We start from the raw sequence: 144,179 nt of genomic DNA on the forward strand, positions 1-144,179 counted from the left end.
GTAGGTTCAGGGATCTGGTACACATTTAAGGCAGAAAATTAAACGTGCAGATCAGTACTCTGTGAATTTAAAACATTCATTGTTACCAAGTGAGTTTGTTTTGATTGAAAGGACTACTCTATAGATCTGTTTTGTGTGTTGCATTAAGCAAGATTTTATTTTTCTCCCAAAGTTCACAGAGGTCTTATAAACATTGCATCTCAGTGTTTGATGCACAAATGGTCTCAGGCCAAGTGGTTACCTCATTTTATTATTTTTCTTCTTCTATCTCCATATGTATCTCTGGGCAATCTGAGTGTAAAGTTGTACTGTAGTGCTGATGGGGATATAGAATGAGAGCCCCTACTCTCAGCTGTGGGGCTCTGGGAGCCCTAGTGCTGTGTTACCATTTTACTGATGTGTTCAGTAGCACAGATCTGTTTGTAAAGTAATTTGGGAACAATTTCTTGCTATTTTAGTTGCATGGAAATGTTGTGGAGAATGATCTTCCAGCTTGTACAGATGATGCCACGAGCCCCAAAGAACTCCAATGATAGTTTGTTAATAACATTCAAAATGGGCTGTATTGCAGCTTTGAGGGAGTTTGTTCTTGCACTTTTACTTATTGTTTTTTTTTAAACTTGCATTGCAAAGTAACTGAAAGCCATAGAATAGAAAATGTTGCCATGTGTTTTAAATTGTGTTTGAACAAATCTGAGCATTTCTAGGACAAAATTTGACAGACCTCTGCAACAGTTTGATGTATTAGAATGTTTATTCACCCATGAGGAGAACTGCAAGAGGCTGTAGTGGTATGTTATTTAACTACTCCTGAAATGAATATCCAGTGTGCCCATCTTATACAATGCCATGAAAGAATGAATGTAAAATGAGGATAATGATTGAATAATCATGACATCTGTTACTCCAGCACCTCTTAGTGGGAAATTAACCAAGTAAATCACAGGTTCAAATTCTGTTAACAATTCTATACCAAATTTAGCTGAACTAAGTAATGGGGGAAGGGTAATAGGGATGAAATTGGGCTCTCAGATAATCATTTGACACGCAGGTAATTGAGCAGCTATCCAGTGGACTGATAATCACTTGTAAGGAATTATATTTATTGCTATGTTGCAGGTACCCCGTTTGTGGTGATTGGGATGGAGCTGGCCCAGCCTCATCCCCAATGGGCACAGCTGTGAGCAGCAGGTGAGCAGCACTGACAGCAATGAGCCATGGAGTGCCCAGGGGCACTGAGCAACCACCAAAGGGAGCAGAGGGCACACAGGGGCAGGGCATGGACAGTGAGGGGCACACAGGGGCAGGGCATCAACAGGAGGGGATAAAAGATTGGGCTAAAGAACAAGAAGGGCAGTTGCTTGCAGCCTTTGTGAGGTGACTTCGTGTTTCCGTGTATGGGTAGCTGCCTGAAGCCTTCTGATGAGGTAAGGTGTTCTCTCTTTGGGGAAATGCTTAAAGCCTTCTGGAATTGTGTAGTGATATTCTGAGTGTTGTAGCCATCTTGACTGTGACATACACCGTACCATTATGTGAGTTTATTTTCTTTGTGTTGGAATTTCTGGTTTTTTGATGGCTATTCCGAATCTGCAGTCTCAAATCAATAGGGATAATTAGGAAATAAAAGATATATCTTTTAATTGAGAAATAATTCTCCAATACCATGTCATGATACTGATAGGTAGAAAAATAATCTTGAGCATTTCATCTAGAAAGAGCTGTTATAGAGTTGTGTGAACAATCACCTTAACTCCGAAATGGCTTATCAATGTGGAGTTCTTGTGTGCTAAAATATCAGTCAACATTCCTGTGTAATATGGCAGCTTAATCCGTAAAGAGCAGAAGATTATTTTATTACTTTGCTATTTTTCTCTAAATAACTTTTAGTCATATTTATGGTTTTAGTTGGAGAATGTCTGCATACATTTTCAGGGTGTGAGAAGGGCTATCAGAAATATGAAGGAATATGTAATCTGTGAAAAAACAGTAAACCTCATTAAGAAAGGTTATTGCACCTATAGCTTCTTCTCTCAGTGCTCATTGATTAGAGATTAAACATTATCCTTTTTGCTATTCAGATTGGGATTTTTAATTAGGATGTCATTATTACACAGATATACTAAATGCTAAATTGATTTTTGAGACCTTTTGAAATAATGGCACCACTTCTGCAAAATGAAAATCATAATAGATTATTGACTTGTACTTGGCTTTTGGTTCAAGGGCACATCTCCAATGTCAACATTTTCAATATTTTTAGTTTCATGCAAAGAGACACTCATAATTAGGCTTATATTAAAAGTTTGTGCCTATTGACTCATATTTTATTAATGACAATACTATAGCATTGATTGCCCTTGATTTATAATAGCAAGCCACGATGCCTGTTGCTGACATGTAAATACAATATAAACTTTCAACCAGATTATTTTATTTGAGAATTTGTATTCATGCAAGAAGTATCATAAGAGCTTTGGCATTTTAAAGCAGATATTCCCTTCAGCTGGAAGTTGGTTTTAGGTGAAGAAGTTCTCTTTTCTCTAGAGAATGTATCAGGTGCTTGGGCTTTATAAAGGATTCTTGAAGAAGCCTTTGGGGTAGACCTTCAGAAAAGAAACAGTATTTCAAAGCATGTAAATACTAATACTTTTGTTTATTAGTGCCTATTTACTTAAATTTGGTTCAAATGTAGTTAAATTCTACTTTTGTGATCAGACCCATTCAGGTTTTGTTTTTCCACAGACTTTGCAACAAACTCATCTGTCTTGCTAAAAACTTTTAAAATCTAGCGTACATGGTGGCTTTTTTTTTGGTAGATAGATTTGACATACACTACTTGTCAGGCATTTCCAGATCAAACAGAAGAGCTGGTGTTGACAAATTTGTGTGTTAGAATTTGGAATTATCAGAATAAGGACTGTATTTCCTGGTAAATTATGGTAGTTGTTGGTGCATTTTTGTTTCAAAACAAGGAGAAAAGTCTCCCTGTGCCAAGGCTCTCCAGTGTCTGCCTTGAGAGGGGTGATTTTTCTGTGAGGTGGGACATGCCCATCAACTCCATAGCAATTCAAATAAGTCAGTATTAATATCCAGCATGAGTCCAGGGACGCCTTGTTGCCCTACTTGCTCTTCTGGAAAAGTGGTGTGGGCTCTCTTGGAGACAGGCACAAGGGAACACAGTGATATCAGTTACCTTTCTGTGTAAAATACCCTTCTGCATATAAATTTTGTTGTTGCCACAGTCTTAAATCTCTGCTGAGTTGGAATTCCATGTCTAAGGTCAACATCTCCCCTATTCAAGAACAGGAATCTTCCTTCCTACAGCCAAGGAATATACAGTGCCTTGGAAATCTATAGAAATACTTTCCTTCAGATGATACAATTCATGTCTCTTCCTTGTTGGCATAATAAATCTTCATGCACCACTTCTCTGCTTTATTTTTATAGTTTGATTCAATGATCTTAAGGGCCTTTTCCAACCTAATAAATTCTGTGTAGTGGTCTAAAATATAAGTTCAGCTCTAGAGGCAGTTGAAGGTATGTGCAACTGTGTAAATGTGAGGAACTACACATTGCTTCTTGCTAATACAGAAGCTGTATTTTTTATTCCTCATTTTAATTAGAGTGTACTAAAGTAAAATGGTAGTCTAGAAAACATTGTGAACTTGTCTTTTTATTAAACACTTAGCAAAAGGCATAATTTTTATTGGTAGTAATTTAATGTGAGATATCTTTCTCATGATTCAAGTAACAACAAATGTAGTATGTGGATTTTAGAAGGATTTATGATAACTTTAAGTGTAGTGGCTAAGTATTCTTGAATAAAGCCTTTTAATTGTGGGATGGATTAAATTTGGTTTAGACACAGGACTTCTAGTAAAGTTGCCTATTTATTCTTTTACAACTCTCATGTCTCTAAGCAATTTCATCATTTATTCATCCTGAAAACAGTTCTTTGCAAGTTTGTCAATGCATCTCCCTATTTGGTAATGGGAGCTGATGTGACTAAGAACAAAATGGAAAAGATCCTAAAATACAAACCACAAGAATCACAAACTGAAGGGAGGGCACTGTTTCCAGTTCTGTCTTTTTATCTTTGGCTAATATTTTTCTAGAAGAAAATTGGCATATTTGTTGGTTGTCACAGCATAATCTGTGCAGTACCATTATGTTTAATATTCATCACAGCTGACTAACAAGGCTGGGACTGTACCACAGCAGAGAAATTTCTTTGAAATAAGAGCTCATGAAGTCAATTATTTGCTGACAAAAAAATACCTATATTACCTTTCTTCAGATTAAACCAAATTCTTCAGTTGCGCAATTGCATGTAATTTGGAGGGGGCATTGTTCTATTTTTCAAAGTTCTAGAAGATGATTGCCTGAGAAATTTGTGCTTTCAAGTAGACAAATATTCAAGCTTCGTGTTGTCACCATTTATAATTTATTACTTTTTAATAATATGCAACTACACAGCATAAGGCTATCTCAATATAGATAGGTATGGCTATATAAGATACAGATTTTTCTCAAAATAAATATGTACAATATGGCATTTTCATACTCAGAGCTCTGAAGAATTTAGCAGTGATGTTGTGCAGCATGTTCAAAGCTTTTACTTTTTTATAGTTTTGTTGTGCAGATGATATTACAGAAAAAGAGAGAAGTGATAACACTGCTGATGTGTTTTTCTGCTTTGTATATGGTGGCTTCAAGAGAAGATTAGACAGATTTTTTAGGTTGTGAAGGAGAAATTTCTGTAGTTGTGTACTGGATGATAGACCAGTTGTTTAAAGGATATACACAAGGTGAGGAGTACCATAGTTCAAGAAATATTTGCAAAGGCACCAATAATGATGGAAAATAAGGGGTGCAATAATTCTTCACGTACTGTAAATCTAATTATGTATACATGCAATAAAAACTTCCTGAATAATATATCAGTTTTATTCAAAGTAATATTATGTTATTGCATTTTACAAGGTTGCCTTGGCAGAACAGATTAGCTGTTGGAACACTTCAACTATGCTACAGGGACAAAAAATTTGGAGGACCCAAACCAAGCAAAACCTTCCATGGCTGAGTCTGCAATGTGAGGCAAAGCATGAAATGGAGATCAGGAAAAAAATTTTGCTCAAACTACTAAATAACTTAACGATTATTGCATTCACCTTTCACTGTCAAGTCTCCAAAGTATTTTACCTAAAATAAGAGGGATTAAAAAAAAAATCCTTAGAATAAACTAATAATACTTTCTTAACTTGCATTTTTTGTTGCTGGGATATACCTTGGTACAGATCCACAGTGCATTTAGACACAGAACTTCTGCCTATGGACCTTGCTTGCAATCATGTTTCTGCTTCATTTTTCTTAAATAGTTCTGTTCATACCCCCACAAAATAATTCCTCAGAGTCTGTCTTAATGGGGGTTTGTAGGCACTTAACGGGAGTTAAATATCAAAATACTTGTATGCCATCAGCACAAAGTCTTAAAATCTTTAGCAGGACCTGGAACAGGAAGGTGGAGCCTCCCTTTGAGACAAATTACTTTATTTTTGTTAACAGATAAATTAAAATTCTGTCTCTTCCCACTGAAATAATTGAAATTGAGAGGTAAGGGAGGAAATAAAACTGCAGCAGCTGTATTTTACTAAAAAAAAGGATATACCACATTTTTGTCCCCCAAAGCCTTTAGTAGCACATTTCTACATTGTGCTGTATATTGGTATAAGGGGCTTTGGGTCAACATAAGAGTATAGAGAGCTACCTGCAGGGACTCTTAATGAATTTGAAGTAAGATTCTTTCTATGGGAACAGTCTATGAAGGACCCATGATTAAAGAAAAGTGTAAAATTCAACTTCATATATTGGTGAAGATATAAGAAAAAGTTCAGGAAGTCAATTTTACTAAAACTGGTTTTAAGTACAGAGAACAGGAAGCCATTTAGCATGGATGTTAGATCTTTCTAATGACTGTCTAACTGGAAACAGGCTATCTTAATTCTCAGCCCCAAGCAAGTACAAATGGCCCTGCTTTCAGACTTCATTGCAATATTTATTGCAATTTGAATGGAAGACTTTTGACACCGTAGTCATAAAAATTACAGGGGACCACTTATCTGTGTTTGATATGAGACAGAGTGTGGACCTGGAAGTTCCAGTCTCCAGCAGGCTTTAACATTACTATTTAATGGTCTTGATGGCCAAAGACCAGTTCAAAAGGTAGTGGTGGTTCATACACTTCCCTCAAATATATAATTTTTCCTCTCTTCTGAGGAAAAATGCATGTGTACTGTTCCTGTTGATAGCAGGAGGCAAGTCTAAGCATAACTAAGCAGGCAGTGAGTACATCACTTCACTTAAAACACTTTTCTGTAATGCTTATTACATGGCTTGTTATTTAGTCCTGCAAAACATTACTAAGTAACGCAACAAGTTCTAAAAAACAGAATTACAATAGTTCTTTTATTACCTTCAGAGGTTGCTAAATTTGTGCTGTCTTTAGACATGGACGTAATACTTTCTCTTGTATTAACACTTTTCTCAAGTTGGTGGTCTACAGTTCCATCTCTACTGCAAATTCTGAAAGATTTTTACAGAGTAAACAGTTTTATTAAATACTCACAGGAATATTCTTGTAAGTTAACATTTTTCATATTTATAGATGCATACCAGGTCTTTCATGAAGTAATGTATAAAATGAAGACGTACTTCATTATACTTGTCAGTCCTGATCATCAGCTCAAGTGATGATTTTGGTGTTAAAATTCACTTATATGAAAATTAGGACAACTGTGTCTCATTTAAAATGTAAAATAAGTTCCTTGTTTTGACCTATTGAATATCCCATTTCAAGCTGGGTTTGCACTTAGAATAGAGTTCTCAGTGCAATCTGCTCAGCATTCTACAGCCATTAGGATTTCAAATCTTAAAAATGGGAAGGCTGCTCCAAGCAGTCTGTCTGCCTGCTTTGGGCTAGGCTGGACTAAATGTCTTATTTCCCCTCAAACCACAAGGCTGTAGTTTGGTGGACTTTCTGTGAGGAAGTGTGTGGGGGAATCTCTTTTACTGAACTAGATAAAAAGTAGCAAACCTTTTAATAAACTTGAAAGTAAGCAGTCAGAAAACCCCTAATAAGACAATGGAAAGAAATTGATTAGATTTTTTTGTTTTCTTTTTCCTTATATTCTCCTATATCTCTCCACTATTCCATGTCTTTCAGACCAAGACTTTAGGATATTCTTTATAACTAGGGAGCCATTAATGTTCAATACGGGTTAATCAGGGACCTTTCACTCAATCAATTATGGAGAAATGTTTTGTTGAAATGCCCAAACCCTAAAAGCCATATACTTACTGTCCATGTATGAATTCAAATTCATGTTTTTCATTATTAAGATGGCATGTATTAATAACTGCAAACAGTGAAGAGCAGATGTGATCAATTTCTAGTATAAGGCTGTAAGTCATGAGTATATGTTCCACATATACATAGGACAATAAATATTTATTCCCTTATACAAATAGCTGTTAAACAGCAGAGCTGCAGCACTGAGACTGCTGGGGTGGTGAGGTTAAAAGTTTACATTTTTTTACTGTGTCATGTCACAAAGTTTGGAGTTATCAGAGTTGGAGTTTGACATTGATCCATCTCAGGTTTATGCAAACATGGCTCATGCTGATCAATTACACAGTAACTGTATTTAGGTAATTGAACAATGGAAAGCAAATTATTTCATAGTTCATCTCTGAAGGGAATCCCTTGCTGTTTGTTTAGTCAAATTCCTGAGTTAAGTCACATCTTAAAAACAAACTAGCTAGGCAGTTGATATTATGTAAACTAGGCCTAGTCTCTATTCCATAAGCATCTTTGGAAGCTTGTTATGCTTCATTTATACTCTGAATTTGATGTTTACATATCCCAAATGTGCTGTTTTGCTGTTTCTGATTTTTAAAGCTACCACAAATGGCTTAACCTTACTCTCCAAGTATTTTATTTAGCCACTAAAGCTGGATTTTACTTTTGAATAGAAGCAGATATTCTACAGGGTTTTCTTTTAACAGATCTCAGATTGCTGAACAAAGCAAAGTACATATTCTTCCTCCTTCCATGTGGAGCAGCTGAAGGGAGACGAAGTGGTATTAAAGGAATGTGGGACTAGAGCTGAGATCTAATTAATTCACATTGTTAAATTAGGAACTTAGAAATACTGTAGGAAGTTTAATTAGTGGCAAGAAATGCTCTTTAAAATAGGCATAAACGAGGTAGGAATTTCAACCAAGTTAAACGTGCTTAAAATGCTTTTGATAGACCCAATGCATGGCATCAATTGCAGGTGAGGTCTGGAATTTTTGACATTGAAATAAAGAGCTGAAGTTAGTGTAATTTATAGTTTTAGTAGGAAATAGTCATGTAGTATTCAAAGTAAAGAATCATGTTGTTCAGAAATGGGCAGTAAAGTTAACAATGTAGTTTTCCTTGAAATAAATCCACTCATTTGGTTTGACTGGGATTTTAAAAAATTACTATTCAGATTGTTTTGGACTGGCCTGCTCATTCTTTTTCTTTCCTCTAATGTGACTTGGAGAAGCATTCAAGACTTTGTCACTAAGAAATATTTCATCAAGTAATTAACAATTAATGTCCACATTTTATCACATTGACCATGTCTGTTATTACAGTCAGCAACAGGGCCGTTATATTTACTTGCTCTAACATTATATTTACTTGCTCTAAGATGCCTTTTACTTAATTGGTCAGTAGGATTAAAAACATTCTGATGTAGTGAATGCATTTAATGGCCTCACACCTCACTTCCCATAAAGCTGTATTTCTATTCCTGTTCTGCATCCTTTTAAAGCACTCACCCAGCAGTTTACTGATGTGACCAATTAGACTACAAAAGAGGTGAGATTTCAGAAGCTGTTTCAGAATTACTGGCCCCTTTCAGATCTACAGCAAAGGAAGCTTATTTACAAATTTAATTATTATTACTTTTATATGTTGTTTAAAAGTTTAGTTAAAATAAATTTTATTTGCAGTAATTTATTTCAAGATGAGAGTTTAAGTGGAACCTGGGATTTGTGTAGATGTTTTGCCAAGACTTTCTGAAAATTGATTTTCATTCAAACTAGCATTTCTTTAAAACACTAAGTAAATATGTAGATTCTCTCACTAATATCTTCTATCTAGAAAGATACTTTGTTCATTCAGTGATGAGGATGACACATCTAGGCCAGAATCATTTAATTCCAGTGATAATTTTGTTTTTTTTTTCCTTCATAACATTGATTACTGATTATCAACTTCTTGACATAAAAGCATGCCACTTAGGTTAAAACATCTGTCAGTTTATCTTTAAGCTATATAATGTTTTTAAATGTGAGTAGGCAGCAGAATGCACTATCAATGTCACCCCTAACCAATGAGTGAGAAAACTCCAGAAAAAGCTGCAGTTTTTTCCTTCTATGCTCTGTATTTGTAAGAGATTTTACCTTTAATTAGTTCAGTCCCTTTCTTCAATTTCAGTGGCAAAGTGCTGTTTGCTAGATAAGGCATTATGACACTTTTTTGAATAAATGTCCAGGTAAGGAGCAGGGCAAAACTATCAGGGTGCTGAGATTCAGGTGCTACCATGTACCCTCCTTAAGGGACATTGACCATTAAATTTCCTAATTATGCAAATAAATTAGATTTTCTCAGAGAGTTGAGGTGTATCTTTAGTGATATATTTCCCTCCAAACTGTGCTATGCGCAGCTCGCACATATATTTAGCTTTGCAATAGAAGGCTTTTTCTTTGCTAAAACAGGAAAAAAAGACTGGGAAAATATCTCATACATTCAAACACCAGTAGAAATTGTTTAATAGCCATGTTTTCCCCTTGTTGCTCAAGTTAAAAAGAAGACCTTAGTATTAATTACACTTAAGCTGACTCTAGGATTATATTCCAGAAGAATTTCAAGGACTAAAAGAAATAAAGATCTTTTCTAATGGCCTGGGAAAGTAAAGGAAGTGCAGGTGATCGAGTGATCGTATTTCACCAATTCCCTGAAAACTATTGAATATTATGCTATGAAGAATTATTTTTTTTCTCCAAGGAGAATTTTGAATGAAATATGAACATTCAATTTTGTGTGCAAACAAATGAACCTGAGATGCTTTGTTATGTAATCCACTTTCTTAACCTTCTGCTTATTTACAGAAGGTCATTGATTCACAAGGGGGATAAAATCAGGTGGTTTCATGCTGCAACAGGCTGTTTATTTGTTTAATTTTAACTGTCAAATCCAATAAAAAATTTATAAAGTTTCATTAATAGAAGTAGGCCATAAAGGGTGCCTTGTTATAGTCAGATGTTCAAAAAGATGCTGATTTCTAAGCACACAGCTGCTTGTCCTGCTGTGCCTGCAGCAGTTCTTATCACCCATGCAACATTCTGGCAGCATGTTCAATATCAAAGGCATCCTCATAGTTTAACTTTCAATAACTGATATTGAGTTAATTACAGATTTTTTTCTCAGCAAGATTAAACTTGGATTTTTAGTAATAACTTTCTGTGGAGCTCTCAGAATAAACTACAGGCAGAATTACTTTACTTGATTACATGTTTTGTTTCTAATCATTATCAAGTATGTGTTATACCCAGACACCACTCCATCTTGGCTTGGGCTTCTCTGTGGTCCTGCTGTTTGTGTTGCAGTGATATAATGTACTTTTCTTTCAGACATGCAGAGTAAATCTTTAAAGGGTTACAGTGAAAATTAGTGGAAACTTAGCAAGAATTTTGCAGATATGTGTTCGTAAAAGGTGCTGTTTTGGGTGGGCACAAGATGTGCAAAGCTTTGCTGATGTCTAAGAGGACTCTTACCTGTCTCCTACCTGCAGAATTGTCTCCTTTAATGAGCTGGCTCTACATGCAGTCATATTTTCCATGTCCATGCTTCTACCAGAGATTTGAATGTTCTCTACCTGTTCTCCAGGTCTGCCCTTCTTCTCTGTACCTTCTACCAAATACATTTGTGTGAAGTACAATAATATTTCAGCTGTTAATATAAGTGAAGTCCTGCATTGACAAAAATTGCCATTTAATGGGCTGATGCTTCCAAGAGGCTCTTTGCTTATTTCCCATTTTGGAAGTGTGTATTAGAAGTTACTCTAAAAGGTTCTAAGAATCTGGGCTGTGTTTTATGAAGTTTGTTGTTGTTGTGAGTGTTTGGGGCTTTTTTGATTGATTGGTTTTTTTACTTCTCTCATTTGGCACAGGGTTCAGACAGGATGTTGTGCCTGGGTGATGTGGATTATGGTCCTTGTTGTGGTCTAGATTAGTAAAGCAGTTCTATATTAAGAGTGTTAAAGTATTTTCCACTGTGTGAAATACATAATATTTTTCCCATCTGATCTCTATCAATATTTGTATTATTTTGTATTATTCCTGTCTGTTCTCTGCTTAGGTGTCTCTAAGCCTTTGTTTAGAAAGTGTTGATCAAAGTATTCAGGAAGGAACAAAAGCAAATGCTTTATTGCTTTTCTTTTTTTTTTTTTTTTGGAACTAATACCAATCAAGATCATCACATGTGGATAGAAGACTAATTTTTTAAGTAGAAATGTTTGTTGTGAGTAAACCAGTATTTTTAAACCTGTGAATAACTTCATATTGTCTTCAGCTATATGTACACAACTGAATATTGTGTATGTACAATACATCACCATGGTAAAGAGCCTACTCTTCAAGAGAATTTTTTCTTAATTTAGGTCATAAGCCAACAGTGTGGTGTTTGAAAAAGTGCCAAATTCAGAGAATAAATGTCATCTCTGATGTGATAGTTAAGGTCTGTCATGAAGCAGAAACCTGTAAGTAGTGATTCAGTTTCGTCTTTTCATTCTCCAAACAGCCTCTGTTTCTAGTGGCAGATTTAATGGTATGATTTACAGCTCTAAAAGACCTTTATCAGGGCCAGAAAAATGACAAACAATAAATATATGGAGCACTATGTTAACAGCCACCACACAATACCTTGTCAGTTCCAGCTTGATAGCGATACATTTTAATTTTGTCTTTCATAAAAAAATCTTGGCATGTATGCCTTCTTTGAACACAGGCTTGGAAGTCAAGTGTGTCATCCAACCATGCAGTTTATCACCCTCTATATTTTTTGTCCTTTTCACTTAATGTCATCTCTATGGCAACAGGCATCGCCCTGGAAATAATTTTCAAAACAGCTTGTTTGTTTGAGGGGGCCTGAGTGAAGTTCAAAGATGTTTGGTTTAGAAGAGCAACTTTAGTTTATGTTTAATAATAATTCTGAAGAGTTCCATGTAAACAGCACCAGACTGGATCCAGAGAGATTAGGAAGATGTCCTTTTACCAGACAAGGCTTGTACCAAATTGTGTTGTTTGGTGTAGAAATCATAATTATAATTGTCTGCTTGGGGAATGACAGTGCCTGTGTGGGAAAGGGCTGTGATCCTCAGGTGCTGCTGGCAATTTGGGATTCCTCTGCTCCCACAGCCAGGCAGCAAAGATCTGACCCCCACCCAGGGCTGGCTCTGGGCCTGGGACATTGTGCCCCAGCTGCTGGGGACGGGAGACCTTTGCAGGTGCAGGGTCCCAGCCCACAGGAGCCACCACTGAGCCCTGTGTGTATCTACACTTTGTACAAAAAAAGAATTTCATGGATTTCAGAATTTCATGGATTTCCGGAATTTCAGCCATTTCTAGGACTGTTCCAAGCCCCAGGCTGAGCTGGTGATAAAGGTGAAGAGACCATCATGTTTTCATACACCCTCCTTCCTAAAAGCTGTCTATTTTAAGTAGGATTCTAAGGAAATTTTAAGGACAGAAAAAAAATAGGTTTTTACCTAAGGGCTCTGCTTTGTTTCTCATTACTTTCAATGTTCCACTGTGAAGAAAAGTGAATTACAAATATAATGGTTGGACTGGTTATTGTGAGGTTTTTCGTTGTTTGCCTGTGTTTTACTGAAAGGTAGTTTTGCTAGTAATACAGCTCTTGGTTTACACTATATCCCAACTCTAAAAATAGAAATAGATGTGAATTTTAGTAGAATTCCCTAATTCAACAGATGACTGATTATGTTGGGTTTTTTTACTGGTTTATTAAACATTTAGTTTCTTTAATGTAAATTACACTGTTTCCTCTCAGACTTTTCTAAATTGCATGATGAGTTTAGTTGCATATATTATTCTTCCTAGTTCAAGGGCCAGGCTAATTTATTTGTAAAACCTCTTCAGAAAAGGAAATTCCATCTTAAGCATATAGGGTGGCTTTCTGCTTGCTTCAAGTAAAGTGTTGGTGAGCGTATAATAGATTTCCTTTACATTTAATGGTTATGGAAAAGCCTTATTAAAAAAAAGTTTCTTTCACTGTGATCCTTTGTATCTCACAGCACAATCCAATGTGAGCAATGTTTGCCATCTACAATTTAACACTGAATTCTTGTGGAGTATCAGATATGTATAATCATAATTGTATCTGAAGTAACTATAAATTGGCACACTCACGCTCCTAAATGCTATTTTAAGAGAAAATTCAAAATACTCTAAGAAACTAAATGTCAATTTCACTATAGATAGCTGTTTGCAGGCTTTAATGAATAATTAAATGAAAATTTCAAGAACCTAACAGAACCCCCCACACAAACTTGTTTCCTTGGTGTTCTGCACTGGAAAAGGTGCAAGAGAAATCTGGTCCTCAAAGCTCATTGTGGGTGATGCTGCTCAAGGAATTAGGGAGCCTGTAATTCCCCTCCAATACCCAGACCAGGTCAGTGCTCACAAATGCACACTCAGATTTCCATTTCTTAGCACCTGGTAAAGGGAACTTTGCTTCAAACCATACAGAGTGTGAATTCAGGAAAAGTACAGATGAAAGGAATTATAGCAACTTTCCACTTCATCTGGGTCGATGCAGTTACCACTAGCAGCTTGCTGTGGAGGGCAGTTGCAAGGGGATTATATGGAAAATGGACTAGTGAAAGATATGGGATAAAAAGCAACCCCAAGGGAAGACCTCCCTTTTGGTATTTTGCCATTGCATTAACTAATGGAGTTTAGTGGTTTCCTTCCATCACCGTAAACAGACACACGCTCATAAACACACAGGGATATTCAGACTTCTAAAGGAGGGGGAGGAGATGGGAGTTTTCTTAGCAATAACTCCAAGCATATGGAAAAAAAATATTGTTTGTTATAGCTCATGGGCTTATGATATTTAAATTAAAATAGATTTTCCTAAATAAAAATAGTCTTTATGACATATGGCTATTAAAATGGTGCCATTCTGTTTCTCGGCATTGTTAAAAAGTAATGTTTTTACATGTTTCATACCACCTTGAATATTTGGCTGGCTTTCAACAGCACTGAAACTTGCCATTCAGAAATTAAAGCAAAAAAGAAAAAAAAAAGCAGTGTAGATAATAGGGTATCTGCATGGCCCAATTACAGCTCCTCAGTATTCCCACTTTGAGGATTTTCCTTCTCGCTTTATAATTACTCAGAAGCATAAAAATTTTAACTCAGTATTTAAAAAAATAAACAAACAACAAATCAGCAAAGAGAAGCTAGTTGTGAAATGATGGCTGGGAATTTTCTCAGTGATGTCAGCCGTTGTTAAAGTTGAGCAGATTGTTTCCACAGCAAACATCCAACAAAGCACAAATCCAGGTGCTTTCCTAGTTCCCACACACCTCTACTTTTTAATTCTAAGATCGATCTTATTTTCCCTTGAAAAATTATTACTATTCATTTGACTGATTGAAGAACACCTCCCTTCTTGATGAAAATTTGTCCGTATGGTCGTCTCTCAAATTAGAATCTATACTTGGGCCCACTGGGTTTTTAGCATAGTATTCTAAATCACCTGAAAATTGATCAGGTGACCTAAAGCTTTGTGGTACAGGGGAAGCTTTTTGGATTATGCAAGAGCTGTGGAACCAATCTCAGAGAGAAGTTGTTACTCTCTGCCTTTTTTCAGGCAGATGCAAGTTCAGGTAAAGGGGCAGGCTGAGATGTTGGCCAAATTCAGCCTTTGGAAAAGTTCTTTGACCTGGCAGGAAAGGCAGTAGAATTTCTCAGGCACAGATTTGGTGGGCATATTGGCCCATATAAAATCTAATGTGCATTTAAATGGATTTATAGCAGAATTTTCCACTGCACCTGCCTTTCTAGTTCTTCAATGTGGGAAACTGTTTTAAGTGCTTAAAACAAGTTGGTCTTCAAAGCTAATTTAGCATGCTGCCCTGAGCATTGTAATTAGAATTTAGGACAGACAGGTGATTTCAAAAACTGCCTGGGGCAAAATTTATTGAGTCTTTGATATCTTGAAGTGTGAGTGCAAAGAGATCTGTTCTTCAGTTTTGTAATGGCAGAACCTGATGGCTGAGCTGGCCAAGCAAGAGGCTCTGCAGCCAAGCAGTGCTGGGGCTGTGGTTTGCAGGGAAGCTGGGACATGGCCATGCTCAGGAGCTGAAGTTGGGGCTGGGTGGGAACTGCAAAGGGGAAGCTCTCAGCTTGGACTGTCACCTTTATTTTTTTGTGAGGATAAACAGGCTTTGAGACAGTGTACAGGTGTGTATAGAAGTGCTGTTCACTTTGGCAGTGTTAGACGATAAGAGTGGAAATGGAAGAATATGGGCTTCACAATAATTCCCTCTTTTTCCAGAGGACAGGTTAACAACATGAGCTGTTGATCAGGAAGATAGGAAAATTTAAAAATTTGGAGTTTTGCTGGCAAACAGAAACCTACACAGACAATTTCCATTATCTCTCTCTTTTTAAGGAAACTTAAGGCTAGTGTTCTGTAAGTGTCATTTGAATGAATTTCAGATTTTGAAATGTGTTTACTTTTGTTATAGTGCATTTATCATTATTTTTAAAAGCTGATTAGATTCACTGGAGGAGATATACACGAAGTGAGATGAACCTGTCATAAAGGAAAAAAAGAGGAGTGGGAGTTACATGATATTTTTTTAAGCGACTACAAACATATCCTAACCCAAACCAGTTTACATTGCAGGTCAAAAAAATTGCTCATTATGCAGAAAGATGAGATTTTTTTATTATAAGGCTTTCACTTACTAGCAAACTGTATTCCTAACACACTTTTCTGAAGCAAATAAGACACAGAATGCCTCGTATCTTAGAACTCTTACTTGTAGAACTTTGAACCTCACTTGTAGGGGTTATTTCCATACAGAATCATTAGCTGGGAATAAGCACAGGCCTTTGAAGAGCATCTTGGAACAAGATATTCAAGTAGTTGGCTCTGGGTTTATTCACAATGAGCTCGAATAGTCACTTATTACGTTACTAATTCTGTTCCCTTAAAAGTGCAACCTGTATCTTCATGAAAGTGTTAATGAATTACCATTTTTTCCTTCATTGGAAAACGATAGCTTCTTGAATATATGGCATGAATCAGGGATACCAGTGGTAGGAAAATGGCTATTTGTTTGCATAAATATATTGTAAAAATCAAGAAATTTGGTATATTGGCAGAAAAAACAAACAAAAAAAATTCTATCAAGTAAATGTTACTTTCTTAATTCAGCCTAGTTTAAAGTTTGTGTACAAGACCAATATTAGTTAATAACTTCTATTTCTCTTTCATTCTTAGTGTTATGCCAGCATGGCCTATTGATGACCATTACTTCATTGGTAAAATTCCATGCATCTCATGTTGCTTGAATTTATATTAATACAGATATTATGCTCTGTTAAGGGATCAAAACAGAAATAACAATAACAAGTTGTTCTATTAATGCCTTAAACCTCCAAAAGTATTAGGATTAAAAATTCAGTCAGGTGAAAAGGCTAATCAAACATTCCTATATAATAGACCAGATCCTGTTTTAGCAGATGCTTAAGGTTTATTTTTCTTGGGTTTTGTTTGTAATTGCAAAATTATAGTGTTGTAAAATATTTTTTCAGGTATTTTCTATGTCAGAACCTGGTTAGCCTTAATCCATAACCAACCTGGATTAATTTATAACATCTATCTTAGTCCTTCTATTTGTATTTTACAACTAAGGAACTGGTTGTGGTCACATAATCAAGGACACAAGGACATCACTATTTTATGGGTAGAAACTGGGTTTTCAATAAGTACAATACCTGACATCTGCTTTAATTAAAACAGAAAAAAAAGCAAAAAAACCAACCACATTCAGAGAGATTATAAATTGATTATTAATTAATTTGTAAGTTTTCTGTTTCACAAAATGCTGTTTGCTTGCTTCTAGTGTATGATGTGTGCATATCCATTCCCTGTCTGTGCACACTTAGAAGTAGTCTTGGCATAAAAAAAGAATTTACATAAATTTTCACAGAACAGGCTACAGGAATTTTGTCATGTGCATGAACAAGTCTTAACTTAAAGAAAAACATACATTTATGTAAAGTCATAGGAACAGATTTACACTAAAGTCCTAATTCTCCTCTAAGTCAAAGCTGCTTTGCAGAGCTTTAGTTCCTACTGTTGCTGCAACTGAATGATGGAAACGATTTACCTCCCACTATAACCAGTGAAGAGATGCCCCAGACAGGGCAGCCACTGAGGAAAGGGGGTGATGGGGTCCCCCCTGCATCCCAACCAGAGTAGCTCTGTAATGGTCCTGTGACTGATGGCTTTGCTGGTACTCGCTGGGAACTAGCCCAGATTTTTGGGCATAGATCAATGGGGGAATCTTCATGCCTTTTATTTCCTTTCTTTTTGAGCCATGTTTACATTTGCCTTGTGTAGTGAGTGAGCCTGGGAAGTGCTGGACAAATTGAGATGTTACAAAATCTTTAATTTTAAACAGAATCATCTTTCTTTGTATCATAATAAAGTCAAAACTCAACTCCACCTCTTCTTTTAGAGCTGGGGACTGGGGGAAGTCAAAGCATTCTCCTGACTGTTTGTGCTTTGCTAGGATTTTTCTCAGCAATAACGCTGCTGAAATATTGTGCAAGAATTGAGCTTGTCTTTAGATTGCCTTCTGACAATCCTGAGCAATTGTCATTCAGCAAGCTGCGTGATAAGAGACCATGAATAAGTTGTTCCCTCGACCATTTTTTCCTTTGTTTATTTCTGTCTATAAAACAAAATCTACAAAATTGGATCAGAATATTATTTCATAATGTAGTGTTCTGGTTGTAACCTTCCTGTTTGTTTCGTGGTTTTCATTGTTTAATTCTCTGCAGTGAACATCATTAACCTAGAGAGTCTGGGATCCTGTGAGTTTGGGCTTGGGGAAGTTTGTCTTTGCAGTATGACTATTAATGGTGGAAGTTTGGAATATTTTTCAGATAAACAAGTGCCATTTAAGTGTTTTGATATAAAGTAAACTGAAGTGTGAAGCTGCAGATGTAGTAATAGATTTGTGTTCAGACATCAAAGTTTTTCATTGAAGGGAGTATCCAAAATAGTACAGTCTATTTTTAATACCAGTGCCATAGCAGGTAGAGTACAAGTTGATATAAGAATATCCTCTATTTTAAACTGTTAGTTTACTTTTATTTCGCACTATGCTAACCACTTTGCCATTTGAAACTTTGTAGTACAGATAGTTTAAATATGAGTACAGTTTCATGTTGTTCAGATTTCCTTTCTAGTTGAAGATAATGAAAGCTTGTGGAAAAAAAAAAAAAACAAAAGAGGAAACAAAAGTAATTTTATTAATGCAGCTTCTTTGAAGGGCTAAACTCCCTGTCATATCCTCCTGCCAAGAGTTGCAAAACTGAAACTATTTATTGCCTTTTCTCTTCCCCATGTTCTGTGGCTTTCAAACGAATCATTTTTTCTTATCTTATGGTGGCTTTTTAATGATTATAAAAGTGCAAGGTGGTGGAGTAGAGAATAAGACGTCTCCAGCACAACAGAAATGAGGTCTCATAATTCAAATTTAAAGACTAGAAGAAATAAAAATTAATGGTGCTTATAGTAAATATATGTGTAAGTTGAAAGTTGCCCTTTAGGTTAAGGTTCTACCTTGGACTGAGATGAACACAGTGGGCAAAGAATGCTTTCACAATAATAGACCAAAAGAAAAAATTGTATTTTTTATACTGTACAAAAAATAGTATTGCCTTTGAAGTTTGGTGACATCACTTCTTACAGATATATTGTTTTTTACCTTGATATTGTTATCATTCAAGAAGAATTCAATGCATGATCTTATTTCTTGCTATAGTCAACAAATCTGGAAAAGGCTTTTTCCATAGGTGAATTTTCTTTTTCACCTTGATCCTACCTTTACCTTTATTTGTTATTTCCAGTGTCACTTTCAATCAAGTCAAAGCGAGTTTTGGTGCAATCCAATTTTTGCTTGAACACGGGCAGTCAGACATAGAGATTGAGGGGTTTTTTTGTTATTAGCTTGTACCCTTAAAAAATACTTAAAGACATTTGATCTGCTTGGCTGCTGTATCCAGGAGAAATGCACTTCACTTTGAATTCACTGGTCAGTATATCAAAAACCCCACTGTCCAGAATTCCTCAATTGATCCAATACAGATAGAATATTTTTTCAAAGTGATGTGTTTGTTTGCAATACTTTGAATGGTGAAAAGCTTGTTTATATTTTTGGACAAAAGTAATATTTGTAGCCTAGATTTTTTCATATGCCATCCTAAACTGCCTTTGAACCAAAAAAGTCAAATATCAGACACATCCATTAGCAGTTTGTTTTCCAGGCTTTTAGTCTTTCTCAAATTCAGTATCACATTTATTTCTTTAAGCTGAATTCTTGTAGCCTGAGAAATTCTTTCCTCTGAGGGTTGGTATTATATTGCTAATCATGATGGAGAACAAGTGACCTTTTTAATCTTACTACTAAGAATGCATCTCTGTTAAGTGCTCAAATAATTCCAGTGGCTTTGTTATTTGCTGACTTCAGTCATGTGAACGTGTTTCTCTGCAATATACAAGTATGAGTTTATTGTATGCTCTCTGTGGTTTTTTATTGTACATTGTTCACATTTCCAGGCACACAGATAGGATGAAAACATGATATTTGTTTAGGATTTGTCTGCAGAAGTTGGAATGGCTTGTTTTATCTGAAAATGGGTACTCCTTTTGACACCTCTTTCTGTCAAAATTCAAGTTAGTCCCATTTACCAAAATAATCTTGAATTAAATATTATCTGACAACTGATGCTTTGGCTGTTGTGAAGTGATTAGTGATATTTTGGATTTTCTGAGAAATGAGCTCAGTAATTTGTTTTAATCTTCCCTCCAAGGATATGTTAAAGCAATTCTGCAAAAACAGTCTTTATACTTTTAGGTCATAATGTGTAGCTGAAAGAAACATAGATCTTGATTTCAAAAGAATCTAATTAATAAAACATTCTTAAAATGAAAATATAACTAATCAAAATAATTACAATGCATAATAGCAAAGTGCAGTTGTTCAGTGATACATATTAGCTAGAAAAAGAATAATTATGTTTTTTTCTGAAACTAACTGGCAAAACCTAACTGCACTCATGTTTTATTAAAAGCCACTTTTATTGCACTGGCTGTTTTGTCTGAAATGTAATTTACATTTCCATCTGCAAGTACTTTCTTATAAAATTCTGTAGATAACTTCCAGTTGTCAGTACTTTTATAGTATAAACTTTTCTTTGGTATATACTGAAAAATTGCATGTCAATTAAACATGCTTTAAGTATCTGTCTTTGTTAACTTACAAGGTTGTTCCACAATGTGTTAATGAGATTTGCTATATTTTTTTCTGCCAATTTACTTTATTTCAGCACTTCCTTTCTGCCCTTTTGCAACTAGATTTCTTCACATTTCTTGTATACTGGTTATTTATAGCTCCAGCTACAGGCATAGCTTCCAGTTAATGGGTGAAGTACATAAATACGAGTTTTAAATCAGAAATACAGAATGGCAAAGCTGAGCTCAGTCCTGATTTGTGCTTGGTTTCAGCACTGTGCAGCAGCAGCAGTCTGTGCAGGAACAGGTATTGAACAAATGCAGCTCAGCAGCAGAATTGTGCAGCCAGAGGAGCTGTGGAACATCCAATCTGCAGGCTTGTGTCACATGAAGTTCTTGCCTCTTATCTCCATTGTGAAACCTCCGGATCTCACCCTCCGGGAGGTTTTGCACAGATTAATTTCTGTCTCCCCTGATGTAATAATGGTTTGGGAAGTCCCAGAATCCCTAGGATGCAGCATTCTCATGTATAATTTTAGTTTGGGAATCTAGATCTTAGTATGTTTAGACAATTCTAGTGGTGTTTGTAGATGGGCAAGCAAACAATCTGTCACACTCTATACTCCCTTGCACAGACACAAATATTGAGAATCTTACCTGAGATCCATGAAGAGTTGATCAGCATGCTTACCTTAACTGGCACTTATCTTACCCAGTTTTTCCTAAGAGGCTGGGGAAGGAAAAAGAGTAACCTAATTTTTCAGTTTATATCCAGTTGCTCCCTTTATTTTCCAAAAATATTTAACTCGGGTAAATCACCAAACAGACTTGAGATGAGTCCATTAAACAGAAACACTTCCAGACATTCAACTCTGAAATTAGGATTTTTAATTCATATATTTAAAAACAACTTATGAAGCAGGTTTATTGAGGCATGAATGTTAGAATGAACATGCTTCCAAAAGACCTTCTGCTGTTCCATTGTTGCTGGAGGTTTTTAAATCAGTGGCTCAGAACAAAACTGACCCTTATTTAGGCAGAAGGACAAGTTCTAAATCTCTGATTCCTGCAGAAGTGCATAGAAGTGTTTTTTGGACCCAGAGCACATTGACATATAAACACAGTATGATCATGTATAACAGAGAAGAAGGGGGCTGATTAAGCAATTTGAGCATGGAAAGGGAGAAACTGATGGTTTCTGTTATATGTTAAAAAAGTGTAGGTTGGTGATATTACCATGAAAAGGGAAATGTCTTTATAGGCTCTAGATGGCAAACAGTACTCTCATACATGTTAAATGTAATCTTAATACTGTCTACTCTTTCCAGAAAAAATTTATTACTGCTATGGATACTTTGCATGATGAGCACTTCTTTAATCTATGTGATGTTCCAATAATTTACATTGGAAAACAGTCTACTAAAGGTGCTAAATTATTTAAAAATATATATATGAAAATAATTTTTAAATGCTCTTTGAGTCACAAGATTAAATGAACACAACTGCTTTCAGCCCATTTTCTGTTTGGCAGCATCCATTTGCAGACATCACTGCTTCCCAGAAGGGAATAATTTGCATTGTGCTGCTCCTATGTTGAGATTTCAGGTAAAAGTTGGCATGTAAGCATTCCTTAACAGACTGAGATCTTTGGGATCCCAAGCTTTCTAGATACATATTTGTTGTTCACAAATGTCACTGGAGACAATTGTGATCTAATTACTAACCTGGAACCCTTCTCAGTGAAGTGTTAACAGGAATGTTTGTGAATCGTACATAATGAACTCTGTAAGAAGACCTAAAGAGATTTTGGTTTTTTCATCTGCATATACACAGAAAACCACTAATGCTTAAAATAGAAATGCAATAAGTGATATTGAAGTCTCCCACTGAAGAATGAGGGAGAAGAAAAGCCATCTTCTCGCTCAAGAAAGTTTACCTTGAAACAGGAGACACAGTCATGAATAAGAAACTGAATAAGAAACTGAAATAAAATACCTGCTTTGAGATGGGTACTGTGCTTTTGATAGTCCATCAAGCTGCATTTTTGGTGGTTTCATCTCTGTGTTTTATGGACATGGCTTGCTGGTGGCCTGCTCATTTATACCATGAAACAGCTTATAAACTGGCTTTTCATTTTATTGCCTTAAATGAGCTGGGTTTCTAACTCTGCAGATAATTAGATAATCACTAGAAAATACTTTATTTCTTTCCTAAGTTTTTAGTCACTCTGAAGATGTCCATTGTATACTCAGAAATAAACATGTACCAATGTATAAGAAGCACAGCTGCACTTTGTAGGCATAAAACCATAAAATAAAATTTTTAAGTATCTTTGAAGCAGTGCTCCTATTTGTTTTATTCCAGTCCAACATGGGACCAGTATTCCTTTCCAAGAAAATGGATAATTTCAGAAACTATTTTCACAATGGGGAATCAAAAGTTATTTAGCACAGGTGTTTCTATGGATTTGATGTAAGATAAGAATATATAGGCCTAAAAAATGTACTTCCACCTGCTTAGGGATACAAAATAAAATGGTAAAATTGCCTGGATCAAGCTGTTTTAAAATGATGAGGGTTTTTTTTTTTTGCTTTGCTTTTGGTTTTGGTTTTTTTCCCTGATATTATTGGTGCTCCTTTGTTCCTGTGTATATATCTATATAGTTCTAGATTCCCTACCCAAGCCCTTTTTGTTAAAATAACTATATAATTAATAGAAAGATGGTATAAACTTTAGAAAAGCTGTCACCCAAGATAATGCTCAGCAAAGACACAACTCCATAAGATGAGTATGGCTGAGATAGACATATTTTTGAAATTGTACAGTTTGTTTAAGAATATAATTTATTTTAAAAGTTTATTTCTTATTTAAATTTTCATAAGAAAATTGTATTTTTACAATATAATACATTTCAACTGTTTTTAAGAATACAGATGTCAAGTGAGAGTACCTTTAAAGATGCTTATTATCTATATGTACATTGTGAAGCTATAGAAATACATAATGCTCAATACAAACATAAATATTTTTCTATTATTGAATAAAGCAAAAAGAGAACTTTTACTCTAAGTAGTGGAGAATTTAGCAAGCATATCTGTGGAATTTGACTTAATGAATTCCATGGTATGCATTAGGTTTTGTGTGTTTACAAATAATTACTGTAGAACAGATTTATTTTCCTCTCTGCCTGCATTTACAGATCCATAGCAAAGCTTATCCTCTTCCAGACTGTTTTGTTGGAGCTGCTCTATCTTGAAGCCAGATTAGCTATGTGTGTATTCCACTTTTGGTTTGAGATCATACCAAATTTGAAAGGTCATTAAACATGCAAGTTTATGCAAGCTAGGGGGTTTTCTTTATGGAGATGGTGAGTTACTCCTACCATGTGGAGACTTTAAAGCACGAATTTCTCTGGGTGCTCGAAGGCAGTGAGTAAATGAATTGATTGTCATATTGCATTTTCCAGTCTTGATATAATGGCAATTATAGATCCACTTCAAAAATTGAGCTGTCTTTCAAACGCTATTGTAGTGGGCTGGTTTTGTTTGTTTTTTTCCCCTCCAAGGATGTCAGACGCAGGATGGGACTGCCAGATTTCTGATGATTATTACCCAGTCTGTCATTTCTGCAAACATTCCTCCATGGCCTCTTGCAACTGAAGTGAATTCTGGTTGCATCTCACTTGCAGAATGTTTCCAACTAGTGAAAAGTGGATTTCCTGCTATCAGCTGGGTCTTGTGCTCTGTGCTGCAGCAGGATTACACATGTGCTGCTGTGAAATGTGAAATCAGAGCAGAGCAAGACCTCCCCTGAGAAACACAGGCTATAAATCGTAAAACCTTTAAATGAAGGGCTAGAAGGAAAAGGCTTGCCTTAGGTTAGGGTTAATTGGTTTTGGTACAAAGAGTTTTATGTTCATAACTTACTGTCTGTCTATCTCTCCTCTTCCTGATTTCTCTAAAGTTGTTTGGCTTTGGGGCAAGTTTGTATTTGTTTTTCCTGACAATGATATGGTTGAAATTGAACTGTTCTTCAGGTGTGATGAACTTGAACTTATTTATTCAATATTTATCAGATCTTTGCCTTGAATGAAGATTCCGTTGTGTCTAAAAAGTTCATTTTCTGAATTAAATTTCCTTTCCTCTTATACCCTTTTCTTTTTCAAAGATTGCTACTTTCTGCTTTCACATGAAAAAGTCATTTAGTTTCATTAGTTTCTTGCTCAAGTACTGCAAGTCTTACCTACACAAATCTTAAAATTATAGAAATTTGACTGAAAAATAGTGGTTCACCCAAGTATTGCTTAACACAGATAACTGTAAGGGTGGGTTCTGCTGGTTGAGAAATTTAGGACAGTTGGGTTTTTGCAGCATGGTAATTCTTGACAATTGGCTCTAAAGTATGGTTGGGTTAATTCTTTCCATGAACCCATGAAACCTAGAAATGTTTTTCAATCTAAAACATTCAACTGGTCTGAAACAAAACAACAAATAGCTTTTTCTCTTAAAATTTCACTTGCCTGGGCAAGACTGTGCCCTCTGACAGGTCCATTTGAAAGCAACTCAGGCTTGCTGAGAAACATGAGCTATTCTGTGCAAATTAAGGGGCAGCCCCACAACATTTAAATGAAATGGTGCTGGAAGAGATCAGATCTTTCTCAATACTGTAGCGGCAGTCTAATAATTTGTTAGGAAAGTACAAAAACGTGTTAGATGGGAAATGTTACTAAGACAAAAAATTGTCCCCATCACTGTTCTGTGAGCCAGAATTATCCATTATAATCTCTAAAAGTCAAAATCTGTTTAATTTACACTGACTGAAGTTGGCCCAACATATTGAAACTGCAGCAGCTTAGAGGGGTAACATGTTCCTAAACACATCTCCATATACAAATTTGTAACTACCATGGATCTGAAACCTCACCTTTATTGCACTTTGAGGTGGTTTCTGATCTGACATGTATGTAGTCACAGGAGTGACTTCTGCTTAATGCAGATGAGACTGAGACCAGAAACAGATCACAGATGGGTCAGCAGCAAAGTGAAAATGAAAGCAGCAGCCTGGAGTAGACTGGTTAAGAAGGCTGGAAAATGGATGCATCATCTATAGGAAGAAAATGGTTTTAAGTTGTCTGGAGAATTAGGAAATATTTCTGCATCTGTCATACAGGCTACATGGCCATGGACATGTAATCCTGTCATATCTCATCCAAGATCATATTCTAAACAAAGCAAATGGATTGTTCCCTGAGCTTCTACACATTTACTTTCTCTAGTATAAGCCCAGTGACTTGCCACTTGAAGTAAATAAGATGTGGATTTGGGGACTGATTTAAGTTTAAATATCTGCTTGTACAGCCAGTTTGAAGTAATTTAGTTCAAACTAGATGGTGTGATGCATCCAAGCTGTTTTTTGGAATAACTAATACTACAGATATAGATAGTCATCAGTGCTGCAGAATTATACTGCAGTGCTAGAAAAATCAATTTATCATTTACTTTTTAGTGTAAACATCAAGCTGTGGTATCTGACAGTGTGATGGAATGCTGAATGTCATTGCTCAGAGCCTGTGGGCCCCATAGTGCTGAGCACTACCTAGATATGTGAAGGAATTTAGGGACACTGAGGGTTTCCAAAGTGGGCTGAAAATGTTTACCTTACAAGTCTCTGCTGTAGTTTCCTGTCTTCTAAGAGATGTAGCAATACCTGCGTATTTGAAACCTCCCTAAAAATTAATGCATGAATGCTTAGGAGGGGCTTGAAATACAGTGGGGATGGTCATAGGAAAGCTGATGAGAAATCAGCAGCTTATCTGTCAAGTAGGAATTGCAGAGTACTTGTTAAATGGAGGATCAACTAATATGTTGAAGGAGGCGGTAAAAAGGAGTAGAGGTTAATGTCTCATTTTGTGATTGCCCTGAACTCTGATGTTGGGGGTGAGGAAGAGCATTGGAAAGAGTAAAGGCTGTAGATACAGAAAGTTCATCTTCCTTTTGCATCCACCCCAGAGCCATTTCTGGTGGCAGCATCTTCCCCTCATTTCCACGTTCCCTGGGGTCAAACAGAACCTTGCTTGGAGGCCTCCCAAGCCCAGGGGAGATGGGCAGCTGAGCCCACAGTCACCCCCTGCCCTTTGTGTGAAGGCTGAGATGAGAAGAAAAGCTGTGAGGACTGTTGTGCCAGCTGGCATGGCCCCTTCCTGCCACACTGCCAGGGCATTCCAGCAGCTGGGCCAGAGCCAGGCTGCTCCCCCAGCTCCTGCCCACCAGCTCCACCTCTGCAAGAAATCTGCTCCCAGCATGATGAGATGCACTGTCAGGTGCAGATGAAGTGTGCAATGTGTCTGGACAGGAGAAAAGCCCCAGTACATGGACTTTCCTTGCTATGGGCAGGAGGCACGTGCCTTCTCTTGTGTGAGGGTTTGCTCTGCTGGCATTGTGTGTTGGAATGATAGACTTTGCAATTTCTTCTATTTTGATATTGTAGCTTAAATTTTATATGCAAATGCCTTGAAAGGTAACATGGCTCACCCATAAGAAAGGTGTAAATGAAATTATGGAAGTAATAATAGAAAAATTTTTGAAACAGCAGATATTTTATATCTCACTGGGTTGTTATTACTGAATACTGTAATGTCTGTATTCTTTCCTCTTTGCTGCATCACACTGGATTTATAAATACTCCCACTCTTTGTAGTTAGATTGTGGTGTTGATTAGATGAATTTGGCAGACACATAGCAATAAGCAGAGTACAATCTCAGCAATAAAGTGGATAGCAGCATTTAATTTCAAAGATTTTTTTACTAAAATGAGTAAATTTAAGTTACGAAACATGCATGGATACATGTGCTGTGTAATTTGAACCATGTTGGCAATAAGCAAAGGAATCATTTGTTGTAGATAACTAACAACAATACAAATTTAATTTATGTAGATGATGGAGAGGCTTAGAACTATTTATAAGAAATAATTTAAGAAATAATTTCTGAGAAAGATTACACATAGAGAAACTGAGTCATAAACGGCTGCATGAAATATGCCTGACCATCACTTGGGGAATCCAGCAGTTGTAAAAGACCATGAACCCTAAGAAATTTCATCTTTTTGCTTCTGCTTTTAGCCTTATGTTCAGCATTCAAAGCAAATTATAGCAAGTAAAGCTATTAAATTGTTAATTAAGAACCTTGTGGTAAAATCCTTACTAAGACAGTTGCATTATTTCATTCTATTGCTATGAACATTTCTCCATTTTAAGGTTTATTTTAATAGGGCTTTTTGGTAAGGGGTTTACCACCCTTGTTACAGTGAAGGGGTCAAATTATGACCTCAGTTTTATCATGGTGTCAATACAGGGAACTTTTATTGGATCAGCCCTACCATTCCCAAAATTAGCACTGGGTTTGCACAGCATGAATGAAGAATGGAGCTCTCTTGTTATCAAATCCCCTGTCATTAAAAGCTTTAGACATTTCATACCAGCTGAGATGAGAATCAGGTCTTGTACAGATGTTAAAAGCTATAAATCACTCATCTGTTCCTTTTGGGTTTTGGAAATGTTTTGGGAGTAATTGCTGATGTCTTGGAACACAAGAGGTCTGTCCATTTTGCAGTTTGATGAATTTTTTTCTGCTTGATTCTGGAAGGGATGTGCAGATACTGCCCTAGGCTGTGATTCTGTCTCCAGCAGCAATCTACTGCAAGAAAAAGATTTTAGTTAGTGTAACAATACCTAGAAACTGTTAAATATGTACGACAAGTTCTTTTGACATGATACTGGTGTTTTGTGTTAGCTTTCTGGCAAACCCTCGGTGGAGAGCTGACATAACAAACATGAGAAACACAGAAACACCACAGTGTGAGGATAATTCAGTGGAAGTAAAAAGGTGCCTTCAATTTGTCATCAAAACAGATCGCACACACAGGGAAGAGGAAGGGAAGGGGACAGGGTGTCAGTCTGTCAGGACCATTATCAGCAAGTATTCCACAATCTGCTTAAATTCTTTTTCTGCTTCATATCAGTCCTGCAGAGAGCGAGTTCAAAACTAAGGAAGTGATGGGGTAATTGACTACATCTTTCTGTGTTTTGCTTTCCATTTCAGTTTTAGTATTTGGAAAGCCTGCAAGAGTTTGTGAAGGCCAAATTTAATTTAGAATAAAAAATAATTTTGCATCCAAATCAGGTTTTATCTTCATATGTGGGCTATTTTACAAACAGCTGTTAGGAATATTAGTATCTGTGATTGTTAAAGTGAATGAAATATAAAAAGCCATATCAGATGTTGAACGTTTGTGCACCAATTTGCATTTACAGTTTGTCTGATCTAGATATGGATTGCTATGATGATGACTGAAGTAGGACCTTCCAGTTCTGTAAATGCTCCATATCTCTCAGAAACTCATCTTGTGTCAGATTCACATGCTTTGTAGATTTGGCATAAACACACATCAGCCTAGGCTGAGTTTGTCTGATAAAATCTCCCTTTTTGACAATAATGCACTTGCATGGTGCAAGTTCAAACAAAAAAATCTCTGAAGAGCTCAGTTGTGGTGAAGTCAAGTCCCCTTCTATGCTGTCATTGTCTTAAGGAGAAATTCAGCCATTAATTCCACATCTACATTAATTCTACATCAAAATGTAGAGTTTCAATATCATATCTGCCGTGAGCATTCGTGTAATAGGAGAAAAAATGTATGAGTAATTTCTTATCAGTAACTGGAAATTTTTTTATACAGAGGTGTCTAACTGTTTCTCAGATGTTTAATAATTAAGTGGAGCTGTGCTAACCTGGAATGTAAGCAAAATGTGCATTTCTTGGAGCACGAGCCAAAGCTGTTAAAGTAAATGGGAATGTTCCTGTTTATGTAAGTGGGTTTGGATCAGAGCCTGGACAATCACCTGAGAAGCAATTTGCTACCTGTTTTTTTCTGTATCCTGCAAAGACTGTTAAAAATGCAGTGTGTGCTGTGCTCAGCTGACTGCCTGAGTGCACTGAAGGGATGCTTACAAACACTGCAGATTTGTGTTCAGGGCCCATTTCTTTAAGCTTTATTTTAATTTTAAAGGAATGTGAGCTAACGGTGTTTTGGGAGGAGTAGACACTACTCTGAGTGTTCAAAATGCCATCTGATGGGATTAGAGCTCTATGATGTGCGCTACCATAAAAGTGATCATTAATTTCTGAGATGATTCTTGATTACCAAGACATTGAAGTTCATGTTCTTAAATCACTTTTTAAAATTGCAGTTTATAAATTGTTGGAGTATCCTGATAAAATTGCTATAACTGGCACTTCAGAGGAGCATCAATTGGGTCATTTTCTGTGCCACCTTTAACTCATACTCTCCTTGAGAGTGTATTTCACAAATGCTTCCCTAAAAATGAATGTGTATGCTAGCATATCAAGGCTGTGTGCAAAATATTACTGTATTTCAAGGTACTTCTACTTTTGAGAGATCTTGATTATAATGTAAATGTGGACCTACATGCATGTGCAGAATCCTCAAACTAAGAATTAGTTTTACCATCATATCATTGGTTTGATAAACACAGCAGTTCGCTCTTGATCAGTGGGAGAGGGATTCACCATTTGACTTTGAAATTCATCTCAAGTTTATCCCGATCAAAAGTGCACAGACAAAACTTGTGACCCAAGTAATTTGACAATGCTTTGTGTCACTGTTTTTTCTACCCTTGTACTCTCTCAGGAAAGGTTATTGTGACAAATTTGTGGGATGCTCATGTTTTATCCTAAAGAGCAGGAGCCCCCTCAAACCTTTTGAACTTTTGCAGGTGATGTTTCCCTTGAGCCTCTTATCAGTGTTCAATGTAGGTATTGCACTATTTCTACCAAACTATAATTGTACATACATCAGAGGATTCTCATAACAATTCAAAAGACCGAATTAATTCTTAATTAATTCAAAGAATCTGCCAAGGACAAGCAATATATTTTAGCACTGACTATTTCTTCTTTCCTGATGCTATATTTGGAGTCTGTTGTTAGGCAGAGCTCTTGTTTGGGCCATTGGCCAGGTCAGAGTTTGGAAATAGAGTTTTTCATTAAACCTTGCTTTATTGGGAGGCTTATTTGAGGGGGGTGAGGAATCATACTATCATGCTGTTTTCTTATTAATAAATGAGATACTAAATACTGAAATAGATATTAGGCAGAAATTTATAATACACTGGATATGACAAAGTGAGAAGGCTTCTAAGTCCTTTTTTTACCTAAGGAATATGAAAATCTAAATGTTCATCTCATTTGGAGCTATTAGCAATGAGGAAAAGAAATTCTGTCCTTCCCAGAGTTTTACTTTGGGCACTTGAGGTGACAGTGTGTATTTCTGATAGCTTTAGCCATGTAAATGTTTTCCTGTAGAGATGCAGTTGTGTTAGTCTTGATTGGAACCTTGAATTGCAATTAATGCCTTATATCCATATTCAAGTGAGAAACTGGCAGTCATGAAACCAGATTGCAATCCAGAAAGAGCAGGCACGTTGTTAAGATTTCATTGGGAGTTTAGACTCTTGTCTGGCTACATACCTTCAGATTAGTTCGCTCTTCATCTAATGTGGTGCCATTGTGCTCCAGGGAACACCAAGATCCAAATTTACTGAGAAGGTGAAATCTCTGCCCCTCATGATAATCCTGGTGCATGTCTTCAATGACTCACATTAAAATACATTTTCAGTCAAGTCCTGTACACAATCACCTTTAGGACAGTGTATTCTTTGAAAGGTTTGACTCTCAAGAACTCAGATTAACTACTCTCACATATGTTCAGGGGAATGTTCCCATTGACTTAAAGGAAAACTCCACAAACTGTGTGCACTTCTGAGAATTCTGCATGAAATCCAACACATTGTTCAAATGTTATTTTCGAGATCTGAAGTTTTTCAAGTGAACTATAACATTTCCAGTACAAAAACATGCTGGTGGGTTTTTTTGAGATTAATGGAGAGTAAGGAAAAGAATGTTTTAGTACGTGTTACATAGGCCAGCACAGTGAAAAGATAGTATGTCTGAAAATACTTAGTGCTTGCAGAGTAATTATTTAATATGTAGGATCATGCAAAGAAAGCAAAGTGCTTTTGGCCTTTCTTTGAAATCATCTGACTGATTTGCATTGGTGTCCTGATAATATCCTTCATAGGCTGGTGCCTGTGGAAAGTCCAAGGACACACACCTTGTGACTCTCCGGCATATTGCTGGAGGCTATTCCAGTTGTTCCCATTGTGATGTGGGGAGTCTTCTACTTAATTTATTTTTAACTGTTGATCTCCAAAGACTGTTGTTTGCATCTGTTTATTAAATTGCAAACTCAGCTGTGAAAATGGTTTTTATGGTGTCATTTTATTACAGTCCCATTTACAATTGGAGCTGAGCACAAACATGATAAATATTTTTCTTTGTGGAGCCACACATTGTTGGAGGGCCATTGAAATAACATGAAACTGGAATTGTTTGTTTATGAGATCAGATTCATTCATTACTTTGGTGAGGAGCTGTGAAATGTAAATCTCACATTCCACTGGACAATAACAGCACCAGCTTGAACTCATTTAGAGGTGTGATATTGCATTCAAAGAATGGCTGTTAATTTTATTAACCAAATTTTAGAATTGGGGTAGCATTGATATTCAGGAATGCTTCTGAATTGCTTTACTTCTACACCATTTTTCATACCTTTGGGAAGAAGAAAGGGTTCATATTTATTGAAAAGTATTTCTAATTTGAGAAAAAATGTGGTTTTGTTATTCTTTGTTACAATTATTATTTTACGCATTTTCACATCTTTCTGAGAAAGTGTGAGTATAGGACTTAAAAAAAAAAATCATATTCTCTAGAGCTGGTCTTCATTCTCTTATGTAGATTTGTCCTGGTGTGCATTTTAGGCTGGTGGAATTCAACTAGTTTACCATGGTTCTGATCAGTTAGTGACAAAAGGTTTGATGCCAGAGCACAGACTGTAAAACAACAGTTGGAGACATTTGAAATAACATTTAAGAGACATTTTTAACTTAAGTGACTGAAACTCCAATGTTGTAAGGAATATTATGGAATTGAGTCAAGTCTTTATGCAAGACTTTTTAAGACCAATTTGTAATATGAATGAATAATTCATAATATGAATAAGACTAACAAAAACTGGAAACTGATCTTGTTAATTTTTAAGTGAATTTCAGCTACAATCACTCAATGTAACTAAAGACTCATATGAAACATTTTAAGCTTATGGTTTATTTAACAAGTGGGTGTTCGGCACTTTTCTAAAATCAGCTGGTGTATTCCTGGTTTTTATTTGGCACCTAACCCCAGGTACCCAAAACTTCTGCCTGGATACACCAAGACCTGTAATACTGTCTCTATACCTGTTTCCACTTCCAAGTATTTTGTTTATGAAGAAACAGAATAAACTTTACTTTATCCCCAGAGCTGACTTGTTAGGTCTCAAATAGGAAACTCATCAGACTAATTCTGTAACTGTTGAATTTCCTTTCCTCTGCTGCGTTACTGTTCCTGACATGCTGCAGTTTGGATGTGATATGAATAAAGGAAAATCAAAGAAAAACTGCCAACTGCTACTGCCCAAGTAGCCAGTAATAGCTTGAGTTTATCAAGGGATTTGACACACTGCTAACCTTGATGTATTCCAGATATTGGTAATCTGGATCTTGATTATTTGGAGAAAAGGAGTGAATTATTTAGAGAGAAGGTTGCAACTAGATCTACCTTGTGGAGCTTTATGTTAAGTTTTTTTCTTTTTTTTTTTTGCTCCCCTCTTCCTTGAGAAAGAATATTTACTGAGATGTTCTTAGGGAAAAGAATGAGAGTTTTGGGAGTATTGAATAGTGGCATATAAAAATATCAATGATGTCACAAAAGCTCTGTCATGAAGACATTTTATTGTTGATGAATTGTAAGAACCATCTGGGTACTATTCTAATGATTCAGAGGCCTCTGTATGGATGGTACAGATGCTTCTTTTGTTATTGATGTGATCTTGTAAATAGTTAAAATATTTACCAAGGCACCTCTGAGCCAAAGCTATACCATTTTATTATTTATACCTTTTCAGAGGGACAAAAATGGAGGTGTCCACTAAATGTGATGGATTAGGCTTATAAACAGCCATTATTGCCATCAAACCTCACATGTCAGCTCCCCCTTTTGTGTCTGTGCATTTCTAAGCTAACCAGTGATCCATGCATAAGATAGAAGGTTAAGAATGTGCAGAGAGAAAGGGGGTTGACTCCAAGCAAGATGTATCTTCTGCTGATTAGAAATACAGCTGTAGAAAGGGGAGAGAAAAGAGTTTTTGCAACATGACACTCCCCTTTTCATTTCACACAACTCACTGTTTAGAACCTGCAAATCACTAACTAGCAGAGTCACTTTGCTGTTTCATGTAACTTAGTGCAGCTGCCTTTTGTTTTCCCAAGATAAAAATCAGGAAATGCAAAAATTAAACAGGTCCAGAGAAGAGGAATTGCAGAGGGAATGAAAGGAAAAAGGTTGAGCAAGTGACTTCACAACTTGTTGACAGAGCAAAGTACCATTTCGTTATAATTAAGTATGCTTTAAAGGCTGGGCAGAAGGGAAAGCTAACAGAGTTTATTCAGTATAATCCCTGTCAGTACCTCCAAGGTGGAAAAGTAATTCTTACCCTAATGCACATGCAAAAAGAGAAGTTAGTTGAAAACTAGTAATGCATCTTTTAAAAATGTTTCCCTTTTCTCTGAAAATGTAGAGATTGTCATAGCATCTTCTCCAAATGTCCCTATCTTTTAATGTGATTTTTTCCCTTTTCTTCATGAAAAATTTTATGCTAAAAGGTTCATGAATATGAAAATACTGCAAATGAAAACTGAACACAGTGGGTTTGTTAACTTTTGATGTGATACTGGAATATAATGTGCTGTAGTCCAATTGTTCATGATTTATTTGCTATTATCATTAAAATTGTTTAATATGTCAGTGTGTTACTCCTGAAAGAGGAGACTGACTAAAAATCACATTTGATATTCTGGATGAACCATATAAGTGCAATGATAATTTATTTAGGCTTGTTGTTATGTTATTACAAAGCTAATTTCTCTTTTGTCTTAACCAGGAACTGATTGTAGCAAACTGTTAGATAATTCTTCTGCACAACAGAAAGCCATACAGTTGTGTATTCATGGGCTTCACAGGAAAAAAAATAGATAGATAATATCTGTTTTCTTTGTAATACATTTGAAAATTCCAATACCATTGCTGAGAACTTTTACAGTGAGTTTAGAAAACTATCACTTAGAAGTAGGTGGTGAGACCAGAAGTTATGTTCCACGTCTAGAATTACGTGGAATGATCTGACATTAAACTGTGGTTTTACTTTAATTTATAAAATACTAACAAAGGCCAGTCTGGCAGTCAGCTGCATTAGTATGCTGGTGCACTGACCATCCTGTCTCTATAAGTACTGTGATCTGAATTGCACAACCAATGTGGCAAAGGTCCAGATTTCAGTTGCCACTCCCACTGGGAAAGAAAAAAACAAGCTTGTACACAATTTATGTCTGCAGTTGTTTCACTGTATACATTGAAAAAACCTCGTCAAGAGAATGGCATTCAGCCTTATTAGGGTCAAATGTAATGTCTACCAGCAGCATTCAAAATGCTGAAAAAATAATAAAAAACCTTATTTTTTCCCTAAAACTTACCAATGCAGCAAAATGGATGTAGAAATATGGATGCTTTTGCATGCAGTAACCCAGGTCTGCCCCTCACACTTGCTGTTAGCTGGCATTTCCCACAAGAGGAAAATAACAGTAAAATGACAAATGCACAGTAAAGTTGAATATAAAGTAAAGGAATATTTTCATCTCTAACCTCACAGTTTACATATATTTCTGCAGGCTTTGATGTAGCTCTCTGAATTAGCACTTAGGAATGTGAAATGAAATTACTCAAAGCAGTGAGTATGGGAAGAATTTCAAGTCCAGTTAGTCTTAATTAATGGTTTTATTATTCTGGGAGTTCTGCTTGGTAGCCTGTATGCATTTAACTACTGTGCTTATTTAGCTATGCCTCTTGAATCAGGTTTTAATTTAGGATGCAGTCAGATTGTGAGTCACAACTATGCTGTTTAATACTGTATTGCTAGTAAAGCTTTAACTTTATTCTGTACTCCTTCTCTTGATGTAAAACACGTAAAGATGTTCTTGAATACCCTTCAGAAGGGCCCAGGTCTTGTGGTGAATACCTGCAGGTAATTCTGAGGCAGAGACATTTGTCCTGCATGTATTTTTAGGTCATGAGAAGCTCTCAGGTTTTTAGGCTTTTTAATTTAAAGAACAGAAATATACATTCAAGTTCTATGTGATAACTGTTTTTATTATCATCTCTAATGGTGAGACTGTTCAATTATAAGTAAAAAGGGAAATGCAAAGCAAAAATCTAGGAATGTGCATTGCCATTGTATTTTCATTTTTGACTGTGACTTGTGAATAAAGTGGGGGGTTGTTTGGGAGTTTTTCACCAAGCAGAAGGCATACATCACTGCACTGATTTGTGGCTCAGCTTTCTTTGAGAGCTTGAAAAATGTTAAAACAAATCCTTCACCATTGTCTCTTTATGGCCTACAGAGCAAATGTTGGGGTTTTCACTGTCTTAGACCTCCCATTAGCTGGGCAGAATCTGGAATTCTTCTTGGTTATGATTCAGTGATCATACAGACAAAAAGTGTAGGTTTAATTGAAAAGAGCATTTTATAAACTTCTCGGCCTTTATGCTCTTATTGATGAATTCTGAACCTATGAAGGGCAAGAGGAAAGAGGTTTTTAAAAAAGAAGCCGAAATCCAGACTTTCTTGTAATCTTGTAGGTACCAGTGACTAATATCTCATGCAGACAAAAGCTAGTTAAAACTGACTTGAGATAAGCATTCTTCTGCAATGACTCATCTTCCCTAACAATAATGGAAATGTGGCCCCTGTTTATGAGATAGCTGAAGTGCAAATAGTAGTGTCCATGAAGCTGAGGTTAATTACAGGAAGGACTTTCATGATAATTGCTAATAAACAACACTTGTCCTCCTTTGAATCTGTATTATTCTCTGCAGAGGAAGTAGGCTTCTGCAATTTGAATAGAATTTTGAACATTTGCTCAGGAGGTATAGGCAGCAAGAGGCAGGAGTGAATAATAAAAGTCAGCCATAAAAGGGTAGGAGGCTGACCACATGTGACATTTTCTCTCTTATAAAATGTAGAATTCCAAGCGGGTGAGTGAATTCCCACAGATCGTCACTGTCTCAGCATGTAATGTGGGATGACCAAATGAAACAAGCCCCTGCATCCATTCTGAGCCTCAGTCTGAAAGCTGGGCAGTCTGGGAGTGATCTGCAAAGGGACAGTAAAATATTCTTTTAAAGGCTTCTAGTTCTCTGGGGTGTCTAGAAAGCTGATTTCTGTTTTAATTGGGTGTGTTCTGAGAGAGATTAAAACGGATTATAAATCCCCACAGAAGTGAAATCATAGCAATTAGGCTTGGAAACATGTCATTAGTATTATTTTAAACGGCAAAGAAAGCAATTATGGAAGTATTTTGAGAGTTTTAAGTTTGTGATACTAATTTTATCAAGGAGTTAAAACTGAGCCTCCTCTCTCCTGCGTGTCATCCTTTTTAAATTCCTGTAAATGTGCTGTAAATTCAGCTCCTTTCACAGGAAATACCCACAAAGGTCTGTGCCAAGCGGGGCAGAAGGTGACCAGGTCTTAGTCTGTGCTCTTTACAATGCCACATAAGTATCTTTATCTTATCTATATTTGTTAAATCAATTAAAAGAACATATGGAAGTTAATCCATGGCTGACTTACTTCTGTGCTGTGGCACGGTGTGAACACATGGGATTTCTTGTCAGTGTAGAAAACACAAAGTGGCTGCTCGGTAAACGTCAGCAGGTCAGATCTGTGGTTGTGTAGAAAACAAACCCCCGTTGTCTTTGATAAAATTATTCAACGTTTATTTGAGGTGGCTAATGATTTAAATTCCTTTTTACCACAAGCATTGCAACATTAAAGAATGGTATGCAGCATTTTTGAGAGATGCAGAGTTCAACTTGCTTAGTGACAGAGCTGTTGGAAGCTGTCTGAATGTTACAGTAATTGAAAAATATAGATTTGGTCATCCAAAATTAATATTCTGTAATTCTTCTTATCAGTCTGTGTGTGTTGCATTACCTTAAAATTTTGAAAATTCAGGTTACTTTTGTTGAGTGTGTACTTTTACCTCCAAGGAGTTGTCTTGGGCTGGAGATATGGGACTCTCTTCTACTTAATTAAAATAAACATTTACTGGAGCAGGCACTAAAATCTGCAAGAGGCAGAGTGATACACTGCATGTAGATAATTAGGACATTCCCAGGATCTGGGAGATTCAGGCATGTGTTCTCCAAGGAAGAAGGGAAAAAAAAAAAAAAAAAAAAGAGGAAAGATGAGAACTTTCTTTTTATCTTTTTTGTGGGTGCTCTTTATCTTTTCCCTTATTTTCCTCAGAAGCATCTCTAAATGAAATGCTTGATCTTAAATATAGGATGTAATACAGAATACTTTTTGTGTTGTGTTTTTGTCTTTTGTCATTGCAAAAATTCTGTTTGAACCAATATTTCTGTGTGAGTTCAGTGGCTCCTCCAAGGTTTTTTATGGCCTGATTTTCACAGTGATGGTAAATTAATAAATAAACTCTTACAAAAATGAGTCAATGCAGGCACCTCTATCAGTAGGCATCAAGATTGGCTCTGAGGTGCAGCACAGTCCAAACACCCAGCTGCAGACAGAGGTGTTCCTGCAAGCTGTAGCTCTAGTAGCATAAAGACCATAAACAGAAATCATAGGTGTTCTTATGAAGGTGTGATAATTGGTGGGGAAATCCAGAGCTATATATGCAGTAAAGTACACAGTGTTCTTTAGGATCCTTTGTGTGGGTGAATGGCAAGGTAAGGGAGATAAAGGAGTCTGATTTATCTATAATAACCTCAAAAACTGGGTGAAGTTCTGGAAATTGTCCTCTAGGTTCCCGCAGAGATGCAATCCATGGAGGGCAGATATTGAATAAAAGACAGTGTCAGAGAGGGAAAGGTTTCTGCATTTCCTGTGCCTTTTCCTCTCCTGTCCGTGCTTTGGGGGGTTTTGGACACCCCTGGTTATGGGGCTGCAGCTCCCAGGACCTCAGCAGGGCACACACAGAGAGAGGCACAGAGAATCCCCACATTTTGTATAGGTATTATTACCACCGTAATTGTAAATTACCCTGCAAGAGGCTTCCGATTTTCAGGTGGTAGAAAAATCTTATAAATTAGTGAAGGTGTCCCTCATATGCTAGGGATTAAGCCTTGAATGTTTCAGATTTTGTAATAATATTTAGTAGTCTGGGAGCGGCCATGTAATTGGGCTGTAATATGCAACATTTTGGCTTCCTAAGAGAGCAAGAGGTTTCAGCGTGTTCTGCCTAAATATCTGTTAAAAGCAATTTGCAAAATCAGAGCTAGGCAATTGCCTAGGGATGCAGCCTTCTAAAATGTAAAAAAATGTTATGCCAAAAAGATCATGAATAATGTACAAATATTGACTTTTATGGTAGCTGCCTTAAAAATCCTCTATTTCTAATATTTTCTCAGGTTTTTAAAATGAAAACTATCTTTTCACTAAATTTACTGTAGATGTTTTAATGAAATTATTCCTATTTCATAGAAATAAAATGAACTACACACAGCTTTGTAAGCAAGCAGTTGGAGGCTTCAGCACAAAGCCTGGAAAACCAGATGTTTGTGAAGGTGCTGCTCACATCTTACTGCATGTGTGTCTGCAGAGCATGTCGGAATCCTGAGCAGGCAGTTCTAATGGAGTTTCAGACAATAAATATTTTTATTCCTTTAAATAGGTGTATAATCATCCTGTTAACATGGTTTTACTTAAGATAAATGGGGAGTGGGCAGAACAGAAGAGTAATTAATAATGACCTTGGAGGAAAAGCTTCAGTTTGTCTTTGCCCCACTGCACTTGTCTCACACAGCCAGGCCACAGCTCCAGGCAGCAGAGCACTGGTTTCATAAAAATTATATGCTTGAAACATTCACACAGTTTTTTTTTTCCTAAATCACATTTCTCAGAGCGTAAATCTGGGCAGAACCTGAATGTAAAGTTTCCTGGTAGGTTTTATGGTGCAAACACAGAATTGTCTGCTCCAATAATACAACCCCCCATCTTTTTTATCTCTTTTGAATGGAGTGAATTGTTTGGTACCTGAATAATGCAGCAGAAGGACCAAACTTAACTCCTCTCTCACCAGAAATCTTGTCACTAGCAAGTCGTGATATTGCATTTGACTGTCAGAGAAATTGTTTTGGGAACTGCTCTTTCCTTTTACATTGGTAACATACGTTGTTAGAAAAATGAAAGTATTCTGTTAGGCACATGCACTTGAGGAAGCCCAGTTGCCACCAGTTCCACAGTAACTGTTCCACTCTCACTGACTTTAAATGGGCAATAGCCCAGCCCACATGTCTTGGTTGTAAAACCTGGAGGGGCTGTTTAGAAAAGGAGTTAGAATTCAAATTGAATTAGAACCGTTAACTAAAACATTACAGTTATAATTAAAGCAAATGCATAAATTGTGTAAAGCAAAATTATAGGAAAGTTCAAGGTCAAATATTTCAATATAAGTAATTTGAAATAGTGTCAGTTTTATCAATAGTTTTGGCAAAAATTGTTATATTGATAAAACCTTGGATTCTGTGATATTTTTAATAATTATGACAAAGATCAGAATTATGAGGCTAGCTTGCATCTTTCTGTCTTCTATTGCTTTGTATCTGTTTTTTGCTTTTCTGTGACTGAGTTCCTATTGTATTTACCAAGAACTTTGAGTGGTATAAAAGAACTCTGCTTCTCCCATCCAGGCTTTTTGGTACAGGATCTCATTAGACAAAGTTGGCAATTCATTTATTAACATATTGCAATCCTGTTCCCCCATACGTATGTCCTAAAGGAATTTATTTATTTATGTATTTATTAATTTATTTATTATTAAGATTCTGAAACTACTTGAAACATAGAGCAAACCCACTTGATTAAATAATTGATCTACTTTTTTTTCTCAATGGGAATTGTCTGGGTCATGGTAATACAGACTAAAGATACTTCTACCCCTGCCACTGTGCTGATGAAATATAATTTTCTGTATACACTAGCTGAAGCTGAGCAAGGAGAGTCTTGGAGCCCAGAGTTTGATGCTTCATTCAGCTTTTCAGAAACATTTTTATATCTTAGTTATGAACATCTCTGCACCTCTCTTCATCTCTTCACACTGTGCTTAAATATGCAGGCAAAAATGGAATAAACATATTTAAAAAACCCACTAAACACAGGTACACAACAGATAGAGGAAGGCACAGATGTAAACACATTTGTTTTCCCAAGTATTTATTACATACGTCTTGTTTTCGTTGTGCTCTGGTCCCTTCTGATTTCTCTATCACTCTCCTGTACTTCCACTTCTGAATGGCTTTGATTGCTGACAACCTTCCTGTTTTCCTAATTCTTCAGTACTGACTTTAACTTCTAATTGTCACATATTTTCTTTTATGTAGATACCTGGTTTCCTTCCTCTTTGTGCTAATTATTGCTTTCATTGTCATTAGGAGACTTGGAGGAGGGAAAAATCTTCCTGGGGTGTTCACTTTTGCTTAGCAAATACATATTCTTCTATATTTGTAGCTTCCTTCCATGATCTTTCAGAAAAATTAGAGTAAGTTTATTTCATTGATTTGTGTAAAGCCTCAAAATTGAGGGGGAAAGAAATCTTGCTCAAAGCAAAATAGGTGAGACCGTGATGTGCAGAAAGTGAATGAAATTTGAAAGTGTTTTCTGCACCTACCTAAGCACAATATCTTGTGTGCAGTAGAACAAAACTTTATGCAGTGCCAGTAATGCAAGCTTTTCTCTGCTATTTCTTCTGTTTAAATGAACTGCTTTTAATAAGCTATAGAAAGTAGTTCTATTGTCAGTAAAAGCTATTAACTATTTAGTTGAGAGTCTTTCTGAATGTAAAGATGGACATGAGGTCTGGAGAAATGATCAGTGCTTTGGTTTCCCTCCCTGACCTGTCATCTGTGTGGTCTTCAGGCCAAAGAGTTTTTGTTTGTTCAATCCCTGCCTGAAGTGATGGGATGTTGCTTATTTACTGCAATGCAAACAACAAAAATAACATAAACCACCAAAAGATCAGAACAGATCTGTTTAGTTTCACATGCTTGAAGCATAATGGGGTTTGAGGACAGCAGGATGGCCTGGAATGGGAATTTCCCAAGTTTGTCCTGAGCTGGTCATTGTTTTGTTTGATGGCCCAAATGACATTGGAAAGCAACCTGAATGAACCCCCAGGATGCTGAGCAGGGGCTCCACGTGGGCCTGCAGCTTAACAAAGGGCTCCCTGCCCACTTGCACTTTGGGGTTTTTCATGTATTTATGACAGACACTGGTCAAATACAATTTTTCAGTGTTTTTCCACAAGAGTTTGTAACCTTTGGCATTGTTAAAAAGGATTAATGAGAATTTCCTTTAGTAGGTCATGAAATAGTTTTATTTGCTTTATAATATTTTAAAGAATTTATCTATTTAAACTTAAAAATACAGTTTTGTTTCATAATCTGGGGTGTTTGTGTCAGACATTTGATGATGTCTTGGAAACAATTGCCTTTGGTTTTTTAGAGGTTAGTAGTAATACTTGAGGTCTCTGAGAGATGCAAGGGCACAGCTAAACTTTCCCATGGGTGGCTGTATGATTTTTTAAAGATAAGGCTTTGTTATTCTCTTCAGTGTTATTTCTTTAGCCTTAGACTGACTCAATCTTCAGGTGCAGCTTTTCTGTGCTGCTTTAAAATAAAATAAATTTTAAAAGAACAAGCAATAGTTCAGCCCATATTTAGCTTCCTTGGCCTCTTTCTGAGCTGTTTAATGGACAACTGGTTTGTTTTATTTATCTGACAGGGTTTCTTCATATTGTTTCAGGTTATCAGCACTCTTGCAGATCATATTACAGCTTGTGCTCGGATTTGACCCTCGCTAGGGTTCACTTTAAATCAGATCCTTATCATTAATGCAGTGATAAATAGAGATGCTTTGGAAGCAGTATACAGATTATTTATTTAGTGCCTCTCTGTATCATGTTTTATACAACCAGGGATCAATGTCAGACCTTTATGGATATAGCTTAGGTTGCATTCAGTAACTACAAACTAAAGGCCTTTAAATAATGTTAACTTAATAGCTGACGTTTTTATGAAATAAGTCTGCAAGGGGGAAATGTAATATTGCTCTACAGTGAGGAAGATTTTGATTTTTAGTTGCATCCCAAACCTAAAGGGATGTTTTCAGTTTAACAACTGCCTCTGAAGTCCCCATTAAAAAAATAAATAAAAAAGGAGGTAAATGCTTTTAAGGAAAAAAGAGAGTGCTCTACCACAGGTGTGACCTGGGGTTATTGCTTTTGTAGTGATACTTTTTGTGAGGCTCTGAATACTTTTTCTGCTTGTAACTCTTGCTGGTCCTTTTATGCCATAACTGATTTTCTTTTTTTGTCAGATAAATTCAGGCTGAATTAAAGCATACTTTCCTCCTTTCAGTCATAGTCTTATAACTTCATACAATACTTCTCAAGTGTCATTCTTGCCCTGGAAAATGGCAGATCCTGTGTGTTTTCTACCTTGGTTACATTTCCATTAATTTTAATTCTCCTTCTAGAGTAGATAACATGCAAATTCAGAATGAAGAAAACAAATATTTCTATTAGAATTTCTGTGAAACAAGCAAATTAAACAGCAGCTAGGTTAATGAAATAACTCGTTTAAGCTTTTACATTATTTCAGACCATTTTAACAAAAGGCTTTTGACAGCAATTTAATGGCACATAAATAGAAGAGAGGTACCCAGTCAAAAAGTGGTTTAATACAAATTGAAGTTTTAGCAGAAATCAGGTACTTAGATTTGAAGGTATACCATGGGTTACATTGGTTTTAGGTTTGGGTATAAATAGCAACATCTCAGGAGTTATTCTGATAAAATTTTGGTCCATACAGTAAAATTTCTAAGTATTCAAATGCCTTCTTGAATGTTTTCTTCCTGTTCTTGGCATTTTCCCCGACATAGAAATAAAATCTGCCTGCATAGGCTATTGGATTAATTAAAAATCACTCTTGAAAAATAAGAACAAATATAAAATGGTTCGGCACTGTGGAATGGTTTTGAGATTTGCACCTGTTGCATTACATTCCCCCACGTGGTCTGTTACTGTAGAAATGTGCTTTATAAAGAATTAAGCATTCAAGAAGAGCAGCTATAGGGATTTTGTTACCTTTTCTCTTTCTTCCACTTGTAACTGTAGTCCAAGCTGGGAATTGTATGGCTAAGATGGAGAGAAAACCAAAACTGAAACAAAATTCAAGTCCTTCTGGGGTTTGGTTCATCAATAAGGCCTTCCATCTATCTACTATTCCATACTATCTTTATCTTGGGAAGGATAAAGTGATACCTTTCCAAGTGTAGGAATGTATTACAATATAAGTTTTGAAGTTGATGAAACACAGTTTTTTGTAAATGAAAAAAATCACAACTGAAGTTGTGCTGATCCATTCAAATACTCAGAATTTAGCTGATGTACTCCATTCCTTGTAAATAGAGAAAACTGGAGGTACATGATTGATATGAGGTGTTCAAAGAAAATTCAAATAGAATGCATTCCTACTTAGCAAAGTATTAATTCATTTAGCTGGAAGCCATCCAAAGAAAGCAGCTGTCATCTCAGTTAAGTTTGTTCACATACTGTAAACTGTATTGTTGCCTGTTAGTGGATGATAGTGGCTCACTCAGCTGGATTCAGAAAATATTACTGAAATTACTGCTTTATGCATATGTGAAATTTCACAGTCTTCTAAACTGGGGAGCTTGGGGGTGGTTTGGTGGTTGGGCATGGTTTTGGTTGGTTGTTGGTTTGAGATTTTTTTTTTTGTAAGTTCAGTTTCTGGAGGATCTCCTTTGCTTCTTTCCATCTATACTGGCTACTCTAATAAAAGGTATTAATTAATTCACCAGTTTCATCTGGCTTACATCCTTCAGTATTATGGTTAAAACATAACTGAACCACTATTTCTTGTCATCCATGGTTTTATATTATGTCATTTGTCTTCATGAGTATCCACGTAAGCCAAGAATTACTGCAGTGATTGATAATCCAGATTTCAAACAGTGTCTTGTATAAATGTCACTTCCAGGTCAGCATTAATAAAGCAGGTACCTGTGTGGAGGAACTCATGCCTGTCCCTGCTGCTGCCTTCAGTGTGTGCTCCAGAACACTGTGCATGAAGGGGCTTTAGATGGATATTTAACTGTATTATCTCTGCTTGTTGACACGCTAATTGGCCTTAATGGATCCTGACAAACACTAAGTTAATGATAACTGAGTGCAACAGATGGATAATAATGAAGCCTAAAAACTGAAACCCAGATTTTCTCAGTAAAGTCTGAATTTACTATACAGTAGGCTGTTTCTCTTACAGCTTATTTTTAGATTAAATGCTTCTTTTTGCAAAACTGCATTGTTCACTTTATCTACCATTTTTTCCCCATTTGGGGGGTGAAAGGGTCCTAAACCTTGCATGAAGCAAGATAATTCAAATAAAGAGGAGAGTATATCAGGCAAGGATCTTATGAACATTTTGGTTTTGAATCTATTTCTTGTGAATATTTGAGAAAGACGAGGTTGCACAAAGAGCTTATTATGCTGTGTTAATTCAATTCTTGCACAGTGAAATGAGAGAACATCCTTAAACTTTCCTCTTGCCAATCACCAGGAGTTGTGATACTGCTGCAATATTAAGTGGTGGGAGATACAATGCCACCATACAGCATAGGCCTGTCTTTAAGATGAAAGATGTATTGATGGGCTTTTTAAATCCCACTTTAAAGAGGATGATGTATTTAAATCTGGATGCAAGGGGGAAGGGCAAGAACTTTCCTGAATGACAGTTACTGATATTTTCTCAGTGTTAATAGTGATTACTTTTACTCACACGTCCCTATGAGAATGTTAATATTGTTCTATTGGCTTGGAACTGAAATACCAATAAATCCCAATTTAAATGAAAATTTCTAAACAGGAAAATACAGAAACAGAAGTATTTTCATTCATCTTGAATATGCTGTGTAGGAAGAAGATTACAGTGCAGTGCTAAGTGCTGAAACACTACACAAATTCACCCTATGGGCTCTTATTATTTTGGGATTGAAATTAAGTGCCAAAACTTCATGTTTGAATAGAATTAGGGATTTGACAGTGATTGACAACAGCCAGGCAATTCCACATCATCCTACTTGCTGGCCCCAGCATTTCCATCAGACTGGATGAGACTTGAGCACTCAGATGTTTGAGGAACTTTAACTTCATTCTGCAACTGTCTGTGTGAGGAGCATGTGTCTTGCAAAAAAAACTTGTCACTTTTTCAGATATACTTGTTGGGTTACAGCTAGGGGGGTTGGCACCATGAGCCCTGGAAGTAGTGGAGAAGTGGAGATGATCTGTACTGGAAGCCCTGCTTAAGGCAGAAACAACTGAAGGGGTTTGCAGCCCATGAGTGGCTCCAGCTTGATTGAAGCCCTTGAATCTGTTCTCATTTCTGCTGGCATTGGTACTTACTTAAAATGGCAAAATAAAAGGTTGGTGCAGATTAAAGATAGCAGAATATAGCATCTGTAGAGGATGTCTGTTGACAAGTCTGCAGAAATTTCAGAGTGCTTATCCAGTGTGCTAAATTAAACCCAGTGTGTTTCTGATCCATTACCTTCTGTCTGAGCAGAGGCTCCAGAAGTAGGTGAATGAAATGCACAAGCCCTCTTACATCATGACAGTGCCATAATCTCCATATGGAAAAAAGGAAAATCTTTCCTAAACCCTAAAAGCCAGTTAGATTCTACCTTGATGATTATCTGATGACCCAGATCTTAAATTCTCAGCTTACACCGTATGAATTCCAAGCAGGTCTCTCAGCTTTAGGTTTCTCTTGGGTATACTTACAGCATTGTGTCTGGGGTTTTTCAGCATCTCTGATGCATTTGTTTCCTAGTCTCTAATGTAATCTCGTCTGGAAATGGGATCTGCAACTTCAGCTTCTCAAGGCAGCCAGAATTTGGTGCTGTGTGTGACACTGCTGTACAATTCACCCATGCACTTGGTATCTTTGGCTGGGGTGAGCTGTGAGCACATTGATTTAACTTTATCTCCTGCACTCGAAGTGTGGGTGGGAAATAGACTCAACCTTAGCAAATGCATTCCTAAGAGCAGTTACCTAATCACTAGCCCACACAAAGGATCTTTAAGGTGTTTGTTTCTGAGCAGAACATTGCTGAAGTTTTGAGACTTTTAATTCTGTGACCTTAAGAAATATTAGATTAACCTTAAGCAAAAATGATGGCAGATAAAGATGAAAGAAAAAAATAATGTTACAGATAATTCTTCTTAGAGTAGATAAACAGAATTTTTATAAAACCTATACATGGATTTCTAGGATGTCATAAAGCTAGCAATCCTTCTTTATGTTTAGAAAAAAAAAAAGTAGGAATTTCCCTTCTTTTTTTCTATAGCTGTGACACTTTTAGGAATTTTTGTCTCTTTTTATACTTACTGCTGAAAGAAATCCCTGAAAATTAATAAACTTCTGTGTGGGGCTTTTGGGTTGTGGGGTTTTCTCCCCCAATAAAGATTCCATAAATATTTTTTGATCAGTTTTCCTTTAAAAAATATTGAAATTAAAACCTGCACTTTAATGGGATTTTGCTGCCTATTTGATGAGAACAAAGTTTTAAAAAAGGCTACTTGTTTTATTGGGATGAAATGAAACCTTTCAGTCTTGTGGGTGTGTAGATGTGCACTCTCTGCTCCACCACTCCTTGGATTTGCAGGGTAAACACATCCAAGTTTCTGTTCTGAATGGAGCAAGGTAATTATTCCAAGGTATTCCTCCCAGTGTAGGTAATTACCCTGGATAGTCCTCACTGGTTTGGAAGGTGTTTGCTTCTGACTAGACTTCAGGGCATGCTGAGAGACCTTTCTTGATTAAAATTTTGTTTGGGCTGAAAAGGCAAACATTTCCTGATTTTTTCCCTTTGGGGGAAAAATATGTTTCATTGAGAAAATTATTGACAACACTGACATGAATATCTCATTTTAAAGAATTAATACTTTCTGTTCCCCAGCGGCTGTTAATGAAAGGATTCACATCCCTGGTTCCACCAGGCATTCACAGGTCACTGTGGAACAATTTCAGACTGTGATATCTGGAGAGTCATTTCAGCCTTTCTTTTAATAGTGTATAAAACTAACCTGGAAACCAGTTCATTGTCTAAATGATCCATTTTACATTGATACCAGTTTTTGACAGGAAAAACTGTACTGCATTTTATCTTTTCTTTATTTTATCTTCACATTGTTGTGGCAAGTTAGTGTTAGATTTTTTTTATCTCAAGGAACAGATCAAGTTCACACATAAAAGTTGTATTTCTTGGAAAAAATTGTCATATATTATTTTATCAGCTTTTTCCCTAATTCATTGCTCCTTTAAACATTTCTCAAATGCAGCTGTACTAAGTATATCTACTCTATTTTACAAAGTAACCTGGGTTTATATTTTACATTTGTAATTCTTTTCAACTGTAATTTTTCCTTCATATTATCATCTTTCATATTCTTTGAGTTTCCCTAAATGAGGCCACCTATGAAACTGCTGGCAGGTAGTGAGAAAATAAGTGCTTAATGAGTGAGGAAACTATTAGAGCAGTCAGGAAAGGGAAATTACAGCATATGTAATAGGACAATCATTACTTTTATAAAATTCAGTATTAAATTGTTAATGTCTCTTGACAGTTCTTTAGTAATTAAGATTTCATCTTGATTGTCTTTCTGTTAACATGAAATGATATGATAGTTAATATTGTTTAAATCACAATGTTAAGTGAATGAAAAATCATAGTGTAGAATCCTCTGGATAGTATTTGTTAGAGGCTTTAATGTTATACTCAATTTAGAAAAATGTTTTTTCATTAAATTGTGAATGTAGGTTTATAACATTTAAATTGTCTCTTGGTAATATTACATTTATAAAAGAAATATACATGAATTCACATTCATACACTTTCCTGGCTTTTTAAAAATACATAAACTGTATAAATAAAAGCTAATTATGAAGTATGACTAAACGGTAGACTTTTAGACTAATTTATAATCCAGTGAAACTCAGTATGTGTTAAAAATATTTGTAACAGATGTAATTGCTAAAAACATTTATGAGACAGGCAGACAGTTATTTTTTTATATTGTAGCTGAAGTAGCATTTCACATTAGATATAATCTAGGTAAGAAACATCAAGGTAATAATCAGGCTAAGCAGGTGCTTACTCAGAGGATAAAGTGTGTCATGGAAATCAGCCTCCCACAGAGCCTCAAGAGAAGGTTTTACAGCTATTGGGTCTTGTCATAATGATGCGTGACAGAAATACCCAGCCCCCCAGCTGAAAAATAAAGCAGAAACTTTCCACCAGCCAGAGAATTATGAAGGGCAGATTAACAGAAATAATCGTAAAATATGAAAAATAAACTAAAATAAATAAAATTGATACAGTTAATTTAATAAAAAACACAGTCAAGGGCTTTTGACAAGCACACTATGCTTAAATTTAAGCAATCACAGCCGGGACTTGCTCTATGGCTTTAGGAAAGTTACTACAGATTTTCCTACTGTGGTCCAAAGATCTAAAATCAGTTTCTTGATGTCAGTGCTTCAGTTCCTCAAGCGCAAAACAGAAGGAATAACAATTTTCTGCCTTGCAGGCTCACAAGGATGTCAACAAGGATGAACTCATTCATTCCTCAGCTGGGACAGCTCTTCAATGACACAAGCACATCTGCTATATTATGATTAAAAAAATAAATAAATAGCACATTGTTTGAGAAAGGAAGGAAAGTCCTCATGAGAAACTCTAATTCTGATATTTTGCATTTCATTCCATAACTTTTTCCCAAATACTCTGTTACCCAGCAGTGGGCACGTTCTCAGACACCAGGTGGAAAGCAGTGAATGCTTACAGTATGGAAGGTACAAATGTATGAAAATCAGTAGGGTTACTACCAGGAACATACTGACTTTCACTATCAACCATTTAAAATCAATTTGAAGGCATTTGGAAAGCATTTTAAAGAGCAACTAGGCATCAATAAAATTTAATTAATTGGGTCTATGGATGCACATGTAAATTGAGTGCTAATTGTGCTAGCAATGCTTTTCCATTAAAAATTAAACTCGTGATTAGTAACTAAGAAAAAACAGGCCAGTGTTGTTCCATAAACAAATCTCATTTTCTTTAATTGTGCCCCTACTTTAGATAGCAATCATAATTCTCCATTTGCATTGTTAAATATGAGCATCTCCTCAGCATGGGAAAGAGAGAACCATTGCCAGTTGTTTCAAGATATCACAGAAGTATCAACTTCTGGTGTAGTGTTTTTGTTTAAATTGCCACATCCTTCCTTTTCTCTTAATATCTGACAGACTACTTGATTAAGGAGAAAACTAATTTTGTGAACCATATTTTTATAAAGAAAGATTTAATAGTAGTGTGGGGATCAGTGGGGTAATCTACATTATTTACCTATGGGTCTGAGGATACAGAGATGAGATTCAATATGAGGGTTAGTTCAGGGTGCTGCAAGTATTTGAAGCTTCAGTTTTGTTCTTGCTCTTCCACAAACTCTGCTGCCCTGGTTGTGCTTTCAGAACAAACACAAATCTAGGGCAGGGAGGAATATGTGCTCAATCTTGGTAGGAAATTCATGAATTTCAGGAGTGAAAGGTAGGATCTAGAGCTTGTCAAACAGAAATGTATCCTAAAAAGCTGGGCTGAAACTTCTGAGAGCAGATCCTCTCATTGCACTGTGCTGAAGTACCTTCACTGTTCTGGGTTCAGTTCCTGGGCAGGCAGTTGGAGTCAGGAACAGGAAACCCTAAATTTTGTTGGCTACTTGAGATCCTGGCAGTCAAGGCTGCACTGATCATTTGTCTGATCCCGCAAGTGTTTGTCCACTGAAGGATTTTCAGTGCACATAGATGTTCAAGTGGGATGGGACTGGGTCTTTTTGGTACCTGCTCAGGTAGAAGGAAGCAAAAGCTCTTCAGAGTGTGCACTGGCCTGTATCTGAGCCCCAGAGCAGATCCTGCTCATTTCTTTCTGCTCTGTCAGTCTGATTCAAAGCTGTGATCTGCTGTTAGGTGGACAGAGAGCTTAGGAGTAGCCTGGTTTTAGTTTCCCTCTTGCAAATCAGGAAAATAAGGTGTCTTTGGAAGGCAGATGTAGCTGACTGCTAGTGCAGGGGGGAGTAGAGACGGCACTTCAGACCAGGCTGATGAATACTGAGACTCTGAAGAACCCTGCTGGCTGCTGCCCCCTCCTCCCATGTCAGATAAAGTTTGCAAGCATACTTTCAAGCAGCTTAAACCTCCTCCTAATCTTATAAGAGAAATGGAACTATTTGCTTCTATCTACAGTGGTTTCTATCTCTTCTGTCAGGTGACCCAGATCCTAAACCTCTTTGTAAACTTCAATTAAATGTTTAGCCATGGATGGGGGATGTGTTTCACACAAGCCTTGGCCAATGCACCAGCATGTCTTGGTCAGTAAACTGAGATGATAAAGAAAGAAGATGGAAATTTTCTGTTCAACCTCTATCTGATCTGATAAATTCACACTCATTTCTGTGAGTGCTAACAGTTAAACCTTCAAAACTGATGACACAAATTTAAATCTCTTTTTTGCTAAAGCCTAGTATTCATTAGCTTTCAATCCGAATGGATTAAGGGGTGGGAAACACAATTGTGCTAAATAGAAACAGAGAGATAAATACAGTTTTTGAGGTTTGAAGTTTTGGAGATTTGGGTAGATTTTTTTCATTGTTTTGTTGATTTTTCCTCTAACCTGGTAGCTACCTTTGAGTTGCCCTCCTGACAGTCTTTTATAAAATTTTACCCTTTTTAAAATGCAAAGTCAATATTGGAAGTAAGGAAAAAAATAATGTGTTTTCCCGTGGAAATAGTTATTTTGTTTGGAATATTTACTATCCCATGCTTATTTCCATCATATTAACAACTGAAAGTCTAGGGAAAAAAACTAGGAAGTCTCAAGATAGTAATTTTCCATTAGGAAAAGTTGTTTTCATAAACTCATTTCTTAGCATTATATTAATTCTATACACTTAAATATTAAAAAGACAAAATCTAAATATTGTTTTTTGAGAAATAGTTTTTTAACTATTTTTCTTTGTGTTACTTTGAGTTTTAAATTTCACAGCAAGAGAAAAATATGATGTATAATGAATACAAGGCGAGAATTTATTTCATTATTACAGACAAATTGTGCTTCTCATTTGGAAAAGTTGATAAAGTAGTTCAAACCAGAACTCAATAACTAAATTCTCAAACTAGTTTAAATCTAAAAAATTGTAATCTGTTCATTGACATCCAGTAACTTTTCACAGGCAGTAGAATTATGACAGGTTAATATTACATAATGTCATGCATTTCAATGTATGTCAAATGACATATTCAGCTATAATATGACAACAGCAGTATTTTATCATATGCATTACTCCTACACAGATATATAAGAGAAAAGTAATAATAATGGATACAGTGTAAGTATGTGTTACTGCTCTCTGAAAGAGAATACCATGACTTGATTGATTATAAACCCAGTATTTTTGAAAATTGTTTCAATGGGAATTTTTTTAAATGCTATTTTTATTTGTAATATAATTCTTCATGAGAAATCAATACATTTTAATAAATGGAGTGCTCAATTTAACACAGAAATTCCAGGATTGGAAGTGGTTATTCTAGGAACTAGGACGGGAATTTAATTTTTGTATTGGATTAAGAAATGCACAGAAAGACCAGCCATGTGAGGACAGTTACCACAGTCTCTCTTCAAATCCAGCTGCTGTATTTGTTGAAGGTGTTAAGCAAAATCTCCCTTTGATAGCAACTGGACATGCAGTAACCAAGGGCAGCTCTTGCTGTCTCAAAGTGCCTGAAGGAGAGACCAGGGAAGAGCTGAAAAGGCTGAACAGCTCTCCTAGACAGCAAAGGGGCCAGATCCAAAACTTTACTTATTCTCAGGATAATAGTCTATTATAAGAGGCTGATTCTAGTTTATTTTTGCCTATATTTTATTTACTCTGTAAAAGACAATATAAAAAGGCCCATAATGAGAAATGCATTTTTTTCCTCTTGGCTACTAATTCACAAGCTGACCAAGCTTCAACACTCCTAATAATTTCCTAGATAACTGCACATGTTGGTGGTTGTTTGATGCTATTCTGTGAGAGGTATCCCATGCTGGTGCCTCCTCTCATGTGAGCTGTCTCTGAGCTCTGTATGGTACTGTGAGTTTGGGTAGTGTTAAAACCTGAAATAATTTCTCATTTTCCTCTGACCTAAAATGCCTTTTACCTACAAAAGGAAATATCAGAGCTTTATGAAATCTACTAGGAGAAAAATAAGAAGTAGGAAAAGTCTCTGGTGTTTGTTTTTCTCATGCTGATTTGCTTGTGTCAGGTTTCAGGCCTTGAATGCCTTTTGGTTTGTCCATGTACTTTTTGTTTGTTAAACTTCATGTGCTTATCTAACTTCCTAATCTCCTGTGGGGATTTGATAACCTTAGTGGTTTTTTCATGCTGCTTCTAGTGCCATGATTAATGGGATAGACCACTAAACTGGCCGCCTCCAAAATTATGGAATGTGTTAATCAGATGGGCAGATGACCTCAGGGAGTGCAATGACCCCAGGATCAAAGGTCAGATTTTAACAATATGACAAATACAAGGATGTTGTCATTTCAAACTAAAAAAGGGTAAATAGATAAAGGGTAACTTGAGAGTGGCATACTTATTTCTTGCAGGTTTTATGTGTACAAATGGACTTTTGCCATTAAATAGTGAGTAATGTGTGACTTGCTCTATGAGGCCAAAGTTCCAGGGGAAAGATTGTTGGAAAGGTACATGACACAAAGAACACAAGATTTGGTTTCAGTCTTAGCATTTGATGTAAAACAACCTATTATTTCTGTGCCTTTATTTTCCTCTCTACAAATATTGCAGAATAGGATCCTCAGTGAAGCTGTTCAAAAACCAAGCACTCATGGTGGTGCAGGAGGGCAATGCAGTGTTGCTGTCAGTGCTGCTGATGAGGAGCTCTTTCAGATATTATCTGTTTAACTGGAAACATGACACCATATGGTGGTTTAGTATGGGATTTTATTTTTCTCAATTGTTCAAGTGATCTCTGTGGAGTTGTATTACAGAAGGAAAGACTCAGTCTTCAGCCTGCTACAGCTGAGAAAGAGGACTTAGTTCAAATCTGTGCTTCCATTGCACTGAGTGGCCAGATAACCCAACAGATTTTGAAATAATTAGAGAGAGCTCTAGGTTACACTGGCTGGGAACCTGTCAGGGGACTGTTTGATTTTTCCCAACCACGGTATGAAATCGGCTCAGTACTTTCTAACCCAACCTTCAGCTAGGCCTTGAGATTAGTACAGAAATGCTTTGTCAAGGAGAATTATCTGTTCTCCTTTATGGCAGCTTTATAGTCTCAGCTTTACAAAGCTGTTCAATTGTAGGGCAGGAGTTTGAAGCTTAAGTGATTTGAGCCAATGAAACATCAAGCAAACAATGCAGTATCTTTAGTATAGTTTCTATTCAGCAGGATTTGTAGTGGACAGTATAGTCTAGAGTATCTTGGCCCAGTTATTTAACATTTTTTCTTATCTACACCCCTGAGTATTTCACAAATGGCACAAAAAGCAGTATGAAACCCCCTCATCTCTAAACAAACCAAGTATTGGAAGTGATTCATAAACTTTCATAATGGTACTGCTGTCCTAGCTGTGCTGATCCAAGGGCACCACTAAGTCAAGTTTTGTGCTGGATCATAGTACCATTTGTTATTATTAGCATATCAACTTAGATTCATTCTCAGCTTTCATATTCTTTTCAAGTTTTTTGCTTCTGTTTCAAACTTAGGAATTAGTCAAAAGCATCCCTGTTGATTCCTCACCTCCTATGTTGTTGACTGGTTCAATAAAAAAATTTCTTCTCCCCAAAAGCCCAGGTTTGCTTTAGGAAATTCTGTCCTGAATGCCCAGATGCTCTGCTACATGTTGGTTATATTGACAGTAAAGGAGACAAAGCACTGAGGAATAGCTCACAAAGCATCAATTCACCTTTATTTACTTAGAGACAGCTCAAACTCAGTTGTGGCAATGTGAGTGAGTACAGAATGTAGCCCAGCACAGGAACTATAAGGGCTAAGTCAGACTGGAAAGGTAACTCTGATATTTTCAATTAATATTCAATTTTAAGGGCAACCTCCCTACTAGAGAAATATTTCCTTAATAGGTTTCCAGATTACTTTTTATTTGTAGCTAATAATGGAAACAAGTTCTACCGAATATGGTCAGTTCAGACTTGGAATGAAGCATTCTCTTCTGAGGGCATATGTATTTATGTTCAATGTTCACAAAAAAATGGTTTATAACAATAATAAAAAAGAAAAGAAACCATTTTGCATGAAAACATGTTTTAACTGTATTTGTAACACTCGGTAAATAAATTACAGGTTTTATATCATTCAGAAAGAGCTGCGAGTGATTTATTCAGTTATTAACTTCACACGCTTGGAAGAATGAATTAAATACCAGTCCTTGTTGAAGGCTTTTGGATTATTCTGCCAGAATATACCACTTAAAAGTTTTGGCAGCTCAGTGTGTGCTGTGTGATGAGCAGGAAGGTTTTGTTGGAGGCTGAAGCAGATGAATCTGTATCTTGACAGTTTACAGCATCTTATAAATTCCATAAAATGAAAATGAATTATGTATTATTGGGTTTACATAAGGTCACCAGATGAACTCTGACCCTTCTCTTTTCTCATTTGGCTCAATTATTAGATGAAATGACAGATCTGATCTCTTTTCAAATTGTATTAGAAGGGGCCTCTTTATTTTGCCCTCTAGCAGCAATTCTCTGACAGAACTAGGCAAGTGCATTAATTATGATTGATTTAGTGGGTCTATAAGGTGATTATTTCTCAAATTCTACTTCTGTGAGAAAACCTTTTGACCTCTCTCAGGCCACACAGCAAATGAAATCCATAAGAAGATTTAAGAGGGGACTGACCAGCACTGCAGTTTCTTTCTGCTGTTTGAACTCAAAACACTTTGGGACACCCAAGCAAATCCAAAGGATTGAATTACCAGGACACAATGTGTTTAAAATGTTAAACAATTTGATATCTCTGTTTAAAGTAAATGGCGTGAAATTGATCACAAGGGGGAAAAGTCCCATTTTTGGAGGCGGGGAGAAGGGCAAAAAGGATTTTTTGCTTTGTAAATTAGAGATGAGAAAATGACCAAGATGCCTAATATAGAGACTGATGGAGTGTGTTACATTGCAATGAGAATAGAATTTCAGCCATGTTCTTCTAATCAAATGGCAAAATAATTTCATAAATCTATGTAAGAGTCTACTTTTTCTTGGTATGATGTGTGTATTTATATGTGTGTATATAGATACGTTTATGTACACATATATAAGCATAGGGAACAACGCAGTTTGAAACCAAATCTGAGTTCAGAAAGAAAAACTGCACACGATAAATTTGTTCCTAAGTCATGTTTAGCTGATGTTTTGTTTATAGGCTAATAGAAAAGCCAATCCTGTTTCCAGATAAACCTCTCTGGTTTTGGCAAGCATTCTCTGGGAGGCCTGCAGTCATACACCATACAAGTGCAGTAATTCTGGATATGAGCTTGGTGTAACGATGCCTTTTATAGCTCTGTTGTTATTAGCAGTCAGTCAGAGGATGTGTGCATCAGGAGAAGTTTCTTGGGGGCAGAGCTGGCTGATCCTCACTGCCAGCTCAGAGCAATATTTCCTCTGCCTTGTCCATTTTACCTGATTAAATTTTGGCTGAGTTTCAACTTCTGATAACTGGTCTCCAGAAACAGACTTGTAGAGAAATAGAAATAATGTTAAATAAACTTCTTGTTAGCCCAGATTTCTCACTCTATTATTGGGAGAGGGAATGTCTTGTAAATGTGAGATAAATGCCATTTTAAAAATTTTTTTTTGGAAGGCAGATATTTGTAAGGAGGTAATCATGGCTAATAATCCAGTTAAGGCTCAGTAGCTGAATCAAATCTGTATTTTTAGGCATATCTTTTATAATTTATTCATTAAGAGGAATTTAAAATTTTTAGTGAGTTTTTCATATACTTTGTGGAGATGGATGCTATTGTTCAAGTGATCTCTCAGGAACTCCTGAAAAAACTTCTGAAAATCCACCTAATCAAGATGAGGTGTTGACAATAGACTTTAACTTTTAAACATAAAACTAAAGCGGAAAAAAAAGACTCAAAATAGAATGAGAATTGTAGACGGATTTCAGTACTATAGAGGTAAAGAAACTTTAGCTGCAGCTTAACATACCACAGTAAAATCATTTAATTCTAATTAGTTACATGAAGCAGAGTATGAAAAGAAAATATCTGTTGCTTTTTTTTGTGTGAAATAATTTAGCAATTGCTCTAAGATGGAAAGAATGTTCATATCTCTACTCTGCTTGAGATAGGGAGTTCAGGGATGAGAATCTCTGCTTTGAATCAGGCAGAAAAATAACATGACCTGGCTCTTGTGATGCAGGAAGCATCCCTGCTGTTTGGTACATGCATTTGTGCACATACAATAAAAATGGGAACCAGGAAACAATTGTTTTTCTATGGAGCTGTTCAAAGCAGCGTGTGTGAAACTTGGACAGCAGTCACAAACAGCCTTGGCTGTCCTCTAGGCAGATCTGATAGTGACACCATTTCAGGGAAACAAAAAACTCGGGCAGTTTTCAGCTACCCTGGACCATGTTACCCCACATTGTGGCCTTGCTTCTTCAGTAGTTCTTTTCCCATAAAACTGTTGCTGCTGATCAGCACTTATTTTTCAAGTCCCTTTATCAGTAGGAAATGACACATGGTGCCTGACCAGATATTGTGGATATTTCACTTTACTAGCATAAATGAGAGCACTGTCAACAACTTCATTAGCATCCTTAGCAGTGGGCACAGAGTATTTGAACAGCAAAGTGCCTGTTGAACATTTATTGCTCAGTTTTCTGGGGAATTCCTTACTGTCTGAATTAATCTCTTCAGCCATTCAAATTCCGGTGCCGGAGCATGTGCAGAAGCAAGAAAAGCACAGCAGTTGTCTTCGTGTTATGTATCAGCTGTTCTTCCAGATCTCTGCAGGAGATCTTAGCACAAATCCTGTCACATTGAATGCTTTGGCTGCTTTATCTCTGTGCTCTGCCAGTAACCTTGGTAAAGGCGCAGCACCTGCATTCGTCAATGCTGCGCCTCTGCTCCTTTTCAGCGAAACCACTTGTATTGAACTTGTTATGGTTATTACTCCACTGCTCTCAGAGATGTGCTGGCATAGGCACTCCTGCTCTAATGTAGGATTTCTGAAGTTAAGATTTTTTTGCTTGTATTAAAAATTAGACTAAAGTCCTAATGTCCATTTGTTGATGCTGGAAAAGTAAAGAATGTCCAGTGAAAACCAGCTAACTGAAGTCATGCTAATGAAATAAATTACCTTAATGTGGACTGTTATTCAAAGGCTTCCTTAGAGCTGCCTTGTGTGTCCTAGCATTGTGTGGGAAGCTATAGCAGCATCTTAGACCTTAATAAAGAGGTTCATTCTCATAACTGATAATTCAGACATTCAGTGTAGCCATTAGAATGTTTCAAAAGACCCCTTTTTACTGTGGTAGAATATAAATAAACCCTTCCCCAGCCCTGTTGCCCTTCTCTGGACACGCCCATTCAGACACAAAACAAAGGAGATAGAAAAATGAGGAAGTTTGCTCCCACTTTGTAGGCAATCCATGTATACTCATTGTGAAATTCAGTGATCTTTCCAGACATGATGTATTATTGTTTTCTGTAGGATTCTTAGGGGTTATTTATGCTGGGCTTGCTGCATTTGTGACTTAGTAATTTTTTCTTTTATAGTTGGAAACTTTAGAAAGCACACAGACTTTACCAATGTTTTCCCCAAGGAAGTGATGGAAGACTTTTTCCAGACATGTTTATATAAATAATGTAGTATGTTTGATTCCTCTCCTGGCAGGTGTTGCTGCTATGTTTGCTATGTATTATAGATACTGTATGGTATGATATTCTAAATATGTCTATCTAGGAATAATACACTTTGCATCTCAGGAGACCAGTAGCAGCTTCATATGCCCTGTCCTATGTGTAACCAGCCATTTGTGTGGTGCTGCTCTGTCTCAGGGTCGAGTCCTGCAGGGGTGTTGAACCTTTGAGATGCCCCATCCTACCTGGCAGAACTGTACATGTGCATTCTGGTAGCACAAGTTACCTTTTTCCTGAAACTTTATGCTTGTCCTTCTGTACTTCAATAGGCACTGATGTTTGATGCATGCATGGAAGGGTACTAATGTGTGCACATTAAGTTGTCCAGGTAGAAATTCTCAAGAATCACTTATATGGGTTCTGCATAGCTCAGTATTCATTTTGATCTTACCATTCTGATAAATCAACTTGTATTTCAGTACAAGAAATAGATATTAATAATCCCAGTGTCTGATTATGTCAGGCTAGGCCCCTAAAAGCCTTGAGTTTACAGTTTATTACTCCCTTGCACATAGTAATGTTAGTTATGATAATGAATATTGTTTATTTGTGAGCAGCTTGATCTCAGACCTGAGCTGAGACCATTGTTCTCAATATATTTAAGAGCTGCAGCAAATTGCAAATGATGTTCAAAGGTTACATTTTAATCTCTGAGTTCTTTGTGCCTTGTTTAGAGATAACTTTCTAGGAAGGCTCTCCTCACTTGGCTTGAATCTGAAAAGAAAATGTATTACATTTTAATACTGACACAAACAAATGAGTTGGTTTTAGATTCTGTCATCCACAAACTGCTATGTTTATAATGCCACGAGTATATTAATGGACAGATTTAATGATATATATATTATTTCTGTCAGGATCCTCTAAATTACTTTTGCTACCACAAGACACAAAATGATGATGTATTTCAGTGAACAAAGGAAGGTAGGTTACATTTCTAGTGCCCATAAATTCTTTGTTTTAAAAACATCAAGGCCCTTGATACAGTACAGTGCTTTTCAAGAGATTTGCTAGTAAAAATTAACCAGTGGGGTGGAAGAAGGTTTCCTGATGTTCCTTCCTGTATCACATTGCCCCAGCCCATTTTCTCTCATTCCAGAGGTGGCACTGACTGACTCCTCCTTCATTAGAGTTTCTCAGTTTTGGTGGATGCTGGCACAGCTAATGTGCTACAATGAAAACCATAGTTGAGCTGTGGAATATGTTTGGGGCCAGAATTATCTTACCATAATGGAAAGTTTTTCATGCCACATTATTTATTTTATTTCTCTTTAATGTACTTCTCATCTTAAAATGTATTTTAAGGAAGTTTGCAGTTTAGTCTATTCCTATATTCATCTCTGATAGTTGGCTACTATCCTCCTGTTACTGTTTTGGGTTTTGTTCCTCTTGTATGGGGTTTGAGGAATGGGAGATTGGGGGTATCTCACAAATGTACTTCCTTCCTTTTCTTCTTTTGTTCTTGTCAGGAACAAGACTGTAATCTTCTCTCTCTAGTAGAACTCTCTTCTTTGTGAACCAACACAAAGTAGATGGAAGTAATGCAGGCAGTTTATTTAGGTGAAGATAAACCCAAATCTTTCCTCTTTCTATTTTTAGCTTACATCAAGTAGAGTAACTTTACTCTCTAGTTTTTCAGTAATTTTTAATTATTCTCATCAGCATTTTCTAATCTAGCCTGAGAGCCTGTTGGAGAAGAAAAGGCTATCAGATGACATGTGTTAATTTGGTATTTATTTGGTACTTATTTTGGTTGAAATTTAATTTTTGGTGTAATTAATTACTTTTGATTGTGGTATGAATAAGTATGAACACATTCTCAATTTACTGCAAAGACAAATAGAATTTAGTTTAGCATTCTGTTTGTGACCTGTTAATCTGAGTTAAAAAAAATCCCAATAGTAAACAACAGTTGAGGATTACAAACAGTGTGCAACATATTGTAAAAATTTAAATAATCAGAGAATGGGTAAAAGCAGCAAAAAATATTACAGTTGGAGGGAAGAGCTGTGTGTACTAAATTACTTCCTCCAAGCTGTTTGCATTTGTTTGCTGTAATAGAGCCCAATATTTCAGACCAGATGCCATTCTTTAGAAAATTACTTAGATATGAGAAATATTGCTTAGATTTAAGGTGTACAATGAAGTGACAATTACAGTTGACTAGATGATTAAAATGAAAAAAAGAGAAATCCTTGCATGTAAACAAATAAGATAATGCAATTCTTTAACTGAAATTCCCACATTGTTGGCTGATTCTAGAGAGTTATTTGCCTCAGAGGCTCCGTAATTTCACATGGATCTTCTTTACTCTGTCCTGCAACATTTTCTCTGTTTAGAAATGGTGGGGATCTTAATAAAAGAGCAGAAACACCACACAAAAGGGGACTTGGTAAAAAGAATCAGGGCAGGGTTTATATTCAGTAAAGAAATACAAATCCAGAGAAAGATTCTGAGAAGGGGGAGGAGGGGAGTAGGAAAAGGAAAAAAAAAAAAAAAAAAAGCCACACCACAGATGCTCAAGTGTTCATTACCCAAATCTTTGCAGGAAGCAATTGAATAGAATTACCTACAAAGAGAATGTGGCATTTTAACATTATACAATCATGTTCCTCATGGCAGGTGACATCTATCTCCTTGATGGAGACTGTATCTCAAAAATACATTCACCGAGCTGTCTATAAATTCAAATAAACCCTGCAATTTAATTTTCAACATATCCATATGTTTGAGAATCAAGCTTTCAGCAGTTGAGTACAGTTTGTGTTGATACTACTGTACCCAGTGAATAAGGAGGAAACAATGTAGTTGCACTGCAGCTATAGCCAGGTTTAGCAGGGGTCTGCAGGGAGAAAGGATTCGTCCCAGTGTTCTGGGTCTAATTCAAGATCCAGTCAATAGAATTTCCAAGAAGTTCATCCTTTCTTGTTTGGTCAAACGCAACCTTTTTCATGGTTTAGAGGAACTATGTCATTACTTAGTTAGAAACACAAAGAACCAAATGTGTCATTGTGCACCATGGAAATGCAGCCAAGAATCTTTTAAGATAAAATAAAACCCTTAATTCTTTAAGAAAAATAATACAGTAGAATGCGCATTCATTGAACTTCTTAAGTATAGATTTTTAGAATATCTGATGAATTATATTGTTTGCAAGAAAGAACACCTGAGGCAGCTGCTGTAACAAAAGGAAAAATGTAGTTATTTTTTGGTTTTCAGAAAGGCATTTCCCAAGTGAGTCTTATGTCTTTGTGTGTGTCCTATTTTATTTTTGCTAATGAAAAATGTTGTCTTACGAGCTGAAGAAACAGCTTGAAATAATGAACAAACAAGTAAGGACTTTAACTGAAATGTGGAATGTGATAGATACAGTAGGTTGAGAAATGTACTCTTACAGTGGTGGGTCTTTTCACACAGTCAGTAGGATCCATGGGTGTGTTGGGATCAATCAGAAAATTCCTAATAGCCAAAGCCATTTGAAGATGCTTCTGGCAGTGATCACCAGCAGATCTCCACAAGGCTGACTGGGGTTTCAGAGCTTAGTGATTTCATTCCAGGTTTTTGGCACAATCCCTGGCTCTGTAATGGTCACATGAAATTTTGGGTAAAAGCACAGCAAAAAATAAAGCTGTTAACTTGGGCTCTTAGGCCTAGGGTGGCCTGACAGGGCAAACCTCAAAGGGGAAGGCAAAACTCCTGCACAGCTCATCCTGCCATGACCTCAGTGCTGGGAGGATGTGTGACAGCTCGGCTCTGTCCCCCTCCTGCCCAGGACAGGACACCTCTGTCACAGCTTGGGCAATGTCCTGTGAGCAGGAAAGCTGGGGGAGCATCCTCCAGGATGTGGCCTGGCCTCACCAGGTCTCAAACTTCTCTCAGTCTGCAGGTGACAGATTCTGGGAAACTCGGCAGTCTGGGACCTCACCTGACACAAATGGTTGCAGAAGTTTTGGGGTTTTTTGTTTGTTTTTTTGGGGTTTTTTTTCCCCATAATTGGCTTTTATAGGGCTGGCAGAGTATTGTCTCATGTTTTATCACTGGCCTGTTAGGTTGCTGTCTTCATTTGCATTCTTCAGCCTTTTCAATGCCAGTCAGGATGTGTCAGGCTTCCAGAACAATGAACATTTGGATAAGATGGAGTGAATTTGGCTACTAAAACAAGTAAAAGTCAGGACTGGGGGGTTCTCCAGGATCAGTTCTTTTCATCAGAGAGAACACAATGATCTCCCATTAGACCATTAGTGATTTGGTATGTGAGAGGCAAAAAGACAATAATTTTTCAAGTCTTGGATCATATAATACTATTTCTGTACTTAAGAAACAAAGTTTCTGAGATGCCCCAAGTTGCCAAAAGTTTGTTATTTGTAGCTGTAATGATTACAATGTTCAATAAATTTTCCCTGTCAATTATAGATCTAATAACTTAAATTTTTGTGTAGAGGAAAATTTAGTGCTGAATATTTTGGCACATTAAGAAATTAAACATCTATAGCTAGCTAATAAATAATGAATATATATATTTACATGACCTGATGTTAAGACACAAGTTTTCATGTCATCTTCATCCTCTCATTGTGAGGCCTGCAGATTTGAACCCTGGCCACTGATATTTTTTAAGATAATAGAACTATGTTGACTTATGCTGCCAAGCATATGGTCCTTGAATTAGTGGAAGTTTCTGCATAATGTTTCAGAAAACATTTCACTGATGTTAGATAGCAGCATTTTGTTGTGGAACAACTCTATGGGATACTTTAAATTATTCACATCTAACACAGAGCCTTCTTTTAAAAAAATAAATAAAAAGAGGTGCTAAGTTATTTTAGAAGACATTAATTAACTGCAGTCCTTGAAAACATTCCTGTAGTTGCATCTACATTCTAATCAGCCACAGTTTGCTAATAGTTCAATTTTTGACATCTGGGATCATCCGTATGTATAGGAATTTTCCAAAGTCTTCTGTTATTCTTGCTTGTTCTTTTTCTTTTTTAAAAAATATTTTAACTAAAAAACACGGGAGCAAACATTTTAAAAAATGCAGTGGTGGAGCTTTGAAAATTTATTGCACAGCTGGGGGCACTTAAAGAACTTAATTAACAAGCTCCAGCCTTAACATTCTCTCTTTTTAAGGGGAAAAAATCAGTTAAGGTTTGTCCAATTAAATTTTAGAAGAGTTTGTTGATAAAAAAAAAAAAAGCTGTGATTGTGAGCTTACAGTTTAAAAAGAGAAGCTCCAGAATAATGAAAACTTGCAAGCTGATTAATTCAGTGGAAAGCTGCTCTGTGCATAGTTTCCACAAACTCATAAGCACTTGGGCATTTTTAGCCCAAATTTAATTATAGCCTTTGATAATCAGGCTTTGCTCAAAAGAAATCCCCTTCTTCCCATAATACTTGATGATGTAATGCTCTATTATAACTCAGAACTCTTCCCCCAGCACCAAAAACAAGCCGTCTTCATGTCAATAGGAAAACAAAAAGAAAAAGGTGACCTCTCCTCTCAGAGTTTTACATTTCATGTTCTGCAAACTGATATAGATCATCCAAGGCTGCGTTGGTGTGGAGTTCTTTTTGTTGTGTTGTGGGCTTTTTGGTTTTGGGTTTTTTTAATTCACTACTGACTGAAAACAGCTAATAAAGGCTCAGTTCAAAGCTGTCTATTTCTTAGTGGGGGGGAAAGATGTTATTCTGACATCATTGCTCTGAATGAGCAGCCTGTGGTTCATACAGTATACGCTCCCCTGGAATGACAAATTTTCTGCCTTTTCTTGGGGGGAATGTTCAGGCAAAAGGAAAAAATGCATAAGAGAAGCAAAGAAAATTCATTTGTATAAGCTGGCCCCCCTACTGTGGAATTTTCAATTATATATATCTAATTATGGCTGTCAGTTGATGAATTGAGAAAAGACATTTTTTGTCCCCCCTCCTTTTTTTGTCTCTTCGTCATCTCTTCTGTTAGAATGATTATAGCACACTTACACAACTAATTGCCTTACTGCTTATTAGTGATACAATTATGCAGGCCAGACTCCTTGTGTGAACAACCATCTGCAGAGAAAAAAAAAGTGACACTATTCAAAACTATCCATAATTTAACCAATGTTATTCCAATGCACTGAGCTCAGACAATTGTTGGGCCTTCATATTTCATACCCACCCTGGAAAAAGAGGGTTGTGGGTTTTTTTCTTTTTTCCTCTCTTTCTCTCTTTTTCTCTGTGCACTGATTCACCTCTTTAGACTCACTGTGAATTGGAAAGAAAGAAAGAGAAAAAAAGTGCTTCATATGTCAACAAAAAGGAGGGAAGTGAAGCATGGCTAATGCCCATTCCTCCTGTGGGCAATTTTTCTTCAAATTTTAAACTAATAGGCATTTTTTTTCTGCTTTAGAAACAGTTGAGAAAGTGCAGATGTCCTGACCACAGAAATCTGTGTATGTACATTTGTTGGCTTTTAAATGGTGTTAAAGCAACTGATGTACAACACAGAGCAGAGCAGAAAGTTTGCAGTGCATGTAATTGGTTCTTAGGAGAATGTGCAAGGAATGTCTCTCAGCTCCTGGAGACTGGTAGGTGCTGGAAACCAAACAGGTGAAGATGCAGGAGTCAAAACAGAGCTTTTTGTGTTGCTGATTAGGCTAATGTGGAGTATTTAAATGTCTAAAAGATCCTGCTTTTCAGTTGTAGCTCAGAGATAATGTCAAAATGGCTTCCCCAGCAGCGAGGCAGAGAAGAGCTTTATTTCTGTCATTTACCTGGGTTCCTCTGTATGGCTGTGTTTGTCAAGGCTCTAAAATGTCAGCCTACCATTAATGTTCAGAATAAATAGGCAGAAATAAGTTGTTGTGGAAAGCACTTTTTTTTTTTTTTTAATCAGTCTGAGACTGCAGAAACATGCACACGAAGAAAGAGCAAAACTTTGGTGTCGGTGCCTCTCCATGTCTATGCAGAAGGCTTGTAATTCTTTTGGCTCACTAGAATGTGTCTAACTGTAAAAAAGGGAAGAATTCAAACATTTACAATCTCTCTTGGAGATGCAGATACAATTGTCTTGGACATACAGTTAAAAATGCACAGTTCTTGTATTTCCAGTCTTTAAAAATATCAGTGACCACATCAAGGAGAAGCCATCAGATGTCTTGGAAGAGGAAATTGCCATTCCCTCCTCATTCTTCCCACTCTGTCTAGTGTTGTTTGACTGTCATCTGCACTACAAATACAGAGTAAATTGTACATATTTCTGCTTTTGTTTGTATTTCTAGAACTTTTTGGTTCTATAAGTGAGTGTTCTGATATAAGCTTGGATTTGGAGCACTGGATCTTGAAGACTTAGTGTTTAGAAATGTACTTGTTCATCCTGATGCATTCAAACTCCAGTGTCATTTATCTGTAACAATTTTAATGCAGTGCCCTGTTATTGTGAGCATGCTTATTAGAACAAGAATGAGCTCTATTTGTCTTCAAATAGGAATCCTGCTGGTTTGTTCATGGGGTCTCTGAGGGGTCTCCTTTAATCCCAGTGATTTAAATGCACGTTCAAAATTGAGAACTCCAAATTCCTTCAAAATGGTGTACTTCTGATGTCCAATTTACACAACGAGGGAGTTAAAAATACAGCTGCTCATGATTCTAGTCCTGAATTTCTCAACCTTGAGACTTGTCAGCTATGACAGGAAAGAAGAAAAGCACAGCCTTGTAAATTCATGTTTTACTTGTGTGTCAATGTCATGGAATAGACCCTTTCTACTTTCTTTTTTCCTCCCCCCAGGAGATGCATCTAAGCAGTTTAGTGTGAGTCTGCAGTTTGGTGGTGGTGATCCCAGCAGAGTTTTTGTTCTCAATGAGTTGTACCTTGGGAGTAGCATAAGGTACCAGGTATTTTCAGTGCTCTGTAGAGAGAAAAACTGACAGTCCAATTATGCAGATTTAAAAAAAAATACTTCCAATCAGCATGGTGTGATGAAATGTCTGGAAATAATCTGGGCAATACCTGAACACTGGAGATCCCAAAAGACAAATCAAGACATTCTGATGTTACAGCCTATTTCATAGTTCCTGGAACCTTCCCCGGGATGTTTCAGAGGTTGTGGCAATAAAAAGTGCATTGCACAACAAGGAGAACAAAAACTCTGCTAGTATTTAAAATTGTATCTGCATGCATGCATGCAAGGCAGCTGAGGTATGTGGAGCCAGCTTTAATGCGGGTGTATCCCACACTGTGTGTGCCCTACTTAGCGTGCTTCAGAGTTCCTTTGGATCATTCCTTGTGTGCCTGTCTGGACTGACTTGAAGCAACCTAAGTGGGGTATAAGATATAACTTAACGTAAGCTTATTCATCTGCCAAAACACACTCTGCAAGTAGATTATTTTCTCGTCACTGGTTTTATCTGTCTCCTTTACCCACTCCTAAAAAAAATTCTAAGCATGCACAGGCTTAAAAACCAGAAAATGGTTCCACAAAGAACCATTTGAAGCTGGAGATGTGACAATGGCTGAAGGATAATTATTTAAACCATCTTTCTTTACCACTTTTAAACTTATTCAGAATTTGTGCTCCTAAAATATTTATTGAATGCAATTCTTAGAGACTGTCAGGAAGAATTATCTGTAAGCACCTTTCCATTTGTAAAAATACTAATAGCAGGCAAACAAAAATCCAGGAATGAGAGGAAAGAAGCATATAGTTGCATAAATGCAGGTACCTTTTCAGGCAGCTCAAGTTTCTTCAGAGGAATTCTTGATGTATTTTAGGAACAGTCTAGAAAAGTGGATAGGGCACACTAACAGCTTGGAAAATCAATGTGTTGGGGATTGGGGTTGTTTGATTTGGTTTCTCATTTAGGATGTGATGTTTCTGAAATTTTGATGAATACCTCTGATCACCAAGCTGTTGAGTCACTGAGATTTGTGGTACTTTCTGACAATTTTTCCATGGTAAATGACAGCAGGTATTAGTTTTGTTTCTCATTGGAAAGCAGCATAATTCAGAGTCTTAATTTTTCATGAAACAGATGCCTTGTCCCCCACTGAGTCCTGCAGTTAAGGAGGAGTGCTTCTTCCATGAGCTCCATTATCATCCAAATGCCTCCTTTTGGGTCTCACTGATTTCTGATATACCCTAATGGTTTCATGTTTTGAACAGCCCCAGTGGATATGCACAAAATTAATAACTCCTTTCGTGTTACCGAAATTCATAAGATTTTGACTTGTTCTAGAAGCTGTTGGGGTCTTTCCTTTGTAATCCACTTCAATGTACAGAAACTTTCACAGGAAACATTGCATTGTAAGGGATGCCCATTGTCTCCATCTTCAGCTAGAGAGCTGAGAGCACATAGGAATAACCACAATCTGGTGTTTTGCATTCCAATTTCTCCATCTCTGTCAATAAAAAACGAATTATCTATAAACCATATTTCAGTGTCCCTCTAGTCCCTGATGTAACACTGGGAACCAGCCTCACAAATGCACAGAAATTTGCTGTCTGCTGTTTTAGCTCTGCCCCATGGATTCTGTGCTTCTCCCTTGGCTCTCCAGGCACACTGGCGGGTAACTCAGTTCCATCCATGGGGACACAGGTGGCTCTGCAGGGTTTTCTTCCCCACACTGTTTCTGTGTGGTGTTTGTGGGGATGGATACTCAGATTGGGAGCAGAGAAGCCTTTTTTGCAATTTTAAATATGAAAAGCTGCTGTCAGGGTTTATGATGTGGTCAGATATATTAGAATAATTCAGAAGTAGGATATAAATATACTTGGCATTGTACAAGAGAAGAAAAATAAAAGGGTTTTGGGATAAACTGCTGAGCCAAACCAAAAACTCCATCTCCTTTTACTGAAAAGCACTAAGATTACAGGAAATGTAACAGCCTCAAGTTTCCACTGCGGAGAGAACCTTTAGGTGTTTGGTTAGCTTTATGGAAATTATTCTAAAACAATGCCAAATATGCACTTATATTCTGAAATTTTGTATTTCCCTGCATTACATCTTAAGAGCATTTTTATGGGAACTTTTTCTTGATTTTTTTTTCCTCTCTACTTTGAAGAGGATAAAGCAAATACATGAAACAAAATGATTAAACAATTTTTTTTTTTTTTTTTTTTACCAAAGAGGAGAAGCTTTCTGCAGAATTTTTATGCAAGAATTGCTCAAGAATGTTTCTGATAAATAATGTCAAAGTGGCTTGTGGTAGATATAAAGTAGCTGACAATGGACTGAATGTTAGGATTGGGCCAATAAAATTCCAAGCATGAGTCTGCTAACTGAGGAATTGAGGCTTTCACTTCAGCAATCTTTTTGTTTTGAAGGGTTTTTTCTAAAAAAGTTAAAAGGAGAACTAAAAAACAGCAAACATTGCCAAGAATCTCACCCTCTGTGTTTAAGCAGGAGTCTCAATCTTAGAGCAGAGGCTCAGAAAGTTGATAGTTTTAAATTTGTCCCAAGAAACAAAATTGTTACAAGTTTCTTATATATTTCAGTATTTATCAACTCTCTTACTTTGTAAGTGTAAAGCAACTCTTACAGAAGCTTTATTGTGGTGTTATTCATGAACATTCTTCTTGTTAAAGCAGCATAATCTAGGACTAAAAGAAATCAAATGTCACGTAATAACCCATGTTAAGGGACTTAAATGAGGATGCATTTGGCCTATACTTGTCTCTACTGCTGTAATAATTCTGCAGGACAGGAGCACGACATTGAAAACTAAGTTACATTAAAGTTATTATATTTGCCATAAGAGTTGCAACAATTTAACCTTTTTAAACAAATGGTATAAGAGTATGAGGTTAAGCATATTCCAGGGGTATTCTGAGTGATACATTACCTAAATGAATGAAGAGATTTCTGAAGGTTTTTAGGACCTTGCAAAAGTGTAGCAATATCCATTGGTTGAATATTCATCTAAACTGAAGTTAAATGAAGATTACCTGTATTTTTTTTCTTTTATCATAAAAATGAGCGGCTGAAGCAATTTTAGCTGTTGACATGACGGGTTTGTCATTACTTTTTCAGAGATGCCACAGTTACTTTTGGTACGTCAGACATTGCACTTCTTTTTCTGTTTCTCATTTTCATATTGACCAGCTTTTATCTGGGCACTGACAAGATAACACCACACAGGGATCTTAAAGAAGTCATGCACCATCACCAGTATTAAAGTGGAGGGGGGAGAATTAAATAATGACAAGTGAAACAACTTGCTTTGGTTGAGAAATCACTTAGCCTGTCATCATTTTACACAACCAAAAACAGTGCTGGCCATAATCTGCTGCCTTTCAAGTGGGGAAAAATACATTACTTATGCAGAGAATGTTTCTAATGTAACAAAGAGAAGGAATAAAAATGCCTTACAACAGTTTTATTAAAAACAAATTCCCACAGTAAATACATATACACTCTAGCACCATGGTGAAACAGCCAAAGACATCACTGTTAAGTGCTATGGGAAGTACTTATAAATTACTTGAAATAAAAAACATTGTTGCCTGGACATCAGGGTTGAAATGCTGCAGTTTGTAATAAATTAACACAGAACTTCACTTCCCCTCCTCTAACAAAGCAGCCATTTGTCTGAATAACCTACATTCAGCTGTGAGTTATATTTTCACAACTGCAACTGCATTCATTTGCAAATCATTCTCCAGTTTTAATGCCGAAGTTTTAAATACCTTAAGAACTAATAAATAAAGCAAAGTAGAGCAAACAGTTGGCTTGTAGCCTAAAAACTGGCCTAATTTCTGGGGGGCTTTCTTTCCTCTTTTTCCTCTTTCACAGTAATTTTGTACATGTCTGACATTTCTTTAAGCTGTGTTTTGTTTTTAGTCTGAATGTTTTTTCACAATATTTAAATTTAGTGAGAACGTTTCATATTAGCAGCAGAAATAAAGACTATAGTTATTCAGGTTTGAATATTAAAAAGCTTATAGGGAATCCATTCCTTGACTAGGTTCAAATAATCTTTGAGTTACCTTGTGATTTTTCTGTTGTAAATCACTTTTATCTCTTGAAAACAGTTTTCTATTTGTATTGCTTCTAAGCTTTATGCAGGAGTTTACTCTACAGTACAAGTCTCTCATTTTCCCAGATTAATTTTAAATATAAATTGGGGAACTCTACCACTATAAGGGAATCTACTTTCAGTACTTATTGAATAAAAATAAAATGCAATACTTTATGGATATTTAAATAAACTCTTCAAAATAATGTGATAGAAGCATTTATTTATAAAAGTTGTGTTCTGAGAGTATTTTCCTGGCATTATTGAAGGCTGCTTTCTATAGATAGAATCTTAGGCTTTGTTCCACTTACTTGTTTTGTTTTGAATAAATTCCTGTGGGCATGCCTGAAAGGGTTGGTAGTCATTTTCAGGAAGTGAAATTTAGGGAACAAAGTTCTTTGCAGGGACTACTTGGGTTTAGAATTGATCAAGTTTTCATGAAAGAGGATTTGAAACACTTCTGAAATCTCTTTTCTCCTTTTGTGAGGGTAGCCCATCTGCATGGTGAAGTGTTTCTTAGTGTAAACTCTGTGTCCCATGAAAAGAAGGATACAACTTTAATTCAAAACCTCTATTTACAAAAATACCTTGTGTTCATATCAGTTAGACTTGTACCCACTACTTCAGAACTGAGAGTATCAAGGTCAATTATTTGAAACTATTTCTTTCAAGTGTAACTGCTTATTTTTAAAAGATTACAGCAGTTTTTGAAGAAAAAGCATTCTGGTCTGAGCTTTTTCTGTACATCCTGTCCCCAGCCCCCCATTCCCCCAGTTGGGTGCATGTAAATCAACTGTACACAAACCAAACATCTGTGTGCTCAAAACTGGAAACATCTCACCTCTTTGCAGATTGAAGCAGATAAGTTTGAATCTTCATTCACAAAACATCTATGTTAATGTGAGAGTGAAGGAGGCAGTTCTAGAAACCCCTTCTCTCCTACCCTCCATTTAATTTAAATATAAATCTCTCTTCTTGCTGATCCTATGTAAAGCTATTCTATTTTTCCTATCAGCAATAGAAAATTTTCTATATTCTGCTGAACCAAATGGAGGAGGAAAAAATGCAAATACCTATCTGATATGATGGGAAGGGAAGAGACTGCTCCTTTTGAGATTAGCTTGCACAAATTGCTTTAGCTGTATGCTCCCTGTGAAATAGATTGCGGAATTGAAGATGGGGTGAGAAAGTGAACTAATTTTCTGGGTTTACAGGTGTAATGCTACAACTTCTCAGGCATTTCTGTAACCTCTCCTTTGAGGAAACTATCTGCAGCTCCTGAACTAAGAGATTATTTATTTATTTGGGAAATTAAATCTATTTAATCATTGATCTTATGGCCTTGCCTCTGATAAGTTGGAGTTATATTCAAGCCAACCTTAAGCAGACACCATTTTTTTCTGTAAAGAAAGTGAAGGATATGCGGGATATCCTGCCTTCACAAAGCACAGATCTCTGTGAAGTGGGGCAACCTGCCCTGTGTAGTGAGCAGCATTTTAACATGTACAGTAATAATGTGTGGTACAATTATTAGGCACAGACTACAGAGCCAAGACTTGCTTGCCTAATAAAATAAGTAATTCCATCACTTAAATTTTTTTTTTTAAATAAATAAAGGTTTGTCTATGAAATTTGCAAGAAGTTTTCCTATTGCTTACTGGCACTTAACAGAGAGGAATACAGCCCTTGATATGCACCTTTCGTAAATTCTTAAAATCAATAATGTAGAGTTACTAAATTGCAAGTACATTTTCCTTACGCACATAAATGTTCATAACAACCAAAAATTGAGTTCTTTTTATTTGTGAAGGATTTGTATGAGGATAAAAAAGATTGGGGTTAAGATTAAGAGGTAATGATGTGGCAGGCTTTAGTTAAGATGAAATCACTTCTCTAGTTAGCAGAGTAATTTCAGCAATACATCTTCTGTAATTTTTTTTAATCACTTAGTGATTACTTGTGTGGTGCTATTTGATTCATTGGCCATCAGTACCTGATTAAGATTCTGTGCTTAGGCCATCATTACTTTTCAGCAGGCCACCCATATGGTGTTAGTGTTGAGCCAGTGCAAATCCCTCAGCTTAGCACTGTATATTCTGTTTAAGAAGACTACGTGAAGTGCTGACATTAGCATATGTTCTCCTTTTATTCTGGTGACCTTTATCCATGGCATTACACTAACACTGGATCTTTGGAGTTGGTCCAGTAAGAAATTGGGTTGAAATTATAAAATTAGCCATCTGTCTATTAAAAACTTTACTGAGCCAGCAAGTTGGAACAAATGAGTGCAATGATGCAATGAAATGTAGCTACCAGGTAGAAGGTTTACTTTGGGGTTGATTTTCTGTGTGTTTTTTTCTCTCAACTATAAATGGACTTTTTTTCTATAAGTCATTCTTATATCAGTACATGGATGATTGATATGAGTCTTTGTGATTAAATTTATTAGGAAATCTCCCTCTGATCGTTAATAACAGAATTATTTTTTTAAATGAAATTAGTTACATGAATTCAATATTGCTGGTATTTTTCTTAAGTTATTTGCCTTTCAGTCTGGTTTCCTTTCCAGTCTAGATACTGTGATTTTGATTTTATAAGTACTGATAAAATATTTAGCTTAAAATGTGATTGCAATAGTGATAATTAGTTGTTCAAGAGCTACAATTTCCAAGATCTTGAGTGTTTTCCCTCTTTGATTGCAAGGTCTCTGCTGAAAATAGGAACTACAGTGGCTTGGGCTATAAAGAGCCTAGTGGAGCATTTTTGAAAAATAATTCATTTACTAATTAACAAAGTGGTGTTTGTTTATTTACAGTACATAAAATGTTTCTATCAGGAAAGAGCCTGCTAATACTCTGTCTCTACCCTGCTGTGCTGACAGCAGAACATCTGCAGTTTAATTTAATACATTTACTAAATGAAGTGGGTAAATAAGGGGATGTTAAACAGCTACTTCCCAGCCTCTGATATTTTTGCTTTTCTCTGGAGGTCAGAAGCACTGATGAATGATTCCTCATCTTCCCCTTTGCACTGTTCCAAGAGGCTCCCACGTGCCAGTGCTGTTCCAAAGGGTGCCATGTTCCAATTGTGATTGATGAAATTACATTGGCCCTTAATACCTCACTTTATCTGCTCATCTGTCTCTTTAAATACTCTGTATCTCACTGTCAGGGATTATTTTACTCAGAATATAACTTTATGCCTTTTCAAATGTGTATTTTTGAATCACTCTTGGTTCCACATCCTGTTCCAGGCTGTAGAGGGTAGATGACAAACCCAGAGTAAGAAAAATATTTGGGTTAATACCATACCCAAAGGTGGATACTTTCTCAAATGTGGAACTTGGAACAGAGGTGTCTTTCAAATGTTCATCTTTGACTCATTATATTTAACCCAATTCCAGCTTGCCACGTGAGTATTAGAAACAGCAGTAAGAGAAGCACTGAATTGAGTAGTAAGTGCTTAAGCCACTGCTTCTTGTTAGAAAAACTCATGAATGTATAGTCTGAATCAAAGATTTATAGAACATTATTCAGGAGCTCTAGGACCAAGCACAGAGGAGAATGCAGTTTCCCTCCTTTTTAGTCAGGTATCTTAACCAGAATGTCACTCCTATTAAGTGTTCAAATATTTTTCACAGAACAGTTGAAATGTCTGTTTATCTAAGGCTGGGCTCTTTCTGTTACACCTTATAATAAGCCTGTAATTCATTCTAAAGATGATTTTTTGTAAATTTTGCCTTTTTTTCTATATGAAATTCAATTCTATACCCACAGGTTTTACAGGGTAAACCCCAGTACTTCCTTAGAGCTGGTGATGGGGTGGTGGGTACCGGAACGACACTCATTTAGGTGAGCTGCTGGTAACTGATTCCTTTAGCCACTGCATGGCTCTCCTGTGTGATTTTCAAGGTTAGGATTTGGAGAAGAGCCCTTGCCTCACATTCTGCTTTCATTGTCATGTGGCTGAATCATGGTATCCTGATGGTAATTCCATACTTTAATGGCATCATACCTTAAATGGATGCTGAAAATACTGGTCTGTAGATACTAAGAGCATTAATCCAACAATGTACAAGTTTGTAAAGCAGTGACTAAAAAAACCAGTCTATTGGAATACACAAAATCTGATTGTGAAAGAGTGAGTTAGCATGTTAACACTCCTTCCCCTCCCTCCCTTTAAACAAGGAATTTAGCAGGATTGCAGAAGGGGTGTCTCTTCCTGATAGATGGTGAGCAGGATGAAAGGAAGTATTTTCATAAACTAATGCTAATCAATTTCAATTTCATAAATATTACTGGAATAATTAAAGATAGATTATATAAAAAATACATTAGTTGTTACCAACAGCTCATGATTAAACCTTGTGAGCCTCCAGAGGTGTGGGAGTTTCACTGTTGAGGAGAAGAAGCAACAGCTTCTTTCACAGCTGCTTCTTTGAGATTCCACCACAAGAACCCACCTTTACATTTAAAATGTAAGGATGTCATGAGCAGTTATTTTCTGTGGGGCCCAGTGAATCAGATCTCCCACATCCATGGCCTTTCCCTGGCTTCCATCACCCATATCCCTGCCTCAGGCAGTCTGGTCCCTGGGCACAGGGGAGTGGTTCCATCACTTTGCTACTAGGGCACTTCCCTATATTGGCTCATTACCACTGGAACCCTTCCCAGCAAATGAACAGCATCATGAATCAAGTATAGAGTTAGGGTATCTGCAGCATCTGTTTGTCAGAGCAAAAATAAAAGTTATTTATTTAGCAAAACCTGACGTTTACATATTCATACCAAGGAAACTAATTCTAACTCAGTTGTGGGCACACACATACCTATATCAAAGATTCTCCAAACATGCATATGCATTCTTTTTTATTTTAAGGGAGTGCATAAAAGTTTTCTAACCATGCTTTGAACTTATTCATAAGATTTTATGTGTCTACCTGGAGCAGATTTGAAATTGCTTTTTATAAAATATGCTGCATTTATAAAATGCTTTTTTGGATGCCTTTTTATTTTTCAGTGTTTTTATCAGCCCCAGCTCTAGATTTCATAGAGCCTGGGGAATTTACAAAGGAGCCAACTTGGAGTAAACTGAAGTCACAGATATTGTGCATACAATAGCCTGTCTGCTGACGCCAAGCCTCACTTTCCTCCTCCACTAATAAAAGCCAGTAACAGTTGTCTGATCTTTTGCATCAAAGACAGTGTTTATGAAGTGGCCTGTATCGTTATCTTAAAATATACATATAATTCCTGCATTAAAAGCTTGAGAAGAATTATGAATCAACATTTCATAGTAAATTGTACACAGATTTGAGGACTGAAATAATATGTTTCATTCATGAAAACTGAGCCTTCAAAATAGGAGCATCCATGAAACAAACTTCCCCCTGACTTGCTTGATTGACCTTTTGTGTGCATGTGTGTGTGTCCAGTATTTTAGAAATTAAGTTAATATTCCTTAGTTTACCTGTTCACTGATTTTAGGATTCTGATTTAAGTGGGATCCAGCTCTTTGCATAAACAGCTTGCAGCCCAGAGTCCTCTGTTGCTCCATGGAGAAATACAGAGCAGAATGCAGGAGTGTTATTCCAGCAGTGATTTTGCAGGGCTTAGGGCTCACTTGACTCCACCTCAAAGCAGAGATCTCATGGCCAGTTGGGACTGTTCAGTCTGGCTGGCAATATGCTTCGCCATCAAGTTCTCAATGTGGGCTGTGGTCTGGGCAGGCTGTCCCATGGCTGGAGTCAGCTCCAGCCTAACCCAGAGCCCTCCTGCCCCTCATTTACAAGGACAATGGTCCAAGCTTGTCCTGGGAGGGAGCTTTGCAGAGAGAATTCCAGGGAGCACCCAGGCAGCTCCAGCTGCAGGGCCCTGAGGGGAAGGGACCCAAGGGTGCTCAGCCAGCAGCAGAGGCCCTGCCCAGCCACATCTCATGGGCTCTCTCTGTGTGGGAGCAGCCCAGGAGCAGCAGGGATGCAATGAAGGCTGTGCTGTGAACTGTGTGCTTCAGGGGCTTTCTGCCCATGCAGGTGGTTTGCCTGTGGGTGTGCAATACATCTGCTCCAGAACAGTTGGTTTGAAGATGATTCTATGGATGACAGGGGAAAAATAAAGGTAGTTTATTTCAAATGGTTTTTTTTGTTCTTCCATGATGAATCTTTAAAATACACAATCCAATGGGCAATACTCTTGGGATACTTAAAGTCACAGTAGATATCTGGATGACTTTTGATTGCATTTTTTTTCCTGATAAATACCAATTCACTGAGTACTTTGATTCTTGGCACCTAAAAGTAATGATAAATTCAGGTTAAATTTGGTGAACATACTCAAGTAAAAAAGACATGTTGAAATATCAAAATGCCGAATCTGCCTCCCACACTCTTTTCATGTGTCTATCCCTGTATTTCTAACCTGCAGAAGCCTTTACTTTTCATAAGTAGCTAAAATGGTCTAATGACATTCAATTTTGTGCCAAACAGACATTTTAATTTTAGTTTGTTTTTGTTTAGTTTGTTAGAGAAGAAACTTTTTTTAACCTGGATAGTAAAACAAATTGACACAAATTGTAAACTTTTTTTCTGGATTTTTTTTTATTTTGTAAGTGTCAAGCAGGACAGCTGCAGCTAAAAGAATTCAAAATTTATTTGAAGTTGTAGTTTGATTTGAAGGTGAGATAGAACTAATGTTTTGGAAAGCTTGATATTTATTCACTTTGATAATCTCAGTGTGTAAATAAGTTATTTTAAATAGGCTTCAATGTAGATCCATTATGAAATTATATACTCACTTATAGTCACAAATATGGTAACTGCTGAACAAGTTTGGCAGTGACTTCAGAAAAACCTTCCAGCAACTTTAATATTTTTGCCAAAGTTCTGCAAGATCTCCAAGCACTTTCCTTAGCCAGAAGGGTGCATCAAGAAGCACAGAGCAAATCAAATTGAGATAAACTAATGTTCATGAGAAACAGAAATCTGTCTTTTGTGGTTTTGTTCATAAAATATTGAACTGGGAATATTTTATGAACAAGGGATAATGGGGAGCAGAGGGATAAATCTAGGAAATGTATGTTGCTCCCTGAAGTATAGCAAAATAGCAGTCCTTGAATATATTTTCCAGATAATTTCTAGGCTAAAGAGTTTTTGGGCTATCAGAATTTGCTGAAAGGATCCATTATGTAATTAACTGTTTCAGTGTATGAACTTAGTTCTTTCATTTTCTTCATGGTAAATGCAGTATTTTTCCTTACAATGATTTAAGAAATATACCTACAGTTAGAGAGGACAACTTTGATCACTTACTGGTATATATTTAATATAAAAATTCACAAAGTATTTAAATTTGCATGCATCTGGTGTTCCTATTTCATAGCTCATGTTATAGTTTACTTATTTCTTAGTCATTTACATCAATTAAATTGAATTGGATTATTTTTCTCCTCCTACTTTAGCCCTTCTTCTTCAGCTGTCAACATGCATATGCCAGTCAGCAGTGTAGCTGTCAAAGCTGACATCAACATCTGTACTTGTATTTTTCTGGTGTCTGTATCTGTCTTAATTCTGAGTATTTCTTAATGTTTTTCTTGCTGCTAATAAAAGATTTGCAGAGAATTAGGATTCTACTATCTGCATCTTTAGGGGCCAGTGGAAATTTCACTGCAGAAACCTGACTTCAGCAGAGTTGCTGTATTTCCATAATTAGGGTCAGATTCTGGATGATTATAAGCTTTCAGCAGTTTTTCTCCTTGCCATCAAGAATTCCTACCTTCACTGATGTTAGTAACAAATGCTTATTTCAATTTAACCAGTTATTCCATAATTTCAGTCCATAATTTCATATTCTCCATAATTCACCTAACACAAAAGCTGTGATATTTCTTCTGACAAGTAAAATTGGAGAGTGTGAGGATAGGCAAAGGTGTTTACAGAAATCTTCATGGGGTGGTGCAATCAGTTTGTGAGAAAATTATTGCTCAAAATATTTCCAAGTGATATTCTATCACTGAAATTAAAAACTTCCTCAGTTGCTTCAGTGGGTGCAGTATTTGTGTGCGTTCCACATCACTGGATAAAAAATGAAACATTTCAGACTTATAATTCTTCATGTAGAGATTAGGAGAATGTACAAATTAGGAGAAAACAGTGGAAGCATCTCAGCAATAAAGCTTTTCTAAATAAATAAAAAGCACCTAATTTTCAGAGCAAATGAGCATGTACGATGAGTGATGTGCTCCTAATGAGTACTGCAAAGCTTCCAGTGTAAATAAACAGATGGTAAAAATACTTAAGTTACAAATTTCTCAAACCACAAATACCTAAGTCACAGGTCTGTGCTGCAGAGTTCAAAGAAAAACACTGCAGCCAGCTTTTCCACCGTGTAAACATTTTCTTCCTCTTCAGAGGGAGATAATAAATTGGTACTTCCTTCACACAGGAAAGCTGATTGAGCAGCTCAGGTTTTGAAACCTGACGGGTGCTGTGGTCCAGCAGGTGTTGGTAACACAGGGAGAGAGGAAGTTTGGTGTGGGGATTTGCCAGAAAAAAGTAACTTCAAATTTAATAACTGCAAAAGCAAGTTAGCACATGGGCACTGGACTCAGGAATTATCTCATTGGCCTCCAGAGACATTTGGTTGATGTAGAAATGTGTTGGGAGACAGATATTTGTGTGAAATGCATCTCACTGTGTGTACTAATCTGAGTTACTGCATGGTTTTATTCTAAGGTAGCTTCTGGATAAACCAGATACACTTCAGAAATTAAAGGCAACATCTGGGAGACATGGACACATTTTGTTGAATACTGAGCCTCAATGCAAAGAGAAAATTGAAAGGATTTTCTGTTGTAATTTAGTGATCACACAGAATTGTCTCTAAATATCAGGATAGTTCAAATAGTGCTCAAATCAATATTTCACTTGCATCTTTCAGGGATAAGCTGATAACTCATGTCCATCACGTGATATGTCCCTATGTTCCAGTGTCCCTGTCATGTTTACATGATAATATCAGATGTTCTGAGTTGTTGTTTCTGGGGTTTAACATGTTTCATATTTTGATCAAGAAGTAAATATGTGAAAGTCAAATGGGATTTTCTTTCTGTTTCAAGGACTGAGCCCTTAGTCTTATGCCCTGGTGGATTAGCAAACACTCATTTACTCCTTTTCCTAGCAGAGACTGGAGTCCCTCTCAATTCAGGGAAAGAATTGAGGTTTTAACTTGGGCTGAGCCAAAAATGATTTCTCAAGAAATCTTTCTCTCTTTTTTTGCAAGGTCTCGTGTTTGACACTTCCGTTAGAAAAAAAATGGGAATGAGAAGCAGTATCAGGCACTCAGTAGTTGTTTAGATTGTTGTTTTGACTCAGTTGTCCTGCACACCAGATTAGTTTTGTACCTAGTGCTTTAGGAAAATCAGAAATGAGAGGTGTGCATCTAATAAACTTCCTGTTTCTCTTCATTTGTGAGCTAATCTCAATGATGCTGAGTTTCAGAAGACATCAAAATAACTCGGCATAAAAGCAAATTTCTTTCATGGTGACTAGGACATGATTGTGCCTTTTCTCTTCCTAGGAGGCTGGTGTGTGAATTTAAGAGACTTTTCCTAGCTTCATGGAAATGGCAGAGTTTAGCTGTTTTGAGTTTACATGTTGGCTATCCTGAGTGGGTCAGATCCTGTCCACTTTTAAATCCTATTCCAGACTTTCAGATTTTGTCTTGGTGCTGATGAATTCTCTCCAGTGCACTTCAGAAACATTTGTGCTTCACTTCTCTCACAACCAGATACTCCACACTGCCTGTTCTAAATGATTCTGCAGCATCTTTGGCTCCCAGCAGGAAAACTCTGAATTGCTCCTGGTAATTGCTTCCAATCTGCAGCCCTGACAGGTATTTTTAGGTCTGTCTTGAAGTGATATCAGCTCCCATACACTTCAAATTCTTTGTCTGGAATCACTGCAGCTCCAGACACATCCCTGGAACGGGGTGTAATTGTGGTCTCATGCCTTCTCTATCCACCCACCAATCTCAACAGCCTCAGAGCAGCCTCCTGCTGTGCTGCAGGGAACGTTCAGAGCCTTTCTGAGCAAAGCAAACTTGAGCTGTGGGCTGTGCCTGGATTTAAAGAGTACCTTGGAAGGAGGAGTGTGAAATCCCTCCTTTAGAACAGTATGATTATAACAGTGGAACACTTCAAGCTATGAATTTCATTGGAATTGTATGATTTACACTGCTCATCATCCTGAAATGTTGAATTCTCAGTATTTTCTGTCATTCTAGCAGAAGTGGTAAGATGTTATAAGGCTGATTAACAGGGTAATGGAGGTCTAAACCATGCTGTTATAAAAGTGAGTGGGATTTGGTGAGAAGTAGGGAAATAATCTGGGAACATGTAAATGTTCAAAGAGATGTTACCAAAAAGGGCAAGAGAGAGGAGGAGAAAGCCCCTCTCACTGCTCCATGTAGATCAGGTTGTGTCCATGCTAGAGCAGCAGAACATTTATTCCCAGAAATAACCCCTTTGAACTCAGCACAGCAGCAATTGAAGTTTTGTGTACAGACTGCATGCAGCTTCATTGGGCAGCTGCTGGTTTGCTCATGCAGCCTCAGTTTTTTCCTTTCAACAACTTCTAGATATTTATAGATGATTCCCAATAAAATAGGAAAGGAGGTGGAAGGAAGAGTTAATAAGAGGGTTGGGCAGTTTAGAAAGAAGACCAAGATATGAAGGTTTGGTTTTTTTTATTATTTTTACTACTTTTATGCAACCCAAAGGATGAAATTAGCAAGACTGGAAACCTTTTCAACCCATGCTGTATTCTCACATTTAAAATATAACTTTTAATCTTCTGTAGCTGTTGAAAGATGTGGCCCTGGCTGGCTCCTTGCTTCTAATCAGTGAATAAAGTACAAATACCACCTAGTCTGTCTTTCATCAAGCAAGTGAGAAATCTGTATGGTCACTCTAACACATCTTAGCAGAGAGCAGCTGGGGTGTGCTCCGTGCTTTGGCAAACTGAAGTTTTTGTAACTGCTGGAATAGAGTTGATTGAATTGTTGGCTTTTTGCAATACAAGTTTTTTATGACTTCTTCTAATATAAAACAGAAGAAAAAGGGGAAACAATACAAAATAGTGTATCAATGGCAGATAATGTTAACCTGATAGTGTATTCTATTGCACAGTTTCAAGAAGTATTTCAGACTATTCAAAATGCATTCCCATCAATTTATATTTGAAGAAAGCAGTATTAAAGTCAGGAAAGTATCAGCTATAAGTCAGTGCACTTAACATGGATAGTAAATGGACAATAATGTGGATAAATTTTTCTGAAGAATGTAATGTGTAGGAATCCATCTCCTAAATTATATCAACTCCATGTCAATCAAATAAGGCTAATCACTTGTTAGAAAAGTATATTAAGAGAGGGAAAATGCACAAACATGAAGATAAGCCAATAAACTAAAGTGGTCAAGGGACTATATTTTTCAATATGGAAATATAATATATTTACCTCTTCAGATATATTTAGAACTTGGGCCAGAAAAAAAAAAGCAAGCATCCGCAGTAGCAACCACAACCATGTCTTATATAGAGTGGAAGTAATCTGTTACAACCAAAGCTGAACTATTTTTCTCAGGAAGTATTCTGTAGAAATAAAAACATACAAAAACAATTGAAAGAAAATATTTGCTTTGGGAAATGAGTTCATACTCATTGAAAGAACAATTGAGTTATTTAGCCTAATTGGCACAAGTGCACATAGAAAAATACAATTATGTCTATCAAAATTTTCAGCAGTAATAGCAGCACATGAGCAAAACTGGGGAAAAAATCAAGTAATTTTAGTGTCAGAGAATGTTTTCAGCAATAGAAGTACCTAAACAGAAAAATTATTTTCTTATTTGAAGATAAGGTAACACATTTACTTCCTATTGAGGTAAATTGCCTCTGAGCAGGAGCCCACTGTGCTCACTGTTAATCTTTCCATATGTTTCATGGGCTTTAATCAGGCCTGAGTTTCCAATTTGTCTGTCTGCATCTGTTTGTCTGTCAGCAACCAGTCCTTTGTAGCTCCTTCTGGGCTCACTTTATAAAGGTTTTACAAATCTAAACTGGAAAGGAAGCATTTGTTTAGTGGCAGTTCAGCTCAAAACACAGACTCAGCTGTCAGTCTGAACTTCCCCACTCGTTGCAGGGCTCTTTGCTGGGTTGGGGCAGCCAAGGCTCCCAGCTTTGATCTGCTCTGGCTTCAGCTGGACTGTTCCCAGCTTCAGCCAGGACACAAATGGGAAGGAACCCTCTCAAGGAAGCTGCCTTTAATGCTAGCAAAAATGCCACCATCACATCAGTGAGAATGTCTTGTTCTTCATGGTTTGTCCCTTTAATGTCTTCACTCTGTAAGGTCTCCCAGGCAGTGATTGCTCCTTTGTGTGGGTGTATGTGAGATTTAAAAGGGTAGTCACTGCAGTAATGCAATTAATATTAATGCAAAATTTAAAATAGAAAACTATGCTGTGATATGGATTTGGGGAATTTAAAAACAAATATGCCAAAAGAATAGCTTTAAATTACTCCTCTAATAATACATCTGTGGTTACATGCAATATAGGCTGTGTAAATGCACATTCTATTCTCCCTTGCATGAATTTAAGTCTAATGCAAAATTGACAGATCCATTCATGCCTATGAAATTAAATCCAAAAAGGTTAGTATAAGCACTAGGTTTAATGATCACTGCACAATATAATTAAAAGATGATGTTACTTGAATATCAGATTTTCTCTATGTATGTTTATTTGGAGTTTTTAATTGAAAATAAACAAAATCAGAAGTGCAAAAAAAAAGTAGAAAAGATGTGTGAAATGTAATGATAATGGTTGACTTCTAAACAGCCAAGGAAATTATAGTCATCTTATGTGTGGGACAGGAACAAACACCTCTTAATTGCACTTCATTATAACGTACCTTTCTCTTCTCAGTTGTATATATTAATTATAAAAATCATGTTTCAGAGACGAAAAGCTGTACAATAGGGTTTTTTTCTTTTCCCTCCCTCCCTTGTGCTGTCTGCAGCAGGATGGAAGAACAATATCAACTGTCATCCACAGGAAGAGCTTAAGAGCTTTCAAAGACAAATCATAAAAAGAATGAAAGGCCATTATAAAAAAAGGAGGAAAATGCTTTGATTTCACAGATTTGCTACTTATTAATGTTTAAGGTTCTCTCTTCCTCTTAAAAATATCTTCTCATATTGTTTTGTGTGTGTTATGTGCAGGTACATCACTTTTTGATGAGTATATCACATGGCACGTGGATTACACAGATCATTGTTAGCGGATGGAGGTTGAGGGGATCAGATGGGGAAGGCACTGGAGCAGCCCTCCAGGACTTGTGTCACTTCTTCAGGTCAACTGTAGAAAACTTGGACAGGAATTTTGTGACACAAAGTGACACTGTCTTTTGAGGTTTTAGTTCATTCCAGCGTTTCACTGGAGCAGTACTCAGAGACCCTTGAAAGTAAGGACATGATGGTTTCGACTCTTTTGTGGCCACCTGGGACCAAACTTTCCTGTGGGTGCAGATTGCTTTCTTGGTTTGGATTTTCAGTTCTGCTCTTTCCTATAAGATTAGCCAGGATGTTTCCTTAAAACCTGCCTTCCTGCTTACAAAGCTCAGTACTCTCACTGGTTTTGTTGAATCTAGGAGCTTCCTTGCTGAGGAAGATTTTGTGATTGTTGGATGTCACCTTTCAGCATAGCTGACCACTACAGGACACTTGGTGTGCAATACCTGGGTGATAATGCAGTGAGCTATTACCTGGTTATCCTGGCTTTTATTATCTATCCTCTTGAAGTATTTTCCATTTATTCCATTCTTTTCTGTTTCCCTCTACGCCTTCCCTGAAACAGGAGTCTGTGCTGCTGAGGGTCTCAGGTGCTTCCTCAGGCTGATGTTTTTTTTCTCCTGAGCCTGACAGCATCTCCTGCAGCCTCTGAGGATCTTACAGATGCAATGTTCCTGTCAGAGTTAGACACAACCCATGGCTCTTTGTTGCATGCATGGCCTATTGATAGCAGGTGAAGACCTACTGTGGCATGTATGTTATATATATTCTTGCAGGGGAAAAAAAAGAAATGAACTATATTTCATTAGTAGCTATGACTGTCAGGATTTCCTGAAAGGTTAAGTGCTCACAGAGATACAGGTGCTGAGATTATGATCTGTGGTTTTCTGTATGTGCCTTCAAACTTTTAAACTACAGCTCCTTCAGAGAATAAAGAAAAGACATTCCTGTCCAAATGGCAGGTTGGTTACTTTGGTGCATTCCTGGGGTGGATGCTGGCTTCTGTCAGCTCACGTTTTCCTGCTAATGCATTCACATTTCAGCTGTTGTTTTTCCACATAGATGAGGGAACTCCTTTCAAAGCTGCCTTATACTTTACTAGACCTTATTCTTTCTCTGGTGGGAGGGAAATCCTCCAAGTGTGAGAACTTGAGGCTCATTAAATTTAAAGGTATGAAGGTAGATAGAAACTATCAATACACACTGTTCTCAGAATACAAACTTTTACTTTACTGATGAATTCCTTTATTTTTCCTTCCTCCCCCCTGGAAAAAACCCTACCAGTTAGTAGTGAAAGTGGTGATAACTATCAAAGGTAGAACTCCTTTTCCTCTCTCGTGAATACTTGCAGCTTGAATATTTTTTCAATGGATTGGTAAATTTATTAAAAACAGATTAAACAGTAAAAAAAATATCTATTTACAGAATTACTCGAAATTGTGAGCAGAACTAGACTGGCAAACAGATCTTCCTGAGAGAACAGCAAACTGTTCTCTCTTTTTCTTCCCTGTCATGTGCAGCTCCATAAAGCAGCATATGCTTCTCTGAATGCATTCTCTTCATTCTTCCTATTATGCACTTTGGTCTGTGTTATGTATCAGAGTAATTCAAAGACACAACAGAATCAGTGGAAACTCTCTGCACTCCTCTCTGGTTTAATGTCATTTCTGAAATGGTTTAACCATTAACATGTATAAAGCCACCTAACTACATGAAGAATAATCACATGATACAGCTTTCTTCCTAAGGAAATATTAACTTTAAGCTGGGATAACCAACTTCCAAGAATTCACATAAAAACATAATGAAGTTAATATTAAATAAAAGGCTTGTGCAAGCTTTTATTTTTACAATATGTGCTGATGTGTCCCTGATTTAATCATGTTTTGTTTATGATTAATGAATGATTCACCTTGAAGATCAAAGTTTGATTCATATCTCATTAAGAATTAGAAGAAATCATCTGTTTAGAAAATAAAAGGAAGCTGCTTTCTGTCTTACTCAGTACTACGATTTTAGCCAAATACTGAGAATCGAAATTGAGAGTACTTGGGAAAGCTTCAGTTATGACAAGTGTTATCAGACCTCAGACTGACCGGAAATCTTCATGTATAAATTTGGATAATTTAAAGCATGAATTTTTTTCCCTACTTGTTTTATCATAAATGTTGGCTTATGCAGCTGAACTAAAAAATTAACCATGGAATTTTGCAGTTTATTTTCAATGTATTCATAAGGCAAAATGAGATACATTCATAAAGAAAAACTAGAAATGTGACAAAGTTTCTTTTGTCAAAAGAAGATGCACAATTGTGCAAGTTTCAGTTTATATTTCGCTAGGGGTATAGCCATTTCTGTGACATTTCACCTACATAAAGTATCACTAGGTAACAGATCTTAGGAAAGATCTGAAGTAACCTGCAACACTAAGTACCTCTGTTTAAATCCAGAGCACAAAATTATTTATCTCTATGTTATAAGTTTATTGATCTTAATGAGTTGGATTTTTTTCTGCTCACAAAATAAGGATTATTTTGTAAAGAACCATATTGGAGTGTGAGCAGGTAAACTTGCAGAAGCATTATTTATAAAAACCTGATATAATGGGAAGGTTTTCACGTGCCTGTGACCTGAGATCTACAATATTGTATCTTATAATTTTTAGAGGAGAAACGCAGTCTGAAGATTGTCTGGGTGGATAGATATTGGTTAATTTGATAGCCTAGCATTCATTGCTTCTAACAAACTTTTCTGCCAAAATGGTTTTATTACAGTGATAGACAGATGACCATTCTGCTGTTATCACCGGACGACAGAAAATGGTTTATGCCCTAGAACAGTGACATAACAGAATTATTGTCCAAGTATTAAGGCAAAATTCATGGCAAAATTCAACTCTCAACTCGTGTTTATCTCTAGTTCTCTAATGAAGAGTGAGTGAGCAGGTTTTACACGTTAATTCTGGCCTGTATTGCATTTAACTTTCTTAGAATAATTCTTTGGTGGTAATGATGCATGAGCTACAGGGTGACCAGTTGAAAAACACAATACAAAACCTGACTGTGGGAGTGGGAGTTTATGCAATGGTTCAAAATGTGTCACTCCAGAGAAAAGTGTTGCTGTTTTCCTCGTGGAAGAAATATTTCTGTCTCTTGTTTTCTTCATTTATTGATAGAAAAGTGGGCAATTAATTACTTATTTTTGGCAAAATCTTGCAAGCAGAGGATTATCTAATTCAAGTGGATTCTAGTGGAATTAACATATTACAGTAACATAAGAAAGTTAATTTGCTCTCCTGTGAAGTGTTCTTCATTATTTGATGTATAACTTTGTATCATACTTTCCAACATAAAGAAGTTTGAGAAGTTTTGAAAAAAATGTCTGTTCTCTTGTTCAGTGAGTTCACTGCTGTTCATGTAAACTCCACATGCTTTACTTGGATTTTACATTTCATAACTCTGTGGCACGTTTCATTCAGGCTGGTTCACTTTGATATTGACATCACAGAGTTCAATGTCTTCTGTATGGCTTGTTTCCCCACTTAAAAATAATATATCTCTGAGAATTGAGTGATCTTTGTCCTGTGGTTTGCTTAATATTGTGGGTTTATGTTTTTTCTATTTGTTCAGAACTATTTGTACTTGGATTATTAATCTATAACTAAATGTTGTCCTTTGTGTTCATCCTGCTGACGGTATCTGGAGTCAGACCAAAGCTCTTTTCCTTAAATTGTGCAAAGCATGTTTATTGTCACTTTCTTCTTAATTTATAATTTTTTGGGGATCATATCAAAAGGGGAAAACATTAGCACAGAGTAGTATTAGTACCTGTGCTAGTTCCATGTTTTTACAGCCAGAAGCCTCAGATATCCTGCTGAAACCAAGCCTTGATGGGAATTCTGTCTGTCTCTCTCAATGGCAGTGTATCAGGCAGAGGATCTGAGCTGTCACTTGAACAATTAGGGTTTAACAGGTGCTATGGCCAGTCACTGTCTGAACTCACTCTGTAAATACCAACAAACATTGCTAAGGAAATATCCTGTCCCACAGGCGCTGTGCCCTGTCCAGGTCCCTCAGAGCAGGCTTCAGTGCAGTCACACAGCCTGAATGAAGCACTTTGCCTTCCAGTGCCTGTGCCAAAGGCTGGCTGGAGGGGGAAAATCCTTTTTCCAGGGAAAACTTCCTCCAGAGTCATTGTTAGTGTCCAAGATGTGCTCAGTCAGGATCACAGCTTTGATCCACCTGAGTCGTACAAAAATTTCAGTCTTAGGAGCTGTTTGAAAGTTTGTGCCACCTTAACCTAAAAGAAAGCAAAACAAACTTGAGGCCATAAGGAAGCTTTTGTTTGGGTCAAAACTTCAGATTCAGATGTCCTGAAAGACTGAACAAATGAAAAAAATTCTTATCAAAGGTAGATTGAGTTTCCTATCAGCTTCACGGCATGAGGGCTGCATAGCTTCTCTGCTGGTACAGTCATTGCAACGTGTGCTGTTGCTAAAAGCAGCCTTAAATAACACAGTTACAGGATGGATTTTTGTGTATAGGTAGAGATCTATATGCTGAAAAAATATGAGATTCTTAATGATCATGTAGCAGTTTCATGTTAGTGGCATAGTGTGTTTCCCTTCTCTTTTTCACTATGATAGTGTGTGGCAGATGGTATAAAACAGAGCACCTCAGCTTCCTAAAGAAATCAGTTTTGATCATCTGGAAGCAGAAAATGCTGAAAAAATAGAGGCTTTTTGCAGAGTTTTCAAACAGTTGTGGAGACACATACATTCTTGTATGTCTGCTTCATTGGCTGCAAGTGTGCCATGCTATTGGTAAGCTTTTTAACTTGGGCAAAATTTCACCTGCCATCAAGCAGAGTTTTTCTGAGTAATCTGTGTTACCTGATCTTTAAAGGCATTGCATTTAAAGGAAGGGAGGAATTTCTGATGCTGCAGTTCAGAATACCCATCTTAGAAATTAACTATAAATGAGCATTAATCCATGCCAGTGTAAATGTTGAAGGTTCACTATGGGTAGAAATTCTGCATGTACTTTTTCCCAGTTGTTGTCATTGTGAAAGACAGTGGACTGATTCTGTTTGGATAAATCTTTCTGTCCATGTATTTATCTTCAAGTGTATAAGCAATCAGTTCTAAAAACATGTTTTCATTCACATCCTATCCCAAATTTGAGGGGAAATTTTAAAAATTTCCTTGCTCACATTAAAGTTAATAAAGTTGGAGACTTCCTTCATTGTAAGTTACCAAGAAAATAACTTGAAGTGGGGAAGTTTGATGACTGCATCAAAGTCTTCCTAATCATAACTTATAATCATAATCGTTATCATAACATCTTATAAAGATTGGACTCTTTTTAGATGGTGTGTACAGCACCACAAATATACAAAAGAGCAAGAAATAAAAATGCCAGAGTTTCTTTTCCTCTCCTCTTTCATACTTGCATAATTTACAAGTAAGGTTTGGTTCTGAAACTCATTGAAGACAGATGAGTTCAGCAGTTTTTACGAACCCTGTGTTTGATGTCTGGCAAAATGTATATTTACATTAATATTCACCAGTGTGTACACATGAGGTCAAATCCCTAAGTCTTACAAAACATGATATGAATGGTGATTTTTACTTCAGTAACAGAATTAGAAATTATTCCAAAGATGGTGCTGGGCAGGGGGGAACAAGTATGTAAAAAGAGAGGAAGTTTTAGTTAGTACTTTCACAATAAAATTTTCAATGTAAGTTTAAAACTTGCATCAGAGAGTTAAACAGAATCTCATTATTTTAGATCAGCTTATGACAGATTTTCAAATTAATGGCATTCATAAATAAGTGGGAGATAGAACCCAAAAGTAAGAGGGTATTTTATATGGTGATTATATATTTATGCTGACCTGTATAAATATATTTCCATCTGCTTACGGTTCTAGTAACTCTTTGGTCCTGTTCTTGAGACAAATGCAGCCTGATTGCTCTAAAACAAATACACTGGATTTGAGCTGCATAAATATAATTCAGCCATAGCTTGTTATCTAATAAAACAATAACAAGCAACAATATAATAATGTTTAAGAATATGAATGAATGTTCATCAAAAATATTACAAAAGCCCTTATTTCTGAAAACAGAAGTGGTTGCCTTAAATTGCACTGCTAATAGGACTGCACAAACCTTTTGAATTTATTTCATTTCTCTGAAAGAGTTAATTTCTAATTATTTTATTAGGAATGCAACGAGCTAATGAAAATGGAAGCTTGTACAGCTTCATAGCCAAGGCCTTCCTGACGTGCTCAGAGCCCTTTAGTTCTGCTGTTGTTCCTGTGTAAGAATCAATACCACAGGCAGCAATTATGTGGTGTTGTTTTTTGGCTAAAATTCCCACACATCTGGGATAAACAGATATTCTATTCGAACTTCCTCTGTTAACTCCACCAGTTTCCATGGAATGACTCTCTATATGCTTGTTAAGTAAATGATTGTTATAAGACTATGGAGACATGGTCGATCAAATTAACCCCTTTTGTCCAGCCTCCAAAATGGTTCCCTTCATTTGCCTAAATTCAGCTGCTTTGGGGAATTTTTTCAAGCTTGAAGGACTCTCTGGATTCATCACATTAGCAAACTGTAACCTGAGAAGAGGGTCTTTGGAACAGCAGGACTTCTTTGGCCCCCAATTGTTTTGCTAATCAAGATTATTGCCACTATTGAGATGTGGAAAGATAGCCTAGCTGACAAAATTTGTCAGCTTCCCATGAAATAGTTCTGTCAGTTTAGTCAGGGTGCCGGCTAATATTAACATATAAATGAAGTCTCTCCCCCTCACCCCTTAATAGATGCAGAGAAAATATAAACACACACACAAAAAACCCCTCTGTGCTTAAATCAAACAAGCTTCTTTTCTCAGCTCTAGCCCATGTCCCTGGAAATCCTGTGAGTAGTGGAGCTAAAGGGAGGGGGGAGGGAAGCAGAATTTGCACAAAACTACTTTTAAGCCATAAAGCAGCAAAGCCCCACTCCCCGCTGATAGCAACAGGAGATTGATTACGCCTGCAAAAGTACAAATGGTTGCCTGAATGCAAGTGGCAGACCTCCAAAGCAGTGCACTCTATGTGCTGGTTTTACATTTTATAGCGGGGGGCTTGGATACCGAGTGGAAGAGAGGAGCAGGGCTGTGGAAGGATGGCTATCCTGGGGCTGGGATTCCGAGTGGAAGAGAGGAGCAGGGCTGTGGAAGGATGGTTATCTCTGCCTGGAGTCGGGGCTGGGACTGGGATACCAAGTGGAAGAACAGAGCAGGGCTGTGGAAGAGCCGAGAAGGGCTGTGGAAGTTTTGTTATCTCTGCCTGGAGTCGGGGCTGGGACTGGGATACCAAGTGGAAGAGCAGAGAAGGGCTGTGGAAGCTGTGGTTATCTATCTCTGTCCAGGGTCAGGGCTGGGGACTAAGATTCTGAGTGGAAGAGTAGAGCAGGTTTATGGAAGTGTTGGTTATCTCTGCCCGGGGTCAGGACTGGGATTCCGAGTGGAAGCACAGAGCAGGGCTGTGGAAGTTTTGGTTATCTCTGCCCAGGGTCAGGGTTTTCAGCACAGCCTCGGCTGCCCCAAGCCCAACCCTCAGCACCTGTTTTCTGCCTTTCATTCTGTTTTCTCATAATCAGAATACATATTGTATTTTCCAGCTGACCTACAAGGTGGTATAATCTAGTGCTCTTTCACCCACTTACACAAATTTTGCCTTACTCTGTCAAAGGCAAATGCCTTGCATCATTCTGGCAGCGACTCTTTCAAAGCCCAGCTGTAGCCAGATTATGGAAAAGTAATTCAAACTTGTGCTCATTTTAATTGTAAATGGATCTACTGAAAGTTCTCTTAATCTTTTAGCCTGATTTAAATATAAATAAATTAATATCTCGTGATATTTGTAATCTGCAAATCAGCAATATTGGCCTTTTGGTACTAAATTAGCCCTTGAATGGCAACTGTGCAGCAGCTTTGTGTAGTTAGTGTAGGCATCGGAGATGACTCTTCTAGCAAGTTCAATAGGCTTTGCAAAGCATAGCTTTAAATAGAAGAAATCCTTCAATCATGGTTTGTTCTTGCTTTATGAGAAACAATCAGATTATTCCTTTGTGCTGGGCTGTGACAATTCTCTAAAGCATGAATGAAAACTGGAATATATGTTCCCCCAGTGGATTACACCAGCCTTCTTGATCATTGGGCTAACATGAAAAATAGATTTAATGTGTAAAATATCTGTCAGTGAAGAGAATATTAAGAAAATTACTTGGAAGCAGTTTGGAGAACTTCAGAAGCAATGAGTTAATGACAAAGCACAGCATTTGTTAAGAAGTTCAAGCCACATAATTCCTAAAGAGTTCCAGGCAAATAGCTAAGGTTCCTGTTTCATTATTTCAGAAGATGTCATGCAGAATTGATTTCAACTTCCCCAAAGTAAAATCTTGTGTAAAATATTGCATCAGTTGCCCAGAATGTGGAGCTAAAGAAGCATAATCCAAAGAGTTCCACTGGTACATTTTTTCCCTGAGTTAATGCAGTATTTGTGCTCCTACCTTTGATCTGAACTTTCAGAAAAAAATAACTGGGAGGCACAATATTAAGCATTGTTGGCAATAAGAAAGAGTTCACAATAATAATTTTTAAAAATTATAAATCTTCTGGTCAAAGTCTGTTTAAAATTGTGATTTCAGAATCTTTGTGAATTTTCTGGATTTCATTTCCAGCTCAGTAAAGTTTGCCTTCATTGAATCCTGCTCCCTCCTGTGACCTGACTCTGCTGGAGAGTGTGGGATGTGGGAAGGCTGGGGGATCTTACTGCCCACCATGCTGTGTGTGGATGTTTTTATACACATTAAAGGAGTAGTCTTTCTCCCAGGGAGTTTACAGTCTGGAACAGCTTTTAATTATCTGTTATAGCATCAGTTCATCCAAACTTAGACATTCTAAAGTTTAAGTTCATCCAGCTCTAGAGCCTCTTGTATTCTGGCTTCGGTTATGAGCATCAAGTCTGAAACTTCCTAGGTACCTTTAAATAGTTGAGGGAGTAATATTGGCAGAAAGAAGTCAGTCTTCTGCTGAACAGCTGTCTTTCAGGCCAGTGCTATCCAGAACTCATGCAAAGTTTCCAGGAGTTAGCAAGACACACTTGGCCATATGCTTTGAAACCTGAATTTACTGTGTATAACTTTTTCTCATGTTTGTTTCTGATCACGCTCCTTTATTTTGGACTTGCACGCGTTGTCAGGTGTACAGTTCCTCTCAGAAAAAGAAGTCCTGCCCAAAGGCCAGGGTGTGGAGCTTTCTCTACTGCAGCAATGGCCCAGCTTGTGAGCGTGCCTTGGGAAGGGAGCGGGTGCTGCTCATAATGGAGCCCTTCATACCTCGAGAGAGCAGCCACAGCTGCCTCACACTCCAGTGCACACAAACAAAACACCTGCTTCAACCAGAAAAACCAGTAAGCACTGAGACTGGCTATGTGGTGGATGATGTTTAGACTTTATCTTTTATCTCTTTGGAAATGCTATAACTTATTTTTCAGCATTGTGGTAATTTTTGAAAAAATTGTGTAGTTTTATTTATAGAATATTTTTTTTTCTTTTTGAGATATATTAAAAACTATTGCTAATATTTTGCTTTCTGTCATTAGTAAAGACAAAGTTCCTTAAATTTGGATTGGGTAAGTGTCCTGCAAACCTGGCGACCCAGATTTTTGACTGACTTCAAACTGTATCCCTTTAACTTGAGTACAGGCAGCCTTTCATTCTTACCTATCCTTTTTCCAGGTATTGGACAGGTGCTGAATTCTGCTTCATTAGGTATTTTTCTCTTGCATGTTGTTGATCTGTGGGTAGATGTAGATATATTTCTTTCATGCAGTAACAGCATTTCATCGGTCCTATTGAAGGGTGTAACATCAAGGATCTTTGTAAGGCAAATGACATTTTGACATTCTAATTTTAGCTATCCCTTTCAATGTATCTGGCTGAGAGACAGAAATGGCTCTTCAGGAATGGCAGAAAGATAAGTAACTCCACTGAAAATAAGTATATAACACTGATTAAAAGATTATGAACTTATATTTCAAGATTACCAATAAGATTGTGTAACTACTCACTTTGTGTTTTGCTCAGATTCATCCTCATTTCTGACAGATTTCCCTTGGTTTCAGCTGAAATGCCCATCAGTTCAGGGAAGCTCTCCATAATGGCTGTTGTCAAATGGCAGCTGTTATCATTTGCACTTTGTTATACAAATTTATCATCTCCATCAGTTAATAATAAGCCTGACTGATGCCATGAAACCCTATAATGCCAGCAACAATAATTGTCATTCTACTTGGATGTTGTAGAAGAGAGATTAAGGATTTAATGTTTACATTTTAAATGAAATAGTCTCTCACCATTATGGGTGGTCTCCTTCAGTTACAGTATAGTAACACTGCCCAACTCTACTGCCTGAACTAAACGTGAAAAAAAATATCCTCAGTGCTGTCACCCTTTAAATGTTCTAAGTTGAATATGCACATAGTGCATACATTAATCAAAATAAATTTCAACTTCCCTCTTTTATTTTTGGTTTTGCCCTCAATTTTATTGGACTGGCTAACTCTATGTAATAAGCATAACTATTTTATTTAACCAGGGGAAATGAGTGGGAACAAGTTCCGACTGACAATGGCTCTCTGCTGGAACCCAGAGAAGCAAATGCAAGCAATGCAGTAAGGAAGATCAAACTTGTTACACTGCTGATATTCTAAGAGTTTGAACTCGGACTCCCTGCTGACCTCAATTTTACAATGATAATCATTTCCTAAAATGTCTTCATTTTGTAAATGAAGCTGTACCTCCCTCTGAAGCAGGGGTTTGCAAAGATTAAATAATTTACATTTCAAAGGCTTCATTTTTTTGCCAGTGTGAGAAATACTCAAGCAGGAAAATGAGTGCTCCTTTTAATTTTTGAAAGCTGGGAGAGCATTCATAGTGAAAATAATCACAGCCTATTACAGCAGCCTTGCTTGCCCATTCCCACTTCAAAAGGATGAGCCTATCTTTTCCCCGCCCAGCAGTGAATGACCACTTAAAGGAGTGATGGCTTATTAATACTATGACTCAGCCACTTCTCGATAAGGAGAACAATGAGGGGTCAAAGCTTGAGCATCCCTTACAGGAATTAATGAGAACATGTTGCTGGTAATTTGGTCTTTTGGAGATTACATTTAAATTAAAAGGTTCTTATGTCAGGCTTAATGGTGAGACTGGTGTTGTCACTATTTGAAATTCGGAGACTGCATTTTTGTCCTTTCTACCTGTATAATTTCATTGACTTTATCAAAGTTGCCTTGGGGCCTGGATACCATTTAAAGAACAAAATCAGAGAAACTGGCAAAACAAAACCTTAAGGAAGTTCTTCAGAAGTAACCGCCCAAAAAACTGCACACATTTTCTTGGGCCTAGTGTTGTTTTCAGTGTCAGGATATATAATTACAAAAACAATTAAATGCACATATCTGAGATGTGTTTCATTAACATTTCTGCATAAGACCTGGAACCAATTCATTGCCAAAGAATGTTTATTCTGAAATTGTGTGAAAAACAATTTACCAGGCAGTATTTGTGCAAATGTGGGGGCCTTTTCTTTGATTCCTCATCCTTCTTTCCATTAAAGACTTAGCACTTGGGATGTCTGGTTTTATTCTTAACTTTTGTTTTTATATTTTGTAATCAATATTGAAACTGTTGTTAACAAAGGCATGAAGCATAATGGTAGGATCAAAGCTGCTTCAAGAAGTTAAATTGCTTATATTGTTGTGTGTTGTTAACTTCAGAAAAAAAAAATCCAACCTACAGTTTTTCTATTATCTGTTACTTGAAGTTATGAAAATACTGCATTTAGCATCATTTCTGACCTGAAACTAATGCAAAGATGGATTCTAGGTGGGATTACAAATATAAACCAGCATTCGTTGTGCTAATTAATACATTGTGTGCTAACTAATGCGCATTGCATTTTCAAGGAACTTTGAAAAGGTGGGAATCAACTATTTATAAACATTTCAGATGTAATTCTAAGGGAAACTAACAATTCAGCTGTTTTCTCATTGTGCAATAGTATTTAAAATATAGAAAATTAAACAAATTATTATAAAAATAGGGAAGTCAAAAACATGAGAATTGTTGTGGTCTTGATATGGTTTTTTTTTCTGATGTATCTAGAAGTCATATAATAATTTTCCTTTTTTAATCTTTTTATCTATACTAAGATGATCTTACTCTATCTGATGGAGAATTACAAATCCTAAAAGATGTAAAACTGATACCATGCTATAAGAAAAGCAAATATGATTGTTTCTAGATTAGTTGAAAAACTTATGAAGTATTAATGGAAAAATATTCACCTGCAATTCCAATCCACAGTTAAGATTATCAGTTCCATGCAAAAAATATTTAGATTTGCCCTGGAAAATAAAAGAACAGGTTCCAGTGCAACTATACAAAGTGTTGAATAAAGTCACAATCAGTCTTCCTTATCAGGCATTAGTTCAACTTGTGTGTGATTCTTGGGGAAATAAAATGTCATTTTGAGCAACAGCATCACCAGATTAGGAATGCAGAAGGTGGAGAGAGGCTAAGTCCTTATGGTAGTATCATGAGAACAAATGACACAATGGGAAAGACAAGGGACTCCTTCCCTTGTCTTTAAAGATGCCTCAAAAATATTTTTAAAAATATGTACTGCAAGTGAGCTCTTTTTATATCTTGCTCCCCTGTTTTTCATTGAAACAGGGTTTCTGGGTGGCTGAGATTGTTTCTGTTTCACCAGGCTGAGAAGATCCCTTGATTTTGTGGTCACCTTTGCTGACATCTGTGGGATGTTCAAAATGCACTTGTTGGGTTCTTACAGGGACTGGGTAATTCACTTTTCAGGGGATCTCTATGCCTTCCAGGCCCTTAAGGTATCAGAAGCCTTCCAGATCCTTTATCGTGACCCTTGCTGGGGCCCCAGTGGTTGTGTTTGTCCTTTATTTGGCCAGTTAACCATTGATTGCTCTGAGTCTGCTCATGATGCAGTAGCCTTGTACATATTGCTCTTGCCAGAGGCGATGAAACTCGTCCCATTTGGAGATACAGAATGTGACTACTCTTTAATCAGGAGAATATTTCATGGCTTGGAGTCTGAAACTGCCTCTCTTTGCTATGCAATAACTTTATAAAAGAATGTGATCCAGAGCAATGAGGAGGAGTTGTAAAGAGAGAGAATGAGTGGAGAGCCCAGCTTGGCTGGTGCCAAGGAGAGGGGCTGGCAGCCCCCAGCCCTGGGCACTGGGAAGCTGGAGCTGCCTGGAACTGCTGCCAGCCAGAGCCTCCCTGGGGGTGGCTGGCTTGATGCAGGGGACTCTTGTTTTGTGACTAGTGACTGACTTATTGTTCCTGAGAAGAGTGGCAACAAGCCAAGTAAAAGCCCTTTTTGTCCTTTACTCCCAACAGGGGACTTGGTAATGGTTTGTCATGTGGCTGGGCATAATCCAGGCAAAGTCCCCATATGCAATTAAAATAGATTTTGCTACTGTATGTGTTTCTTAGGAAGTGGCACTCCAAGTTACGGGTACTGCTCATTCTTTTATTTAATGTTTTTGTCTGATTTCAATGCTTCATTTTCTTGGGGATTGTTTTTTGTCTTTTAATCAATACTCATTTTTCAGTATCAGCACTCCTTTAAATAATGCCCGTAGTTTGCATGTTACATAAAAGAGATATTACTTATAAACAGTAATGTCTATGAGTAGCCATCTCTCCTTAATGTAAATTCAAATATATGTCATGATCAAAAATCTCCAAAGTATAGGTTGAACATTTAATAAAATTATTAATAGAACTTAAATCTCACAAATATGTTATATCCCTTTTGAACTGTACTCACAGTAGTCTATCATTTTTTATGTCCTCATAGCCTTAGACTTTTATTTGTAATTTTAAAGATTATTATTATTATTCACTTTTAACATACTTGAATGTAATAGACCTAATGGTACTAGAAAATCAATCTTGGTTGTTTCTCGTAGCTGTTGTGCAGTTTTTTGCCATTTTCCACAGTTTGAATACTGTAGAGTACAGCTATCTTAGATGATCATGATAGATACATGGCAGGCAGAGTCTCACAATTATTCACATTGAGTAGTAGTTCTCCAATAGATTATTTCTATGAAATTCAGTGAACGTTACGGGAAACAACAATGCACTTTAGCTACCTTTTCTCATGATAAATCTATGTTTTGTAAGGCAATATTAAGAATCATTTGAGAAAAAAAATGTCTTTTGACAAAAAATATAATCTTATTAAAAACAGAAAGGTTCATACAACACTCTTAAGTTATAAAAACAGAACTTTTTGAGGAAAAACAAAAGATAATTGCATCCAGATTATGGTGATTAGTCTCATGGAGATGCATCTGCACTAGAATATGAAATGTTGGGATGATGCCCTCCTATGTGAAAGCACATTTTGAATTTCAGCTCCAGTAAATAGTTCTACAGTACTGTAGAAATATTTCTCCAATAATTCTAAGTTATCTCTGCATAACTGTAGAAATTCTACATTAAAATCTTAATAGGAGTCATTGAGAGAATTGATTCAGAAGGTGTCTAGGAGGGGGTTAGAATATTCACTGAGAATCTGCAAGGGAGGAGGATGCTGTAACATCTCTATGACTGATTAGGCCCTATTAGATACTTGTTTTTTTCATCAAAACCTTAAACCATTCCATTTTCTCTTGTGCAGGTGTAAGGGCAGAACTGATTGCATGCGATACACAGTGGATAAGAGGAAAGTGGCACTCAATTCTGTCTTCTAAAGAGTATCCCAATTGTAAGTATCCTCAGTAGTTATTTATTTCTTGCATTTTTAATAGATCAAGTAGCCTTGCCGTGTAATACCATTGCTATGCACCTGATGCAAGGTAGTGGAAGAGGTATCACTTATTCTGTGGGGGGAACACTCTGGATCTTATCCAGATTGCTTAACAGAACACTTTCATTAATGAAACAGTGCTGGCCATTACAAAGTCAGCTGTATTCATGTTTTAATTACTGTGACTCTCAAATTCGTCATGTTTATTCAGGACTGGGTCTTTCCTAATGATATTAGAAGTATCATAGCTCCCAAAAGCATGTCTTAGCATTTCTCTTATGAGTAACTCTGAAACACTCAAACACTTTAAACACTTTCTCTTTATTTAGTTTTACATCTTGGAGGTCCAAGCTGAAATATCTAACAGGGAAACATCTGGGAGTGGTTTATTGATGAAATGTGTATAGTCTAGATGGTAGTGCACTCTTGCCAGTTTCAGTGGGAGCCCCAGTCTGACCTGGGGCTCTCTACAAGTGCCCCATGAAGTGCTCTGAGAGCAAGGCCCAGCACAAAGTGGAATAATTTAGGCCCACTTGCCCATGTAAAATTTCTGCACAAATGATTATATTTCTCTTGATGCAAAGAGAAATGCAACATACTTTCAGTTGTCATTGATAGTGAACCTTCTTCTGGAACACACAAGAGTTTGATTGTGAGACATTTAGTCCAGGTGGAATTTCTCCAACTAGCTGGAGTTAAATTGTTGCCAGGGTTGTGTCCTGTATGTAAATAGAGGTCCTGCTGGAGACTTTATTCAGAAATTTTTATTTTTATTTTTAAACAAATGGCATTTCTGAGAAATTGTGTAAAATGTTTCAAGATAAAAGAATGTTAAATATAGCTAGAAATAAGAGAGCCATATGTTTTGAAACCATGCACTTAACCCTGGAACTCAACAAGATTTCACATTTTAAATATAAAATTTAACTTCCTGGAAAGATAAAGTTCATTCATCTTGAGGGTAGCCTGGAAAAAAAATAGGGAAACATGATCCATGAAGAAGCCCTTCACTAAGATGAGTATCTTTGACATTTGGGAAAAAGAAATAATATAATGTGTAAAAATAAGATGGGTCATATACATTCCTAGAAAAACCCCGTTGTTATAGTTGTACATTAAAGTAGGAGTAGGGTTATTTTCTGAGTGGTTTTTTTGGCTAACAAGTACAGTATCTTACAAAACCATTGCCAGAAACATAAAATCTTTGTTCAATGGGAAAGAAATGCACCAATTTAGCACTCCTATTTGAAACATTATGCAGAACACAGGCTGTTCTAAGTTCAATGCAAGTATTACGTAAATATACTATTAAAAATTTGGTCTACTAGAAGAAATTTATCTGGTTGGTTCTAAATCATATTGATAAATGTCAACATTTGTGTTTAACACAATATACACATTTGTGCAACCATCATCTCTGTTCAATGAAATTGATTTTATTGCTTGCACAAACGAGGATGAGCTTTCATCCTGGAAAATGTTTTCCAGTAACACAAGGGCAGATCAGGAAATGTGTAAAGTGGATCAGTGCCCAAAATACTAAGTTATACATTTATTCTTGGAAAAACATGAGGGCATGTTGTCGTAAAACGAAAGGCATAAATTACAGAATATTAAGTTCATTTGGACCAGCATATTGAGCTACACCATCAATACAAATCCTCAGTGTGTCACACTGCACCATGAAGGGTCTATTTTGAAGGTAGCTACCTGGATATACACACGATGGGAGCAGTGAGTGCCAGTGGAACAGAGTTGTCAGCTTCCCCAGGGATTTTGCTGATTTCCACAGGGGGCTCCATGAATAGTGTCTGTGTCAGCACAAGAGGGTGTTTAATGTTCACTGGAGTTTGCTTTCTTCTAAGAGGCATTCAAGTTCTTGCCATTTTGCAATGCATTGGAAAACGTTCTCTAGGCTGAAATCTTACAGGTGCCATTGGCTGTGCCCAAATTTCCCAGCAGGTGCTCCTTGAGGCCCTGGTCCATGGCCCCACCACAGCTCTGCCTGCTCAAAGGCCTCTCTCGCCTTCTTTAGGGCCCTCCAGGTGTGTGTGCAGCCTGCTCAGACCCCGAGAGATGCATTTGGTGTCCAACCCTTCAGCTGTGCCCAATAAAACCCTCTGAGTTTACATTCCTTTTCCAAGGATGCCCATGGCTGAGCTGCTGACACGCTGACAGTGCCTGCACACAAACTATTCTGAGGTCCTTTTAGAAATCAGGTTTAGCTTTCCCCAATTGTCTTGGCCCTCCATAAACCCCAGTAAAGGGGGAAACAGAGGAGAAACAGCACGTGGTGCCATTGGTGACAGCCTCTGAGAAACAGGGAAAATTTAGGGAATTTAGGGTACAACAATCTTCAGTGAAACCTGCCCACCTATTTAGTATCATAAATGCCTTTTGGAACAGTGCCATGTTCATTTTACACCTTAAGAGAATCAAACATACCTTTGCTTGTCTCATTAAAAGAAAAAGTAATATTTTTAATAATATCCAAAGCATTTGTTTCAAACTGCTGGAGAATCACTGATTAAATAAATGCAATGTGTTTATATGATGAATGCCTTCTCTAGATGCTGCCTTACCTTCTGATGATTGAGTCTAACCCTCTTTAACTACTTTGACAAGATTATTGCCTGAAGTAACTTTTTTAATTAGCATTCTTGTTTGTTTATGTCTAGAGATTGTGGGGGAAAATAGCTAAAAGCTTTGGAACAACTATTGAGTCTGCACTTGCTCTAAGCTGGGAGAAAATAATTTTTAGTATATGTTTAAAATTATATAACACGTTTCAGATGTGGGTTCAAATTACTGTTAAAATGACATTCAAATCTGGGAGTGTTTCTCACTGGCTTTATCCTTTTAAAAATTTCCACTGTGCTTTTTTTCATCTTTAATTAAATTTCAATTCATTTTATAATAGTAATTAAAGTATTTACATCAAGAAATTCTATCCATTTGCAAAACGGCAATAAATTGTAACATTTTCACAAACAAACAAACTTCTTAGAAGGCTTGCAAAGTCTTTATCCTGCATTTGTACGGTATTGAAGGGTAGATTATCAGCTGGTATAAGTCACTGTCATTCACTGGAGTCAGAATAGTAATTTTGATTTACAACAGTTTAGAATTTAGCCAATAGTGTAATTAATATAATCAAAACCATATACAGACACCAGAATAAACAATACCAAACTGTAAGGCAAGTAACCTATCTTACAATGAAAATAAAATAAATGTCCCAGGCTTCTTAAATCACTGTTTCATTACGTAACTTTGCTTTCTATCATCTTTGATCTCCTTCATTTCATTAGAGCAAACTTCTTGTTGGAGGCATGACTGTCTTCCTATGAAACTGATCTGACATTCAGCCCTGATATCTAATGACTTGTTCCAGTTTCATCTTTAAGTCTTTTTATACAGCACTTAAAAAAAAATAAACACAAATTATTACATCATCAGCAGAGGAACATATGGGCCATCCAAAAGTGAGTACACAATAAATATGTTTCTAATAAATACTTTGGTGCTGAGTAAATTTCAGAAGAGAGCAGACAATAAACCACCATTCTGCTGTTAATGCCTTCTCTTAGCGTGGTAGCAGTTAATACATTAGTTTAATCATAGCCAAGCAGTTGAGGTGCAGTAGCACTGCTTATTACCCCAGCCATTATCATCTCCCTGTTACCTTGGGCTTTCCTCATCTGTTTTGTGTTCACTGTATCACTCACATGCAAGGCTTGCAAGCTCTCTTATGTTGTATAAAAAATGAGTGTATTTACATTTGACAACAGGGATCTGATATATGATTATGGCCTTCAAGTTTTTTTCAAGAATAAATACAGATTACAGTAGTTTCAGGGCAATGGAGGGAAAATCATTTAGCCTCAGGACAGAACATTCTGTAAAAATTCTACCTTGTTCAGCTTGCATTGATTCACAGCTGTGTACAGAAACACAACAGAGAAAGCTTAGAAGAACATGGCTACTACAAACCATTTTTAGCAATTGATGTCTCCAAAGTAAATCCTACAATGTTATTTTCATGAAGTGATGTCAGTTTATTTGTGGTGTTTGTGAATTCTGAGTACTGGGACAAATTAGGACATTTTCAGTGGGTTCCCTTATCAATAACAAAAGTAATGGATAATAAAAGGAATGGCATTTTGACAAAATCTGTATTTAGGGACAGATTCTTATACATGGAGTCTGGGCAGATGAGGCTTCTGCAAGTACACTGTCCCATTACAGCTTTCTAACTAAAGATCAGCTGCAGGAAACAGTAAATTCAAAGCAGTGATGACAATATTAAAACTTTCCAGGGAAAAAGGAGAGCACTGGAGATAAGGATGCAAATATTCTAATAGAAGAAATAGCACTAAATGCTTATGGTGACTCCAAGGCATTGTGCAACTATTCACAGTGGGCTGTAGATGGGAATATGAAAAAGATGAGTGTTCTAACATCAAGGGGTATGAATGACAAACAGATGCTAAACAGACAAATGAGCTATGGCTGAAGGAGGCCAGTGCTGTTGTATGCTGAGGGAAGAGAGAGGAGAGGAAGAGGTGGATAAAAAAAATATAGCCCCAGAGAAAGCTGAAAACCATGCTGAGAAGTAGTCTGGAGAAGATCACAGGAAACAGCTTATGGAATTAAAAACATTTGGGAAATTACAGCACTTAGGAGGAATTAAATATAAGAAAGTAATGGTCATCTATGGAAATAGAAACTTCAAAAAGGAAGGACTGCAGCACAGAACCTGTAGGAGAAGAGCTAGAAAATCAGTAGATATGATCTCAGCATGAATAAAGAGGGTCATGCTAAGGACCTCATGCAGCAGATCAGTCTCTGGGAAGACCTTTCATGAACAGTTAACAAGAGACTTTGGCAAGAGAGAGCGAGGAAATGTCTGAGAGACAGGAATATCTGACTGAAGTGATGGTCTTACATCAGTCCCATCATGACTGGGAAGAATGTGTATCAGATATAAATAGCAGCTTAATTTATTTCAAGTGGATGTAACTTGTTTTTCACTGATACATCTTATTCTTAATTTGTTAAAGATGCTGAGATTATATAGATAATTATAAGCATAATTTACAAAGTAATGTAAATTTACATTTGCAGTTAAGTAAGAGAAGTACTAAAGGAAGAGAAGTACTAAAATTGTGCAAATGTATTTTTTATTTTCCTGATGAATTAACCATATTGAAAGTATTATTTTCAGACTCAAACACCCATGTAAGCCAGTGGAAATATTTGTCCTGTGTTTAGATTTAAGAAATGGACCCAAGCATAGATAAGAAAATGAGTTCATAATGAGAACAGATGCTGCAGAGACAAAAGAGATCTTTAAAAATTGTATATGGCTTAATCCCATAGCCATTTTCTGTGTATTTGGAGTTTAGCTTTTAAAAGTATTTGAGAATTGTTCTGCTCAGCAGTGCAACGTGGCTGATGCAGAGGCTGCAGAACCAATGCTCACCTCCGTGCCTGTGGCAATCAGCTGTCTTTGCCTGGATGTTTGCCTAACCCTTCCTGTACCAAACTTGACATGAAGTTTCATGGGAAACCAATTTTCATCTCATTTCCTTTGTGCCAAAATCTCTAAAGAGCAGACCATGGGAATTAAGTTCCAGAATCTCATTGAATGGGACCGGGATTAGGGGCCTTGGTACCCAATTTTAAGGGTTTATTATCTCCTTATGAACAAAACTTGCTTGTTACTTTATTAAAAGTTTTGTAAGACAATCCTAAAGTTCCTTAGACTAATGTAGAGTAATCTCAGTAAAAGACAATTTTTCCTTTCAAAATTATTTAGAAGGTAGCCAAAATATGTTAAAATTACTTTAGGAGAAGTTCCAGCTCCTTCATATACTGAGCAAAAGAGGTGAAGCCACTGGAGAAAAGGAGGAATGACCAGCTGTGCTTTGAGAATGCCAGTTCATTCAAACCATGGGGGGCACAAGGAAGGAACCTGAAATTGTGGGTTCTGTGAATGATGGTCCAAGTGTGCCCAAGAGCAGAACCTCAAATTCTTAGTGAAAACCATTTTTTGGGTATGTATATATTTGAGCTTCTCCATGCCTCTGAGGATGAGTACCAAGAGAGAACTTCTGACCTTTGGTTTTGTACATTCTTGTGTGAGACTTTGAGTTGTCTCACCACAACAGCTTGTTTTAAAGTTAAAATATCACCAAATGCTTCTGTGATCATAGTAATGGATGCATTTTTCAGTTATATTGTAGAATGGCTGTGCAAACTGACCATCAGTGTGATATACATGACTGAATTCAAGAAATGTAACAAACCTCAGAGTAATGAGAAAATTTGTGAATAAATAGAAAATCTCTTGAGCTGAGTCCCATGAGTCTCCATTTTGGAGACCAAAAGTGTAGCAAGTTTGTCAGGAAGGCTCTTACAGTCATTGATTAGAAATTGACCCAGATATAGTTCTGCAACTGTACGCACAGTTTGGAAATGTGTATTAAATGCAGTTGATAGTGGAAGTAGTAGCTCAGAACAGGAAAGAGAGAAGAAACCAGAGTCAAAGGTTGCTCTAAATTCCATATGGCAACAACAAGCATGAGCAAGCTAAGATTACCTCACCAACAGAAGTCTCAAGTGTTGAATGCAAAGTTAGAGCCCCAAAATTAGCTTTTTCCTCATTCACTTTTGCAGAAATTTAGTAACTGCAACTCCAACTGCAGCTGGAGAGGAAATGAAACATTTCTCAGAAAATGTAAAGGTAAGGTGCATGCGTGTTAATCAGGCAGTGTTTAAATCCTCCTCCTTTGTTCTTCCCTGTCCACTTTCCCAAATTAGAAGGGTACCCTCAGTGTTCTGGCAGCAGGAATATTCAAAAGAGAAGTATAACTGCTTTTCTTAGAAGTTCAGCCAAGTTAAGTGCATCCAGAGCCCTCAGAAAGCAGCACCTACCTACCCTAAAAAGCTGAAGGTTGTTTTACTCCCAGAAGAGCACAGTATTCCACCTCATGTTTCTTCAGGATTTTTCTAAAACTATTGCTACTTACAGCTTTGCTTCTGGGTAATAAAATCTCATTACAGTCCTTTTGCCTTCATAATTCAGAAACTGAAATGAAAACTTGGTCTCTAGGACTTCTACTGGTTGTGCTGAGCTTGTGGCTCTTTTCTAATCTTAAAGATGTCCTCAAGCCAGCAATACTTAACTAAAATTCTCTACATGTTCCAGTTTTGGGAGACCTAGAAGTCATCTTGACCTGGAGCTCTAGAACTGTGAACAATCTTATCATTAGTTCACCTGCAAAACCATCGGATATTTCCAGGCAGAGAATACAAGTCTCCATGGGCCAGCAAAGTGGCAAATGGTATAATATCATAATTACATCAGCATAATACAATCCCATTGTGTTCCTGGGTAACCCTTTTAATTCTGAGTGCCTCAAGGTTCACACTAAATTTTTGTGCAGCTCAATTCCCCATTGATAATATAATTTTTTACAAGTTTTACAGAAAGGTTCTTATGTTCTATATACTTAAGTAGAAAATAAGTAAATAATGAGGATTTTGAAGCCTTTTGAATGCATCTTATTGTGGTAACTGCATTTAATTATGATATTTTTCTGTATGTATTTAATATTATTTAAATTCTCTGTGGTGATGGGGTCTGTGCATGTGATACAGAAGTTTCTAAAAGTAGCTGTCATTGTGATCCATTAGAGTCTATCTAATGCAATATCTATCCCATAAAGTCAGGGATTCATGAGACTACAAAATAATTATTAAGATAATAGTGTAAAAAATGGACAAAACCAAATTATGTATCATTAGCTTTGATAAATTTTTGTTACATAAAATTAGGTTTTGAAGTAGAAATTTACTAGGTTGAACATATAAGTATCTGTTCTGAAAAAGTATATTTTGTCATATTAAAAATATTTTTCTTACAGCACTGGCTACAAGTGTCTTTTACTATCTCATATGGTTTCTAGTACTATGTAAATTCATAGCTCAGAGGAATGGTGTAATTCCATATAATGAGTTGCATGATATACTGAGCCAGTTTTAATGTATCTTAGTTTGAGAGGGGATTTTATTACTTTTCCCAAATATTATTTTGTTGTTTCAACATTACCATAAAACCTCATTCAGATAACTCTAAATATCTTCTTTAAAGCTTACACAGGCACCAGAGCTGAGGGGGTACAGACACAATGCAATCCTTAACTCACCCCTATTGTGCAGGAACAGAACAGGAGCCTCAAAGCTGCTGGGGGTCTTACATATCTCATATGTGCTGGAACAATGAAACAAATTATGAACAGGGCTTAAGGCTCAACTCTGAATTCTCGCCTTTGTGAGTTTGTGTCTCATGCATGGAGAGCAGTGATTTTGCAAGGTACTCTGAGATGTGGCCTGTCTGTCTGTGAATAGAACCAGATGGATTATTTTCTGAAGTTTGACATTCGGACAGGGATCTCTCCTTCTTTGGTCTGGCATTTTTATTAAGTCTGCACATGGAGGTTTTATATATTAATTCATTCATTTCAATAATAATGTATTTATACTGATAAAAGCATAATTGCTAGTCTCACACACTGCAATGCTGTTCTTGCTCTGCTTTAAAATGTGCTAGGGTAAAAAATGCAATTACTCTAATGCACAGAATCTAAACCCACCCAATTTTAGGCTGTGCTGAAGAAATGATTATAAGGTCAAAGATGCACATTCAGATTTCACAGATAACATCTGAAGTGGTAGCTAGCTTTACAGAATGTTTCAAATGTGTTGAATTGGCCAGCCAAAGAACTCCTTGGCTGATATCATGACAAAAGATGTGTGATTGTTCAGGGCCCCCAGAGCCCAGCAGTCAGGCAGAGCCAGGTTACACAGATGCCATTCAGCTGAATCTGCTTTTGGATAACCTCCATGCGTTTCCTCCAAGAGGAAAATACGATTCAGTGTCACAACCAAAGATTTTTGCTGTTCAGAAAACAAATGCTGTATTAAGTTTAATTACTTCAGCCACCTACTGATGATCTGAAAAATCTTTTAACAAACCAAGAGTTCTCAGCTTGGCTGTTGCCTTGGCCGCAGGACCTTTCACTGTACAGCTGTGGGGAAGTGCAGCAATAACAGTTTAGATTATTCTTTTGGCAGGTCATGAAACAGGAGTAGTTTCTCTTTACCCTCCAACCTTAAATTTTGATTTGGTGTCATTATGAGATTTATCAAGATTAATCTGCATCTGCCAATACAGAGAAGTGAACTGAGGGGGAAGATGTCATTACAAAAAAGAAAGTCAATAATTATGGGCCAAATCCTGCTTTGACTGAAGTGACAGAAATGGCATGACTTTCAACAGCCTTAATAGTTGCAAATCACTGACAGTAAAACCTTATAAAATTTTATTTCTATTCATAAGATTGTTCACAGTTCATATATGTATGATGCAAAACAAACTTGGAAAATCCTTACCGTACTTTATAGGAATGGCACTTTTTCAGACTACTGTGAGGAAAACATGGTATATGTAAAAGTATTCAGTTAGGGGTATAGGTCATACAGGAATGCCACGTCTTGGCATAAGCATCAGCTACTGGATGCTGTTCTTCCAAAACTCAGTGCTATGTCTTCTCTTCACAGTCCTGTGACTCTGAAATGCAAAAGTTTCTCAGAAGGTAAAAAATCAGAGTGGGTAACTTGACCCTTCCTCTTTCTGAAGTAGAAAGATTGAACGTAAAGTGGTTTTTTGATCCTTGAAATTTATTGAGTGTGAATCTTAAAGGCACCGTAGCAGCTTTCCTAAGAAGTAGGTGCAGGATACCTGTGTATGGCTTAGGGAGCTCTCCTTCACTGTCTTCTTTCAATGTGCTTTATTCACAGGGGTGGAACCCACTCAGCAACTTTCAGACAGCAAGGTTTGTACAGTGGGATGCTGTTAACTGGACAATTAGATAATTTTCCATTTTTAGAATAGCTACTGCATTTCAGAAAAGTAGAGGGAAGCTCTTGTAGTTTTGTTTTGGTTACAGCTACATGACAACGTTTTCTCAGCTCCTCAATAGAGCTCGGTTTCTTACAAGAGGAAAAATCACTGGCCTGTTCACAAAAAAAAATGTCTTTGGTCTCAAGGCTTATGTATTCACTGTGGAGGTTGGACTGTGCTCCAGCAAACAGAATTAATCAGCAAGTCATTGCCTTCCAGAAGTAATGTGTAACACCTTGTTTTGTTCCTTGGTTCAAAAGGCACTGTCACTGTTGTACACCAGTGTGGTTTTTTTAAAGGCTATAATTCATATGCAAACTAAGCAGGGATTCATGATTTCATAATAAAATGTTGAAACGCTTTGATCATGAGCTGGAAGGAGGTGTGAAACAGTGCTTCAGAAACAGACAGATATTTGTGTAATCAGCCTTTATGTATTGCCAGTTCAGAATAATAACATATAAAAAGCCCCAACTTACCTCATCTGCCTGGTACAGCCAAGGCATAAATAAAAGAGAACAATGGAATTACTATTACTCACTCACTGAGCCCAGCTACATCACTGTATTCTTTATAATTGCTGGCAAGAAGATTAATGTTTTGTTAAATATCAGAGTAAGGTCACAAGGGGGCTTGCAGGACTGTCTAAACATCTAGGTTTTAAACTCCTTCCTTCTTTCCTTCCTTTTTTCTTTTTTCTATTTTTTTTAACTTTAATTTCACAGAGATGAACTTTCACCATTTCCTTTAATTATTGTGACTTTTACGTTTTTGCATTTGAAAACTTTTGACAACACAAAAATAAACAAGGACAACAATTGCTGTATGGCTGATAAAGCTTAATCACCATATTGATGGTAAGGGGTTTAGTGTGTTAGAAATAGTCCTATTTCATTTTGCCTCTCACGTCTGTGTTTTTTCATGTCTGTTTGTTCTGTATCTAAATTGGGATTTTTTTCCCCTCATTATATTAATGCTAGTTATCCTAAATTGCAATTTATTTGCTCTTTCTAAATGTCTGTTAACTAATAGCTTGTGAATACAATGACAACACAGTTGAAGTGAAGAGCTCATAGCTTTGCAGATTGAGGAGATTTCCACCTTCTGCATCTTCAGGTATGTATACCTGAAGTTACTAGCTCCAATTTCAGATCTTTTGCAGCAAACAAGTGTTGACATCTTCTCTTTGTACAGATAAAACCTTATGGTTACCAGTTTCCCCTGCCATTCTATAGAAATAGTCTAAAAATATTGCATCATAAATTAACTGATTTTTTTTTTTTGAGAAAATAAAATATCTGATCCATATGGTAAAACAGCTTTAGTTAGAAATAAATGTTCACATAAGAGATTTCTGGTAAATATAAACACAGTTGTTTCTGGTGAAGGAGCAAAGAAATTATATAGTCATCTTAATCTCTTGTTTAGACTACTGCCAGTCATTTGCAAAATGCAAATATCTTCCTCATTTGGCTCAGATTATCCTCCAAATTACACAGGAGCAGTCTGGGCAGCAGCAGCCAGTCTCATACCAGAATGGTGAATGTGTTTTTCAGGCCAGCCCCAGCCCCAGGCATGGCAGAAAGTCTCTCTAAAGATAAAGATCTGGAGGTGCTCCTGGGGCCAGCTCAAGGACCTGGGCGCCCCAGGACCACAACGTGTCCCTCTCTCCCTCCCACACTGAGAGGGCTCCTTTAAAAATTATGTCATTAGAGTCTATTTGTGGTTTTTAGTGGAACAGGTCTTGTCCTCAAAGAGAGGCAATTTTATGTGGTATTACTGATTTTATGAATGATATCTTCAGTTATCTAATATTAAACGAAAGGAAAGACTTCAAATATGGGCAGCAGTGGTGAAAGTCATATATTTAAATCCTACCACTTTGCACAGAATTAGCAGTGCTGCCAAAAAGCAGAATAAGCAGTCTGCTCTGACTGGCTTCAGAAAAAAAGGTTTAGAAATATGAGCAAAAGGAAATAACAGATCCAAGAACTCCTGCTCTTGGTCCAGTTTAATCTATGACTCTTGGAAAAGTATTTTATTCTGTCTTACTCAGTTTGCCTGTTAGAAATGAGAAATAATGAAAAATCTGTTTCTGTTTTCCTAGAGGTCAGTCATGAAAACACTGTGTGATTAATTATATACCAATAGGTGTTAAAGTGGTGTTATAAGAATCCTATTCTCTACATTCTTCAATGTGGAACTGTGAAAATTAGCTGTAGAAAAATAAAATTTGAGTCCTAGGTTGACTAATACTGAAAATACCCTTCAATTTCATCATTTCTTGTTATCACAATTAGATATACTAAGCTTTATTACCACATCATTGAAAAATTACTGCAGTTTTTCCCTTTTTTTACAATTCACTGAAATTTTAAGGACAAGGAAAGGAGCATAGGAGTGTTGGGGAATGGAATTTGTTAAAATTATTTTTAAAATTAAAATAAGTAGTAAAACAACTTGTGATTCATTTAATTTGTAAGAATTCTTTATGAGCCATCACAATATTGTGAACTAATTACTCCATAATTTCAATTTGTAGCTCTGCCCTGGAGACATGAAGCTATTCCCTTTTGTATCAGCCAAAGATCTGGTGCAGTTTTCTTTTCTTAGCAACTAGTGTAGGGAAAAGTATGGCCTGGAAGACTTGGCAGTCTAATTTTGGTAAAGAAAAATTACTAAATATCAATAAATAATTGTTAAATCTTTCCCCTCTGACATTGCAGCCTCAGAAGGGCTTGCAAAAAGCCAGAGTGTCCAATGAGATGTCCAAGCTTTAGCACCAAGTGTGGTTGATACCAGGTTCTCTGCAGAGAAGAGCTGCAAGTTTGCACTCTGCTGTTGCAATAGCATGTTCACCCACATGTTTTTGATATGGTTTATCTAAAGAGGGGAGCTGCAGCCCAAGCCTTTGGAAGGAAAATAAATGAAGTTGGAAAACAGTTAGAGGGAGCAGGTCCAGTTCTTCAGTTTTTCTTAGTGCCAGAAACTGAGAGTTTGACAAGTTTTTTACTTTCAAAATGTTCAGCTCAGTACCACAAATCTCAAATAAGGGGTTTCTTACAGCTTTCTCTGTCAGAGATACCAGTGAGATTTACTCACCAACTCTTGTCAGACCAGGTCACATAAGTCTTAAAGTAACCTTTATTCACTTGCATACACTTGATCAAGAAGCTCATCTGTCCAAAGTCCTTTATCTTTCCTCACATCACATTTCCTTCCTTGTGCATGCTGCTTTGGTGATGTTTCTGTAACAGCCAGGTCACTGAAATTGTTAATGAGGTTTGAAGAGGCAGAACCTAGGTTTTGCCAAAATTCAGGGTGGTTTTGAATTAAGCCAAAACTGTGGACAATCAGCTGAGACCTACAACCCTGAGTTATTGCAGCTCTTTTAGTCCTGGCTCTTATCCAGCTAACTCCTTAACCCCAACACTAGGAAATATGCTTCTTAACTATCCTCAGTGGCTCTTTAACACAGTGTGGATAAATTTCTTCTCCAGTTCCTCTGGAGAGGCAGGAGGCAAAGCACTCTGCCATTGTCACATCCCTGAGCTAAGGGTCCCTGAAGGGCAGCTTCAGTCCCTCACACAGCAGATTGGAATCAAATAACGAGCAACCCTGAGCAAAACCAAATTTTAGCTTTTTGTCTTTTATACAGTCAAGATCAAAAAAAGAAGTTGGTAACCAAGTCAGGGATGGAATTTATTTTTCCAGACTCAGTTTCTCATTATGCGTATTAACAAAATGTTTTCATTGCACATGTAAAAACTGAAGTTATTGTTGTTCAGTTGTGAGATTATTTCCATTGGTTGCATTGAAAGTATTTGCATGGTCATAGAATAAAAGTGAAATTAAACAAAATCAGTGAAATTAAACAAAACAGAGCAGAACATCTTTAATATAGACAATCCTTTATAATTTATAGAGAGAGAAGATGCAGCATTTGTATATGTAGCAGGATGTATGGTGAGCAGAGGAGAAAGATAAGGTGGAAGAAACAACACCAGAAGTTATTTATTAAAGATATAACACATTAAAACTTAAAAAGCTAAATGACTGTTCAGGTTAAGGACTTATAAAAGGTATTAATATGTACAAAAACAAGAATGTGAAATTAATTGGTCTTTCTTTGAAGGAGAATTTACCAAAGACTGGAGTTCTTGTGACTTATGTTGGGAAGCAATGGGAAAGAGTAGTTCTGCTCATTTGTTGATCCATTCAGCTGAACTTGGTGTAGTTGTTTGTAACCTTGTTATTTCAGACAGATGTGATGTCATCTCTCACTGCTCCCATCCAGCCTCTCTCTGCTGCAGTTAAGTTAAACCACAGGAAAAGAGCAGCACAGAAGAGTTCCATAATTGAAAATAGGTGCATTTTTCAGTTGAACATTCCTGCAATTTGGGACTGAAACCAAAAGTGAATATGCAGCTTTGCTCCTGGGAGAACAAGAATGGGAATTTTTCTCTAACTGTGCAGTTCAAGTCAGTGATCATATTTTAATAGAGACCATCTCTCCATTATTTCTTCTAAGTACAACAATGTCACTGTGTCAACTTCTTTCCACAGGTGACATGTGAGTAAATAAGCTATTACATGTCTAGAAGAGGGGAAGACACTATAAATATCAAATGTAAGAATGAGAAAACTCAGAAATACAATGTGCCACTGATAGACTTCAGGATAGAATCTTCCAGCAGAAAACATCTTTTTAATCAGAAGACCACACTGTTTTCTGGGATTCTGTTTTGCCAATAATTTTGGGTAGCTGTTGAAGTGTATTAGTAAATAGCAAAGGAAACAAGGAGGACACTGAAAACCTGGAGGGGGCTCAGCAAAGGGCCACCATGAGTGGCTCAGGTGTTGGATCTTGTCCAGCTTGGAAAGGACAAGGCTTTGGTGGCACCTCTCAGCAGCCCCCAGTGCCTGCCAGGGGGTTTGTGAACAGGGACCAGGTTGCAATTCTAGAATTAAAAGTAAATTGAATTTTCCTTTTGAAAATATATTAAAATATGAACATTCCCTTTTCATTATATTCTAAACTAGTCAGGGAATCAAAGTCCCTCTTTCAAAATGTCCTGTTAGGGCATAAATTAGCAAGTAGGGTATTTTGATTAGAGATAATATCCAAGAAAATTGTGAAATTGAGAAATACAGCCTTGAAGCTTATGTGCCTAAAGATTGACAGTGATGGTTCTTACTTTATTGATTAATCTAAATGTAAAAGACAGGTTGCAAAAGCCTATTAGTGAGCTCCCTGGGAGTGCTTTCCTCTTATATTTTTTGTGTGGTTATGTTGATTTTTATAAGGCTGATTTGCCTCCAGAGACTCCTGTGTGTCCCTCAGATTCACCTGCAGGGCTGGATTTGGCTGCAGAGTGTGGTCAGCATCATTGTTCTTGCTGGAGAGCATGGTTCAGATTGCAAAGCAGCTGTGCTGCTTGAGGCTCTGGGCATCCAAACTAATCTATCAGTAAAAAATCAGGCTTTGAGATTTCAGTCAACATGATGAAAGACATTAGGTGGCAACTTTGCAGAAGCTGGGCACACAGATTCCTTTGAAATTCTGGAGTATTCCCTGGGAAGTAGGACTGGTTTCAGCACACTGGGAGGTGCTCCTGGCAAAGCCTATAGTGATGTAAATCAGACATTTAGATGGCAAGTATGTCCTCTTAATTATATGCAAATTTACTATAAAATCTTTTCTTTCTTGTTAAACCTTAGATTGGAAGAGAAATTCTGAAATGGAAAAGATGGATGTGACCTGGGTTTTGCCAAGTCACAGCTGCCCTTAGAATCTGGCTCTGTGAACAGACTAGTTGGAATAAACTTTAATTTTAGTTGCAAGACAGGTTAGACAGCTTTTATATTTGTGAGCAGCATTCAGAGGGAGACTGTGACAGGCCCTAAAATACCAGAGACCTCCAACAGTTTAGTTTTGAACAGTCATCACATTACTTCTTTCATAAGGTCAAACTTTACAGCCCAGTCACTACCTCTAGAGTTGTTATACCTGTTTCATCTTTCCTGTACATGAATATGAGAACTACTCTTGCAAAATTACAGTTTGATAAAACTGACCATGTGAAATTTAATTTGTTAAAATGCCACAAAATATACTATTGCATGTAGGCAAAAATCAATGAGAACTGCAAATATTTTTTTTAAATTGTAAAAATAAATAAAAACCAATCTAGCTGCTGAGAAGACAATTATTATGAAGGATAAACAAGAAAGAAAGAGTACTGCAGGATAAACAGTCTCAGTGTTCTGTACATTAAATTTTTTGCTGTGATTCCATATGCAGAAAATTCAAAATAAAAAGAAGTAGCAAAATTATATTGTAATAAGAAGCTCAGGAATAAATGTTAATGGATTACATGGGACAAAGGCTTTTGAGTATTACTGTACTCCATATTTACTTATATTTTCCTGTACTTGAGCAGGGGGAAGTGTTTTTGTCCTTTTTTCCTCACAATTAATATATCAGAGGAGCTGCCTGCTGATGAAAGGCTGCAGGCTCTGGGACTCCCCATGATCAAAAAGTCAAAAGGAGAAGAATCAAGCAGGTTATATTGATTCAAGGTGTTCTGAGACCTTTACTGCTACAGAACTATTGAAAATGCGTGGGAAATAGCAGGAGGGAATTAGGGTGAGGACAGGAAACCCGGGAGGGTTAGAAAGGGTGGATCTGCAGGCAAGGCTCAATATTTCACCGTGTTTCTGGTGAAATTATCCTCTCGGGAATAGCAGCTCTCCCTAGAGGTCCGTGATGCCCTGAGCCCGGGCAGGAAGCAGCGCTGGGGTCAGTGAGAGCCTCTGCTGGCCCGGGGCTCCCGAGGGACGGGCTCAGTGCCCGGGGCTGGGCTGGAACACCCACTGGAGTGTGGGCGTTCTTACTGGTGTGGGGATGTTGTTACTGGTGTGGGATTATGGTGTGCGTTGTGCTGTGTGGATGCTGTGATGAGGTGGTATGTATGGTGTGTGGATGCTGTTGCTGGTGTGTGGATGCTGTTACTGGTGTGTGGATGTTAATGGGTGTGGGGACGCTGTTATTGGGTGTGTGGAGGATGTTACTGGTGTGGGGATGCTGTTACTGGTGTGTGTGGATGCTGTTACTGGTGTGTGGATGCTGTTACTGGTGTGTGGATGCTGTTACTGGTGTGTGGATGTTCCTGGGTGTGCACACTGGAGGGTGCTCGAATTTAGAGCAGAAGGAGCTCCTCGTGCTGGGGTCCTCCCGCGGGCAGGCAGTGAATGCAGGGCTGAGCTTTTGGCATCTGGCTGCTGCCAGGGAGCAGCCTGTGACTCTGGGGCTCTGCTCTCACTTCGCTTATCAGCCAGCCTGCATGGACTTTAAGTAATTTTTTGTGCTTATTCCAAAATTTGGGCTCAGCTCATGATTTGCATTGCTTATATTACACATGTTTAATGTACCTCTGTGCAAGCCTGTGCTTAAATGATTTTCCTATTAGTGTATTTCTCCTTGTTTATATGTGTATTTATTCCTGTTTTCCTCAAACTGTTTTGAATGTCATTGGGAGTTAAAGATGATGTATGGCACATTCCAAAGAATTGTAAAAAAAAGACAATAGAGCATATTTCTTTCATGCCTGAGTATATTAATTCCTGCTTCTATAAGAAAATGCACCCAATGCACCCAAAAACCTGTAAACAAGGAATCAGTTGAAATCAGATTATGCATGAATAATGATATGCAACCTCATCTCAGATAGAAGCAACAAAAAATATCAGGTTTAACCGCTGATGGGTTTAGGAAACATTTTTCTTTTTCAAAGGAAATTACTCAATGGAATAAAAACACTCTTTTTAAAATAAATGGATTAATTTACCTTTTGTTCCAAGATAAATAAATAATCATAAAGACTGTACTTAGCATTAAAAGAGGTATAATTCTCTCACACATGCACTTGTGTTGGTGATGGAATCTGACCTTGACTTTATGACACTCATGTCTGCTTTCTTTAAAAACTCTTTCTGGGTTTTACGGCTGCTCCTATACAGGCAGTCCTGCAGTTTGTTGGTCACTGCATCGCTTTCAAAGCATATCAATGGGAAAATTCTTTCCAGCTTCACTGGGTTCTTATATCAGGCTCTGATTTGATCTGGTCCTTTTGCCCATAAAGTTCTGTGCTATGTTTCTAGAGACTTCAGTGTCTCTTCTGGCCAGCATTTCTGTACATCATTATGTACCTACAGCCATAGTTCACTTTTTTCATTGATTTTTCTAAGTCTGTTGCAACAGAAAATTTTTTTCCACATGATTTTTTTTAAACGCAGTTTCAAAAAGGTTGTGGAGTTATTTTCTTCTTTTAAAACACCAGTAACATATAATTTCTTTCCTGCCTGCATAGTTTTAGCCTTAATGCCAGAGGATAAGAAAATAAATAACACTGTATTTACATTTCAGATTCAGTTTAAGTGTGTGAGTATAGAAAGAGAAATTTTTCCTTTTGGTTACATGAATAAAGCTTCATAAGTGTTTGCAGGATTGAGGTTTTAATTTGTAACCCTGATCTGGCTGCACGAACAATTCTAATAAAGTTTAATGAACATTATTAAAAGTTTATATGCAAGCAAATAGGGTTGCACATTTGGAGTAGTCATTACTCCCCTCCAAAAGAGAAGTGGCTTGAGGTAGCTCCAATTTTCCATTCACAGAAAGTGGGGCATCAGGACAGTAAGGAGCAGAGCAGGATCCCCTCATCTTCCAGACAAAAACACAACAGAATAGTGGGGTTTTCATGGAGCCAGAAGAGCTTCTTTTGCAAAGAAACACCACATTTCCATGGAATGTTGTTGGAGTTTGCATCTGAGGTGTAATGCACGTGCTGTGAGGTTCCCTTTCAGCAGCCCCAGAGTGCAGATGGGGAGCTCTGTCCCTCCCAGCTGGCCCTGAGAGCCAGCCCTGTCACACTGGGGTGCAGTAAGGAGGAGCACAAGATCCCATTTCCCTAGGGTGCACCAAGCCATGTTGTGGAGCTGCTCCTCAATCACTGATTCATTTTTCTGTCTCTATTTTCTTTCTCTGTCTATCTCTCAGAAGATATCACAAATACTGGTAAAAGACTTTCACTGAAACCAATTTACCAGTACAAAAATCTGCTTAGCTTCCCTCCTTCTTTGCTTGGGCTTATCTTTATCATGGAACAAAATCTTTACCTGAAACTACATCCTCCTGTAAGGTTTGCTCAGCAGAAGTTAGTGCCTAGCTCAAGTAGTTATTCCTGTGAACTGGGTCCTTCACCTGTGGCTGCAGACTGAATGTCTGAGCTGAGAGGGTCTGACCTGGAAGAGATAATCATGTCAATAAATTGATTTTTTTTTTTTAAATCTCATTGGTTCCAAGGGAGGTTAGTCCTGCAAATGAAGTTACTCATGTACTTAACTCTTTGCTGGATCAGGTACTCTAAACTCTCTGGGGGAGGACCCATGTTTTCTTTTATTTGTCTGTAAAGTTCCATGTATACCTATGGCACTGTATAAATAAATAATAATAATAGAAACAATAAAAACCATCTAGGGATTAAGCAGCCCTTTTAAAGAGGCCAACTGTTCTTCACATAAATCTTGGATCTAATTTGAGCTCTAATAAGCTCCATTTCCTGCTTTCCCAATATTTTTAAGCCACATTGCAATAGCTATCTTTTTTTTTTTTTTAACAGGTGTTTTAAGAGGGCCCTAAGGCAAGTATCTAATCAACCTAATGGAATTTTCCATGCAGTTAAGTGTTTTATTCAGCTCAAAACATTGTCTTTGATTAGACTTACCACCTTCCCTTTTTGCCCTTTTACGTTATTTTGGCAGGCTCTGCAGGTGGAAAAGCTCCATCTCCACTGCAGCTCCATCCTGTGTGGAACAGCCTCTGTGTGTGCCTGCTTGGATGCCTTTGAGCCAAAGGAGAAAACTTCAGAGGCAGCTCCAGAGCCCCTGCCTTGGATGTGTGCAGGCTCAGGATGGCCTCTTGTGCAAGGTACTCAGTTTTTAATGAGCCAGCTCATATCCTGTCAGTGACCCCATCCCACTGCCTGCAGACCAGGCTAACTATCCTGCAGGATTTGCCTGGGGTCTGGCCTGGGCTGTGGAGTCTTGCTGAACCCTGGCTGCTGAGCCTGTGCTGAGTCTGAGCTGGATTAATTAAAGCTGACTCATGTATGCCGGTGAGAACCACAGTCCTCTTAGGTGGTAGTGGAGGTTTTTCTGAAGAATGTGGCCAGCTCAGGTGCTTTAAACAAACTCTTTTAGCCTCCCAACCTTCTTTTTAGTTTGGTTTTCTAGAATGAAAGTTGGTTTAAATCATATGAGGATATAACTTATTACATTATGCTTAATATTTTCCCACCTCCTGAGGTGTTGTGAGGATTTTTAAAGTAATATTTATACAGCATTTTGAAGATAAAACGCATTGCATAAGTGGTAATTATTATCTACATTTATTTTCATGCCTCAGTTGAAACATCTTTTTCTCTTTGTCTAAGATACTTAATTTTTCTTTTGCCTTTCTTTTTTCTTTTTTTTTAATTACTGTGTTATTTTACTTTGAGATTTTGGGGTATAATTTTGGAGAAGAAAACTGCTGTACAGATTATATTGTACTGTGTCAGATAGTTCTTCTCTTTTTTGTTTTTCATCCCATGATGAACTGATGCTTTCACCAATCCAATCTGCAACCAGAGGTTTATTCATGCCAGAACAGAAGAATAGTTTGATTGTTCAGGAAATCAGCCAAGACTCAGAAGGCCTAGATTTTCTCCATTCTGATGCAGGTTTCTTGTTTGACATTGGAAAAATCACTTAATTTCTTCATGTCTCAGCTGGCCATCTGCAAAGCAGAAATGCTGCTTCCCTACTGTGTACTGGGGTTTTAATATTACTTTTCTATATGAAGCAGTGTTCATAAGGGTGATAGGAGAACCAATATACTTCAAAAGGCATCTTTGATCATCAGTGGTCAGAGTCACTGATGAGTGAGTCTGCAGCTCACTCATAGACCCAGTCACTTACAAAATGGATATGGGGCCTATATTTCAAAATGCATACTAATTTAGTTCTCAGTTAACTATGTGGTAAATTTTATTCATAATCTTGTATTTATGTTTTTATTGAATTTATTATAGCTATATTTAGTCATTAAATAAAACAGTTTCTATATTCTTTGGAAAGAATCAATAAACAATCTTTTCAAGCTAATTAATAGGCATACCTCTATGGTTCCTGTCAGCATCTGCATTCCCAAAAGAAATATATACAGTATCCAGGGTTTGTCCCCCAGAAAAATGACAATGAAGTTGTCTCTGTAAATTTTGCTTTGGAGTGTATTTCTGTGAATTTCTGCTGGATATAAGCAGCCTTTTCATTCTGTAACCTGGAGACCATTTGTTCTTGCCATGATATGCAAAGGCACATTTTCATTTCTCCTCTATCTTCATCCATTTGTGATGTTGATTGCTGCTGGTGAACTGTATATTGGTAATTAGATATGGAAACATATATGTTCATCCTCTTTTCCAGGAGGAAGCTGTTATGCTCAACTTATTCTCTAATTTACGTAGTAGGGAGGAAATATGGAGGTATTGTAAAACATATGATGAGAAAAAAGCTTCTAAACATAAACACTCATGGTTTCATTACTTTCTTGATCAGCATGCAATGCTGAAAAGGTGGATAAGATAGAGGTAAAAAGTTTATTATATTTCAGCTGAATTCAGTTATGCTTTTCAAATGGTTCTTCTATCCCAGTGGGAATGAACCATGGCAAGATAATGTTACTTAATAGTTTTATTTCTAAAATGCATCTTCTTTTCTCTATGCATGCAAGTGCTTTACAGCTTCAATAAAAACCATTGTGAAACAGCCACTAAAACATTATCCTAAATATCATTTCACTTTCTGCCTTAAACGTAGGCATTAAAGTAGTAAAAGGAGGTCTACTACAAGAGTAAAAATGAAAACCAGAAAAGTTTGCATGTGGGGATAGTGATCATTCTAATCATGTTGAAGTTTCTATCAGCTGCATTTACAGTACCTTGAAATTGTACTGGATAGACTCAGATCCAAATTTTCCCCAAAATAATGTTGGTTGCTTGAGGTGTCAGACATACTCTGAATGCATTCCTATGGAAGAATGAAGTTACAGCCCATGAAAGGCTTTGAACTCTTTATACTTTGGCAGTTGTTAATGTTGAAATAACTGAATTGACTTTCTGGAAGCTGATCCCACAGTGCCATGGCATTCCTGTCCAGTGCTGCTGGTCTTCCCTTGCGTGTGCAATGCTGAAAGGGGAATCTGGACTTCCAGGCCATGGCTGCAATGATCCTCTGCATTTGGTCAAACTAACCAGGGAACCTGCTTGTAGCCAAGAACCACTCAGGAGAAATGCACCTCAGGAATTAACAATTCATTTGTGGCCGTCTGAAATACACTTTGGCACTACTTCCAGAAAATTTCAGTGTTCAACTTTCTCTTACCAAAAAAAAGGTATTGAAAAACAAATTCTGCCCCACTAGGGAAGAAGGTTAGTAAGTTGTGTCCTGCAATCATTATTGTTTTAGCTGGACAATTTAGCTGGACAATTTAGCTGGACAATTTAGCTTTAAAATGGACAGCACTAGGGCAGTAGGTCTGCACATCAAATGGTTTTCTCTTAGCCTTGTTCCTATTTGTGATACAAGCACCAGAGTATTTTATTCTATTTTGATATCTACTGGCTTCTGACAGATGTACTTTTTAACCTGCACATTGCTGTTGTTAAGCTGCCTAAAGACTTGCTTTTCAGCTGAAATTTCATTCAGAGCTGAAAGGTGAAAATGCCTCAGAAATTAATTTATTTGCCTTTCATGGAGTGTGGTGATGCAGGCAATACAAAACAGTACTATTTCTTGAGCAAGAAAAAGTAGCTGTCTGCTATCTGAAATTCTTTTGCCTAAAACCTGAAGTTAAAAATAGTTATAGAATCTCACTAAGAAGTGACTACTCAAACCTGAGGTGTTAAACAGAGCTCTCATTAACTTAATTTTAATTATTTGTTTGGAAGTTATTAAACTTTCAGTAAAGACACCCAGAAGTGAAAGAGCAGGGCAGTAATATCTCAGTATTACAGAACTAAACATGTACTTACTAAACAGGGAAGTAAATGTTATGATGACAGGTAAATCTTAGAGTGAAAGAATTGTGTGCAACTCTGGACAGTTAGCAGGAAACAAGATGATGTCAGGAAATTGTTTCCTCTAAGTCAATGGTTGTGTGGTTGTTGTTCCATTGCAGTATATTGGTAAGTGTTTTGATGAATTTGCCAGCCATAAGTCCAGAACAGGCATGTGGGACCCCTGATAAATCCCATTTTAGGATAAGAACAAGCTAAAGTAATGCATCCACTCAAGAATTGCTTCAGGAACAGGAGCCCCAGGAGTGGTGTCTCACTTGAATGCTTTCCTTTCCTAGTGTAGAAAATCTTCACACACAACCCTAAATTTGTTTTCTCCCCTTCACTGAGGGAAGTGTTCCATTAGCTTCTGGTCTGTTTGTCCTTGGCATCTCTTGTGCTCATGATCTTTTTCTGCATATATCATCAATTCATTACAGTAATACACTCTGCTCAAAGAATTCAAGTCAAGTGCTCCCAATCATTAAAGCTATTTGAAGGCCAAACCCAACTCTGCATCTAAATTTTGCAGTCTCTAAAGAGAATAAAAACAAAATGCATGGGTGTGATGTTGGCTCAGTAACATAATTAGCAAATTTCTAGTTGACTTCAGGAGAGCAGGTTTGATCCCAAACATCAATAGCTCCAGTCACCAGCAGGGCTTGAAATAGGATGTGAATCCTGCTTTATTAATTTCTGCTGAAAAGTGAATTTAACTTTGCAAAGTGTTTTCTGCACACATTTTATTTTGTTACTGTCCCAACTAAATTTAACTTTCCTAAACAATCTGAGAATTTAAATGAGTTTTCTGTCCATGCACATTTGTGATTTTTTTGTACCACTCATTTCTTTTTTGATAGCACATTGTTTTATTCTTTCAGTCTTAAAAAAAAAAGAGAGCGAGAAAAGAAAAACCTGACACAAAAGTGAATTTTTTTTTATTGCATTTCATTTTAAGTCGTCTTTTTAAAGATCTGTCATTTATACAATGACAAGAAAACTTTCTAAATTGGAACTAATTTATGAATTCCTTCTTTTTGGCATAATGTCACTTTGCAAGTTAAAATGATAATGACTGGAAAGATCAAATATGTTTATCTAAAAAAAGAAGAGGGGTTTTAAGAGTTTGTGCTCATTAGAAATCTTTGCAAACTCTGTACACAGCAGGCATTATAGATTTTTTTGAGTGCAAAAATCCTTTCAGTTAGGAAAAAGATGTAGCTGAGAATGGGAAAGGTTGAAGAAAGTTCAGAATCCCTTTGTGTAGCAACTATAAATGGGTGAAATATCTGTTTCTCACATATGTGATTTTTAGAATGAGATTTGATTTTGTCACCAAAGCAATCCTTCATACTCCATGTATGTGATTGGTTTCTTTCCTTTCAACCTTCCATTCACGAGCAATCCTTCATTTGCACAAATATTCACAAGCCATTGTGTTACCTGTTGTTTTTTAATAACTTCTCCTTTGTAACAGTGATTTAGGAATGTGCATCCAAATGGCTTACAGTGGACCTTCAATTCACTGGAAAACTTTCTGACCTCTCTCCTTTCATAATGAGGATTTTGATGCAAAGGAAACAACTAAGCTGTAGCAAATGAAGTAGAATTAATACCATTATGCTCACAATGTGCCCACTGCCTGGGGGAACGCTGCCGACTGATCTAATAATACCAGAATCGCATCCTCACACCATTGTAAAATGCATCCATATGTTTCTTATCAAGGCCACTGGTGGCACAAGTCCTTGATCCAGGCAAGTAATAGTCTTTAAAGCTGCACAGAAGATAAGTTTCATTTGGTGCTGTTCCTGTGCCTTGCATTGCTGCTTCCTCTTACGCTTCTGGAATTTCTTGTTCCTACCAGTAATGTTGGCATGTTACCATCTGTTCCCTCTTCCAACATGTCAGTTTGTGTCTTTATCCTATGTTTTAATCTCTCATGATGTGCTCTTCACCAATGAAGTGTTTAAAAGTGGTGTGAGGAAACTATTAGTCTTTGATATAAAAACGAAGAAATCTGTTTCTCCCACTCATTTTCTTTCACTGAAGATGTGTGGATTTTTAAAGCAAGGGCTTAAAAATAATTATGAAAGAATTATGAAAATACTACAGAAATGTTACATATGAGATTTTCTAATGCTTTGTTGTAGGCACAACTGGATTCGGTGCAACTGAATAAGGAAATAGTTTCTGCCTTATACCACCAAAAATAGATGGGCTTGTAGTTTCATAATGTCATTTTAGGTGTAGCTTTCACAGACAAAAAATAATCCTCCTAATATCTGATGAAAAAGCAAGTAAAGATTAGAAAAAAAATAGAAACATGGATAAGATAAAAAGTATTCAGACTACATTGTTTTATTTTTAAACCACTCTGAAGATTGCTTTCTCCCTCGAGATCATGAAGAAAGCAGGGTTTTACTTTGGCACCACTTGTCACTGAAGAACATCTCACAGCTGAGTGGTGATCTCTGAACATCTGTCTTATTCTCAGAAGCTTCCACTGTCAGATCCTGATGATGCTACTTTTTTTGACTAAACGCAGCTTCTGATGATCAATTGTTTTGGACATGCTGAAAAAAAAAAATAGTGAATTAGTATGTGTGATATTACCCAGTGACAAATAAGTATGATTTTTATTTTTGTTTATAGAATAATTTGTTGGGGTTTTTCCACCTTTTGTATGCAAAATCTCTAAGGCAGTTGCAGAGTGATATAGGACAAAAGCCCTGCTGTATGTGCATTATTCACACTGATACTCCTGAGCAGAGGATTCAGTAACATTCTCCATTTTATATTCAGTGTCGTGAAGACGAAAGCTTAAATAAGAAGACTACAATTAGTTAACATGCCCTGTTATACAAAGCTTCAAATCTCAAGTGAAATATGAAAAGTGAACACAAGAGCAGGTGCTGCAGCTGGCTGGCATTAAAGAAAAGGTTTCATTGCTGTCACATATTTGAAGCACAAGAAGATGGGAGTGTCTACGATCAACATCATATTAAAAGCCTTTTCAAAGAAAATAAGTGATCCCAAACTATTTGGATGCTATCCAGATTTCTTTGGAAGCACTCTAATATGAGAATAATTGAAAGCAAATCTCTCGATAAAGATTTAATTTTTATCTTTATTCTGAGATCAGAAATTTATCCTACCACTTTACAGAGCTCAGAAGGTATGTGGATGTGGCACTTGGGAATATAGTTTAATGTTGAACATGGTGCTGGGTTTACAATTGGACTTGATGATCTTACAGGTCTTTTAGAGCCTTAAGGATTCTATGTTTAGCTGTCACATTTATAGGATCATGTTCTTGACTTATGTTCTTTATTTCAAAGATAATTTGAGAAACAGTGAAATGCACTGAGGTGCATCCTGCTAAGGATCCACAGCACTTGTGAATCAACAATCTTTTAATGAAGCTGTAACACAGTAAAAGATGATTGTACAAAATATTCCTGAACTAGATCGTGTCAGTCTGTTACATGTAAAAATAGGTAAAGATGTCCTTGAAATTATGTATTTTTAATGTTTTAAGGTATTTGCAGAGGGTGATGGGGCAGAATTTAGATTTTTAATGAAATCCACCTAAACCACAATTTACACCAGCTATTTTATAAAATAAAAGATAAGTTTTGAATAATCTTTTATCATTTTTTAATGTATTAAGCCAGTTAACAATATGACAGAGAGGACAGTGAAAATTCCGTTCCAGCTCCAGATCATGGACTGAAACCTGTTCCACTTCCTTTTTGCCTGTCTCCACATAGATAGAGCTTTATTTACAAGCATTAAGAGACTGTTACAATCTTTACATTTGTGAAGAATGACAAGGTATAAGAAGAATTAGTTCATGGTTGTTTCGCCTTCCATACTTGTGCTGTTGTTTTAAGCCCAGCTAGAGATGAACCAGACAGGTTTTCAAGAAGGAGCAGGAAGACAGAGTGATCTGTTCCTGAACGGTTACTTGCTACAAAAATTATCTTTGTATATTATGTTTCCTTGCTAGAAACTCCTGGATGTGCCTACAAGTGGTGAGAGAAAAGATTTTTCCTGAAGACACGCTTGGATATTGCTTGGTGCAAACGCTGAGTCACCACAGAGGTGTCAGGATGGAATTGCACTGATGTGTCTGAGAAAATGGGGTTTGGGCAGCTGTCTTCTTTAGATACAGGTAAATAATTGTCAGTGAAAATTTCAGAATTCTTCAATGTTTCCACCAATTCTTTTATTCTGGAGGCAGTGTGTCCAGCAGGTGAGAGTTAAACCATTAATTCAGGAATGTTCTGTCCCAGCTTGCTGTATTGCCATCATTGTGTGATATTGCCATATTATAGAATTACAATCCTGACCATTCAACTGGTTTTACCTCTTTCTCTCTAGAGCTGTCTATTTATCTTGACAAACCCCTTTGAGCATGGTCACTAACGGGGGGCTATCTACATATTATTTAAATATCAATTATTCAGACTTAGCATGAGAAAAATTTCTTTCTGCAGTGCCAGTGCATATGTGCCAACAGTAGTCCAGTGCTGGTTTGAATGGATATCCAAGGGAAACTCTGCCAACCAAGGTCACTGTTGTTGGATGCAGTTATAATAATTCCAATAAAATCACCCAGCTGCTTAAAACCAGTCAAACTGCCAAACCCTGAGACTTAGCAACAGAAATTTTTAAGATTGTTTGTCTGCTGTTCCTTTTCACCTTTAAAGAGATGTGGCTTAGCAAAATTCTGTCATAGGCTGGAAGGTTTGTGCAGAGAGAAGGTAGTTAGCAAATAGAATTATGGGCAGAAAGGCTTTAATCCCTGCGGCCCCTATATAAGAACATCTGCTTGAATTACAGGCCATACATAAATTGTGTGTGCTTGTTTTTGTCACAGATCCTTCCCTTCCACCCTCTGCTCCCCACATCTTATATGATACACTGCAAAAAAACCCACCCAAAACAAAAGCTAATTAGTACTTCCAGCCCCCCCATTAGTGAAACTTGATATGTTTACTAAAAAAATAATTGCGACATTCCGTTCATAAATCTTTAGCAATGTCAGCATTATACTGATGGAATTATGATGTCCCAGTACAAATTGTCTGACCTGCTTTATGTTCTCCAGCACATAATTAAGGTGGTGGTGTGTTAAAGGAAGTAATTTTGTTCAAAGCTTTGGCACCAGCAGTGCAATGTCTTTTGCTCGTATTACTAACAGTTCCCAGTCAAGGTAGGAGCTGCACCCTGTTTGACTCTGAGATTAGACATATTCCTGTAGCTCTGAGCACAAGGCTTTGAGCAGCACATGCAAAATTTAAAATAATGTTTGGTGTAGTGACTTTGTCAGGATTTGAGTTTTACTCTCTTGAGGGTTTGAATGAGCAAATGAGTTAATGAATGATGACAAGAAAACCTTAAAAGCAACAAGCTTTAAATTTCGTTCACAAGTAGTTTGAAATGTAACTTGTTTCCTTTCTTTGTAATCTTTGAACTTTAGTGTTCTCCTCTTTGAAGATAGAAACTTTAGGAGAGTATCTAACAGGCCCTTGAAACTTGTTAGCAAATTGAATTTTATTTTCAAAGTGCATATTCTAAATAATGATTTTAGAGGACCCATAGCAGTGTAAATTTCTGTAGAAAATGCTAGTGGCAATGTCAGATCCTCATCCCACAGACAGCTAAGACTGTGTGCCTCACTGAAGTTCTGGACTAATCGCACTGACCTTGTGTTAGTCCAGAACTTGTGTAAAGAAACATCACAATGTTTCTGGACAGTTCAGTCATAAAAATGTCTTCCTCCCCATTTGCAGTCCCTGGTGAGGTCTCCAAGCCTGTTAACTGTAACTTGGGGCTGAGCCTTTGTAGAATCACATTTTATGAGCCTTTCTCAAGTATTCTTCAGTGACTTCCAGGCACAATTCATATCTGCAATATTCCCTGATGGGATAGATCATAGGATTTGAGCATAAAAAAAAGTCAATGCATAGTAACTAACAAAGTAAATGTGATCAAATGTACTTTCCTTACCCCTGTGAAGCATTTGGGCTTAGACAGATGATAGGGAATTGCTACTGTTACTTAACTTTAGGATTCAAAATACCCAGTTCTTTGAATACTGTGAAATCGCCTTTTGATTTCACTTGGCTTTAGCACACACCTGTAATGATGACCTCCTCTTTGGTATTATTTAATTTATTCCCCAGAAAAACAGGTTTTGGTTTAAAATTTTCATAGTTTTACATAGGTTATTTCTTTAAAGAGCTATCAGTGCTATTTCTGTTTACAAGTCAAAAATGCATGCACTGTTATTTCTGCTACAGGTAGTACATGGTATAATTTTACATTTGGCAAAAGACAGAAATAGTCAGCTATGTGTTTAGAAGCAGTTATTCATATTTAAGCTTAGCCACCAAAACTTTCCCCTTAAAGTCAGGAGAACATTTAAGTCTGGATAAGTTTTAATTTGTCTTTCCATCTAGTTACATGGCCTATATACATATACTCCTATGTCATCATTTATATTGAGGCTGCCTTTTTTTTATACATTGCATTCTAAGATTTCAATTAAGCTTGGAAGGCATATTTTGATATCATTACATTTTCAACACATTCAAAACAGGATAATAACCCAAAATATAAATTTTAGAGCAATTTGCCTGCTGTAATATGGTACAACATAGGCCCTCCTGGTCTGTCTCTAAATGAAAACACTGACTAAAAGATCACAGAGATTCCTTGAAACTTGTGTTGTCCATTTCAGTGGGTCTGAATGATCCAGGCATTTCATTTCAGCATGCTTTTCTACTGTCTGTTCAAGTCTACAACTACAGCTCATATAAATTATGCATCTCAACATACAGAAATAACTTATTGAAAATTCTGTATTTTAGTCATCTTATACCAGTGTAAACCTGTCTTTTTATGTCTGTTATTTCTGAGGTCTAGGAAATATGTCATTGGACAAATTGTCTTGTGAGGCCAAAATTAGCTGCTGCTCTTTCCTTCAAATTATTAACTGCTTAATAATTTCCATGCAAATACACTAACAATTAATAATTTCATTGCAATGACTTGGCTGTTTATAGCCTGTAAATTGAAGCATTAGGTGTATGTAAATATCTTGACTTCAGTGGGAAATGGAAAGACGCTGCTTAGTAATAAAAGCTGTCCTATTCAATTAGCAGAATGTTACATATCCTGCTTCCTTCTAAACACCATGGGCTCTCCTAAGCATTCACAGGGTTGGTGTTGACTAAGCAGGCTGTTGCATTGCAGATTACAGGAAGCCTTGTTCTTCAAATTACCATTTGAAATAAAACAGAACAAAAATTTAACCAAGTATCAGTAGGGTTGTGGCTTAGCCATTTGAAAGGCAAAGCTAGGGAGTGGGGGAAATCAGGATAACATTTATTGCTGAGAAAAGGTTCAGAGTGGTTGAAACTACTTGACAAATAGTCTGAGTAGAAACAAAACTCGCAAATGTTTTCAACGCAATGTTGAAATGCTTCTTTTTTAAAATGTCAAATGAACTGGTTTGATATTTCAAAATGTTTTGGGCTTGTGCATTGTAGTGGAAGCCGAGGAAATAAAAGGCTAAGTTCATCCAGCTACTTGAGGACTCTTACCAAATAAATGCCAGGAGATGCCTTGGCTCAAGCACATCTCAGCCTTCTAAGGGTGCCCTGGCCCTTCCATCAGGTGATGTGTGCTCTGATTCTTATCCTGACAAATGTTTCACTTTGCATCGTCAGTTTGTACATCATTGAGTAGAGAAGGAATCCTCACATCACAGCAGTTCAACCATATGCCAGAAGAGCCCAAATTTCTGCCCATGCACTGAATTCAGCAGAGGCTGAACTGAGGGCTCTGATGTCTCAAGGAACTGTGTTACCCCACAGCATCAGCTACTTTGTGATGAAACATCCTTAGGCTTCTCTGTCGTATGGAGTATTTAAATGTTATTTGTTGAAGAGAACAAAAGCAGTCATAAACTACTTTTGGAATATCATTGAGTAAAAATCCTTAGGTGCCTAATTATTTCTTCCTCTTTCTTAATTTCTCCAAAACAAATTTCCTTTATATGGAGAATGTTTTTGCAACTTATTTTACTTCTGTGTTTTGAACAAGTCATCTGACAAGAACAAATAATCAGTATTTTCACATTCCTCCCCCAGATGGTTAAATTTTCAGAAATCACAATATGACAGTGAGTTGGATTGATGCAAGTTGTTGGAATGGAAGGATCAGAATTTCCCTTTACATCTCTTGTGTTGCTGTGTCAGTACGTGTAAGTCAGCATAGCTCCATTCACACCAGTAAGGTGTGCTGTTTTACACTGAGCAGGGGCTTGACTCACTGTGTTTTGACTTCTATTAGATAAACTAAGATTAGATGTGCTACTGGGTTTGGGGTTCCCCCCACTGATTTTAGTAAGTCCTCACTTACTCCTATGCATCTGCTTTTTAAAAAAAGACATAATTACTTTAATTTACTAAGATCATATCCATGAACATAATTAAGGTTCTAAGTTTCTAAAAGACTAAGATCTAGGATTGTAAGTCTGGTACATTTTGAAAAATAATGATATTATATATATATATTTGCATGTTGGTTGTTTGTGGTTTAGTGCAAGTATTAGTATTAAAAAGCATGTTTTCTTTCCACCTCTCGATTGAATAAGATTTAAAAAACCTAAGCAAACTTAAAGAAATTATATTAGTCTCCATTCAAGCAATAGTATAATCATGTCACTAGTTCCTGTGAACATAAGACACTTGTAAGAATCTTATTACAGGTGTTGTCATCTACATCTGCATAGCTGAAGTCAAAACTGTTGTCATCAATATTTTATGGTCTTCATAAAAGCTGAGGAATTTATGTATGTATTATTTCAGATTATTTCACAATATTGTTAATCTACCATGTCCTCCCATCCTCTTGTAAAAAAATTCCCCCATTGCAAAGCCATTATCACTTTTATGAAAACAAAAAGAGTGCATGTTTATTTTCCAAAGTGTTCTTCAGGACTTTCATAAGGTTATTTCACAAAACGTTAGTCTGTGTCCTTTGTCTTTTCTTCTCATCATTTCCATCTGCTGAGGAACTATGTGAAATACCACTAAATCGGAGTAACCATGGTGCATCAGGCTGTGAAGAACAGGCCACACCACTAAGAGTCAAAAACCCTCATATTTTCAACCCCATTGATGGTAGCATTGTACTCTTGCCTGATTAAAGTTTAAATATGTATCATGGTTCAAATTAAGATTAAAATGGGCATTTCTAAATCAGGACCTCTTAACTGCTCTTCCAGAGTCCAATAAATTCAGAATACTTTGGATTACTTTCAATGTAGTTAAAGGTCAAACCTCTGAATGCCTGTTTAGGGAAAACTGGTTTTTATTAGCCAAGTATATAATTTTAGTTTTTTGTACTGAGACAGCCCTGTTAAATTATGTCCCATTACCGGATTGCACAATTAAGAACTTAAGTAATGAAGCTAAGTTTTTATTTTTAGTACAAATCTTTGTTTAACTCAATTTTGCATTGTAAATATTATGTATAAATATATGTCAACTGTGACATTTTATGAGAAGATAACATATGATTCATAAACAAAGTATTAATTTAAATTTATCTTGTTTTTTCATTAATGCCTTTATTGTTGCTTTTAAGTGGTTTTTTTGTGACAATTTTTTTTATAAACTTCAACAATATCATGTGACTGAAATACGCAGTACTGTTGAAATTAAGGTATATCTAGAGGATCATGGCGTTACTTTCATAGTATTTCTTCTACTTTCACTTGAAGTCACTGTATAAGAATTTATTTTAACAAGATGTGTTGGGGGTGATGGAAGTCAATATTCATTGTTTGGTTGCAATGGTTCACGTATGGACATTATTTGAGAAGCTATGTGCAATTTGGGGGATTTTTAACTCTCTCTCCATGGATTTTGGTGCACAGCCTGCTACTGGCTGTTGCAGTGATTGCTCAGAACCTGCCCATGGTTGCTCTTGCCCGTCCTCACCTGCAGTTGTGAGCCCTGGCCTTGTGTGAGTTGGCAGAACTCGGGCTGCAGGGCTGGGACTCTGCTCTGCTTGGGTTTGGTGCTGGGTCAGCCAGTGTGTCCATGGCAGGAGACTGGGGGCTGTGAGCTCCCCCCCATGGGACTGCACTGTTCTGCCTCTCAGCAGGGTTATGGAAACAAAAATCACTTCAGGAGGGTCAGATGTTTAATTTCTATTCTGTTAAGGAACCCAGAAAAGATTTCACATAAGAAGCTCAGCTTCTTCTTACCTATTGTAGGCACTGATAAGTTGATAAAGTCCAACTTTTCCCCTTTTCTCTGTGTTGAAACTTGGAAAAATTCAGTAACAGTCTTGTATTCTGCCTGCTAACCTTAGGCCATTGAAGCAAAGCATCAGCAGGAAGTGAAAAACAAAAATATTCTCAAATCCATGTGGTTTTAAGCCAATACCATAGACAAACAGGCAAGATATTAACTTTGTGCAGGCCATTAATATTTCATTTTACGTCATTCCAGATTAATGCCTTCTATTGGTTTTTTCTGTGTATAGGAAGAATCATATATTTGTTTAACATCTTAAAATATAAAGCATCTTTTGATTCAGTTTGAAAAAAAAAATTAGCAAGCTGACTCAGTGTTTCTGCTGATTTTCCTCTGATTCCTTATTCCAGAAAAACCCAACAGATACAAACCATGTATTTATGGGAAAATATTAGATGCAGTTCTTTGGTCTCTGATTTTGGGGAATGCAAACCAGCTAATTAACATGGGTCTCACTCTGCCAGAAAAATCTCTAAAGCTCATTATAGCTTAGTGTGTACCTTTGAAAAGACAAGTGCTTGCATAAGCATCTTTCAGATGCACTTTCCATACAGGAGAGTTTGGAAATGTGTAAGCCATGGGAATCTTGCACTGCTCCTGCCTGCCTTTACTCTCTGGATTTGCCAATGGGGCATTGTCCACAACCACTGACTCTCGACAGTTTTGAGATGAACTTCAGCCCATTCCCCCCAGACCCTAACCAGGTGCAGAATTTATATCCAGCCTCCTGGCCCTGAGGCAGGAATGCTCCCCGGTGAGCTCTCCTGACACTACTGCACATCCTGCCACGACTTTTAACATCACTAGAGACATTTTTCTCCCAAAGGAAATAATGACTTGCAGTAACACAGCTTGTTGTGAGATCTTGTTGGAAATCCAAACATGTGGCAATTTACGAGTGTCAGCAGAATTTTTTAGACTTGTGTGGCAGTACGTGCTGTGCGTTAGATGTTGGAATCTGACCCTTCGGCTCTGCCACAGTGGTGTCCCAGGAAAACCATGGAGAGTTGCCTCTACTCTCTTTTCTATTTACTTTCTTTTCCTAATATTTTGCAATATATTTTACCTATATAGCAATTTTTACTTGTTTTGCCTGTAGATTGTTTTTCACAATCTGAAATCCTGCCCAAGACCTTTTAATTTTATCTGATCAATCAATTTTGATATTTTTTGTTTTTATTTGTACAATTCATGCTTTCTTTATAAAATTCTTGACTTACTGAAATAGGATTTTCAAGTAAGAGGCAGAAAATAGTGAAGGCAACAAATGTATATTTTTCTTTCTCACCCTATTTTTTATAAGAAAAGATTTTTTTTTCCTACAAATGATGAAACTCAATTTCTAAAATCCAATTTTAATATCTGTGTTCTGCCTAACTGGATCTGAAAGCAACATAGATCTCAAACTGTTTCATGACAAAACAGTCTTTGCATTCAGCCTTAAGCAAGTGAAACAGGGTTTCTGGTTATTCCTATTAAGAACAGCATAAATAAACCTGAGCACACTGCCATGTAATGTTCAAGTAGAAAATAGTCTTATTACAGACTGGCTTGACTGAAATTTGGGTTTGGCATGTTAAACATGTTTTACATCATCAGTTTTTGTTACAGCTTTTGGCACTAGACTGCAACATGATTGAGAGGTTTTGATGACCTCAGCTTCTGCAGTTTATTAAGTCATCCAAACAAATAGAGGTTCTGTCAAGTACCTTGCTCACAACATCTGCCTTACCTGTATATTTTTATGGTCTAGTATAATTGTAATTTGAATTTTAAGTGTCTATCAGTGAGGGAAAGAGGGAGAAGAGAAAGATCCTATTCTGTGGCTGAAAGAAAAGGGAAAAAGATATCTTGGCTACCATCTCCACTGAATATGTAATGAAGGGCTAAGAAAATAACCTTTTAATGGCCTCAAGACTTGGTCCAATTAATAAAATAAACATGCTTTCATTTTGAAGACCAGTAGCAGTCAGTTATGATTGAATACAAGTATTGCTGAAATTTCATAGAGAGGCAGAAACATGTATTGCATCAACTGCAAGAAACAGTGAGAGCAATGTATTCATGTGAAGGAAGCAGATTGGTTTTTTGAAAGTACTTTTCCCTGGGCCAGTGGCATATCCAGTGTCGCCTAGCTCTCTGCTAGAATCCAGACGGTTCTGCATTGCAGAGAGAACAATGCCATTTTAACGATAGTTGATTATTTCTTCAGAATTGGAGATTTTCAGAGAGCTTTTTCCTCAGTTCTCAGCTGACACAGGACTGATAGTTAGGACACGTGATAAATGAAAAACTTAAAGACTCAAAGGCTTTATTGTTTCCAAATCAGATGAAACTTTTTGACTTTCACAAATCCTTGTGGTGGTAAAACTGATGGTTTGAGCCAGGTTGAAATTCGAGTGAAAACAGCTTTCCTGTTGGCATTTCAACACATCTGTCAGGCAAGTCGGCTTTGGCACAGTGGGAAAAAGCGAAGGCCAAAGCAACATTAAGCAACTCTGGTGATACCCAAAACCCTCTTAAAGCAGAAGTCAGTAAGATTTAGCTTAGTGGAAAGTGAGTATTGGTTTAATTTACCCAGCTGTCCTGCTGTAGGTGCCTGTGTGTGGCTGCAGGGCCCTGGGGCAATTCCAGGGCCTGGCTCTGCCCTCTGAGGCCAGCAATGCTGGGGATCACATCCAGAAGGCAGGAAAATGTTTTGAGATGGGATGTTCCCATTTTCTTTTTCCTTTGGAAACTGTAATGTAGTGTGGAATGCCTGTAGATATTAGTACCAGCTAATTCTTACATTTTCAGAAGAAGATTACCTGAGGTCAACAGCAAGAACCTCATGAGGCCTGGCGAGTGTCTCCGGCTGTGTATGATCACTCCTTGCAGTGCCCTGCCTAAAGTACATTGTGTCATCTCTTCTTGGAAAGGTCAGCTCACCTCAGTTATCTGATACTGGCCCTAGGAGGCTACTATAACCTAGGAGGTTATGGTAAATGTGTCTTCCTGGCAAGCACAGGCATGACTAGATACAAATATGAGATTACAGCTAAAGCTAACTGCATTTTCAGATAACATCTTGTCATCCCTGTGCCATGCCTCCGAGCTCATGCAGACACTTTGTATTTGTGTGTGTGTAAATCCAGCCAGACCATCCTGAATGGGCAGTCAATGGCTTTGGGTGTTGGTACCAGCACTCAACACATTGCAGACTTCAGCAAAACTTGATTAGATCACATTCTAGAGATCACGTATAGAAATGCAGCTTGCTCTTTTCTTACAGAGCAAGAGGGAGGGTCAGAGTACTCTGAGTCATGGCACAGAAAGGTCTCTTTACTCTTAAATTAGGAATTTGCTGTGTAGTAGCTTCGACTATCCTATCACCATCAACAAAATGCTTGCACAGGCCACTAAAATAGCCTGCTTGGCTGTATCTCAGTCTGGGGGAGTTTGCAGTAATGCCAGCAACCCAGAAGTGCATCAGAAGTTGTTTTAAAGTACTGAAAAGCAACGTGTAAACAGTGAGCAAATACATGAGTAAATTGAGAATGAAGTTGTCATCAGCTGTCCTGTGAAAGCAGGAAAATGCATGTTTTAAAATGTAGCTAGTAGCAGAACTCTTTTACTTGCTGCCTCAGTGAGTCCCCAGCTTTCAGAAATCCAAAGATGATCAGTTTCAAGACCACCTTCACAATAAATCTGTTTAAACTGCCTCAGAAATAACTCTTATGGAAAGTAATGAAAAAAGGCACACTGTCCTTCAAGTCAATATTTTCCTTGTGGTTTTAATTCAGGTCTTGGTCAGAAGCTAATGGGAATTATTTTTCCTTTGACTTCCACAATCTTTGAATCCAGTCTTTAGCATGCACAAATTCATGAAAAGCTGGGGGACATGTTAAGCTGGGGGACATGTTTATTCCCAAAGTGAAGCAGTCTTACAGGCATTTCTCTTTTTCTTCTAAGGCTGCCCTTTTCTCTTTGGAATAAAGATGTGGGCAGTAGGCCATGTTTCAATGTCTGAGACCATCTGCCAATGCAAACTGAAAAAAATTAATTATGAATGGTGTCTTCCCATGCTAAATCATTTATTGTAAAGGAGTTTTTCAGCTTGTTTGTAATGGCTGTAGCCTAAGGGTGCACACTGTATAAATTGCCTGATTACAGGATACAGAACACTTCTAAATAGGCCTCAGATGATTAGGAGAGGGGAAAGAAATTAAAAAGGCCATTTCCCTTTAGGTATGCAAATGGATTGCAGAACAATAGACAAAGATATGAAAGACCATGATAAAACATACCCTCTTTTCTTTCACCTTAAATGATGTACTAGGCAAGTAGCAAGCTTCATTACGTGTGTCAGCTGAGATGAGAATTGTTTCATAATTGAAACAATGCTGTGCCAGATAGTGCATGTTATATTTCAAGATAAAGTACCAGTTTTTGTGTCCTCAAGCAGTTTGGGGTTTGCTGCCTAAATCTGTCTCAGGAATGGTTACATTCTGACCTTGGTTTAATTTAACTCTGCCTACTTTAGTCTCTTTTGAGTTACCTCTTCAAACAGAAAGGACTGAATTTGCTTTTGTCCCACTAGATCCTCCTCTCAAGTCACAGTGTGTCTTCCCTCTCCTGAGCAGGCAGTGCTGGTATTTTACTGCCTGTTTGAAAGTATCTGGGTGTGTTTAGACAGGTCAGTGAACAGCAGGAGCCATCTTCAGTCTGTCACACCCTTCCACAGATCTGCACTCCCTCTTTCCTGTGCCCTTACACTCATACACATCTGCATGGGACAAGCATCTGCTATTTCCTGGGAGCCTGAATATTTGTGGAGAGAAAAATTTAAGTTTCCTGGTACTAAAGTAATTCAAATGTCTTAACAGTCAACATCAGCTCCAAGGGAACTGAAAGGTGAGAGGTGATAGATAATATTGCCTTTAAGTATTGCTCTCCCATGACACTCAGGGCTCCTTGGAGTTTAAGTGACTACGGAAATTGGTCAGAAGTGGGGGCTTAACAGCTACAGCGCTTTGAAAAATTACACCCCATACCTCCACATTGCTCTGTCTCAAGTGTGAAGCAGACACAGTGTGTCAGTATCCTTACTGACAATCACCAGATGGGGTTTAAAAGTCATAGTTTTTAAATCATAGATTTTTAGAAACCTTTTGAAATCTTATTAGTCTGCTATATCAAGCATTTGGGGTTAAGATTCTCCTTGTGGGTATGATGTGTCAAAAGTAGCAGGATTAGAATCCCAAAGCCAGTGTGAGCTAAATTCTAGCCAAAGCTAGAATTGTCACATAATTATAAAAGACCAGTACCTGAACATAAAGTTTGAAGCTTGTTCTAAACCTATCATATTTGAAAACCTCCCACTATTTAATGTCCCTGTATTTTTCTCAATTTCTTGCAATATCAAATTTGCAAGTTTGGCCAGAAGCAGCTTATGAGAGCTGAACTGTGTGTTACAGTCATAAGGAGTTCAGCACATGAAAACCAGAGATATTTTGGGATGTTTCCCAAAGAAAAAATCAAAATCAAGATTTAGAAATTAATCAAGTCTACATTTTTTTAGATAAATATTTTGTTTTTCATGTGACAAGTGAGCAAACAATGAGTTTAAAATATTCTCCACAAATGTGCACTGTGTCTGTATGGTCCAGTCTGCTCTACTTTCTCTGTCCAGTCTTTCTCCAGAGGGAAAAAATCTATCTGCAGGTGCACCTTACATGTAGAGCCCAATCCTCTGATCCAAGTGTTGAGTCTAGGACTGTCTTTACCTCCATTTGGAATCTGTTGATCATTATTATATCTTCCTCTTCTTAGGTCAGGCCACCAGGCCAGCCTTCAGCTCCTTGCAGTGGGCAGTTCTTCTCTCAGTCAGATGCAAGGCAGAAAGGAGTGGAGAAGGGGGGAGGGTAAGGAGAATTTTATGATACAGTCATCTGGGGCTTGCAAGAGCTGTAAATTGGGATTTAGAGTGATATCACTATTCTTTCATTTATTTCACCAAGTAACAAGGGAAACAGCACTTTGAATGTAGTACTAATGAATAAATAATGCATTCATTTGAAAGCTGGAGTTGAGACTGAGAAATATATCCAGTATTTTTTAGTGGGCCTGAAGTGCCATTAATGTGCCAGCTGAGAGGGAGGACCAATGCAGGGAGATGCACTTGGGGCCAGTGTGGCCCTGCCACCTGCCCCAGCCACAGGGAGGCAAGTCCAGCTGCTCCTCACACATTTTTGTGGGCAATTCCTGTGCTCTCCAGCCATTGTTGAACTTTTCCAACCTAAGGGAAGTGACAAAAAGAGAATGTTAGGTTAAAATTTGTTTTAATCTGTGTTTTCTTTTTGTAGGTACCCAGTTTGTGGTAAATGGGAGCGGGGCTGGCCCAGCCTCATCCCCAATGGGCACAGCTGTGAGCAGCAGGTGAGCAGCACTGACAGCAATGAGCCATGGAGTGCCCAGGGGCACTGAGCAACCACCAAAGGGAGCAGAGGGCACACAGGGGCAGGGCATCAACATGGGGGGTATAAAAGTTTGTGCTAAAGAACAAGAAGGGCAGATGCTTGTAGCCTTCTGAAGTGGTGTGGTGTTATTCTGGATGGGCAGAACCTGAAGCCTTCTGATGAGTAAGATGTTACTCTGGAGAAATGCTTAAAACCTTCTGAAATTGTATTGTGGCCATCTCAACTGTGATATTTGCTGTTACATTTGCTGTAGCACCTTCTATTTAGTATCCATGCTTGCCTCATGCTCAGTTTTGGTTGTATCCTGTGAGGTCCTTGGCCTGCTGGACCAAAGCACAGTGAGGGATCAACAGTCCCTCTAGGGTAGCTCTGAACACTTTCAGTGCCCTGTGGCCATGTCCTTGGGCTGTTTGATGAACTTTGCTTACATAGCTGTGGTCCATTTGGTTGTCAACCAACAGTCACTGCAGTACTGTGTCAAGTTTTTAGATTAGTTGAAACAAATTATCTGGTCCTCTAAGCATCAAAGATGACCAAGGAGCAAAGCACTTAAAAGTTTTCTGTCCTAATAATTTCTCCTTACTTCATTCTGTCCATTTTCCTTTGCAGTTCTTTCCAAGCAATCATCCTGAGATTGTGAAGACCTGCTTACAGCCATCCCTTGGTTGCCCAGTGTTTCTCTTTTGGTTCAATTACAGCACAAACAAGCTATAATTTATTGCCTTGTGCACCTCCAAATACATCATGGCTGACTATTTTTCTTAATAATTTGAAAATTATTAGGAAAATAAATGTGCAACTTTGCAACTGTCTTCAGTATACCTAGCTAACAGAATCTGGAAAGGTCTGGAAACTGTGATGAATATTTCTGTTGTTTTGGAGGAGGAGTGCCTTCCACAAATAGGAGTTTGTGGAATTTCCTCTCTCTGCTTCTGTGGATTATAAATTCTTGATGAGTGTCTGAGATCAGGTCACAATGGGATGAAATCTGTGAAAGATTATTGATTTCTTTAAGAAATGAGGAAATTTGTAAGCCATGACATGCACTTTAATATTGGTTCTGTCTGGCAGAGCAGCTGCTTGGATCAGTGATTCTCTATGGATGCAGTCATTTCAGGATCCCGATCATCATTCAGACATGAAAAATTATTTTTAAATGGATGTGTAATAGACTTAATTTTTATAAAATGAATATTTGCAGTTAGCATCAACAAATACATTTCATTTCATTTGATGTTTGTGTTTTTCCTTGTTCCTAACTATTAGATAGATGAAAAGCTTTGAATCCAGCTTGAAATATGGTATTATATATCCTACATTAGGTATCTTTGAAATAGCATGTGTGGGTGTTTATGACAGTTTTTAAGATTGATGATTGACAGTCACTCCCATAAAAAGTAGTAATATGAAGAATCCCTTTTTTCAAGAATGCTGAGAACATTCCTTACTTTGATATTTTCCTTCTTTTCTGAAACCTGAAAAAGTTTTATTTTTTAAGAATAGGAAAATATGAACAAAATGACACTTCATCAGGCTAATCTGCTATTTTTTTTTTAATTTTACTGCCTGTTCTAAAAAATCAGCTAAAGTTCTGCTTCCTAATGTCATACAGAGTCCATTTCCAGGTCTTGTTTATTGTAAGCTCAATACTACATGATCCTGTGTACTCCACAAAACCTTGGGAAGGCAAAGCAACCAGAAAATCAATGTAAGGAAAAGGTGATTTTGTAAAGCAATCCCTTCCACGGTGAGTGTGAAACCCAACAGAATATAACGTCCTCAGAAGGGAAAAGTAGCTTCTAGCCACACTTCACCATTCCTGGGATGAATGTCACAGAGTTTTGGACTCTGAAGAAGCCTCACCACCCGAGCAGCTGCCTGGACTGGCACCTCCTCTGGGAGTGCAGCAGCTCCTGGGGCAAAGCTCAGCCCTGCAGGATCCTCCTCTCTCCTTTTGGGGTGGCACAAGCCCCTGAGTCTATTCTGTCATTATATGTGATGATATATATTGTGGCAATATTGCTTAAGATCATCTTAAATCTTTAAATGCTTCTTCATTTATTAAATTTTTAGGTTTGTGGCAGCAATTCCCCTTCCCACCACTGATTTTGTTGTTTTTTGCCTTTCAGATTGTGGGAATGAGAGGAGTGCATTAAGGATACACAAACAAAGCCTGAGGATGATGAGTGCATAAAAACACCTTTGTTATCCATTGCAGGACTCTTACAGGTAACATGAGTTTATATCATAATATTTAAATTTCAGTCTCTCTAGTGTTTAGACTAGTTTTTTTTTTGTTTACTCCTTAAGTTTCTGGTGGATTCAACTGGCTTTGGTACAAAACAGTCAAAAAATTTTATCTTGTCTATTCCAGGTTAATCTTCATTATAGACTTTTTTTAGCTAGTCATATAACCCAAAATTACATAACTAAAACCACAAAATCCACGTAGCTTATAAAAAAAGGCAAAATTATATGCTTTAATTTATAAAAATAAATTCCTTTCTCATGAGATTTTCTGTGAAGATGTAGATCTTGTCCATTGGTGTTCTGCTTAAATTGCATCATATGACACTGATGGTACTCACATGGCCTTTGAGGAGTATTGTCTGCTGATGCTACAGGGGCTTGCAGGGGGACAATTAATTTTCATTTTGTGACTATAGAGGGAGTAGACACTGATCTGAGACTGCTCCTGTTCAGAATGCTGACAGATGAGCTATTTAGCTGGTGCACATAAATATAGCTCCTTCATGCTTCCTTACAACAGCTTAGACTGTTGTATCAGATTTAAAATATCAGATTTTAACAAAATGAAATAAGTCAGATTCCAGGTCTTGAAAACTATTCATGAGTGAATCATATGTGTTTAGCAAGTAGAAAATATCTACTTAACTTTCTAAAGATATATAGATATACTTCCATAAAGAGATAGAACACTGCAACTATTTTACAAGAGGGTGTAATAGAGATGGAGGTAAACTTCAAGCTCTGCCTTTACCCTGCTTAAACTGCAATTCCTATTGAACCTCTAAGAGCCTGACTAGAACCTTCACCTTCCTCAGAAAGTGCTTTATTTAATACCTGATGAAAAAAGAGGATCTCTAGGATCACAAAAATTAATTGTTGTCATAAAACCAGCAAAGATATTTTCTTGTTGTCCTACAGGACAGATGGCTTCTCATGTTGTGCATCCAGACAGAGAAGTAAAAGGTAAGATCCCCATTGTGTACCTGTGTGTCTTAGCATAATCTTTTCCTGTTTTAAACAGGGGGAATGATAACACTTAAAATAATGTTTTTAAGGCTTTCTAAGCCCTATTTCTCAATTGACTTGGACATACGTAGTTGGTAATTAGAGGGAAATTCTGTGTCAGGCTCCTCGTGTTACACAGCTCACAAACAATGACTAGGTTCTGCAGAAACGAAATGTTTCTACTCATTTTGTGGTGAAGCAATTGTGCATCTTGCAGTCTGAAAGCCTTTATGCTTGCTATAGGCAGTAAAAAGCACTTTATGTTTCTAGCCCACAGGTACTTTAGAACCCATTTTGTGAACAGGAGCAAAATGCCACCATTTCTGCTAGCTCCTGGGTGATAGTTCGGTGTGTTTTAACAGGAAAAATGTGGTAATGTGTTGAATGATTGATAAATAAGTTGTGAGAAACCTTAGTTACTGAATTGCCTGTTGTCCTCCCATCATAGTAAGACTTCATCATAGTATGAATCACTCAGCAGGCCTGAGACAACATCTCTCAGGTAGCATATACCTTTACATTTCAGAGGAGTGACAAACATGGTATTTTACAGTACTGTGCATGACTGATGATGCAGGAGTAAGTAGGAGTAGAAAGTACACTGGAGTTATAAAGATGTTTTAAAGGAAACCTCAAAAGCAATCAGTGAATTTTATTTTCTGATTGTGCTTGAGAAAGAGAGCATGAGAAAAACCAGGCATCATTTCAATCCTCATGACTGTACTTCCCCGGCATGCATTTACACAAAGACACCATTTATTTTTGTGTCTATCTTTGAAAACTAGGGACTTAGGTTTACCTGGGACATCTCCATACATTTTTACAAACCAATGCCAGTGTAAGGTTTCCTTATGGAAAGACTGTTCACTGGTAAGGTTCAAGCTCTGCAACTCTTTTCCTGTCAGCTTGTCATGTTTGTGAATTTAGTGACATAAGAAACACAAAAGCTGGTGGGGAAAAGAAAACCTTAGATGAAGTTTCTCTATCTGTCATGTAGCACCACTGATTTAGGAGACTCTTGCCAACTTCACATCTGCCACCAGCATTTCATAAAAGCTTTTGAACCCAGATCAGTTTACAACAATCTTTATAGTATGTCTTGATAAACAGTTCCAGTGGTACAACTCAGAATGAAATAAATTGCAGTGGGAGATGGAAGCAGTGTCCCAGTGCAGGAGACTTCATTTTGGGAGATTGGGCTGAGGTGAGCTCCTGCTCATCCTGTTGGTTCCTTCCACTGCTAGCAGAAAGAGAGGAAGGATGCTGGCGCTGTGTCTGCAGTGTTGGACCACGGGCTGGTGCGTAAGGGCACCCACCTGCAGGCTGAACATGGGTTCTCTCATGAACCTTGGTCTTGGTTGATCTGCTAGACAACCATGAGTGTCCATGCACACCAATCCTACCTGTGTTAGGAACAGTGTTTGGTAATAAACCTAAAATTATATCTGTGTACTCAAATAGGTGATCACATACTGGCAAGGAGGAAGAGAGACAATCATTGACACAAGGAAATTCTACCAGGCACATTGTTTTAATACTGATCATTTCACATGCTCATGTGAAATGTCTCAGTCCAGTCCTAAGAGAGGCATATTCAAATGTTCCCAGCTTAATTTTTCAGGCCATATAACTGGACAAGATAGACTTAGCATTCTTTGAAATAGGATTTTCCTAAAGTGAGATTGAGGACTGTACATGTACTCTAATGAAAATTGGTTTAGAATCTGATTGGAAATGAAGCTTG

General features: G+C 37.1%; 1 long non-coding RNA gene across 1 annotated transcript; it reads left to right on the forward strand.

Annotated features, from left to right (window-relative positions):
- Positions 1–1,331: 1,331 nt before the first annotated feature.
- LOC135452560 (uncharacterized) lies at positions 1,332–110,337 on the forward strand. Its single transcript, XR_010441653.1, has 5 exons — positions 1,332–1,427; positions 99,121–99,207; positions 105,931–105,997; positions 109,117–109,151; positions 110,252–110,337. It is a non-coding gene; the product is annotated as an uncharacterized LOC135452560 (long non-coding RNA).
- Positions 110,338–144,179: the final 33,842 nt, after the last annotated feature.

Source organism: Zonotrichia leucophrys, chromosome 11 (assembly GCF_028769735.1).
Source record: "Zonotrichia leucophrys gambelii isolate GWCS_2022_RI chromosome 11, RI_Zleu_2.0, whole genome shotgun sequence".
In the NCBI taxonomy this organism is placed as follows: domain Eukaryota; kingdom Metazoa; phylum Chordata; class Aves; order Passeriformes; family Passerellidae; genus Zonotrichia; species Zonotrichia leucophrys.